This window comes from Trichomycterus rosablanca, chromosome 11 (assembly GCF_030014385.1).
Source record: "Trichomycterus rosablanca isolate fTriRos1 chromosome 11, fTriRos1.hap1, whole genome shotgun sequence".
Classification (NCBI taxonomy): Eukaryota; Metazoa; Chordata; class Actinopteri; order Siluriformes; family Trichomycteridae; genus Trichomycterus; species Trichomycterus rosablanca.
This window is the reverse complement of record NC_085998.1, coordinates 25976078-26120256: the sequence shown is the minus strand read 5'-3', so window position 1 is coordinate 26120256 and position 144179 is coordinate 25976078. Positions and strand designations below refer to the sequence as shown.

At 38.7% G+C, this 144179-nt stretch overlaps 3 protein-coding genes and 1 pseudogene across 6 annotated transcripts in view; 3 read left to right on the top strand and 1 right to left on the bottom strand.

Moving 5' to 3' along the window:
• Positions 1–6688, top strand: part of ctcf (CCCTC-binding factor (zinc finger protein)) — a 10590-nt gene extending 3902 nt beyond the window's left edge. For all 4 annotated transcript variants that reach the window (XM_063004103.1, XM_063004101.1, XM_063004104.1 and 1 more), the window contains 10 exons: positions 1–92; positions 183–353; positions 441–574; positions 1572–1692; positions 1822–1971; positions 2787–2947; positions 3056–3238; positions 3860–3995; positions 4653–4856; positions 4951–6688. The exon at positions 1–92 is cut by the window's left edge and continues 257 nt beyond it. In XM_063004103.1, coding sequence (XP_062860173.1) covers positions 1–92; positions 183–353; positions 441–574; positions 1572–1692; positions 1822–1971; positions 2787–2947; positions 3056–3238; positions 3860–3995; positions 4653–4856; positions 4951–5168 — 1570 coding nt within the window. In that variant the 3' untranslated portion in view covers positions 5169–6688. The remainder of the gene's footprint in view (positions 93–182; positions 354–440; positions 575–1571; positions 1693–1821; positions 1972–2786; positions 2948–3055; positions 3239–3859; positions 3996–4652; positions 4857–4950) is intronic.
• Positions 6689–31463: 24775 nt separating this feature from the next.
• carmil2 (capping protein regulator and myosin 1 linker 2) lies at positions 31464–131509 on the top strand. The gene is made up of 34 exons (XM_063004099.1): positions 31464–31529; positions 32070–32145; positions 36509–36597; positions 36849–36943; positions 37277–37363; positions 41406–41515; positions 42001–42078; positions 51963–52039; positions 52143–52247; positions 53818–53887; positions 56697–56778; positions 57993–58089; positions 58218–58272; positions 62015–62187; positions 63259–63327; positions 63600–63693; positions 63783–63881; positions 64294–64422; positions 64508–64621; positions 64735–64788; positions 68227–68399; positions 69708–69795; positions 69880–69972; positions 70809–70875; positions 73999–74339; positions 98369–98472; positions 101973–102729; positions 107090–107194; positions 108117–108153; positions 111117–111188; positions 111297–111629; positions 115557–115664; positions 127395–127499; positions 131135–131509. Exons 4-34 carry the CDS (start codon positions 36865–36867, stop codon positions 131350–131352), a joined length of 4173 nt encoding a protein of 1390 aa, XP_062860169.1. The 5' UTR covers positions 31464–31529; positions 32070–32145; positions 36509–36597; positions 36849–36864; the 3' UTR covers positions 131353–131509.
• Positions 33425–35397, top strand: LOC134323451 (uncharacterized; annotated as a pseudogene).
• A 4233-nt stretch (positions 131510–135742) lies between the features above and the next one.
• tmem170a (transmembrane protein 170A) lies at positions 135743–141343 on the bottom strand. Its single transcript, XM_063004587.1, has 3 exons — positions 141114–141343; positions 138184–138354; positions 135743–136575 (listed from the first exon to the last, which is right to left on the bottom strand). The coding sequence occupies exons 1-3, from the start codon at positions 141223–141225 to the stop codon at positions 136445–136447; spliced, it is 414 nt and encodes a 137-aa protein (XP_062860657.1). The 5' UTR covers positions 141226–141343; the 3' UTR covers positions 135743–136444.
• Between the last annotated feature and the right edge of the window lie 2836 nt (positions 141344–144179).

Sequence of the window (144179 nt, the reverse complement as noted above, 5' to 3'; positions counted from 1 at the left end):
AGAGCAGCAGGAAGGCCTACTCTCTGAAGTTAATGCAGAAAAGGTGGTGGGCACCATGAAGCCCCCAAAACCTACCAAAATCAAAAAGAAGGGTATGCTATGTAGCTACGTGTAAAACCTCTGTTTTATTCTGTCTAAGTACCTTAGACTTAATATTGATGTTACATTAATTGGTTTTCAAGGTGTCAAGAAGACATTCCAGTGTGAGTTGTGTAGCTACACCTGTCCACGGCGCTCCAATCTTGACCGGCACATGAAGAGCCACACAGATGAGAGGCCACACAAATGTCACCTGTGTGGCAGGGCATTTAGAACGGTCACCCTGCTAAGAAACCACCTAAACACCCACACTGGTACCTACCTGCTGTCATACTTTTACTTTTGTACATACTTTTTTTTTTTTGTAAATGTGGTAATTTGATTTTATTTGTTTTGGGCAGGCACAAGGCCACACAAATGTACCGACTGTGACATGGCATTTGTGACTAGTGGTGAACTGGTGCGGCACCGTCGCTACAAGCACACCCATGAGAAACCCTTTAAGTGTTCCATGTGTGACTATGCTAGTGTGGAGGTATGTAAAAGATACACAGCTTGGTAGTTCAGTGGTTAAGATACTGGTTTAGAATGTTGAATCAGAGGATTATTGGTTCAGGCCCCATCATCACAAAGTTGCCATCTATGGTCCTTAAGCAGGTCCCTTACTTCTAATTGCTTGAATTGTATTCAGTCACAATTGTAAGTTTCTTTGGATAAAAGTGTCAGGTCAATGTGAAACATTTGAATAGTTGGGCTCTGGACATGAAAAAAACTTTTTTTTTACTGGATACATTTTAAGCAATTATATTTAGATATGACCATGTTTTTTTTTTTAAAGCTATGGGTTAGGTACTACTGGTACATGCTTCTTTAGCCAATATCATCTAATTAAGAAGTTCCAGTTGACTACATCACCCAAAAAACCCCATTAATAGGACAGTCTGTTGTGACTTTTTTTTTTTTTTTTTTTTTTTTTTTTTTTTTTTTTTTTTTTTTTTTTTTTTTTTTTTTTTACATAAAAAATTTATGAAGAGCACAGTGGTCAGAGGGTGCGTTGATATAATGCTCTAGCACGACGAGTTTGAATCTTAGCAGAGCCACTGACATGGCCGATTATCCACACAAACCCAATTGTATGTCTTTAAAGAGGGGAAGGTTGGGTGAGGTCTTCTCCTGTTTTTGCTGTGATACGTGATGGGGTGGGTCTGGGTGTCTGAGGAGAGGGTGGTGTCATGTGGGGTCTAACTTGGCTCTATGTACATGATACAGCTCTGTGTGGAAACCCAAAACTGCCAGGTGATATGCCGCAAATTGATCGCACTGGTGACTAAGGGTTAGTATGGTGATCTGGCTGTCCTTGATTAGATTAGAAATGAGAAATTACTAGATTGGGAGATAAAGGGGAGATATCCATAAAAACATGCAGTTGAATGATCGGTAGTGATACCTATCAGCCCTGTCTTTCAGCAAACAAACTTTTGCTTATTTTAATGTTTATTGTCTTGCATGTTTTGTGCTTTTTTTTTAATCAGGTCAGCAAGCTGAAGAGACACATTCGCTCTCATACTGGAGAGCGTCCTTTCCAGTGCAGTCTTTGCAGCTATGCCAGCAGAGACACCTACAAGCTGAAAAGACACATGAGAACCCATTCAGGTTAGAGATGAAATGGTTAACTTTTACTGCCTTGTTACAACAGTTGTTTCACTCGCAACATCATCATGTGTATATTTGTAATAAAATGTAAAAAAAAAAGTTGTTCCTTTTCCTTCATTCACTCTTCAGGGGAGAAACCGTACGAGTGCTACATTTGCCATGCACGGTTCACTCAGAGCGGGACTATGAAGATGCATATTTTGCAAAAGCACACTGAGAATGTGGCGAAGTTCCACTGCCCCCACTGTGACACTGTTATTGCCCGCAAGAGTGACCTGGGTAAGAGCATTCTTCTACTTCCTAGTTTTTGTATGCATGTAGGTCTGTCACAGTTATTACATTTAATTATTACACAGTTTTTCATTTCTAGTTAAATTTTGTAATGGATGGGTGCATGTTTAGATGTTTACAGTGTTTCATCTCCTAAAAATAAGTGTGTAGTCCAGCTAACTGGTGAGGAAGTTGGGTTTAATGTGTAGAAATTATATCAGAGGTATCATTCGTGTGTGTGTGTTGTTCAAATCAGTGAGAAGTACATGAGTTGATCTAAGTGGTAGCCCAGTGGTTAAGGTGCAGGGCTAATGTAGTGTCACTGGTTGCCATTAGTGGGTGTTTTAGCGAGGCCAGTAACCGTCAACTGTTTGCATTGTATTCAATCACAATTGTAAATAGCTTTGAATAAAGCGTCTGCCAAATTCTGTAAATGTTAGTTCTACTAACTTCATGGGGAACCACACTTATAACAATAAAAAACCATTAATAAGGCAGATTGAATATTTAATCTGGATGATTTTTTTTACCTATGCATTTTCTGTATTAAGTATAAGGAACAATGATTGATAAAACATTTGCAGAAAGTTTCTGGATGGTATACTTATTTGGGGTTGCCACAGTGGCTCATTTGTCTCCAACCTACCCCATCTAATAAACATGTTCATAATCTTGTCCATACTGGTCACTCCCAGTGAGAATTGCAGCATGTTCATCTCTGCCACCTCCAGCTCTCTCTCCTGTGAGAAAGTGGATGGCAAACTTTGATTCTTCATAGTTGTCTTATATGTGCATGTTGATATAATCCTTTGTTTATTGTTTAGGTGTGCATCTGCGCAAGCAGCATTCCTACATTGAGCAGGGAAGAAAGTGCCGCTATTGTGAGGCTGTATTCCATGAGCGCTATGCTCTCATCCAGCACCAGAAGTCCCACAAAAATGAAAAACGGTTTAAATGTGACCAGTGTGATTACGCTTGCCGACAGGTCTTTACTGTGCCTTTTTTTTTTTTTTATAAAGAAACATGTGTTTTTTCTTTATTCAAGCTTATCTACTTTTCAGTTGTTGACTAATCTGTAACTGTCTCTTGTCAGGAGCGTCACATGGTGATGCACAAGCGCACCCACACTGGGGAGAAGCCGTACTCCTGCACACACTGTGATAAGACCTTTAGACAGAAGCAGCTCCTGGACATGCACTTCCGCCGCTACCATGACCCCAACTTTGTGCCTACCTCCTTTGTGTGTACCAAGTGCAACAAGACCTTCACACGCAGGGTATGTGACACCACTAATCTTTACACTAATCATCAGGTTTTACCTGTAATTTGATTATTCAAATGTTCATGTAGAGAACCAGATAAAGATATTTAAAGTATGTTAAGGCAATATTCAAATTATGGAGTAATCTGAATAAGATATCTGGATTTTTGTTCAGTATTTGGGTTATTTACCTTGTATAAAGCAAGAATACTGGGTTTTCTGCGTCTGTGAATGTGTAAGGAAACCTTGTTGACCTGTATGCTGCATTCAAAGTATTTGTAGGGCACTAGAAGGCTATACAAAAAGTAATGCTGGGTGTTGAGCAGATACACTATCCTTTACACTACCTAGTGTTGGATTCAACCTTAAATCTAGCATGGCATCATGAGGAGAAAAATACAGCCTTGCAAGTAATGAGCTGTGAAATGTGGTGACCTTTGTTTGCATTTTATATAACAAGTTTCCTTGTACTGGAATTGCTTCTGTTTGTGTGGTAGCTCTTTAGTATGTATTCATTTGCTTTTGTAAATGCAGTTTAGGAAAGAATTGGTTTACTGCATGTAAGCCCAACAGTAATGTTGCTGACTGACTGCAGCACTAACATCTTAACAAGAATTTAACTTTTTGTATTGGTAGAACACCATGGCCAGGCATGCAGAGAATTGTAATGGCATCGATAGTGCTGATGGAGAGAACGGCACTCCAACCAAGAGGGGTCGTGGTGGTCGGAAAAGAAAGATGCGGTCCCGAAAGGATGATGACGACGACAGTGGTGAGTGATTGGGCACTAGATTTAGCGTTTGACTTCTGTGAATGTGTGTATTTGGTGCTGTTTTGATGCTGCTTTAGTACTAGTACACTTCTGTGATAGTTTGTCATCATGTAATTTTTGTAGCTGAGCAGTTGACATTGATTTTCCACTCTGTGTGCCAGATTTTATCATTAGACTATTAAAATTGTAAGTGCTGTAGTGCAAATGTGGGTTAGATCCTTGTTTTAACCCTTAGCAGACACAGACTGGTGTATACAATTTAAAACCGGTTTTGTCCCTCTAGCTGTCATCTTAACAGCAAAATCATCTGTCAGATTCTCCAGACGGTTATCTCATTAGAAACATGTCTGGCCTTGAGAACACCATGAGCTATTCATTATTTTCAATAGCTGCTTAATCCTGGTCTTGGTTGCTGTGCTTTGTGTGTGGACTTTTAGATCCTGCTGCTTTAATAACTTTTTACTGGTTTGAAACCCTGTTTTGCAGGTTAAAAGGTTCTTAGTAGTTTAATAGGTTTTATTTTTAACCACTCAATAGGTTCTTTATGTCATCTCAAGCCAAAGGGTTTAGGAGAAGTAATTATATAATGTTTAGTAGTTTGTTTAAGAATGGTTAAATAATTGCAATAGCCTTTAATTGCCCTGTGTTTTGTGTTAGATGAGCATGGAGAACCTGAGTTGGATGACAATGATGAGGAAGAGGAGGATGAGGATGAAGCTCTAGATGAAGTGCAGATGGAGGTGGAACAGGCCCCACCTACTGTCCCTGTCCCTGCCACTGATGAGCCACCTGTCAAGAGGAAGCGTGGTCGACCTCCCAAGAACCCCCCTAAAGCTTCATCTGCTAAGCCCACAGCTGCTGGTAATTATGCTGCTTTGCTCAAAATTGGCTTAAGTGTTTAATATGGAATAAAAAGCTTATTGCTTTAAAACTCAAATCTCTTCTCAATTTGCAGCTGCTATTATCCAAGTGGAAGATGAGGGCACGGGGGCCATTGAGAACATCATAGTTAAGAAGGAGCAGGATGGCGTGGATGCTTCAGCAGCAGCAGAACCTGTGGTGGAGGAGGTTGATGTTGCAGAAGAAGGAGAGGTGGAGCAGATCTCTGTTCCTGAGGCTGCTCCCAATGGGGATCTGACCCCGGAGATGATCCTTAGCATGATGGACCGGTGATCTGCTTGCATAGACCCAACCAAAAACACACACACACACACGCAAATGCTCGTATGTATTGCCTCCCTTCCCAAACTGTTACCACCTTCCTCACAAACTAAGTCTGTTCTTTTCAGCTGTGTTCTTGTTCAGTTTCTGATTTACTTTGGAATGAAATGTACAATGTTCCCTTCATGGTTTCATTACGGCACATGATATAGATTTCTGGCAGATGTGCATGATGCTTTTTTTTTTTTGAGCTGATATTCAGATTGTCCCATGTTTTTCGGTCATCTGGTGTGTGGCGGGAGTCGCTGAGATGACTGTATGAATAGGGAGAATCTGTAATTAATGTAGTAAACTACATACAATAGAAATCTGTTAGTTTTTTTTTTTTAACCAAACTAACCTGCCAATATTCTTTTAACCCTCTGAGCTTTAGCCATACCATGACAATATTCAAATGAGTACTTTTTTGCGTCTGGTCAAACCTTGGTATTTAGACTGTAGAAATGGGCATTTTAACCCTTTTGTCCAGTAGATATATTTAATGTTTGACACATGGCAACTTTTCTCATTTCATTTCACTGATCACAATTGCAGAGAGAGATGATGGCTCTGGCCAGATATTTACTTGGCTACATTTGTCCATCAATCAAGTTTAAAAAAAAATAATTATCAGTGCTTGATAACATTTGTACAAAAAATAAAACCTGGCTGGTTTTGCTTGTAAATAGTTTTTTATTTTATTTTTTTTTAATTTTATGAGTGTTTTAATCTTTCCAGATAAATCGATGACCCTGAATGCTAATGCAATTTTAAGCAGTGCTCATTGGAATATGTGACCCAGGGAATTTTAAATCTTAAAAAGGGTGTAAATCATGTAGGCATTAGAAATCCTCTTTGCACTGGGATGGAATAATTTGTTTAATCCTTCAGTTAGGGGCAAGCAGCTACAATAAATATTTGGATAAAAAAATTCTGAGCAGCACAATACTGGGGATTTTGTGTTTGCTTTCAAAACAAAAGATCAGGATGAACAGAAATGCGAAGTCAGTTATCCATGAGCCCTTAAATATAGAGCTTGTAGCCTCAACTCAACTTCTTAAACTAGAATGACTGCCGATGTAGAATGGTTTCTTGCTGTTCACAGCTGTTTTCTCACCACTTTTGTCTAGCCCATGTACGGTTCGCACAGTTTATTGCTATTGATGAATCTATTTGATGCGTTCTGTTTGAAGAGGACTGTTAGAATGATTGTTTAAAAGTTTTTCACTTTTTTCCCTATTCTAAAACTTTTTCTCCTATATGTATCTGCATTTAATTTCCTTCTGTTTTATTAAGCTCTTAATTTTAGTTTAATGCTTTTATATATTTTTTTCTTTTTTTGTACTTGGCTGTAACTGTGTGAATTTTACAATGATCAGAAAACCAACATATAAAGACATTTATTATGGCTGGGTGGGGCTTTAAGGGGAATATGAGAAAAGGTGGTGTGGAGAATGTATCGCTGTACAGCTAATAAAAATAATATTGTCCTATTCTGGAGTGCTGGTGTTTTTTGTGTTTATTTTTAATAACCACTTTATCCTGGTCAGGATTGTTGTGGGTCCAGTTACGTTGAGAAACACATGCTGTAAGGCTGGAATACACTGAACAGGGAACCAATCGATCACAGGGCTTTGGCCCTCTGCCACTAACCTAGCCAAGCATGTCTGTGTAGGTGTGGTACCACCACTGAGGTTTGAATTCAGATCTTGGTGGTGGGCAAGTGCAATAGACTGATGTGCCACCAGAGCGCCTGTGTATTTCGTTTATGTAAAGGCTAAATGCTGCAGTGACTGGAAAATTAATTTGTTATATAGCTAATCAATTCAAACCTTTTATAGCATGAGGTTTTGGTAAAGGGTTTGAGATTGTTAAAGCAGAATGTTTTTTTTTTTCTCCACTAAAACGTATGCCTTGTATAAAGTATGCCAATGATTTAACTGCATTAATAGTGTCAGGAAAAGTTTTAATATACAGAAGTATTGTTTAATTAGCATGTTAATTTTTGAAACCTGTTCAGCATTCTAAATGTAGATCTTTGTGTTTAAGGTTCTTATCATACTGTTCTACATTACTACCATGTTCATTACTTCAACATTAAAATATAAATACTTGGTATGAAGCTCAGCGATTTTATATATTTTGACATGGTATGCTTATTAGTTAATTAAATTGGTTAATTAACCATTGACTTATGACTTACCGTGCGGCACGGTGGCTAAGTGGGTAGCACTGTCGCCTCACAGCAAGAAGGTCCTGTGTTCGATCCCCAGGTGGGGCGGTCTGGGTCATTTCTGTGTGGAGTTTGCATGTTCTCCCTGTGTCTGCGTGGGTTTACTCCGGGAGCTCCGGTTTGCTCCCACAGTCCAAAAACATGCAAGTGAGGTAAATTGGAGACACTAAAATTGTCCATAACTGTGTTTGATATAACCTTGTAAACTAATAAACCTTGTGTGAAGATAAACTACCGTTTCCTGTCATGAATGTAACCAAAAAGTGTAAAACATGATGTTCAAATCCTAATAAACAAACAAACTTATGACTTACCAGTTAAGAGTTAAGTTTTTATCCTTTGCCATTATGCAGTTGTCTTTTTTACTGGTGTCACACAATATGTAACTGGAAAATGGTTTAGCAGATTCGATATGTAACCCAAGGCTACTAAAGAACTGGGGATCTAAATACTTCAGGGCATTTATAATTAAAGCCTAGAACAGTTGTTAAACACTTAAAATGTCTTATTGTATAAGACATCTCTTGGTTATGTGACGAAACATATCTCCACACAAAAAAATACAAATCTGAGCCTCTAAAGTGACTTATCACTAAAACTTAAAGTGGAGGTGACAGTTTCCTTGCTCAAGGGACATCATGAAGACCAACTAAACTGTCACCAGATATCAGTCCAATTAAGTATTTATCAAATATTTTGGTCAAATGTGTTGGACAAATCAGAGGTGACAGTTTCCTTGCTCAAGGGACATCATGAAGACCAACTAAACTGTCACCAGATATCAGTCCAATTAAGTATTTATCAGATATTTTGGTCAAATGTGTTGGACAAATCAGACAGATTTGGAGCACTTTTTAGGGGAGGTGGTAGCCTAGTGGGTAGAGTACTCTTGCCCAAATATTGATTGCTGTCATATAACCAAAAGGTATATTAGTTTAAGGGTGTGCGTATTTCTGCAACCACATTATTTTTTGCATAATAACTATTTATACCCTATATTTATACCCTATAACTATTTATATATTTTTAAAGTTGGAAATTTTTTTTAAATTATTCATTCAAATTATTGGCATTGTGACAGGTGTGTATAGACTTTTTTTAAATCCACTGTATATCAATATAAAAATGCACAATATTTAATTTACATTTTCCACTTCCATGCGGTATTAATGATAAGCCAATAATTTGAAGTGCAGGTGGAAATAAATAGGTATCTCAAATAAGAAATCAAAGAGATCAAAGGATGGGTCTCATAAGGATAAATAATTTTTAAATAATCACATTCTCTCTGCATGACCAAATAATTATTGAATCCGTTTATAATGGGACAAATTAGTTAATAACTACAGTGGGAAAAATAATTATTTGATCCCCTGCTGATTTTGTAAATTTACCCCCTTACAAAGACATGAACAGTCTATAATTTTTATGGTAGGTTTATTTTAACAGAGATAGACAGAATATCAACAAAAAATCCAGAAAGAAAACATGAAATAAAGGTTATAAATTAATTGGTATTTGATTAAGTGAAATAAGTATTTGATCCCCTACCAACCAGCAAGAATTTTGACCCCCACAGACCAGTTATGTGCCCATGAGGCACATAAATTAGTCCTGTCCCTTTAAGGAGGTACTCTTAATCTCACCTCGTTATTTGTATAAAAGACACCTGTCACAGAATCAGTCTCTTCCATTCAAACCTCTCGACCACAACGGGCAAGACCAAAGAGCTGTCAAAGGACATCATGGACAAGATTGTAGACCTGCACAAGGCTGGAATGGGCTACAAGACCATCAGCAAGAAGCTTGGTGAGAAAGAGACCACTGTTGGCACGATAATTCGAAAAGGGAAGAAATACAAGATAACAGTCAATTGCCCTCACTCTGGAGCTTCATGCAAGATCTCACCTCGTGGGGTAAGGATGATTCTGAGAAAGGTGAGGTGTCAGCCCAGAATTACAGGGGAGGAGTTTGTTAATGATCTCATTAACAAATGGGAGCACAGTCACCAAGAAAACCATTAGTAACACACTTTGCCGTAATGGATTAAGATCCTGCAGTGCCCGCAAAGTCCCTCTTCTCAAGAAGGCTCATGTACAGGCCCGTCTGAAGTTTGCCAATGAACACCTGAATGATTCAGAGAAGAATGTGATGTGGTCAGATGAGACCAAAATTGAGCTCTTTGGCATCAACTCGACTCGCTGTGTTTGGAGGCAGAGAAATGCTGGTTATGACCACAAGAACACCATCCCCACTGTCAAACATGGAGGTGGAAACATTCTGCTTTGGTGCTGTTTCTCTGCTAAGGGTACAGTAAGACTTGCATTGAGGGGCTGATGAACAGGGCCATGTACTGTAGAATCTTGAATGAGAACCTCCTGGCCTCAGCCAGAACACTGAAGATGGGTCGTGGATGGGTCTTCCAGCATGACAATGACCCAAAACATACGGCCAAGGCAACAGGAGTGGCTTAGGAAGAAGCACATTAACATCCTGGAGTGGCCTAGCCAGTCTCCGAACCTTAATCCCATAGAAAATCTGTGGAGGGAGCTTAAACTTCAAGTTGCCAAGCAACAGCCTCATAACATTCAGGATTTGGAGAGTTTCTGTAAAGAGGAGTTGGCCAAAATCCCCCCTGAGATGTGAGCAAACCTGGTGACCAACTACAAGAAACGTCTGACATCTGTGCTTGCCAACAACGGTTTCTCCACCAAGTACTAAAGTCACGTTTTGCTTGAGGATCAAATACTTATTTCACTCAATCAAATACAAATTAATTTATAACCTTTATTTCATGTTTTCTTTCTGGATTTACCATAAAAATTATAGACTGTTCGTGTCTATGTAAGGGGGTAAACTTACAAAATCAGCAGGGGATTAAATAATTATTTTCCCCACTTTCCCTACAGTCATGTCTGCACAGCTAAATGATGTGATGCCCTTCATTTTCTGTAATAGCTCTGCCACTTTTGGACCACCTTTGGCCAACTTCCACCACCTGTATCATCTTCTATTGACAACCATCTATTACACTTCTTGACCAAGGTAAGCTTTTTCTAAACCTAAAAAATGCATTTTAAAGAGGAGATAAGTTACCCATTTGGGGCATACAGTAGGCCCATGAAGCATAGCCAGTGACCCAGCCAAGGCTCAGTAGTAACAGGCACCACCCAACAACAGGCTATTCAATCACACATACTATGCCTTATGAAACTAAACTGCCGCAGCACATGCAGACTGAGGCCTGATATTGTCTTGCTGAAGTAACCATGAACATCCCAGGAAAATACATTGCCTTGATTGCAGCATGTGTCGCTCCAAAATCCTAATATATGCCTTTGCCTCAATGATATTTTGAACACCTCAATACAATCACATATATTGGCTTTTGCACCTTTTACTAATAAGTCTGCAAAGACAGTGAACTCGATGTCCACTTTTTCCAAAAATAATCTGACCACAGCACGTTTCCAGTCTTTTGGTGTATGTGAGATGAACTTGGACCCAAAGGAACTTACTGAGAGAACAGGGGCAGTAGAAGCTCAGTGGTTAAGGCTTTGGAATAGTAATTGGAAGGTTGCTGGTTCAAGCCCTGCTACAGCCAAGTTACCATTGTTGGGCCACTGAGCAAGGCTCTTAGCTCTCAATTGATCAAATTGTATTCAGTCACAATCGTGAGCAGCTTTGGATAAAAGCATCTGCAAAATGCTGCAAATGTAAACTCAGCAGAATTTCTGCATCGAATAGATGTTTTTTAGGTAATAGAGTTTCAGGTTGTGTTTCTTGAAAGTTATCAGTAGCATGGCAGTTTTTCAAACAGAAGCTGTCCGAGTGTGCAAATGTCATGAACATTCAGTTGTTGTTTCCAGCCTTGCCCTACACACACACAGAAATTTCTACGGATTTTCTGAATCTTGTTACACTATTAAGAATTGCTCTTGTAGAACTTATTGACAATTCTCTTACAAAGTTCGGCACAAAGTGGTGAGCCACAACCCATCTTTGTCTGCCATGATGCCCTCACCTGTTAAAAGATGCCAGAAGAACTCTACCTGCCCAATGCACAATAGTTTGGTAAATAAATAACAATGGACTAAGTCTCTGTTTTGCTGGTCTGAGCTGAACCTCTTACAGTAGTTCCACTAAATGTAAATCAAAATTCTACAATGCACAATGACTTTATAGAACGTAGTGCAGCAATTTGGAAAATGCCCTTTTTGTTTTAACATGATGATGCTCCTCTACACATTTCCAAAATTACCCTGTATTTATTCATTGGATTCAGATTGTTTTTACAAACTACCGATTAATAAACTGTATTGTATACCACCAAGACTAATAGTATAATCATTCAAAACTCTACCATAATACTTAAGTATGATAGCAAGTCAGACTTTATTATCTAACATCAGTCCACTTCTTCTCTAATGCTCTTCTGGCTCAGTAGAAGCAAACCCATTCAGTTCCAGAATGTAGAAGTAATGCTTCCTCCAAGGAGGAGACCACCTCCATATCATTGCCCATAATTGTGTAATGGATTTTTTTTTATTTTACAGCAGGCCATAATATTTTGTCTGGGCCCACAGTGATGACTGAAGAATCAACTGTCAGTCAGAACACTTATTTGTGTTAGGATCTTTTTCTGTGTGTGTTTTTTTCTGTGAGGCGTTTCTTGTTATTGGAAAATTAAGCAGTTCAGATTTGAAACCATATATGAAACACTTTTGTTTTAGCACCCATGTGTAATACAAGCCTGAAGTTATCACATCCTGTCTCAAAACATGTGGTTTTTTTGTACCATAAGCATGAATCACAATGCAGCAGGATGTATGCGTGTTCAACTGCACTTTGTAAGACCTGTCACTGCTAGTCTTTTACACACTCTGTTCCTGCAGACAGCGCAGAGGAAGGCATGATGGCGTCGCCAGCAAAGGTTCCCTTTTGCCAAAAAGGTAGGGAACTTTACTCTTGTTTTCTCTGCTGGCCGTTTTTTAAAATTAATTGACTAAATACAAACAAAGCAGTAAATCTGAACTTAAAAGGGTGCTGTAGCCATGGCACCAAACTATGGCATTAACTTAGTGGTAATGCACCTTCATGAGTTTTAACCCTTGGTTTAAGTGGGTTATATAGGGACACATGAATAAACCAGTTTATATATCAATAAATTGCATGTGTGTGCATGTGTGTGTTTGTGTGTATGCTAGATGCCATTATTCAGCTTCTGAAGCCACAGAGGGTCCAGTTCATGAGGCTTGTGCAACTAAACCTGTCCAAGGACTGGTCAGACGACAGAGTGCTTGTAAGTAACATGCACCACTGGCGTTTCTCCATAAAAAACAAAAAGCTATTTTGGTTCATTTCTCTTTATATTTTTAAGCTCTGCCAGGTTAGTTGGTTAGTGGCAATGATCAACAACTTTAGATTTCAACAATAATGTTGGAAAGGTGTTGTTTTAGACATATCTTACTAGACAGAGACCTTAGGGCTGACCCAGGGTCTGTGAACACTTTGGGATCTTGGGCTGGGAAAGAGGAGATCTGCTGATCTCAGCACTGCAAATTTCATCAGATTTTTAAATGTAAGATAAGATGAGATGAGACTTTGAGACGTTGTGCTGAAAAACAAACTGAAAGGGTTACAAAACCATCACTTTTTCCAAAATTAAAGGATTATAATGTCTGTGTGCATTAATGACTCACCAAAAGGTCACAAAAGAAACATCTAAAGAACTGCAGGACTCACCTGCTTTAGATAAGGTTAATTTACACGATTTCACAAACCAAGGCACAAACCACTGCAGATCAGAAAGAACTCAAAGACTTGTATCACATCTCCAAAAACATCTAGAAGATCCAAAAGACTGTTGTCTAGTGGACAGATGCATAAAAGATCAAACTTTCTGGAGGATATGGGTTCTAACCTACAGATTCTAAAATCATACCAAGCAAAGCATCAAAGCATCAAACATGGCGATGTTAGTGTGATGGTATGGGGTTGCTATGCTTCTTCAGGAACTGAACAACTTGTGAGTGATGTATCCATGAATTCTGCTCTTTATCAGAAGATCCTGAAGGAGAATGTTTTACCCACCATTTTGTAACCTAAAGCTTATATGTGGTTGGGATAGCAAGTCCTTGTGGCTCAAAAGAACTGACTTAAATTCCCCTGACATGCAGTTGCAAGACCTTAGACAAGCAGTTCTTGTTCGAAATGCAATGAAATGCATTTTTGTTTATTAGTTTGATCTCTCCTAACATGCTAAATGGAACCAGTCAAATCCATTGGATCGAGCGTTTTTTGTTGAAATAGTTGTTCCCTTGACTAAACCTTTGAAGTCACTTGTTGTTACCTTTTTTAATGCAACACTCTGCTCACTCTTTTTTAACAAATATCAGTTTAAAAGTGTTTTGTTGTTAGTTGTGCTACATGATGTTTGAGGACAAGATTTACAATGTACAACTATTTTGTTTTGATTTCATATTACTATTTACCCATTTTAATAGCCAAATTAGGCAGCATGGTGGTGTATCAGGTAGAATTGTTGGCACTTAGTAACATGCATCCTATGTACCTGTGTTTAAACCCTGCCTGCTGTGAGAAGTTTTGCATGTTCTACCCTAAGTCTGTGTGGATTTCCTCTGACTTTTTCCCTCAAAAAAAAGCTGAGCTGTGAATTGCCCTTATGTGTAAGTAAGCAAATGAATGAGTGTTCTGATATAGGTTGGTGCCCTATCAATTATTAATGATCAATTATCAGTAATTAAAACATTAACATCTTTTATATTCTTTAGTCTATTTATTTTTATATTCTTTAGTCTAAACATTTAAACTGTCTATGCAGTTTTGCTGTTGCTACCATGTTTTTTATTAGATTGTACTAAATGGTTACTGGTCCGGGTTGAGGTTTTCTTACTTAAGCAATTTAACAATTTAAAGTAGGTAATTATCCTACACCTCTTGCATTTTTAACAGGTGGAAGGAAATCCGAGTTCCAGGAGGAAACCACTGACTTTGTGTGTTTTATATAATAAATTAATTACTAACATATTATATAATACATTAAACACTTACAAAACATTACTGTCAAACCAAGGTAGGAACATTTACAGAATCGCAAAGACTGTGGTTTTGGGTATAACCTGAAGCAGCAAGTTTCAGAAGCTTGCTAAATGAAACTTTTGTAAATATCATGCTGGCATGGTATAATATGTACAATAACATGTTATACAAAATGTATTGTTTAGTTTTGTGTATAATACAAAAAATTATACCAAATCAATCTACACTTAATCATCCATAATGATAAAAACAGAGTTTTTCAAAAATGAATTAAAAATCAAGACTTTGTAGAAGCCAATTTACAGCAATTACAGTTGCAAGTCTTCTTGGATATGTCTCAAGCTTTGCACACCTGGATATAGGCAGTTTATCATTTTCTTCTTGGCAGAACCTCTTAAGCTTCATCAGACTGTTTGGCAAGCATATATGAATGACCATTTTTCAGGTTTCTCGACGGATATCTGAGGGTGTTTAAGTCCGGGCTTTTTCTGGGCTGCTCAAGGACATTCAGAGACTTGCCCTGAAGCTACTACAGTGATGTTTTGGCTGTAAAAGGGTGAATTGTCACCACAGACTGAGTTTGCTTGCAAACTGTAAGAGGTTTCCTTTGATGATGTTCCTGTATTTGGTTGCATTCAATAATTCCTTAATTCTTACCAGTCCATGTCCCTGTTATTGAGCACCCCATGATGTTTCATGAAAGAATGTATTAACAGTGGCATGTGCAGTGCCAGACATAGTATTTGACATATTGCCAGACATTTGTGAAACATAGTGCTTGTAGTTTTGCCCAAAGAGAACATTTTCCTAGACCAGAATTTTTTTTTCTCTTTTACAATGCCCTTGACCTGCCCTTCTTGACTGGTTGCCTAATTTGGCTGGAGGTCCAACTTTAAAAGGAGACAGTTTTAACCGTTTGGTCAATTTTTTCCCAAATCATTTACTACATAAATCAACAAAAATGTGACAAAATATGTGTTAACTCCACGTGCACAGTAGCTGTACCTGTCACACTAGGTGCATTATTACATAATAATAATAATAATCCTAGAGTAAAAAGATCTGAAACACTCCTCCATGTGTCAAATATGGCCACTGGTTTAAAAGCTCTGGGGTGACATATAATGCCATATAACTCAACGTTTTACCCTTCAGCCAATGTAACCATACATGTTAACCATGCCAACATTTCTTTTAGAAAAGCCAGAATTTTATTTCCTGTGTGCATAACAATATAAAAAAGCACTGACACATGTACAGTATGTGCTCACATTTGCAATAAATTAGCTTTCAGTTTTAAATAAAGGTGTCTTCAATTCACGTCACTTGCATGTCTTTGGACTGTGGGAGAAAGCCAGAGCCCTCGGAGAAAACCCATGCTGACATGGGGAGAACATGCAAACTCCACACAGAAAGGGAGAGTGGGATTGCCCCACCTGGGGTCATTTTAATAAACTTTTTTAGTCATTTTAATAAACTTTTTTCTTCAGAAACATTGCAATCACAGAGACTTAATTATTAATTATTACTATACCAAAAGTAATTTTGGTATGGGATTAGCCAACTTTTTGTAGCTGACAAAAAATCTGGTGAATAGGGTCTAATTAGTTGATTTGTGCTAGAGGTATGACCTGTGACTAGTTAAAACTTGATAGCAAAAAATCAAGTTGAATGATATACTGAATCAAATGGACTGATCTGTCAATTTCAGTAGGCAACTGTGATCTGATTTGTCAATTTCTGCGCCTAATTTGTCAGTTTTGGCACAAGTATTTATTGAAGTTTCACGTGTTTATTCAGAACGAAAACGAAACTTACACAGAAAAAAAAACATACAGGGCGTCACCAGGTGGCAGCACTCCACATTCTTGACCTCCATTGTGAAATTACTTAATTACAACACTCCCACTTAATTTTACAATGAAATAAGAATAATTTTTTTTTTTTAATAAACCAAATTCTATCACTTAGAATTGTTAAACCTGAACACTTTTGGGACAATAAGTCCTATTAACTAAACTTAGAAAGATTTCCCCTTCTTTACAGTTCTTACAGTTCTCTTAACTTAGTAAACAGTACACCCTATCAAAATTACACTGCGCAAAGTCCAATCTCTTTCCTAAGATACTCAAACTTTTGCTTTGCTAATGGCTTGGTCAAGATATCTGCCTTCATGTCATCTGTAGGACAATATTGTAGTTGAATTTGTCCATTCTGCACACATTCACGAATGTAGTGGTAACGAATGTCTATGTGCTTTGTCCTTGAATGATCAACTGGATTTTTCGCGATGGCAATAGCTCCTTGGTTGTCCTCCAGAATCACACTAGACGTAGCATCCATTCCAAGATCACTCAGTAGTCGTGTAAGCCAGGTACATTCCTGTGCTGCTTGGCTGAGAGCGATGTATTCAGCTTCAGCTGTTGACAGTGCAACCGTTGACTGTTTCTTGCTTACCCAACTCACTGCTCCTCCACCCAATAAGAAGACATTACCGGTTGTAGAGCGACGGTCATCTTGATCTCCAGCCCAGTCAGCATCTGAGAACCCGACTAAAGTTTTAGACTCTGAATGCTCATACTTGAGAGCGAGGTCCAAAGTCCCCTTCAAGTAGCGAAGAATTCTTTTCACAGCAGTCAGATGTGCAGTATTTGGATCTGCATTGAACTTTGACACAACACTCACTGCTTGTGCAATGTCTGGTCTTGTAGCCATTGCAGCGTACAGCAAACTACCTACAATGGACTGATAGGTACTTGGGTTCACTGGCTTACTGATGCCATCATTTCTTTTTAACTTCACATTTGTGTCAGCTGGAGTTGTAACTGGATTGGTTTTATCCATTCCATATTTCTGAAGAATAGCTTCAATGTAATGCTTCTGATGAAGAAACACACAGTTCCTTGTCTTGTCTTGGACAACAGAGATGCCCAATATGTAGGACAGCTCACCCATGTCTTTCATCTTGTAGCGGTTCTTCAGAGCAACTTTCAACTTATTCATGCTTTCAATTGATTCTGTAATCAAAATCAGATCATCAACATAAACAGCCAATATCTCTAGTTCCTGTCGAGATCTCACAAACACACAGGGGTCTGATGTGCTCTGTTTAAATTCAATATCCTTCATGAACTCTGTGAAAGCCTTACTCCAGCAGCGAGGGGACTGCTTAAGCCCATATATTGACTTCTTCAGTTTACACACCAAGTGTTCCTGGCCTGGTTTTACATACCCCTCTGGTTGCTCCATGTAGATTTCCTCCTCTAGATGTCCATTTAGGAATGCAGTTACGACATCCATCTGGTGAACATGTAGGTTATTCTGGACAGCAAATGACAGCAATGTACGAATTGAACTGAATCGTACTACAGGTGAAAAAGTCTCATCGTAGTCAATGCCATACTTCTGTGAGTAGCCCTTAGCAACAAGCCTACACTTGTACCTCTCTACTTGTCCGTCACTATGATGCTTGACTTTGAACACCCATCTCGATCCTATTGCCTTTCGATCTCTTGGTAAAATCACTAAGTTCCAGGTTTCATTTTCAAGCAGCGATTCATACTCCAAGTCAGCCGCTTCCTTCCATTCCTTTGCATCAGGACTCATCATTGCTTCCTTTAGTGTGCTTGGTTCTTTTACACAACAGACATTAGCAAAATGATCAACAGTCACTATGTCAGCAAACTCATCATATCCATACCTCTTCGGAGGCTTTCTGATTCTGCCGCCTTCTTTTGGAGCTTCGTTGACGGTTGCCTCATCACCTGTTGCTCCCCTCTCATCTGTATTCATGGTAACCTCAATCTCTGAACAAGAAACTTCCACTTCCTGTTTCCAGTCAAAGTCTGATTCATTGAAGATGACATCCCGACGAATTAGAATCCTCTTTTTCTCCTCATCAAACAGGCGATAACCCTTGGCATTGTTTGCATATCCCACGAAACGAAGCTTCACAGCTTTCTTGTCCAGCTTCCTTCTCTCTATGTCTGGGACATGAGCATAGGCTACACAGCCAAATACTCTCATGTGACTTATGTTTGGCTTTTTGCCACACCATCTCTGGTAGGGTGTCTCTTGCTTCAGAAAAGATGTGGGCAGCCTGTTCTGTATGTAAGCTGCTGTTGCTACAGCCTCTGCCCAATAAGTATTTGGTAACTTAGCATGAGACAGCATACTCCTAGCTGCTTCAACTAAAGGCCTATTTTTTCTTTCTGCTACACCATTTTGCTGAGGTGTATGGGGTACAGACATTTCATGGTGGATGCCTTGAGCTTTCAGGTATTCTTGAAATTCTTTAGATGTGTATTCCCCACCATTGTCTGTTCTCAGTCTTGTGACTTTTTGTCCACACTCATTGGAGAATGTTTTTTCAAATTCTTTGAACTTGCTAAACACTTCACTTTTCTGTTTCATGAAGTATACCTTGCAGCATCTTGAGTAGTCATCAATAAATGTCACAAAGTACTTTGATCCACCTATGGATTCAGTCTGCATGGGACCACAGACGTCACTATGGATCAGCTGCAGCTTACGCCTGGAACGGATTTCTCCCACTGGTTTAAAAGGCTTTCTAGACAGCTTGCCCTCCACACACGCTTCACAAAAGGAAACTTCTTTCTGTGCAGAAAAGTCCATTCCGCTTACTAGAGTCCAAAGATCCTTTATCTTGGTGGTGTGTCCCAGTCGTTGATGCCATAGACTGGCTGCTACTGATGCACTTGCTGCACCATGACAGGTGGGCGAACGTCCCTCGACATCCAGCTGATACAATCCATCAGATCTCTGTGTTCCCATTCCTCGAAGATCTCCATCTTTGCCACGAATGTAGCATCTAGACTTCTTGAACTGCACTGTATGTCCTTTTCTGGCAGCAGCTCCTACTGAGAAGAGATTCCCAGATAGCTTGGAAACATACAGCACATCATACATGGTGACATCTTTGAAATCACTGACTTTGAAAGTCATTTTCAGTTTGACGTTACCAAGTCCTTGGGCGTCAACCACTCTGCCATCACCCAGTTTCACTGACTGTGGTTTGGAGAATTCCTGGTAGTCTTGAAGAATTTCTTTACAACAAGTCATGTGCTTTGATGCTCCAGAGTCGATCAGCCACTCGACCTGCTGCGGCATATCATTCTGATTAGCCTCTTTAGCAACAAATGCACTCTCAGACAAGTCTTCAGCATCCTCACATGTCATGCTTTTAGCCTTGTGGGTTTGATTTTTATTTTTCAAACTTCGACAATTACGCATTAAATGTCCTTCCCTACCACACTTATAACATTTCCATTTAGATCTGTCAACTCCCACTGTCCTAGAATTAGCCTGCATATCTCCACGAACTTGTGTTGACATAGCTGATGCACCACCCGATGCAGCGCTACCGACATTACCGTTAGAATGGACTCGTTTTTGCTCTTCATTTATTAACGCTTGCTGCACAAACTGCAGTGTCAAATTGTCCATCTTTGTCTCTAACGCAGTCACAATTGTTGCATAGCTTGGTGGCAGGCTACCTAGCAGTGTTACAATCTGGTCTTCATCTTCAATTACAGCACCTATAGCACCTAGCTTGTCAGTTAACTCCTTCATTCGTTTTAAATGCTCAGTTATGGTTTCTCCTTCCTTCATTTCACACCTGAAGTATTTTTTCTTTAGAAACAGCTTATTTGCAAGAGTATCTCTCTCAAAATGTCCTTTTAGCATGTCCCACGCTTCTTTAGGAGTCTGACAGCTTGTAATCAGGTACAACTGGTGCGTACTTACATTCAGCACTAACACAGAAAATGCCTTTTCTTGCTGTTTTGTGAATTCAGCTCGAGCTTGTGCATTAGCATCTGCTGCTAAGTTGTCCGTTTCCATTACCATGCCCCACAGTCCTTTAGCTTTCAATAGATGCTCCATTTGAAATTTCCATGTTGCCCAGTTCTCTGGTCCACTCAGCTTCTCTATAAACAGCTTATCTTCCATTGTGAATCCCACAACACCGTTTATATCACACAAACACCGTGTAAAACAGCTGTTTTTAAACTACATGACTGGGCCCATAACCTATTGAAGTTTCACGTGTTTATTCAGAACGAAAACGAAACTTACACAGAAAAAAAAACATACAGGGCGTCACCAGGTGGCAGCACTCCACATTCTTGACCTCCATTGTGAAATTACTTAATTACAACAGTATTAAGAGTTATGACTAGTTAAATCCTGTTAACAGAGTGGAATGTTATTCATCAGTTCTTGTTGGCAGGCTGAAATCTGATTTATCGGTTATTTTTTTATATACAGTATATGTATGACTTAAGACTTGTTTAAATATTGGTTGCGAACTAGGATCTAACTGGCCAATTCTTGGTAGAAGACTAATATTCGTTTCGCCAATTACTGCTATCTGATCTGATTTGTCATTCATGGGTATAACTTATCACTTAATGAATCCTATTTTGCTACCAATAACGAACAAGTCTCACCGCTGCCCAGTGCGCCACCAAACCGCTCTTTCCCCTGAAACCATTATGCATGACTGCTAAACTCTCTTCAGAAAAACATTTTGCTGGACTTACTTTTCTTCACCAGCAGATGGAGGGCTGTGCTAATTAAATGCTTAGTATCTTAGTTTTTGTTGGTGCGATTACTGTAGGTGAGGTGTTAGGCATGTTTAACCGTCTTTATGGCTTTATTTAATTTACTGTGATTTTCTGTCTCCCCTAACTTTTAATAGGAGTATTTGATAATTTAATATTGCAAATAGGTTAAAATTTGGAAGTGACTGTGTGATGACCTGTGAAGTAACAAGTAACGCAAATCATGGCTGGATTACTGACCGGGCCAGTGGGGCCAGCGCCCAGGGGCCCTTAAGGTCAGGGGGCCCCGGGGGGGCCCTGGCCCAAAACATTTTGCGATGCCTATCAACATTTATGATACAATATATTTTTATTTCCGAGGGCCCTCCATTTTAAGGATCCTCTGACTATTAGGGACTTTGACCCCAGGGCCTCTTGGGGGCCCTAGCCATGCTTTTGGGGCCCCTAGCCATGCTTTTGGGCCCTAGCCATGCTTTTGGGCCCCTTATGAAAATGGATGAGGCGTTGTGGCACTGCTCTGACTTCGACTTCTGGCTATTAGGGGTCCTAGGAAAGAGGGGGGCATATTTTTAGAGGGCCCTGGTTATGAGAGCCCCTACCAGGGGGCCCTAGAGAAGAGCAGGGCATACCATTAGAGGGCCCTTGATCACGAGGGCCCCTGCTATGGGGCCCTTGACTTTCATAGAAGTCGTTTACCATGGCTCCTTGACTTTCTAGGGACCTACAAATTGCCAGGCAAGCTACCATATTTCATAACAGACGTTTTGTTGCAAATATGCGATTCAGGCACTTACTTAATGTTTCTGAATTTGTATTGTTTCAAAATTATTATGTTCAATTTCTCTTAAGCGCAGAGACACAAATTAATTTTGCAATTTTGCAATTATTTAAATTTAAGACAAGCAATTTGTCTGATGAATGCTATCTTTGACACCGATTAAATTGAGTGAATTTGGCCAAGGGTGTGATTTCACTTATGTGAAAACAACAAGCCATTTGACTAGTTTCATGTTTCCCCTTTAATAAACAACAGTAAAGAGACCAGTGGTCACTCTAGCTCTAAAGGAATGTATGAAAGGAAAAGTGCCTTTTCATACAACAGAACTGCAAGCTAATTTTACTGAGTAGTACAATTTTGGTTTGGTGACAGATGATGAAACAGCAAGTGGTTTTGTTGTAGTAGCTGTGGCTGCGTATGCGTGTAACCCTGATATTTAGTTTGAGGATTATTTATTGGAAAACATATTTTATTCAGCTTGTTATTCAATGACAGTTTGACATGACTTGACATGTTTCAAGGCAGTGTGAAGGGGTCTCGACAATAATTAAACTTGATTTAATATCATTAACACAGCATTTTTTATATACTCAAAACCTTCCCCCTGTCTCCCTCTCCATGCCTCTCTCTCTCACACACACACACAAAACAGCATTTTTTGTAGTAGATAGTGGCTGCCCCTCCCCCACTCTCTCAATCAGTGGTGAAAAATTGTTACATTGCCCTAAATTCCCACGGGGGCTGAGCCAATCAGGTGTTGCGAGAACTTCCAAGTGAATATGCAAGATCTATATAAAACCCCCTGCCAGTATCAAAACTCCTCACATTCAGACAGTTCAGCTTGCGAACTTGCTCTGTGCTTTTACTACAACTTTTACCTTGCTATTAACAGATCAGCAACCAACAGTCTTTTTAAAGGCTCATTGCCCTTTATACTGCATTATATTATTTTATAATATATATAAATATTTTTATATTATATTATACTATACTATACTGCATATATTCTGTTACATTCTTTTCATAGTCTTTTCAAAGGCTTATGTATTATATTATATTATATTACATGATATAATATTATATTACTATATATAATATATTAAACTTTGAAAGGTTCACAGCCTTTTTCAAGGCTAGTGTAACGTTGCTAACTAGCAACTCACAGCTTTTTTAAAAGCTTATTGTTATTTGCATATTACATTATTGATAATAGTAGAAGTGTAAGCTTTATAATATTAGTACATACATACAATACATTTACAATAACAACAATTTATAGCCAAATAGTTATAGGTCAGCCTTTTTTTATTACATATTGTATCTGGTTCTACAATTTTGTGATTGTATTTTTTTCCTGAACATACAACATAGAAACAACATAGTAAGTATTGGATAGGAATAGGAATTTGCAAGACAAGCTTCTATATTTGCATCTTAAGAAACACTTGCAATTAATAACATGGATCCCAAACAAAAAAGTGGTGCCTCAAAAAGAAAAGCAAAAAAAGATTAAGGAAGCATATCAGGCAGATTTCCTGAAAAGCATTCCTTTGATCTCAAACTTCTTTGAGAAACCGCTGGATACAAGTATTGCTAATGTTAGCAGTGATCAGAGTTCTAGCAATGAAGATGTGATCACCACTGGCTTAGTGTCACCTGTCAGTGACTATGTACCTTTGCAGACCCAGTCAGGTGCAGAGCAGGAATGCCAGCCCTGCCAGGCTACCACAGACCAGCAGCAGAAAGTCCATGAAAGGAAAGTTGCAGGTGTGTCAGACCCACAATCAGACCAGCCAGCTGCATCGTGTGAGTGTCGTTTTTCAAATGAGGAGGGCAAGGACCCCAACTCCTGGTGTGAAACGGTCAACGACCCTGCATTATAGCCCAGTACCATTACCGACCAAGCCAAGTCGATTCTTGTTAGTAGAGGAGAAGCTGCATTTCAAAACAGAAGTGCTAAGTACCCAGCCTCAGTCAGGGATAGAGGCATTGGGGGTACCAGTAGGAGCTTTACAAATGCTCTACTCAGTTGCTCTCTACCCAACGGGCAAACTGTGACTAGGCAGTGGCTACTTTACTCTCCTTCAACTGGCTGTGTGTATTGTTTTGCTTGCAAACTGTTTTCCAGTAAGCACAATACTTTTGTTCATGGATTTTCTGACTGGAAACATTCAGAGCGGATTGGTGAGCATGAGGGGAGTGTGGAGCATAGGGCTTGCATGCTAGCATTATATAATCGCTCCAGAGGCACAGCAACAATTGATTCTGATATTGTCAAACAAATTGATGCAGAAAGACAATACTGGCGGGAAGTTTTGAAAAGAGTTGTTGCAGTCATCCAGTTTTTGGGGGAGAGGGGACTTGCTTTCAGGGGAGATAATGAGCTATTAGGATCAGCCCACAATGGTCATTTTTTGGGCATCATAGAACTCTTAGCCAAATTTGACCCATTCCTAGCTGAGCACCTCCAAAGGTTTGGAGGTAAGGGAAAAGGTTCTGTGTCTTACTTATCATCGACAGTGTGTGAAGAATTTATCCATTTGATGGGACAGAGAACAAAGCAGGCAATTGTTAATGAGATCAAAGAATCAAAATACTTCTCTGTTATAGTTGACTCCACTCTAGACCTTGCTCATGTGGACCAACTTACTTTTATTTTCAGGTTTGTTAATAATGACGGACATGTAGTTGAGCGTTTTCTAGCTTTTGAGCCTATTGAAAACCATAGTGGGGACAGTTTGGCAGAGTGTGTCGTTGCTATGGTGGAGAATCTGGGCCTAGACTTATCCAACTGTAGGGGCCAGTCATATGATAATGCAAGTAACATGTTGGGAAAGTACAATGGAGTCCAAGCTCATCTTAAACAAAGAAACCCTTTGATTTGTTATGTCCCCTGTGCAGCACATTCACTGAATTTAGTTGGTGTCAATGCTGTTGACAGTAGCCCAGAAGCTGGACGTTTTTTTGACTTTGTACAGGCAATGTACACATTTGTGCATCATCTACACACAGGTGGGGAAAGGTTTTCCGTGATACTGATATCAAACTCACACTGAAATCACTGTCAGGTACTCGATGGAGCGCACGAGCTGAGTCAACTAAGGCTCTTTGGAAATATTATGCACAACTGAGAGAGGCATTGAATGATATGTCTAAAGATATGGAGGAGAAATGTGTAACTCGAAGTGAAGCCTCTGCACTCAAATGGACAAATTGGACATGTTGGAGATGGCCTTCATGGCATACTTCTGGGACACAATACTACAGAGGTTCCAAGCCACAAGCCTGCAGCTGCAGAAGCATGATATTGACATATGTACAGCTACACAACTTCTCTTGTCTTTACGAGACTTTGTGGCAGCACAGAGAGATAACTTTGAGGTGTTTGAAGGGGCAGCTTTAAATGTCACCACTGCTGTCTCCCAAGAGTACAGGCATGACCTCCAACTCTTTGCCCAGGGTCCCAGACTATCCTTAATCCGTCCTTGACGCAAATGATGTTTTTGGTTCTGTCTGACAGGTAATGACTCAGTGGAGAGCTAACGTATTCCACAACAAGCAACCAGTGAAGGTAAGTGAGAGATAAAAAAACAGATTGTAGATTTATCTTATTAAATCTGTCTGGCAGTGTTCTTTTACACGAAATACAAATCCAGACTAGTATATCTACAACCAAAGAACCTATTAGATATTAGAACTGAGTACCTGTATACTACTTCTTCAGTCATTTAAATCTCATTGTCCATTTTTTCCTGCAGTTTGTTGGTGCTGAATTTGGTTTGCCAATATCCAACACTTTCCTTTGACCTTGATACAGATAAGATTCTCTTATTTATCCCAATTGGGAAAATTCAATAAACACCTAAACCCTATGTTATGTATCAGCACTGAGTCCTGCATCTGGCCGTGATTTTTAGGACTCTGGGAAGGCCACTGACATCTCTCCACACTAAACTTGACAAACCATGTCTTTATGGACCTCAGTTTGTTCACAAACTGTTTTCACAAAGGTGGAAGCATATAATTGTGTTTAATAATTTGTTTTATACAGCTATTAGCAATCGCTTTGGCTAAACAGCTAAACCTAATAATTAGAAGGTATTCATATACCTTTGGCTAACTTGTAATAACTAAATAAATGACCAAAATAATAATAATAAAAAAATAAAATAAAAGAGATGTAACCAAACCATAAGCTGCCTAGTAAAGCAGGACTCAAGAATATAAGTCTGTAGGGTACTAGATGTGCAAAAATATTGCTAGACATTCCCAGGTCACAAACTGATTTTCCTGGACAGTACCACATCATTTTACTAACAAAGACATAAAGCTAGGTCAATTAGGTTAGTCTACCTCAATGTGCCATGACTTAACATGAGGGGTTTAAATAAGTGCTAGTAATCAGAAGCACTATACACAAGTTAAGTAAGAGTCAAATTACAGCTGAAAAGTTACTCCTCTACATGGCTAAAAGTAACTAGTAAATACAGCCATTTCAGCCACAACTGTAACTGAAATGTGAATAAAATCAAGGATAAACCCATGCAATTGTATAGACAAACACTGGCAAAGAAAGTCATACATCGGAGTCCATCATTAAATCTCTGACCTGAAAAAAGCACTTTATGCAATGTACAGTCTTTTCATTAGTGGTGTGAAGCACACAGATATTGGACTCTGGAGCAGTGGAAATGCATTTTCCAAACTGATTAACATCACTTTAATATCTAGCAATCTGATTGATGAATGTGAGAAGTTATGTGGGTTTGGGCTGGGCCCTTTATTTCCAGTGGGTAGAGCGCTAAATGCTACAGCCTACAGTTACATTTCAAACAATGTAGTACTGCTAACTAAATGTATTCAAAGTAAAATCCATAAAACTTGCTTTACATTTTTGCTGTGAAATAATTGATCGTCTTGCACAGAACCCTTACTTAAGCTCATCCAACAGGGGGTTCGTATTAAGTTAACACTGGGCAGTGATAGCTCAGTGGTTAAGGTACTGGACTAGTAAACACAAGGTTGCCGGTTCAAACCCCGCCACCACCAAGTTGCCACTGTTGGGTCCCTGAGCAAGGCCCTTAACCCTCAATTGCTCATTGTGTAAGTCGCTTTGGATAAAAGCGTCTGCTAAATGCTGAAAATGTAAAATGTAAACACTGAAATAGCAACGAATCTCAGCAGTCATGTTGTAAAACCTTTATAGAAGCTTTTTAGAAGAGAAAAAAGGTTATTTAGCTCAATAATAATGCCAACGGTTTTGCGATAAATAAGATGTTTATCACCACATATGGTTGTGAAATTTGAAATAAAATGAACTGAAACAGTAGCCTCAGATAGCCACAAACTGGCCAATCTATTAAGGGAAAAATATTTTGGACACACACAGTTAACACAGAACTCAAATAGGGCTATCTTTAGCAATAACTAAAAAAGTACAGGGTAAAAATGACACTTTGTGCTGGTCTTCTGATTATTCTGATAAACACAATGAACAATGACATGGTTATAGGATTAACAGTTGAAGGAACTAGAATAATTAAAAAAATAAAACGAATTACGGGTGAAATACATCAGAAATATTACAACAAAGCAAAAGTATAATTAAGTGACCTCTAAATTCAGCTTCTGTGTTTGAGTTTCAGGAACTGGTGCTTTCCCTAATCCCCTCCTCTTCCCAACCAGTCATTTATTAACTTATGAGTCACTGGTTTTTCTTAGTGTTGATGTGTATATGCCGCTGTGCTGACTGTAAAATGTCTCACCACAGGTGGAGAGCTCTTTCAGCTTTTTAGAGATCTATGCCATCAGTGTAGAGAGTCTCAATCAGGTAAACATTTTTAATTTCTCTTTCTCTGTTTCCCTGTCTTTCTTGTCCTCCATTTCTTATTTTTATTTAGCCCTAACTAACTATGATTTTGAAGGTTTAAATGTTTTTTTGTTTTGGTGTGGTGTATTTTTATACATCCTGTTTCCATCTAAAGCTGTTAGGGAGAAATTACTCATCCTTGTTATCTATTATATGCTTGTGATATTATGCCGCACTGCTTTGGAGAGTTAAAGGGATCATATGGTTCATACTCAAGTTAGGGATATGCGAAGAAAAGAATTTCATTGTACTGTACCACTGTATATGTATATATGACAAATAAAGTATATCTTCTTCTTCTATATCTAGTTGCAGTTCATACTGCAACTAATACTGGTAAATACTAGTAAGTTCATAATAATGTTTTATCAATCATAAAGGTTAATCTTAAATATGTGATCTGCCAAAAAAATATTAATGCCAGAGCATACAGATATTTTTTGTTTTTGTTGTCCAAAATTATTGTTGATGATTGCAGCCACACTAATAAACCTACTAATATTTTATATTTTATACTTCCAAAGTTCTAAAATAACGTTTCGGGCAGTATTAAAAACACTGTTCATTTTAATTCCAAAATGCATCATTTTAAGTTTTTTCCTCCCATTTTCTCCCAATGTAGAAATGTCTGATTTCCCATTATGTTGATCTTTTCCACGGATAGGATGACACCAGTTAAGTCATCTTTTACATTTTTATTTATGCATTTTCTCCCTTTTTCTCCCAATGTAGCATAGCCAATTAGTCTCCCGTATATTTGCCTGACACGTCCTCCCTCTGATGTGTGTGCAGTCAAACAGCCTTTTCTTATTCACCCATACTTTGGTGGGAATCTCTGTGTTCCTCTATTTCTGTACAGGCGCCTTGGGCTACTGACCAGGGTCCTTACACAGCGTCGAAGACCCTACTCCTTTTTTAGTTCAGTTGTTTTCCACCCATAGTGGCCAATTTTGTCTACTGCAGGCACTGCCAGTTGTGCCTGCTAGGGGGCACCCAGCCGATCGGTAGCAGTGCTGAGATTTGAACTGGGAAAGTTTAGAATCCCAGCGCTGGTGTGTTTGCATAATATTCTGCTGCGCTACCTGGTCGCCAGTTAAGTCATTTTGTCCCATGGGATTGCTGTTCTCAGCTGCCAGGTTCAAATTGCCGTTTAAAGCAGTATTAGTAAAAGAAATATTTTTTGCTGGCTCCACAGACAGTTTTATCTTAATGATATACTGATAGTTGATAAATCACACCACACCAGTCTGATGAATTAATCTGATTTAGATTTATAAAAGACACACACAACAGTTATCTCATTATATAATGTAATCTTAATCTTTAATTTCCTTAAATAAAACATTTAATTTAAAAGTAGCCAAATATGTTAATATTTACCACGGTGGGTGCCTGGTTTTTTTTTAATTTACTTATGTTCCAAAGTTATTCGACACCCATATTACCCTTGTGCAAAAGTAATCCCCCCCTTAACCCATTATCTGGTTACACCACCTGTAACAGCAATAAATGCAACTACACCTTGGATTAAAATAAATGAAAATGCTTAAACTTAATGAACAGCTTTGAACATTTTACATTTGGCTGATTTATTGTCTGAGTAATTATGCAGACAAACGTGTGTACCTTTTAGAATTGTGTCATATTTTTGTGCTGAACAAAAATACAAAAGGTAATTTAGGTCTGCTTGAAATTTGTGAGAAAGGGGGAAACATTTTATATAAAACCAGAGTACTTTTCCTACTCACCTTCATTCAAAGTGGATGTTTTACAGAGGAACCATGTGTATGATGGTTTGTGGTCAGTTGGGTTTGGCCTTTCTGCCAAACTGTCCATTGTCTGACTGCAAAAAGAAATGAACTCAATAATCTGCTTTGTTGTTTGTTTATTTTCTGCTGTTACTGGGGATCAAAATATACACAACCAAGTACTTTGTTTTTTATTTTGTATATGTGCACACCAGGTGATTATTGAAACAGACAGACAGATTTACTCTCTCAGCCTGATGTCAGTAGAAGACCTGGAGGCTGTGGTCGGTCACGTGGCTGCCTCACTGAAAAAGATATTTCCTGATTCATCCCCTGGGTAAGTGAGTAGCCTATCAAAGGCAAGATAGGTAATAAAGAGATGTTTCATGTTAAGCTTAAGTTTTTAGTTTTTGCACTGTTTGACAAATTTAACTTACTGAACTTTTTTCAGTATTTAATTAAGTTTAAATAGGCATTTAGGTCAGAGAGTGCCTGTACGTTGAACATCAGAATGTCAGTGGCGTTTGTTTCTTTTTTTCAATTGACTGTGGCTTGAAATGTGGCTTGTATAGCTTACATAAAAACACCACTATATGCATATTAATAAAGAGGAATTAACGACTGTGTTTTGAGGTTTTCACACTCACAAAAATACACACTTTCACATTTTTTCTTTTCGTTTGTTTGTTTTTTAGAAAACTTTTGAAAAAGGTTCCTCCTGATCTTCAGGACAGGTTATGGGGTCTGACCTCTAGAATTGAAGAACAGCTAAATGGTGCTCAAAGGCCATGTGGTTAGTAGCACCACAGAATGTGTACAGTAAAAATGTATAAACTAAAATTTTAAAGAATTTGGAACAGTAGGAAAAATGTACATAGAAACACACAGCAGTGCTCACTGCTTGCTGTTTTATTTGTGTTAAATTTACTATCCAATGTTTTTGAAATTGGGGTTTAGTCTGTTTTTAATCTGTGTTGCATGAACTATGCAATACTCGGACCTCAGTAGATAACTTTCAAATAAATGAGTCAGGGTAAAATACTAATGTGTAATTTTCTTAAGAAGTAGAAGTATCAAAAATCAAAAAGTCACATAAAGGTTTTATTTAAAATTTAGTAGGAATGAATAGAGTAACAGTCTCTCAAATGATTAGTCTAAAACCTGTACATGTGTACAAAGTTCACAATTTCTATTCATAAATTATAAATTACATCAAATAATTAAAAGTTTATGTTCACATCCATAAAAAATGTGGTACAATTCCTGTAGCCAAAACATTTTTTATTTAAAAAGCAATGTGAAATAGATTTTAGGCATTACTGGCTGGTTTTAAAGAACTGTTAGAGAATTGGGCCATAATTACCTATTGGGCCATAATTACCACAAGAAAAAAATTGAATCCCAAATTGATGTGCTGTGCAGGTCACTGGAGTTCCTTTACACCAGACTTTTTACATAGGGGTGCAGTCTTGCTAAAACAGGAAAAAAATGTTGCCTCAAAGTTTTAGGTATATAAGTGATTTTATATACTTGTAAGAAATAGGTGTGGCTAAAACACCTGAACTAAGTAATGAGAAGTGATGTCTACATACCTTTGACTACAATTTAGGGTTATTTACTGTTTCAGTATTCATAAATATTTACTGATCCTGGTATTTTTCTTAAACATGTATGATTGTTCCAAAACATGTTTTATCGTCTTCTTATGCATAAACATTGTTTTTAGATATTTAACACCAACTCACTAATCTGCTGTAATGTTTTCGTTCCTCTATATGTCTATGTTGTTCCTCTGTGGTTAATGTAGGGGGTTTCTCAGACACATATGCTGCACTGTGTGACTTCAACGAGTTCCCATGTCGTGAGGAAGTCCAGTGGGTCAGAGCTCTAACTATTGCTTTTTTATTGAACTAATATTTCATATAGAATAATCATGCCCAATTTTGCTTCTGCTGTCTTTGAGCATGTTTTGGTGTTGTTGTGTAGGATGTAGACAATATTTATCATGTTCAGAACTGTAAGGATTTCAACCTTCTGGACTTCAGTCATTTAGTAAGCCGGTAAGTGGCCTTCTTTGCCTTGCTATTGATACATTTCTATAAATGAACCATTTTTAAATGTTCTGTTTTTGTATTCATAATTATCTATAATCCAGTTTTTAGCATTGTAAATTTTAAGCAGGTCACCTGTCATTTACCTAAATTGAACAATATATTTTTAGTAAGTGAATATTTCAAAATTGCTTCTATTTTTTTATTATCCCATTTCTGTCTGCAAGAACCCCAAACCCTGCTTGGTCAGGCTGTTTGTGAAAAAAAATTGTTAATAAGAAAGCTGATTTTTTTGCTCAGTTACAACAATATGTGGGCCTGTTAAGTCCAAGCATGTCATGAGTCATGAACAGTCATGAGCAGTCATAACAGCTGATGTCAGGTATTATAACAGTGTTACCATAATTAGTATTTATTATATTAGATCTCATATACCTCACATCAACTGTTATGATTCAATTCTGACTAGACAAGTTTATTTAAACTTATTTCGATGTCATAATAGAGGGTCCAGTAAAGTGTTACAGGTTTTGTCTTTTTCCTAATTAGAGATTTGGCGTTGGTTGTAGGTGCACTGTCCTTCAATCAGTGGTTCACCAAGACCTGCAGCAAAGATTTTAAACTGGTAAGCATTTTATCTTTTGTCACATGACTAAACTATTATAATATGTGATATGGTAACTTATTTAGGAATGCAAACAAAGGTATTAAAATATTAAAAGCAAGATTGGCAGCTCTGAATCACTCAACTAACTTGACTTTCATTAAGTGTTATGTTGACTGCGTGGTGCATTTGTTTATTTTAGCTGCTTTGTTATTTGCTGCTTTGTAGTTAAGAGAGATAGCAATCACAGATGAGAGTTGGGATTTCATGTATGTGTATACATACAAGAAAACAGGATGTTTTAGGCTATACATATTTAAAACATTCAATCTCTCCTACAATTTTAGAAGCAATTTTCTTGTACAGCTGATAGAGGAATATTAAAATATGATTTATTTCTCTGGAAATTTTGTTTAGCCTATTACTCTTCATTCAATGGCCATTTCATCATCATAATTAGTAGGTTCACTTTGTAAGTATACCATTACTAACCATAGCTGTTCTGTTGTTATGCACAATGTGTCTTCATCCATGAATAAAAAGGGATAACTGTAAAAACTTCCTGACCATATAATTAACAATGATAATGTTTTCTAAAACTTGTACAGACATTTCTCTAGATAAAATAGAACATTATCTATACTCTCCCATCAGACTATCTGTCTGTGGCAATTTCTGCACATTTACATTTAGTCAAAAGAGCATTTGTCAGGTCAGGTAGTTTTTCTAGACAAGATGGCCTGGCCGTATTTGTGTTTAGCAGACTCTTGATGCATGCTCAATAATCCAGCTACACAAATCCACAAAGTTGAATCAGTTCATCTGGACACAAGTTTGTTGTAGAGATACGTTTCGTCACTCATCCAAGTGACTTCTTCAGTCTGAGCTGGTGGTGAATACCCCAACCTTATATGCAGACGATTTGCATAACGACCGATCACCTCCCATTGCACAGAAACCACCGGTGATTTAACATCAGATGCAGACAGAGCGGGTATCACACCTAAGAGCCTCTCAGCAACTCAGATCTTCTGTCAAGGGTCACCTAGCAAGATCATTCAGAAGGCACAGAACCAGCTACTGAATGAACGGGTGAGACAAACTTAACTTCACAATCGATGTCTTGAAAACGAGAGAGGAGCAGATTGTACAGAGACTTACATCACGTCTAGATGAGCCCACTCTCCAACAGGTGATTAACTTCACTCAGAAGGCTCGTCAAGGACAACATGAAAAGTCTAAAACCAGGCAGCGAAAAAAGTTTGACTTGCTTGCTGCAGCACAGAAACACCAACAGACTATGGATGGCCGAAAGAGGAATAAAGGGCAAACACACACTGGTGATGTGGACAAGTGGGTGAAGAACTTGTCGGACAGACAACTCACAAAGGCGGAGAAAGACATCTTGGCTAAGGTGTTGAATTTCACTGTTACACCAAAGCAAGTCCCACTAGTGGAACTGATCACAGCCACATAATCAGCAATCCGCAACAACAACATCCCCGATCTGGAAGCGGAACAGTTGCGGATGAAAGTGTCAGCTTGCCTTAGTAATGCAAAGCCACCGCCATCCAACATCAGCAGAGACGAGAGGTATGCACTCACTACACTTAGTAAGGACAATAACATCATCATACTTTCTGCTGATGAGGGTAGATGTACTGTTCTGTTAAACCAGATAGACTATCATGAGAAAGTGATGTTGTTACTTAGTGACACTAACACTTATGAGCTGCTAAAACGAGATCCAGGTAGTAGCTACAAGAAAAAGGTGATAGATTGTCTGAAAGTTTTAGAACAGAACAATGCTATAGACAGGGCTTTGTACTACAAATTATATCCGGGGGAGGCTACACCTAGTCTGTATGGGTTACCTAAGATACACAAACAGGATGTACCTTTACGACCCATTATTTGTATGATTAACTCTGTGACTTATAACATTTCTAAGTTTCTAGCATCGATTCTTAACCCATTGGTAGGTAGCACGGAACATCACATTAAGAAGACCATGGATTTTGTGGACAAGGTGAAGGGCGTCATCATGGAGATGGAAGAAACAATGGTCTCGTATGATGTTACATCCCTCTTCACGTGCATTCCGGTTGCTGAGGCAGTGGAGGTGGTCCGTAAGAAACTACAAGACGACCCCACTCTGAGCAAGAGGACCACCCTTACCACAGACCAGGTGTGCACACTCCTAGAACTGTGTCTTCAGTCCACCTACTTCTCGTACAGAGGACAGTTCTACAAACAGAAACATAGGTGTGCTATGGGGTCCCCAGTCTCACCTATTGTTGCAAACCTGTACATGGAGGAAGTGGAAAAGAAGGCACTAAGGTCCTACTCACGGACACCACCGAGTCATTAGTTCAGATATGTGGACGACACCTGGGTTAAAATAAAATCCGAGGAAGTACCATATTTCACGGACCACATCAACTCGGTGGACAAACACATCAAGTTCACAAGGGAGGATGCAAACAACAACAGTTTAGCCTTCTTAGATTGTGAAGTTGCTATTCAAGATGGGGGACTTTTGAAAGTAAATGTGTACCGCAAACCAACACACACAAACCAGTACTTAAGGTTTGACTCCCATCATCCATTGGAGCACAAACTAGGAGTCATCAGGACGCTGCACCACCGGGCGAACAGCATCCCCACAGACACTATGGCCAAGGATAGAGAGAAATCTCATGTCAAGATGGCCCTGGGTGAATGTGGTTATCCCAACTGGGCATTCGTAAAAGCGGAAAAAATGGCCAAACACGGCTCCAGTGGATCGAAGGGAGGAGAAGGACAACCGTGGTCTAAGCGCAAACCAGTGGTGATGTGGTATGTGGCGGGAGTAGCAGAACAATTGAGACAGATATTCTCCAAACACTGTGTTTCAGTTGCTTTCAAACCCCAAAACATGCTACACCAGAAATTAGTTCACCCTAAGGACGGGTCCCTCGACACAAACAGAGTAACGTAGTGTATGCTGTTAGGTGCCGGGAGGATTGCCGGGAACTGTACATCGGGGAAACTAAACAGCCACTGGCGAAACGGATGGCCCAACATAGAAGATCGACCTCTTCTGGCCAGGACTCTGCGGTTTACACTCACCTGCAAGCCAGCGGCCACTCATTTAATGATGACAATGTGCAGATCCTGGACAAGGAGGAACGCTGGTTTGAACGGGGAGTCAAAGAGGCCATCTATGTGAAGAGGGAACAACCATCCCTGAACCAGGGAGGGGGCCTGAGAGTACATCTCTCACCATCGTAATAGGAGCCACACATGGCCATTGTAATTAATGCATTGTTATGCAATGGGCGGTGATCGGTCGTTATGCAAATCATCTGCAAAATTGGGGTATTCACCACCAGCTCAGACTGAAGAAGTCACTTGGATGAGTGACGAAACATATCTCTACAACAAACTTGTGTCAAGATGAACTGATTCAACTTTGTGGAGAGGTGTTCAGTAGAGTTTGGGCTATGTTTCTTTGCAGGCCACTACAGTTTCTGGAGACTAAACATGTTAAATGGATCTTTACAGGCGGCATTTTTGAACAGCGACACAGTCAAGCTGGCAACAACTTTTGCTAAATAGTATACTCATAGTGGTGCTTCTCATCAATTATATTGTTCCCTTGTTACTTGGACTGAGGCATGAGAACATATGATATAATAATGTAGTAGGCTATATTTTTTTTAGAAGATTTGTAAGATATGTAAGAGCTAAATCAGTTGCTCCATAGTGGGGTGTGGGGACTGTGGACTGAAAGACAGACTTGTTTATTTCATTAAGATGGGTGAACTATTTTAATATCCAAACATTGTAGCCCACTGTGCTAACAAAGTAATTAGTTACCATTTTGGTTCTCATGATTTTGAAAGACTGTAAGTGAGCAGTGGAAGCTCAGCGGTTAAGATACTGGACTAAAAATCTAAAGGTTGCCTGTTCAAGCCCCACCACTGCCAAGTTGCTACTGTTGGGCCCCTGGAAGTCCCTTAACCCTCAGTCACTTGAATTGTATCCAGTCATAATGATTGGCACATCAGTTGCTTTGGATGAAAGTATCTGCTAAATGTTGTAAGTGTAAATGAAGGGGCCTAACATTAATTTGCCTAAAATTTTAAAATGTTATGAATGAAGTAGTGCTAACATGGAAACATGACTGAGTAGGTTACAAGCCAGATCTATGAAGTACTTCACATGTAAAAATTGTCCATAGCCTTTTTTTTTTCATAAAGTAAATCTGTGTGGGCCTATGCAGGAAAAACATGAACCACTGAGCTAAACCGTTAAGGAATCTAAAGGTCATTAGCAGAACTTTTTACCTGATAAGGGCATGAACTGCATTTAATAAAATAAAATGTGTGTGTTTTTGTAGACACCAGATGTGCAGGAGCAAGTAATCTACCTTATTAACAGGTCCACTTCTCTGCAGGAGCTCAGGCTGGAGGCTAGTGGTCTTAAAGTGTAAGTGTAAACCCCAAACACCACCCCTACTTAGCATGAAGATAGTTGTTGGTGATGATGCAGTTGATTTCAAAAGACATTCCTTTGCCTTCTCTTATTCATTGGACTATGTTATTGTTCCACTAAAGTTATTCTCTAACCTAATTAATAATCCGGTGGCGAAGATTTGTCTATTCTGCCCCATGATTTGAATTTGTTTGTCCAACTGAATCAGCTTTTTTAATTTAGGGTGGGTCTATCTTTCTTCCTAGGGATTTTGCTGTAAAGATGGCGTGTGCTCTTAACAACCAACCAGCTTCTACGCTTCAGATCATCAACCTGTCTGCTAACCCTATTGAGGATAAAGGTGCCCTTCAGATTTTTACTGTTTATCTAAGATCAGTATCATGTCTGTGGCTGCACTGATGTTGTGTGCTGAATAGAACAAAACAAGACACTTTCAGTTTTAGTTTTATTGTCTGGCATGTTTATTAAGAGCTTAAGTACATTTTTGAAAGCTACTGTCAGATTTCCACCACTGTCCAACTAAAGAAGATCATTTGATTCATTGAATGATTATAGAGTACTGTCTGATTTACTAATTTATTCAATCATACTGGGTCTTTCAGCTATCATAATCTTTAATGACAATAATCTATCATCATTTACTTAGTATTTATCTTTCTTATCTGTACTGTAGGTGTAATGGCACTGAGTCAGAGTTTGTCCCAACTACCATGTGGTCTCAGTCAGCTGTTTCTCTCCAAGGTTTCTCTTTCTCCTAAAGGTAATTTCGACTTACACCCTCTTATCGAACATATTATAACACACACAGGTCTAAACTGCTTTTGATTTTGCTTAGTCAGTGATGTAGCACTTAAGTCTTGACAATTATACATTACAACACTTAAATTAAAAAGAGACCTACATTAGACCTTCATAATACATTCATTAGCAGCACATAAGGAATATTTATGACAGGTTTACATCAAAACTTGTAAGTTGACAATTAAAATTTTATTTTTTATTATTATTTTTTTAATATTTATTTTATTTTTTAAGATTTGAGCTGTTGTGGCGTAATGATAGGGGCATGCCTGAGTTCCAGGGGTTTGAATGCTGGGCTCGGCTCAGCTCAAATACAGAAAGCACATGGCATTACATAAATTTAGCCATTGGGGGCACTTATCGGTGCACTCCTGGATAAAAAGGAGACCTGTGCCAGAAAAAGGCATCCAGCGTAAAAACAGAGCCAAATCAAACATGCGCACAAATTATCTGCTGTGGTGACCCCTAACAGGATGGTAAACCCTTCTTTCATGTTGACTGTTTAAAGTTTTATAGACATATTAAATACTTTTTCGTAAACATTCACCACTGGGATTTTAGCAGAGGTGGAAAGTAAAGAATTACATTTACTCACGTTACTGTAATTGAGTAGTTTTTTTGTGTACTTGTACTTTAGACTTACAACCAGTAGGTAGATTTTACAACCAGTAATTTTACTTTTACTTAAGTATGTTTTGTATTAAGAATTGTAATTCGCTACATTTTCAGACATCCCAAGTTGCAAAAACTCATTTCAGGGAGGTACCCCCGGACCTCGACCCGACCCCCCAAGCCCCCCCCCAAAAAAAAGCTAAAAAACCTCTCGCACACACCAAAGGATATGGGTGATAACAGAACTTTTAGGAGCTGCTAACTGAGCTACTAAGCTAACTGTTCGTGTCACAAACCCATTAATGTGTACTACATAGTGCACTAGATTTTATATTAGAAAATAATTTATGTTCCTTACTTAGTGTACTAGATAGTGTACTAGATAATAGACTTATGTTTCTTACATAATGCTTTAGGTAGCATATTAGTTAACGGATTTAGGTTCCCTACATAGTGCACTAAATTGTATATCAGATAATGGATTTATGTTCCCTACATAGTGCACTAGATAGTATTTTAGATATGAATTTATGTTCCCTATGAAGTGCACTAGATAGTGAATTAGACAATTGGTTTATGTTCCCTACGCAGTGCACTTGATTGTATATCAGATCATGGATTTATGTTCCCTACATAGTGCACTAGAAAGTATAACTAGATGATTTTGTGTTCCTTACATAGTGCACTAGATAGTGTATTACATAATTAATTATGTTCTCTACATAGTGCACTAAATTGTATATCAGATAACGGATTTATGTTTTCTACATAGTGCACTAGACAATATATTAGACAATTGATTTATGTTCCCTACACAGTGAGCTAGATTGTATATCAGATAACGGATTTAATACGCGTTCAGGAAAAAAAAGTCTGTGTCGCCTGTGTGCTCGTGTGTGTGCGTTCTTGGCCGCTTGTTCTAGATTCCGGGAGATTTTATCTGACTTGCGGGCATCAGGGAGCCGCTATGTATATGCGGGAGACTCCTGGAACTTCCGGGAGACTTGGGATGTCTGCATTTTAAATAACATCCGTTACTGAGTAAAAAAATGCTAAAAAGATGGTGTCTGGGAAACTGCTGCAGTGAATTCTGCGATGGAAAATAAACTGGTGCTAAAATAAAGGAGCTGTAATCTAGGTATAGAGTAGGGAAGGGCGATTTTTAAAAGTTTAACATGTTTAGAGTTTGCTGTTTTGTTATTTGACAACATAGTCTGATGTCAAAGGATGGCAAAGTTTTGTCTTACATCTTGAAGGTTTTCTTTGGGTCATTTAGTGAAAGTTACAACACCTGTAACCTTGACTTGTTTTAAGTTATGAGATTTGCAGTATGACTGTTGTTTGGTATTTGTTGGTGATGAAAAGAAGGCTGGTCTATAGAATCCACAATTAATGCCAACTTCAGTGGTTATACAGTTTGAAAAAGTTTTATGGGATGGTCTGTACTAAAATGACACATGACACATCCCTAAATGTTTTAAATGTTGTATCAACATGTTTTTTTTTTTATTATATTTTAATTAAAACAACTATTGTGAGATATATCCACTGGTCCTGTTTGCATTGCACAGAATAGACACCCTCTCCTGTTAAAAAGTAACTAAGTAACGTTTACTCTGAGTAAATTTTTTTACTTTTTACTTGAGTAGATTTTTAGACTAGTAGTTTTACTCGTACTTAAGTAAAAATTCATTAAAGTAATAGTACTTTTACTTGAGTACAATATTTTAGTACTCTTTCCACCTCTGGATTTTAGGACTTAATTTGAGGACTCTCAGTTGGCACATTGGCCATTTTAGTAGTAGTAGTAGAACTTTATTGTCACTATAAATTGCAGCATGTACAATTACAGCGAAATTAACCATCAACCTGTCCAGAACATTCAATGACAAGGGAGAGACAGGACAGGAAGACAGGATAAGAAAACAAGAAATAATGAACACATAGGGAAAGTAGGAGATAAAAAAACCCAGCAACCAGATTGTGTTCCCTTAAGGAGCACACTATGGTAACACGGAAAAAAAAAAACCCTTACAGCACACAAGCACATATAAACATAACATAACATAATCACACAACCAGCCATGGGTTAGGGATGTGGGGATGTGAAAAAGTAACCACTACGGGAGGCAGCCATCCGGCGATTCGCAGCCATACCAGCGCGCGCTATGGACCCGTCCTACCATAGTGGTGGAATGAAGCTGAGAGTGGAGACGTTGGTTGGGGTTAGGAAAGTTCTGTCAGTCCTCCATTCCTGCAGCAAGAAAAAGTCTGTACAAAAGTTCGTGATAACATGGCTGTTTACAGCTCTTACTGCCCAGAATGAAAAACAGTCAGTGAAGGGGGGGTAGGTACGTCGCAGCAGATCCTCTGGAGGAATTTACTTATCAGCGAGGCCGTTGCTGATAACAGGGGAGCCAAGAGCAGAAATGACTTGTTGTTTTGTCTGAGCACTAATAAAAATTTAACACAAACTCTCAGAATGAATGCGTCTCTGGTTCATCTCATTTCGCAAAGCCGTTAGTTTCTCCAAGATGGAATCCATATTGCGATTTATATTCACAGTCTGAGTTCCAACGGCTCTGCCCACCATATCAATCAAATTTTGCATGTGAAGTGTAGAAGCTATACATTAAGGCTCCATATAAGTGTGTTTGTTTGAGGGCATGATACAAATAGATAACTGAAGTTATAAGCTGAAGCAGTACACTACATAAAAATAATTTTTTAGGCCAGTCATTTTCATTAGCAAATTTAGAAATTAGGTTGAAGAAATTGTAAATCATTCTTCCTGCTGACACATAGGACTCCTAAAGTGTTAGAAGTTATTAAGTACATTTTTAAAAGTGTGCATGATGTATATCATTTGGTGAGCATGCTTTTATGGTCTCTATAATCACAGTCTACTTGTCATGAGAATTGTCAGGACAAGAGTCAGGACAGGAGCAGACAAGCAATAAACCTCACAATATACAGACACAATGACTAACCAGACAAGAATAAATACAAAGGGTAGTATATACACAGAGTAATCATGGAGACATGAGGAACAGATGGGGGTGATTATCACATGACTCAGAGGGAAGAGGCAGAGACAAAACGAGACTTTTATCAGTCGTAGCTTGGTGGTTTAAATTGACTTAATTTTCCATATTCGTTATTATTAAATATAATTTATTTTGTCATTATGAGTGATTGTTAAAATGTTACATATGTACATCATAATAAAGTGTGCAAAAAGTTGAGTGATGGTTTAATCATTGGCTTGTTTTACCTAAATACAACATACAAACAAATGTTTCTGTAATTAACCTTTATTTTGTCCTTTGTTTTATTTTTTTTATTTTTTTATTTTTTACTAATCTCTCTTACCCTCTGTGTATCGACAGGACTAGGCTGTCTTGCCCAAGTCCTGCACCAGAACAAATTTTTCTCTCGATCACTAACCCACCTGGACCTAAGTGGCAATGCTGGATGTCTGGCTACAGAGGATGCCATGGTGAGTGAGGAAAAAAGGAAGGAAAAAAGGGGGGTACAAGGGGTACAAGGAAAGTTGATGGCATGATACATTACCTATACATTTGTTCCTGCTGTTTTTGGAGCTCCATACAAATTGTTTACTTCCCATGACATCTGTCTTATTGAAATGATACATTACCTTTACATTTGTTCTTGCTATTTATGGAGCTCCATACAAATAGTTTTTTTTCCCCCATGACATATATCTAACTAAAAAACTTTTTATTATATTATTGTGGCTACAATAGGTTTAATTATGTAAAAGTACAATTAAGCTTTATTGAGGTCATATTTAGAGGAGATCCTTTAACATAGTTTCAAAAGGTTCAAAACAAATGACTCCTGTTTTAAACAAACATTATTTGAAGGTGAAAATAGTTGATAAGAACTAACTGTTTACTTAGCTGGGTAATCATACAAGTTGATGAAATGGCATACTAAGAAGCTAGTCCTTTTCTTTTGTAGAGCCTCTTCAGTTTCCTGTCAGCCCCAAATGTTGTGTCCCATCTGAATCTGAGCTCTACCGACTGTCCTTTGGATACAGTAAGTGCTTTATGGTCTTTAAATTCTTAATTTTTATCTATTCATATTTAATATATATATCTTTTCATGGGACAACACTATAGACATGAAACTTGGATATAACTTAGAGTAGTCAGTGTACAGCTTGTATAGCAGTGTAGATTTACTGTCTTCTGAAAATAACTCAACACACAGCCATTAATGTCTAAATGGCTGGCAACATAAGTGAGTACATCCCACAGTGAACATGTCCAAACCTTGCCCAAAGTGTCAATATTTTGTGTGACCACCATTATTATCTAGCACGGCCTTAACCCTCTTGGGCATGGAATTCACCAGAGCTGCACAGGTTGCTACTGGAATCCTCTTCCATTCCTCCATGATGACATCACGGAGCTGGTGGATGTTAGACACCTTGAACTCCTCCACCTTCCACTTGAGGATGCGCCACAGGTGCTCAATTGGGTTTAGTCCATCACCTTTACCTTCAGCTTCCTCAGCAAGGCAGTTGTCATCTTGGAGGTGTGTTTGTGGTCGTTAAACGTGTTGGAAAACTGCCATGCGGCCCAGTTTTCGAAGGGAGGGGATCATGCTCTGCTTCAGAATGTCACAGTACATTCATGAATTCATGCTTCCCTCAATGAACCACAGCTCCCTAGTGCCGGCAGCACTCATGCAGCCCAAGACCATGATGCTACCACCACCATGCTTGAATGTAGGCAAGAGACAGTTGTCTTGGCACTACTCATCAGGGCGCTGCCACACATTCTGGACACCATCTGAGCCAAACAAGTTTATCTTGGTCTCGTCAGACCACAGGGCACTCCAGTAATCCATGTTCCTGAACTGCTTGTCTTCAGCAAACTGTTTGCTGGCTTTCTTGTGGGTCTGCTTCAGAAGAGGCTTCTTTCTGGGATGACGACCATGCAGACCGAGTTGATGCAGTGTGCGGCATATGGTCTGAGCACTGACAGGCTGACCTCCCACTTCTTTTACCTCTGCAGCAATGCTGGCAGCACTCATGTGTCTATTTTTTAAAGCCAACCTCTGGATATGACGCTGAACACGTGGACTCAACTTCTTTGGTCGACCCTGGCGAAGTCTGTTCCGAGTGGAACCTGTCCTGGAAAACCGCTGTATGACCCTGGCCACCGTGCTGTAGCTCAGTTTCAGGGTGTTAGCAATCTTCTTATAGCCCAGGCCATCTTTGTGGAGAGCAACAATTCTATTTCTCACATCCTCAGAGAGTTCTTTGCCATGAGGTGCCATGTTGAATATCCAGTGGCCAGTATGAGAGAATTGTACCCAAAACACCAAATTTAACAGCCCTGCTCCCCATTTACACCTGGGACCTTGACACATGACACCAGGGAGGGACAACGACACATTTATATACTCACTTATGTTGCTAGCTATTTAGACATTAATGGCTGTGTGTTGAGTTATTTTCAGAAGACAGTAAATCTATACTGTTATACAAGCTGTAAACTGACTACTCTAAGTTATATCCAAGTGTCATTTGTATAGTCCCAGCTAACAATTTTTGGTTCCCAGAACGTTCCGGGAACGTTAGTTTTTGGTTCCCAGAACGTTCTGGGAACGGATCGTTTTGGTTGCCCTTTGGTTCCCCAGGAAATTTTTCTTTATGGAAATAGAACGTTCCCGTTTGGTTGTGCATTATAGTTGTGGGATTATAGTTGTGCATTATAGTTGTGTGCATTATAGTTGTAATAAAATTATTGAAACCTTAAGGGAACCTTGTACTAACCTTTAAATTATTGAAAACTTTAGACAACCTTGCAATAACACTCCGGTAACACCGGCAGCCCGTGTCGGCTCTGACTCTTTTTGAATGACTGCCCAGAATCGGGCCAAATACACTGGCCCAAATCCGGATGCCAGATCTCCACCGACTCTCCCATAACTGGGCCGGAATAGCCCCCGAAACACTACGATACCATTTATTTACCGTTTTCTTCTCCTTTCACATCCTCATAGAAAAAATAGTGGATTTATGCTACAGATTAACTACAGATGCTACAGATTAACTACAGATTGTGCAGTAGAAAGTATTTTATTAAGATAATTGCAGCAAGTAGTATAATAATAATCAGAATATTATAAATAAGACCAATTACAAAAGTGAACCAAAATGACAGCTATATGAATACTATACATAGAAAATAACATATAATTGCATATAAGAATAATAATTATAAAAGTAAACTATATATATATACATATATATATATATATATATATATATATATATATACTGTATATACACAATATAAAGAAGTACTGTTTGTTTGTTTATTAGGATTTTAACCTCATGTTTTACACTTTGGTTACATTCATGACAGGAACGGTAGATTCATCAGTTCTCAAGGTTATATCAAACACAGTCATGAACAATTTAGTGTCTCCAATTCACCTCACTTGCATGTCTTTGGACTGTGGGAGGAAACCGGAGCACCCGGATGAAACCTATGCGGACATGGGGAGAACATGCAAACAACACAGAAATGACCCAGACCGCCCCACCTGGGGATCGAACCCAGAACCTTCTTGCTGGATCTTGTGACCTTGGCTGATGATCTACACCGGCTGTTAGATGCTGCAGAGTAGTTTTCATAGTTTTTACTCATGTATGAGAGGTGAATAAGCAAATGTGGCTCAGTGATGGTAGTGGACACTTGAATATCTACAAAAAATACAAGGGACAATCTTTGGGTTATAAAATTATATACGATCAGCCATAACATTAAAACCACCTCTTTGTATGTATACTCTTTTTCTATCAGCTCCACTAACCATATAGTTTACTAACCATTTACTGATTTTCCCTATGGGATTAATAAAGTTATCTATCTATAGGTGCACTTTGTAGCTCTACAGTTCCACTGTCGTCCATCAGTTACTCAGCATACTTTGTTAGCCCCTTTTGACCTTATTCTTCAATAGTCAGGACCTCCACATGACCACCTCAGAGCAGGTATTATTTAGGTGGTGGATCATTCTCAGCACTGCAGTGACACTGACGTGGTTGGTGGTGTGTTACTGTGTGTTGTGCTTATATGACTGGATCAGACACAGCATCGCTGCTGGTGTTTTCAAATACCGTGTCCACTCACTGTCCACTCTTAAATTATACACACCTGCTTTGTTGGTCCACCTTGTGGATGTAGTCAGAGATGGTAGGTCGTCTGTTGCTTATTATTGTATTACTATTATTGTTGTTGTTGTTCTTGTTGCTTATTGTAGCTTTTAAGTTTACGTTATCCACAGTATTCAATGAACTTTAATTATTTAGCAGCTGTTGTCTAATGCTAGAAACTGTTAGCCTTTTAGCTAACGTTACCTGAAGTGTTTCAGTTCAGACTACCAGTTAACCTGAAACTCACTAGATAACATTACCATAAACAGTTTTCATTTCCAAATTGTTCTCTATCTTAATCCAAAACTCATTAATATACTTTCTGCTTACATTTTACTAAGTAAAAAGTTGTTAAGATTAAATGTTTATTTACCTCACACGAACGAACGATTCCTCTTCTTCAACGGCTCGCGTCGCACTGTTGCTATGGTGACGCTCGTTCTGCCGCCGCTGAATCAGAGACTGGACGCTGGGCCACAGCCGGACAACCAGCGTCGGCGCGCACGCGTTTCTACGAGCACCAGCCAAACCCAGCTGTGGTAACAACTGGGCCGGATCTGGCTACATTGATTCTGGCCGATTCTGACACTCGGCCGACTGTGCCGATGGAAAAGTGGGAACTGGGCCAGATGATTGTGCTAGCTGGGTTAACTTAGAAACCTTCCGGGAACGTTACTGGAACGATACTTTATACACATAAGAAATAAAACCTTATACAAGCTTTACCTAACGTTCTCTGTTAGTTCTCATAAAACCATGAGAGAATGTTAGGTTTCATAGTTTTATAGTTGGTACTTGTAAATAAAGGTTGATCTACATGGACCGTCTCAAGCAAAAGGCTGTATTTTTGGTAAGTTCCTACCAAAAAACTTTAAAGATCATAAGAAAACCTTCCGGGAACGTTACTGGAACGTTACTTTAAACACATAAGAAAGAAAACCTTAAGGCAACTTTTAGATAACGTTCTCTGTTAGTTTTCATAAAACCATGAGAGAACGTTAGGTTTCATAGTTCCCGGAACGTTCCGGGAACAGCGCTAATTTTTTTAACGAAAATAGAACGTTACCATAACGTTATGGGATGGTTCCCTAAAAATAACCATAGGGGAACCAAAATCTAACGTTACGGGAACGTTCTGTGTTAGCTGGGGTGTTGTCCCATGAAAAGATATAATAAAATATTTGCAAAAATGTGAGGGGTGTACTCACTTTTGTGAGATACTATATATATACAGTGCTGGCCAAAAGTATTGGCACCCCTGCAATTCTGTCAGATAATACTCAATTTCTTCCAGAAAATGATTGCAATTACAAATGCTTTGATATTAAAATGTTCATTTAATTTGTCTTCAATGGAAAACCACAAAAAGAATTGTCAAAAAGCCAAATTGGATATAATTCCACACCAAACATAAAAAAGGGGGTGGACAAAAGTATTGGCACCCTTTGAAAAATCATGTGATGCTTCTCTAATTTGTGTAATTAACAGCACCTGTTACTTACCTGTGGCACATAACAGGTGGTGGCAATAACTAAATCACACTTGCAGCCAGTTAAAATGGATTAAAGTTGACTCAACCTCTGTCCTGTGTCCTTGTGTGTACCACATTGAGCATGGAGAAAAGAAAGAAGACCAAAGAACTGTCTGAGGACTTGAGAAGCAAAATTGTGAGGAAGCATGGGCAATCTCAAGGCTACAAGTCCATCTCCAAAGACCTGAATGTTCCTGTGTCTACCGTGCGCAGTGTCATCAAGAAGTTTAAAGCCCATGGCACTGTGGCTAACCTCCCTAGATGTGGACGGAAAAGAAAAATTGACGAGAGATTTCAACGAAAGATTGTGCGGATGGTGGATAAAGAACCTCGACTAACATCCAAACAAGTTCAAGCTGCCCTGCAGTCCGAGGGTACAACAGTGTCAACCCGTACTATCCGTCGGCGTCTGAATGAAAAGGGACTCTATGGTAGGATACCCAGGAAGACCCCACTTCTGACCCAGAGACATAAAAAAGCCAGGCTGGAGTTTGCCAAAACTTACCTGAGAAAGCCAAAAATGTTTTGGAAGAATGTTCTCTGGTCAGATGAGACAAAAGTAGAGCTTTTTGGGAAAAGGCATCAACATAGAGTTTACAGGAAAAAAAACGAGGCCTTCAAAGAAAAGAACACGGTCCCTACAGTCAAACATGGCGGAGGTTCCCTGATGTTTTGGGGTTGCTTTGCTGCCTCTGGCACTGGACTGCTTGACCGTGTGCATGGCATTATGAAGTCTGAAGACTACCAACAAATTTTGCAGCATAATGTAGGGCCCAGTGTGAGAAAGCTGGGTCTCCCTCAGAGGTCATGGGTCTTCCAGCAGGACAATGACCCAAAACACACTTCAAAAAGCACTAGAAAATGGTTTGAGAGAAAGCACTGGAGACTTCTAAAGTGGCCAGCAATGAGTCCAGACCTGAATCCCATAGAATACCTGTGGAGAGATCTCAAAATGGCAGTTTGGAGAAGGCACCCTTCAAATCTCAGGGACCTGGAGCAGTTTGCCAAAGAAGAATGGTCTAAAATTCCAGCAGGGCATTGTAAGACACTCATTGATGGTTACCGGAAGCGGTTGTTCGCAGTTATTTTGTCTAAAGGTTGTGCTACCAAGTATTAGGCTGAGGGTGCCAATACTTTTGTCCGGCCCATTTTTGGAGTTTTGTGTAAAATGATAATTGATTTGACTTTTTTTTCATTCTCTTTTGTGTTTTTTCATTGCAAGCAAAATAAATGAAGATATTAATACCAAAGCATTTGTGATATTTTACCTATTAATGGAAAACATGTTGTAATATCACAAAAACATTATGTGCATCCTATGCTTCATTTAGCTTGAAATTTGTCATGATGTTCCTAAATGAACAGTTTTTGCTGTGTCCGTTTTTTAAGTTGAGGGTGCCTTGGTTTCAAAATAATGGTTTCATTATAATGAACACTGTTTTTGTACTTTTTTGGTGATGTGAAATGTACCCCAAATTATAGAATGACCCATATATATTAGTGCTGTCAAAATTAACGCGTTAATTATTGCGATTAATTTGAAGTATTTACCGCGTTAAAAACAATTAACGCAATTAACGCGTGGGTGTTTACTTCGGACCATCGTGGCTAACGATGGATTAAAATTGTGTTTTAGACGGGAAGTTTTACTTTAAAAAGTTGGTACATTAACTATTTTCCCTTCTGCTCTTCCCTCGCTCTTCCGCCCTGTGTGTGTGTGTGTGTGCGCGCGCGCCTCTTTTCTCTGCGCGTGTATGAATGCGCGCGCTCTCTGTAAATGTAGCGTGCGCGCGCGACCTGTTCTCTCTCTCTCTCTCTCTCTCTCTCTCTCTCTCTGTGTGTGTGTGTGTTTAATCTTTCTTTACATGTATTTGTGTGTGTCTGTTCCTGCTATCTGTCTATTTATGGGATTCGAAAGTCTTCCACATTCCCCTGTGTAATCATCTTGCTCACTCTTCCCTAGATCATCTATGTGTTTGCAGGCATTTGTACATACAGACAGGAACGTAGTGAGTGTCTGTCTCTGTAACAATTTACTAACATGTTTAAAACATCCTGTGCTTTCTATGTCTGCTATTTAGTGGTGATGCCAGCTTTATGCCACTTGTTTATATGTAGCCCTCAAACGATGATCCAATCTATTTAGTGAGGTTCAAGCCTGTATAACGGTCTTCTTGCTGGGTTCTTCTTATACAGATACTGATAATGTGGAAGAGTCTATAGAACAATGTCTGGACCACCATAAAGCAGAGCCCAAAATGGAAATGGAGGGGTGTCCACTACAGTGGTGGTCAACAAGAGAAAGAGCAAAAGCAAGGCTGGCACCCATTGCACACAAATATCTGTCAACCCCTCCAACTACAGGAGAATCTGTGTTTAAAATTAATAGGATACAATTAAACAAAAGTATCTGAATATAGATATTATTCCATTGAGTTTATTTAACAATTACATCTACATTATTAAAAGCTTCAGTATTAAGGAAAAATGCAATTAATCGTGATTAATTACAGCAAATTGTGTGACTAATTAGTTAATTTTTTTTTAATCGATCAACAGCCCTAATATATATACAGTGTATCACAAAAGTGAGTACACCCCTCACATTTCTGCAGATATTTAAGTATATCTTTTCATGGGACAACACTGACAAAATGACACTTTGACACAATGAAAAGTAGTCTGTGTGCAGCTGATATAACAGTGTAAATTTATTCTTCCCTCAAAATAACTCAATATACAGCCATTAATGTCTAAACCACCGGCAACAAAAGTGAGTACACCCCTTAGTGAAAGTTCCTAAAGTGTCAATATTTTGTGTGGCCACCATTATTTCCCAGAACTGCCTTAACTCTCCTGGGCATGGAGTTTACCAGAGCTTCACAGGTTGCCACTGGAATGCTTTTCCACTCCTCCATGACGACATCACGGAGCTGGCGGATATTCGAGACTTTGCGCTCCTCCACCTTCCGCTTCAGGATGCCCCAAAGATGTTGTATTGGGTTTAGGTCTGGAGACATGCTTGGCCAGTCCATCACCTTTACCCTCAGCCTCTTTAATAAAGCAGTGGTCGTCTTAGAGGTGTGTTTGGGGTCATTATCATGCTGGAACACTGCCCTGCGACCCAGTTTCCGGAGGGAGGGGATCATGCTCTGCTTCAGTATTTCACAGTACATATTGGAGTTAATGTGTCCCTCAATGAAATGTAACTCCCCAACACCTGCTGCACTCATGCAGCCCCAGACCATGGCATTCCCACCACCATGCTTGACTGTAGGCATGACACACTTATCTTTGTACTCCTCACCTGATTGCCGCCACACATGCTTGAGACCATCTGAAGCAAACAAATTAATCTTGGTCTCATCAGACCATAGGACATGGTTCCAGTAATCCATGTCCTTTGTTGACATGTCTTCAGCAAACTGTTTGCGGGCTTTCTTGTGTAGAGACTTCAGAAGAGGCTTCCTTCTGGGGTGACAGCCATGCAGACCAATTTGATGTAGTGTGCGGCGTATGGTCTGAGCACTGACAGGCTGACCCCCCACCTTTTCAATCTCTGCAGCAATGCTGACAGCACTCCTGCGCCTATCTTTCAAAGACAGCAGTTGGATGTGACGCTGAGCACGTGCACTCAGCTTCTTTGGACGACCAACGCGAGGTCTGTTCTGAGTGGACCCTGCTCTTTTAAAACGCTGGATGATCTTGGCCACTGTGCTGCAGCTCAGTTTCAGGGTGTTGGCAATCTTCTTGTAGCCTTGGCCATCTTCATGTAGCGCAACAATTCGTCTTTTAAGATCCTCAGAGAGTTCTTTGCCATGAGGTGCCATGTTGGAACTTTCAGTGACCAGTATGAGAGAGTGTGAGAGCTGTACTACTAAATTGAACACACCTGCTTCCTATGCACACCTGAGACCTAGTAACACTAACAAATCACATGACATTTTGAAGGGAAAATGACAAGCAGTGCTCAATTTGGACATTTAGGGGTGTAGTCTCTTAGGGGTGTACTCACTTTTGTTGCCGGTGGTTTAGACATTAATGGCTGTATATTGAGTTATTTTGAGGGAAGAATAAATTTACACTGTTATATAAGCTGCACACAGACTACTTTTCATTGTGTCAAAGTGTCATTTTGTCAGTGTTGTCCCATGAAAAGATATACTTAAATATCTGCAGAAATGTGAGGGGTGTACTCACTTTTGTGATACACTGTATATATATATAATGTAACTATATAAAGTTCAATTTCTAACTAAATTTAACTGAATAGTCTGTGGAAAGTATACAGCGTGACCTAGATTATGTGGCAACATATTTGAATCCACCAATCAAGGCAGAAGAAATTAGCATAAAGACACGGTGGTGTGAAGACGGCTGCTAGAGTTGTCCAGTTACAGTAAAGTGATATTATTGTTAGTGGAATTAACAACAGCTCTCATGTGCAGCAAATAGACACATAAGCTCACAAATTGGGATAGACATAGAGTACTTAAAATCACCTCTTCTGAGTTGCAACACTTCACTAGTAAGAATCTGCTTCTGAAAACAGGATTTTTCATCGGAAGCTACCTGGCCTGACTTTCTGTGGCCATGCAGCCTCACACAAGTTGTGTTCAATGTTCAAATTCAAGTGTTAGCTGAATTGATGTAAAGCGTACTATCAGTGACAATCAGCTCATTGCAGTGTAATATTTGGCTCCTCCACCAGTTAGTCTAATGCCAAAATTTGAGTTTTGGTTATTGGTTATTTTTGTTTTAAAGAATGGAAATTGTACATAGCAAATAATAACTTTCAGGGGAAATGTGTAATTTTACATTTGTGGCAACAGTTATGGTGTGGTCCTTTCCTGTTTCAGCATATCTAGACTGATGTCTATAAAGAATGGTTTGTGTTGGTTTTGTGTTGAAAAATGTGTAAATTGTAAATTATGTTTGAAATACTGAATGAAAATCCATCAAGCACCTTGGGGAAGAATTGAAATGCTGACTGCCGACAGAGTTTACCCTCAGTATTTCTTGTTGCTACATGGAATTGAATATAATGCTGTAAAGCTATGAGAAAGTCTTCCCAAATGAGCAGAGGCCATTGCAGCTGCAAAGGGAGACAAACCATGACCATGGGTTTCGGCCATGTAGCATATCATCAAAGAACCTGGCCTCATTGGCCTGATACCCAGAACTATCTATTAATTGTTTTTTTCTTTTTCACTGTAGCTATTTGTGTCTCTGTCTGCTGCCTGCTACACCACACTAACCTACCTCAACCTCTCCAGAAACATCTTCTCACATCGGTAAGATTAGCAACAGTGATAAACACTAAAAATAGATTCATGATTATAAGCACATAAGTTTTTAATGTTATAATTACATGCTTACACAGTGCGTCTTTTGTAGGAAGGTACGAGAGGTGACACGCAGTGTGAAGGAATTCTTTACAAAGAGCTTGGGGCTTAAGTATGTTGGACTATCTGCCACTAGATTACTTCCAGAAGCTCTCAGGTACCAGTCATCTTAAGGCAACTATAACTGAGACAGAGGGCCATTTAACCCACTACATACTTTTAACAGTGGATATTCTTACTAAATAAACTTATCTCAGTTAACTCTGAGGTACAGTTCATATAATGCCATAGCAACCAAACCAAAGCAGGTTCCTTTGTTGTGTAGTAGGAGAATGACAAAAGCATGTTGGGAAATGGTATTTTTGGTATGGTATGGTATTTCTGCCTGGCAGAGGGGACAATGAGGCAAAGATGATTGATCTGTCAGTTCCAAAACTGAGGATCACCTGTACCTTGTTAAGCATTAATTTACTGTAGGGAGAATGTCTGTATATCACAAATGCTGGTTGAAGGCACCTGCAAAGAGGTGGGAGGCAATGGAGATCAGTGTGTGACTCTCCATACACAATACTGATCCTTTTGTAAACATGTCTTGGGCAAACGATTAAAAGGTAAAAGGTTGGTTACTATGAGTGGTTGGATGCCCTCCTTCGTCAGGGTACAGGTCTGCTGCAAAGGAAATTACTGGGCAGTTGGATAAGAATTTATAGCGTCGTAATCACTGATGGTCTGTAACGCGTTACTTAGTAACTTAGTATTTCTGCACGCAGGAGCAGCGCACCTCAGATGAGTAGTTTTCCACCAAAACAGTGCAGTAATACACTCAACATAAATGTCAACCACCAACACCATTAGTATTCGTGGCACGCTACGAGTAAAAGCGCCAGCTGGCTCTGCGCATTCCAGTGTTGCCAGATTGGGCGATTATCCGCCAAATTGGGCGGATTTTGTTGGAAAACAATTTAATAGCAGGTAAATACCACTTCTATTTAAAAGAAAATCTTCCGTTTTAAGAAGCTCCAGCATTGTAGAAGGCTATTAAAAGTAAAGTAAATTTTCAATGCTGATTTAGCGTAATAGTGTTGGTCAGTCTGTATAATATTCTTGAAAGAAAATTAAAATTTGTTTTCCATGCATTCACACTAGCATGTTCTGGGATTCAATTGAGTCTCATCAGTACACACAAGTTGGCAGCCAAATGATAAAGTATTGCAAAGGAATATCTTTGAAATATTCCGCATTATATAACTAATAAAGTAACTTGTAATCTAACTTAGTTACTTTTAAAATCAAGTAATCCATAAAGTAACTAAGTTACTTTTTAAAGGAGTAATCAGTAATCAGTAATCAGATTACTTTTTCAAGGTAACTATGCCATCACTGGTCGTAATTCATAAGATCATACAGTATTTATAGACCATTTTTTTATTTCATTCTCCTCCGCTTTATACTGTTCAGGGCTAGACTGCTGCCTAATCACATTTAATTTTAAAAGGTAACTGACTCTGTTGACTGGCTGCATCATATTTAGCAGCAATGAGTGCAAGTAAACAGTTTTTTTATGATTTATTGGATATTTACATCACCCAGGAGGAATTTTAGCATACAATTCAAAAGTTGTATAATATATGTATTGGCTGTACTGGATGTAGATATGCTGGTTATATTGGCTTTTTGTGTAATTTTTTGGTGAATAAATTGTGTATATATTTATTGTGTTATATTAGGTTACTACTTCAGGGTTTGGCCTCCAACACCCATCTGTCCAATCTGGAATTGGATATAAGCAGCTGTGAGGTAACACACAACAAATATATATATACACAGTGCCATCAGAAAGTATTCACACCCCTTTACTTTTTCCACATTTTGTTACGTTACAGACATATTCGAAATCTGATTTGAGTATAGTTTTCTTTTAGAAAATCTACACAAAGTAGCCCATAATGACAAAGTGAAAACATGTTTTCAGACATTTTTGTAAATCTTTTAAAAATGTAAACATTTAAACATAATAGGTACATAAGTATTCACACCCTTTGCTATGACGCTCAAAATTGAGCTCAGGTGCATCCAGTTTACACTGATCATCCTTGAGATGCTTCTACAACTTGATTGGAGACCACCTGTGGTAAATTCAGTTGATTGAACATAATTTGGAATGGCACACACTTGTCTATAAAAGGTCTGACAGTTGACAGTGCATATCAGAGCAGAAACCAAGCAATGAAGTCAAAGGAATTGTCTTTAGACCTCCGAGACCGGATTGTGTCAAGGCACAAATCTGGGGAAGGATACAAAAAAATTTCGGCAATGAAGGTCCCGAAAAGCACTGTGGTTTCCATTATTCGGAAATGGAAGAAGTTTGGAACCACCAGAACCCTCCCTAGATCTGGCCGCCTGACCAAACTGAGTAATCGGGGAAGAAGGGCCTTAGTCAGAGAGGTGACCAAGAACCCAATGGTCACTAAGGCAGAGCTCCAGTGTTCCCTTGTGGAGATAGGACAACCATCCAGTAGGTCAACCATTGCTAACACACTCCACCAATCAGGCCTTTATGGTAGAGTGGCCAGATGGAAGCCACTCCTCAAAATCAAAATTCTCTGGTCTGATGAAACCAAAATAGAACTTTTTGGCCTGAACTACAAGCGTCATGTCTGGAGAAAAACAGGCAGTGCTCATCGCCTGGCTAACACCATCCCTACTGTCAAGCATGGTGGTGACAGCATCATGCTGTGGGGATGTTTTTCTGCGGCAGGAACTGGACAAAAATGTCTAAAAACATGTTTTCACTTTGTCATTATGGGCTATTTCATGTAGATTTTAAAAAAGAAAACTATACTCAAATCGGTTTGCAAATATGTCTGTAACCTAACAAAATGTGGAAAAAGTGAAGGGGTGTGAATACTTTCTGATGGCACTGTATCATTTCATATATATATATATATACAGTGTATCACAAAAGTGAGTACACCCCTCACATTTCTGCAAATATTTCATTATATCTTTTCATGGGACAACACTATAGAAATAAAACTTGGATATAACTTAGAGTAGTCAGTGTACAGCTTGTATAGCAGAGTAGATTTACTGTCTTCTGAAAATAACTCAACACACAGCCATTAATGTCTAAATAGCTGGCAACATAAGTGAGTACACCCCACAGTGAACATGTCCAAATTGTGCCCAAATGTGTCGTTGTCCCTCCCTGGTGTCATGTGTCAAGGTCCCAGGTGTAAATGGGGAGCAGGGCTGTTAAATTTGGTGTTTTGGGTACAATTCTCTCATACTGGCCACTGGATATTCAACATGGCACCTCATGGCAAAGAACTCTGTGAGGATGTGAGAAATAGAATTGTTGCTCTCCACAAAGATGGCCTGGGCTATAAGAAGATTGCTAACACCCTGAAACTGAGCTACAGCATGGTGGCCAAGGTCATACAGCGGTTTTCCAGGACAGGTTCCACTCGGAACAGGCTTCGCCAGGGTCGACCAAAGAAGTTGAGTCCACGTGTTCGGCGTCATATCCAGAGATTGGCTTTAAAAAATAGACACATGAGTGCTGCCAGCATTGCTGCAGAGGTTGAAGACGTGGGAGGTCAGCCTGTCAGTGCTCAGACCATACGCAGCACACTGCATCAACTCGGTCTGCATGGTCGTCATCCCAGAAGGAAGCTGACGCACAAGAAAGCCCACAAACAGTTTGCTGAAGACAAGCAGTCCAAGAACATGGATTACTGGAATGCCCTGTGGTCTGACGAGACCAAGATAAACTTGTTTGGCTCAGATGGTGTCCAGCATGTGTGGCGGCGCCCTGGTGAGAAGTACCAAGACAACTGTATCTTGCCTACAGTCAAGCATGGTGGTGGTAGCATCATGGTCTTGGGCTGCATGAGTGTTGCTGGCACTGGGGAGCTGCAGTTCATTGAGGGAAACATGAATTCCAACATGTACTGTGACATTCTGAAACAGAGCATGATCCCCTCCCTTCGAAAACTGGGCCTCATGGCAGTTTTCCAACAGGATAACGACCCCAAACACAACTTCCAAGATGGCAACTGCCTTGCTGAGGAAGCTGAAGGTAAAGGTGATGGACTAAACCCAATTGAGCACCTGTGGCGCATCCTCAAGTGGAAGGTGGAGGAGTTCAAGGTGTCTAACATCCACCAGCTCCGTGATGTCATCATGGAGGAGTGGAAGAGGATTCCAGTAGCAACCTGTGCAGCTCTGGTGAATTCCATGCCCAGGAGGGTTAAGGCAGTGCTGGATAATAATGGTGGTCACACAAAATATTGACACTTTGGGCACAATTTGGACATGTTCACTGTGGGGTGTACTCACTTATGTTGCAGCTATTTAGACATTAATGGCTGTGTGTTGAGTTATTTTCAGAAGACAGTAAATCTACACTGCTATACAAGTTGTACACTGACTACTCTAAGTTATATCCAAGTTTTATTTCTATAGTGTTGTCCCATGAAAAGATATAATGAAATATTTGCAGAAATGTGAGGGGTGTACTCACTTTTGTGATACACTGTATATATATACGGTATATATATATATTGTCCTGTTCATTTGCTTTTGTTTGTGTGTGCTTGTGTAGCTGAGGTCAAGCGGGGCACAGGTCATTCAGGAGCACATCTTTGAGACCAAAGCCATTAGCAGCCTGGATCTTTCAGACAATGGTATAGCTACTCTTTAATACCATACTCTCACATTCTCTAGTTGTATTCTTGACATCTTATTTTATCTAAAATATTTCATTGCTTTTGCAACATCCATTGCTAACAGGTACATCAAATAAGGTACCTAGCTATGCAAACTCTGTGCATTTATAGCCACTAATAGATCACAACCCAAGTAATTAGCCAATTAAATTATATAAGTTAATGTATCATTGTGGGACTTTCATAGGACTCAGCAATCTTTGTCAATTATAAGTGCTTTTATTGTAAGTGAAAATGGCCAACAGTTCATCTGGTGTGGACTGAACAGTTTACAGAGTAAACAATGGTCTGTCCTTGCTTGCCTAAAACACTGCATTGCTTGATATCCTCTGTGCCAAAATGTCTTTTAAATGTCATGAAAAGGAATGGCAATATTACAAAGTGGTAAATGCTTTTTTGTCCTAACTTCATTAGGAATATGTTGCAGTTCTGAAATGCAACAATGGGTGTATATTAACAAATAAAATGAAGTTGACCACACAAAACATGAAATGTCTTGGGTTTATGCAGTGTGCAACAAAGTAAATGTAAGAAACACTGTGTTTTTATTTGCATTTTGCATGCTGTCCCAACGTTGCCCCAATTGGTGGTTGTATGTATGGCATCAATCTCTTTGACAAGGTTGTAAAGAAAACCAGTCACTATATGTTGAGAGGAAATTAGTTTGCATGACTAGATGTAATTCATGAGCCATCAACAAAACAGAATCGCCATGTATTACAGGCTGCTGAAACATATAACACTGTCCACACTCTTTATATTGCCATGCAAAAACATCCCCTACATCTGCCTTTTGTCCATGTGATCGGCAACAAACTTCATTTGAGTAGGAAGGTGGCTATTTTGAGCAGGAGCATCTTTTTTGCACAGCAGCCTGTATTCTGATGGTCTCATTCGTTCAGTGTTACTGGAGCATTTTTTCCTCCTTCATCTTCGTGTTCTACAACAAAGTGAAAAGGGCAGGAATGCTTGCTCTTTGGTATTATTTAAAACTGCATAAACCTATTAAAAAAACAAAAACATTCAAAAATGGATCATGAATTCAGAGTTTAGGTATTGCCAGACTGTTATGTTGAAATGGGGCATGACCATTTTTAAGGGAGGTAAAACCTACATCAAAATGCTCCCTGTACCACTCGCTTAACAATATCAGCTTTTTGTTTGGCACGCAGGATTTGAAAATGACATGGTAACTCTAGTGCTCTCTATTGGACGTAGTCACTCAATACGACACTTGGCCCTTGGACGCAACTTTGCCATGAAGTCTAGGTGAGGTTTTTTTTCCTGTTCATCAATCTATTTAGCCATCCAAATATCTGTAAATTTTTTTTAATGTATCTGTTTTTTCCTATTGCCCATTAGTCATACAATTTTCCGCTTTTGGTTTTCATTCTCAGAGCTCTGACAGATGTTTTGCACCGAATTGTACAGCTTATTCAAGAAGAGGAGTGTGTGAGTAATGGATCTTTTTATTACAAGAAATTTTTCAACACTTCCCACACACACACACACATGCAGCCATTATGATCAGTAGTATCATGCTAGTCACATAGAAGGAGATTCAAATAATCTCATCCTGCAGCATGTGTGAAAGCTCCCTGCTGGTTTTATTATTATAACAAAAGCTGATCTCTTGCTCCCTGCTTATGCTGTATAATCAGATCATGTGCACAGCATTTACATAGTAATGTAATTTGAATGTTTATGTCGGTGATTTTGTATGTACAGTGTATCACAAAAGTGAGTACACCCCTCACATTTCTGCAAATATTTTATTATATCTTTTCATGGGACAACACTATAGACATGAAACTTGGATATAACTTAGAGTAGTCAGTGTACAGCTTGTATAGCAGTGTAGATTTACTGTCTTCTGAAAATAACTCAACACACAGCCATTAATGTCTAAATAGCTGGCAACATAAGTGAGCACACCCCACAGTGAACATGTCCAAATTGTGCCCAAATGTGTCGTTGTCCCTCCCTGGTGTCATGTGTCAAGGTCCCAGGTGTAAATGGGGAGCAGGGCTGTTAAATTTGGTGTTTTGGGTACAATTCTCTCATACTGGCCACTGGATATTCAACATGGCACCTCATGGCAAAGAACTCTCTGAGGATGTGAGAAATAGAATTGTTGCTCTCCACAAAGATGGCCTGGGCTATAAGAAGATTGCTAACACCCTGAAACTGAGCTACAGCACGGTGGCCAAGGTCATACAGCGGTTTTCCAGGACAGGTTCCACTCGGAACAGGCTTCGCCAGGGTCGACCAAAGAAGTTGAGTCCACGTGTTCGGCGTCATATCCAGAGGTTGGCTTTAAAAAATAGACACATGAGTGCTGCCAGCATTGCTGCAGAGGTTGAAGACGTGGGAGGTCAGCCTGTCAGTGCTCAGACCATACGCCGCACACTGCATCAACTCGGTCTGCATGGTCGTCATCCCAGATGGAAGCTGACGCACAAGAAAGCCCGCAAACAGTTTGCTGAAGACAAGCAGTCCAAGAACATGGATTACTGGAATGCCCTGTGGTCTGACGAGACCAAGATAAACTTGTTTGGCTCAGATGGCGTCCAGCATGTGTGGCGGCGCCCTGGTGAGAAGTACCAAGACAACTGTATCTTGCCTACAGTCAAGCATGGTGGTGGTAGCATCATGGTCTTGGGCTGCATGAGTGTTGCTGGCACTGGGGAGCTGCAGTTTATTGAGGGAAACATGAATTCCAACATGTACTGTGACATTCTGAAACAGAGCATGATCCCCTCCCTTCGAAAACTGGGCCTCATGGCAGTGGAAGGTGGAGGAGTTCAAGGTGTCTAACATCCACCAGCTCCGTGATGTCATCATGGAGGAGTGGAAGAGGATTCCAGTAGCAACCTGTGCAGCTCTGGTGAATTCCATGCCCAGGAGGGTTAAGGCAGTGCTGGATAATAATGGTGGTCACACAAAATATTGACACTTTGGGCACAATTTGGACATGTTCACTGTTGGGTGTACTCACTTATGTTGCCAGCCATTTAGACATTAATGGCTATGTGTTGAGTTATTTTCAGAAGACAGTAAATCTACACTGCTATACAAGTTGTACACTGACTACTCTAACTTATATCCAAGTTTTATTTCTATAGTGTTGTCCCATGAAAAGATATAATAAAATATTTGCAGAAATGTGATGGGTGTACTCACTTTTGTGATACACTGTATGTGTAACCCAGGAATGGCTTTAAATAGTCCTCAGGGATGCCCAGTCCTCCTCACTGCAGCTAGGCTGGAGATTTAATTACCCACGGTCCCACTCTTCAGGGGCCCACCAGCTTTGTTAATTACTCAGATCCAGCTTGGAGGCAGTTATCATTAAACCTGACTGAGCTACAGCTTCAGGTTTCTTTCTCTGAAAGAAAGAAACCTGTTTTCTTTCTCTGACTTTCTCAAGTTCATCCACAGTATTATTATAAGTAGGGCCCTACTAAATTCAAAGGAAAATGTGCTTAATTTCATGGACCTGTTTTTTTTTTTTTAAATCACAGATTTCATGGAATTTTAAACAAAAGTGCCATATTTCACGGCAGTCATTAAATAATGCTCATAAATTGAATGATAAAATCAATGGAAGCTACAATACACAGCACAGCTTAACGGATATGTAAATACTTGTCCGTGTTTTGACACACACCTAATTGTCGAACCAATTGCTAATGTAAAGTTTATAAAGAAATAAATAAACTGTACAAACGATCGGGAGCATAATACTTTACTGACTTGTTGTTTTTTAGCTCAGAAAAATGATCATGTGTGTATAGATGTGCACTTTTTTCCTGACTATGGAATCCCCAAAGGGACTAAATGCACCCAATACGTAAACACACACATAAAACACTGTCAGCACACTACACCACAGAATTTTTTTAATATGGCTACATTGGACAGATTTCAAGCATAAACTTCGCATTTAAGGTCTTGCCACAGCATCTTGGTGGCATTCAAATTAGGGCTTTAACTCTCCAAGCTACTCCAAAATCTTAATTTTGTTAAATTTAAGTTATTCTGGCTGCTCAGGTGGCTCAGCGGTAAAAACACACACTGGAAACAGAGCTGGGATCTTGAATACATTGTATTGATACTCAGCTCTGCCTGCTTGGCTGAGCAGCCACATGAACAACGATTGGCCTGTTGTTCAGATATGGGTTTGATTAAGCCGGATAGGGTCTCTCTCTCATAACTAATGCAATTACGACCTCTGCTGGCTGATTGATGGCGCCTCAAAGTGTAGGTGATAAGATGCATACGGCATGGTGCCCACATGTCGGAGGGGGCGTGGGTTAGCTTTGTTCTCCTCAATCAGAGCAGGGATCGGGATTGGTGGAGAGGAAGCATGACTCAGTCGGGCAACTGGATGCGCTAAAAGGGAGAAAAGGGGAGAAAATGCAAAAAAAAAAGGTTATTCAGAGGTGGACTAAGGTCTTCATCAAAATTAATTTGCAGGATGCTAAACCAAGGTAGAACAATATTGTGGTAAAAAAGCCACAAACAAAAGCTGTAATGAGAAAATAAAAGCAGTGGCCAAAATAACATAAATAACCAAAGTGACTAATGAAAGACACCAAAACATCTGCAGCCTGCAATGGAGAAAATGGATAGAAAAGAGATAATGCAGAAATAAAAACTGTTGTCACAATATGGCAAGCTGCTCAGAGTGTACGAGCGGCACCCCACCATGCTATTGATGCAGTCTACGCTTACCATAGGACCATATGTGGGACCAGTGCACCAAAAGTGTCACAACGCTGGCTGAGTTTCCAGAGCTAAAGTTTGAGACTGGCATCATGGTTTCAAGAGAAAGGCAGGTTTCTTAACAGAGCAGGCAGCAAATCTGTGAGGAAGAAACCATGATAAATTAAATCCTGATACATCTATTATCTGTGCCACTGCGCTAGTACTGTAGACTATATATGACAGGCAGAAGAACTTAATTACGTAACCGATCTCCTAGCTGATCTTAATGGCAGGTTTGCCTGTTACAAGTATAGGGCACTGGTTGTAAATTGTCATTTTGTTGTCAATTTCAGAAAAAAAGTTAGTGATCTGATAATTTTTTTTAGTTAACGTCAAGAACTTTATTAACTAGTTTGTGTTTGTTTCTGGCTTAAACAACAATTACTAGCTTACATTAATAGCATAAACTAATTTCTTTCTCCAGCCTTTAGAGTCTTTATCTGTGTGTGACTCCAAGTTGAAGACAGGTACCACCATCCTTATCAATAGCCTTGGCAGCAACTCCAGCCTCTCAAAGATCGACATCAGTGGAAACTGTATTGGAGACACTGGTGCCAAGATGCTAGCTAAGGCGCTCATGATCAACACCAAACTCAAGTACCTTTTTCCATAGCATGCACACTCAAGCCATACTGGCTTTCATATCATAGAATATTGTAGTATAACAAACACTGTATAATGATACCCAAACATTACATTAATTGTGGTTTTGTAAACATCTAATTTGAAAAACAACAACAGTTGTTTTACTTTTGCCTCTATAACAGCATCCGCTTCTGTGAAGGCAATTTACTACTCTTTACAACTACTTGCTTGATTTCACTTCTATTTAACTAGAAGAAATATAGTGAAGTCAGGCACTGATATTTGATAATAAAGACTGACTCATCATATTTTTTAAAGGGTCTTACTTTGTACATGCAGAGATTGTTATGCTAAAAATGTTGGCCACTGTTGCCTAAAATTTAAAAAAATATATATTTTTAAATATAATAATTATATATGTATTTTAAATATATGCTGTGGCCTTGAGGAACTAAACAGCCACCCCAAACCATTAGAGCTCCATATTATATGCCTATGTCACAAAATTTTACATTAAACAATATAGTTGCCATCTGTAGTGTTCTCCTGACGTTCAGTAAACCCAGATTTATTCATCCCATTGCCACATAGTAAAGTGTAACACTTCAGAAAAAGCATTTGCAGTGTGCTCAGCACCTTTTAGTTACCAGCTAGCTTTGAGCATGGTAAAACTAGGTTTGTGTGTGGCTGCTTAGCCACGGAAACTCAATTGATTAAGCTCCTTACCAAAAGTACTGGTGCTGATGTTGCTTATAGGGAATGGGGGATTTTACAGCATGCTTTAGTTCCTGGGCAGTCCTCTTTTGTATGCCTTGAGACACCTGCAGTTGAATAGAACAGCTCTAGCAAGGCAGATGTTCCATTCTATGACAATGCCTCGTTAATAAGCAGTCCACTGCCAGTGTTTGTTTATGAAAAGTGTATGGCGGTATGCTTATTTTTGCTTCTGTTAGCAGGGGGTGTGGATGAAATAGACAAGCTCACAAAATTGAATGGGTGTCCACATGGTTTTTGGCATGTAGTGTAGATGACAAAGACATACGTACAGTACTAGTTACTTGTTATTATTTTTGTCTTAAACAGAGTACTGATCTGGGACAAAAATAATGTGACTGCTACAGGGTTTATGGATGTGGCCAATGCTTTGGAGAGGTATGCCAGTTAAATTCCAGGTTCTTAATCTTATCCACAGAGATTCATAAAGGTTGTATCATTTAATACAAGTTATGCAGATGTTTTACCTGATATTGTTAGTAGTTAATAGACCAACACCAGCTAATTAAACAAAGGATAGCTACATAACCCTTTGTTAATAAAATTGAGTACCACTATTCTAAAAGATAGTGGCTTAATTTCTGTTTAAAGTCTGCAAAGTTACTATTTTATTTTATTTCTGTTTGAAATGTGCTGTGTATGTTTTCAAGGAACTTAACACTAGAGCAAATGTCCATACCGATGAGTGACATGGCTCAGTCTTACCGCACTAACCCAGAGAAGACTGAGGAGGCAATGCAGAAGGTTAGCACAGGAATGTCACTTACAGTATACTTTTACCAAACTGCAAACTATGAAGAACTATAATAACCTCATGATGTGCGTGTATGCAGATTCAGGCATGCCTACGGAGGAACTGTCAAAAGTTGTGCACTACACCAGATCAGATGCTGAGTCTGCAGCAGGGTCTGAAGACTAACCGATCAGAACAGGTTTACACAGATCTATCAAATATTTATCATCTAGACAGAAATCACAGCAACATATGAATGATGCAGCAGTAACTTATTGAATCAAGAAATATCTGCATTTGATCAAATAAAAACCAACAAGTACAGTACATTCAATATATCAATAAGTCAAATACAGTAGTACTTTTTGATCTATACTGTAATGGTCATCATTACCTAAATGTGGCAATGAGACAAGGATGCATTTTAATAAAGCGTATAGTAATAAATATGTGATAAAAAACAGGTAATAAATATGTTTATCACATGAATGTTATTAATTTGTGAATGCATTGTAATGGCACTGCACACAGTGTTGTTCAATTTTATTGATTTGCTTATTTTAAAGAATGTGATGTTTCTAATTTTTCAATAATCTTTTTGCTTGCTGTAGCTAGTGCAAAATCTCTGCCAGCGACTTCAGGAGACCATGCAGCCTCTGTCCTCTTACAACATTCAAGAAGTTCAGACAGACCTCCTGTCTGCAGAGGAAATGCTTCAGCATGCTAGAACAGCTATTGCAGTATGATTCTTACATGAAATGTTACTTTTTATGTACAATATAATAAATGGATAAGATGGTTTTTATACGACTCCTGTTTTTACAGGCTCTTCCCAAACTGTATGAGTTGGGGAGGTTGCCCTCTGCTGCTGGGATGGTGCAGCACATTCTGGATAACACAGCCAAGGCTATAACAGATGAGTTGACTGTGGAAATCCAGGTAGATCACAGAGGGTTTTACATTTTGTTACATTTGGTTTGATTAAAATGAACTTTGGTGCGATTGCTCTTTTAGTGTGGTTCGTTACAGTAAATGTAAACGCTTCCTTTCAGACTATGGTGTGCATCATACAAGCGGACCGAGAGGTCTTGAGCAGGGGAATCTTGGTTAGTTTCTAAACAATTTCTGGTGCGATTCATTTTAGGTGTGAGCGCAATATGATCCAAGGCATCTAAACGAACCAAACATGACACAAGATGTGACAAAAATATTACTTTCTGTGTGGCAGCAGAGGAATTTCTGGTGCTGCTTTGACTCCTTCATCCATTTTACCACATCTTGCTGTGTTTCCAGTTGGTAAAAATACCAGCAGGTACACACAACCCTTAAGTGCATTAAGCCCAGCGTGTCCCATTGTTCTGTCTGTAACTGAGCGCATTTAAAATACGTCATATATGCGTTATTCGTTACTTTATTCCGTTTTAGTTTGATTGTAAATTTGTAAGTGTGAATGCTAAGCATCCAGGGCTAAAATGTAACAATGTTTAATTTTCTTTGTTGGTCTGGACATGTATATACACATGTCATCAAACACTGCATGACACCTTACTCTACATGGCACAAAATATGTGGCCTGGCCATGAGCTTGTTGGACATTTCAAAACGATGGGCATTTAATTAAACTCTTTGCCCAGCCTTTCTGGAAATACTTTTCTCAATATTTTAAAGTGTCTGTAAAGATTTAAGGCCATTCAGTGTAAGGTCAGAATGGCAATCACTATTTAATTTCATCCCAAAGTTGTTCAGAGTGGTTTAGGTTAGGTCACAGTGCATTAACACTTAAGAGAGGAGGTGATTTTCAATTAAAAGGAACCAACACATCTGCACCTCTGTGCCTCTCTGCCAGCAAAAATTGCAATGCAGGCAATAACTCATACCGTTACTGACTGTCTAATTCATTCAGCAAATGTGCCACTTTACACCTTATAGATGTTTGCAAAAGATTACAGAGCCATTCCAAAGGCCCTGGGACTCCACTGAACTACAGTAGACCTACATTTATGGCCTTTAGCAGATGTTTTTTATCCAAAGTGACTTTGATCATGACCATTACAGTTTAGGGCTAAGGGCCTTGCTCAGGGGCCCAACAGTGGCAGTTTGGTAGTGGTGGGGCTTAAACTGGCAGACTTCTGATAACTAGTTCAGAATGGTAAGAACCATTACCTCAGACTGTAGAATACTTGCAATAGTAGTAAATTCTCCTAGAATCTTGGCCATACAGTCAGGCCGGAAAGTCTGCACACCCCTTTTACCTTCTCCACGTTTTATTACATTACAGACTCATTCTATAATAGATTGAGTTCTTTTTTTGCCTCAAACATCCACACACAATCACCAGTAATTATGAAGTAAAAACAGTGTTTAGAAAATATGCACCCTTAGCCTAATACTTGGTTGATGCACTATTGGCAGCAATTACAGCTTCAAGGCGTCTTGGGAAAGAAGCTGCAAGCTTGGCACACTTGTTTCTGGACAATTTTGCCCATTCCTCTTGGCATATCCTTGCAAGCTCCATCAGGTTGGATGGGGAGCGTCAGTACACAGCCATTTTCAGCTCATTTCACAGATGTTTGATTGGATTCAGGTCTGGGCTCTGGCTGGGCCAGTCAAGACTTTCTCCAAAGCAGTGGCGGCTGCTGGTCTTTCAAAGAGGGGAAGCTCATTGTCGGCTTACATCATAACATTTGTAAATTTATTTATACATAAATTCTGCCCTCTGTTCCTTTTCAAGAAAATGGCCTGTGATCCTATCGTACCAAGTAGGCTTCTTTTCCAGGGACTTGACCAGTGTCCTGAAACTAATTAACTATGAGTGTGTTTTATTTACACAATGAACAATGGAAATGGTCAAGTAACTTCACCAAGCAAATACCAAGAAATGGGTTGCAGTTTGTCTTTCGACTTCACTCGCAAAATCCGCGATGGGACTGAAGCTCCCAGTGATTAAGTGACGTGTAGATCTCAAAATAGCCTTTCGACTGATCCTCCAATCATCTTGCAGAAGCTCCGCGTCCACACCCACCCACAGCTCCATTCACCCACAGAGACGCTCAGCGTCCGGGGGCGGGACAAAATCGTGTCATTTATCCAATGACCGGCGAGTTTCGAAGCAATGAAAAAAAACTTTCCATGCAGTCCCATTGAAGTGAATAGACGCTCAGCTTCTACAGGTAAATGCATTGACGCTACGGGAGTTAACAAAATTGAGTCAGTCGATTTGTGATAAGTAGCTGATTCTGAACAAACTCGTCTTCGAGATGGACGTGTTCTAATGCATTTGTAGTCAATGAAATGTTAACACAACTGTACATATTTCACCATGTAATTTTTGACATTTTAGGGGAAGCTGAGCTTCCCTTGCAGTCTTAGAGAAATCGCCACTGCTCCAAAGCCACTCCTTTGTTCTTTTGGCTGTGTGCTTCAGGTAGTTGTCATGTTGGAAGGTAAAACTTCACCCCAGTCTGAGGTCCAGAGTGCTCTGGAGCAGGTTTTCTTCAGGGATCTCGGTGTACTTAGCTGCATTCATCTTTCCCTCTATCAGAACTAGTCCCGCTGCTGAAAAACATCCCCACAACATGATGCTGACACTGTCATGCTTCTCAAGATCTATGCTTTGACACAGCTGATACTGCAGATTTACTGCAGATAATTCCTTTGACCCCATGGCTTGGAGTTTGCTGTGGGACCTTATATAGGCAGGTGTTGGCAATCCCCAATCATGTCCAGTCAATTGAGGTTGCAAACATCTCAAGCAGTATCAGTGAAAACAAAATGCACCTCAGCTTTTGGGTGTCATATCAAAGGGTGTGCACACTTGCGTACATATGATATTTAAAATTTGGATTTTTAATAAATTAGCACAAATCATTGTGGGCTATTTTGTGTAGAATTTTGTGACAAAAAATGTACTCAATCTGGCCGCTCAGGTGGCGCAGCGGTAAAAAGAAACGCGCTGCAACCAGGGCTGGATTCTGAGAAGCGTCGTATCGAATCCAGCCTTGCTTTACCGGTTCGAAGCTGAGTGGCTATATGAGCAACGATTGGCCGGTTGCTCATGTGGGGGGTGGGACAAGGAACCGGATGTGGGTCTCTCTCTGTCAGAATGCGATTGCGTTCTCTGCCGGCTGATTGGAGGCGCTTACACAGAGATGGGAGGGGGTGCCCTTAGGGTGTGTCTCTCCGCATGCAACGCTAGGTGGCGCCAAACTCGTCGATGTGTGGGTGGCAAAGATGCATCTGGCTGCTGCTCGTGTTTCGGAGGGGATACGGGTTAGCTTCAATCACCTCCGTCAGGGCAGGGTTCGGCATAGACAGAGAGGAAGCACGATGCTAATTGAACAATTGGATGCGCTAAAAAAGGGGAGAAAAAGGGGTAAAAAAAAAAAAATAAAAAAAATTTACTCAATCTATTATAGAATGAGTCTGTAATGTAATAAAAAGTGGAGATGGTGAAAGGGGTGTGCAGACTTTCCGGTTTGACTGTTTGTTGTGCAACTTGTTGCAGTAGGCCAAAGAGGTGTGTATGACTGTGATGTGTTTCGCAGGAGCAGGCTCAGGAAATGCTACAGTCAGCACAGGCTGCCTGCCCCCGGGTTGTCCAGAGGACTAGTGTAAATGAACAGCTGGCCAATCGTGTGGCCAACAAAACACGTCAGGCTGCCCACTTCGTCCAGAGAACAGTGCAACAGGCAGAGAGAAACATAAAAGAAAAGCTAAGGTGATGTCTGACACCAGTTCATTTTATCCCACAAAGATACATGCAGCATGGCTGTCGTTACATTGCGTCTGTTAAATAAACAGCAATTTGTTACTCATACACTTGTACATTAAAACATCTATTTGTTATCTACAGTGTGCTTGTATTCAATATGGACATATGCTGTGGCTCATATTCATTTCTATTTAGAAATGTAAATGTCTTTGTGCATTAAATAGTAGCATAGGAACCTACTTGCATTGTATTACAATTGCCATTAAGAGCAAGGTGCATAAGTAAAAAGACATAGAATCCATCAAGCTGATTACATACTTGTTGGAAATTCCATTCCAAATGCATTAAAATGAAGTTTTATTTTCATGCAGTTCTTAAAATCTGGAACCCACTTTAGTATAACACCACTATACTGTATAGTACCAGTAAGTTTTAGTAAAGTAGTTTGGATTAGTAACATTAAATTTAGTACAGACCATTAAATTTTTTAGATAGATAGATTCTTTATTGATCCTTTGCAGGAAATTTCTTTGTTACAGCATCTCACATCAGACAACAACAACTTCTTGTATACATACAACATTCACTTACAGTATAAAAACAAACAATAAGAATAAAAATTGTGACTGAGGGTGCTCTGTCGAAACACCTCCAGGGTATGAAGTGGGTGTGAATGGTTAGTGACTATCGAGTTAAGCTTTGTGAGCATTCTTAACTCTGCTACCTGCTGAACTGAGTCCTGTTGAGACCCTACTATGGAGCTGGCCTTTTTGATCTGTTCGTTTATTCGGTTTGTGTCCATTGTTCTAGCACTCTCACCCCAGCAAAGAAAAGAAATTCACGTTTAATAAAAGAAAAAGCTTTTTATTTCTATATTTCTCACCGAAACAAAACCTGTCACACTTACAAAACCAGTTACATTTGGAGAAATGAGATTTTTATTCTGTAAGGAAACAGGGGGCAATGTTAAACCCATCATGATCACGTCTTTTTCACGGATGTACCTGCAAGTTTTAGCAAGACAATGCCAAGCCACATTTTGTTTGTTACAACAGTGTGGCTTTATAGTAAAGTGCAGTCTAAATCTTTTTCCCATTGAAAAATTGTGGCACGTAAGCGCAGTGGAGACAATAGGCTGTTGAGCATCCTTCATGCATCCTTCACCTGGCACCACAGTTAGAACACATGTTTTACTCTTTCATTATGACAAAGTTTTAATTCTGTTTTCCTGTTCTCTTTCTTGTAGCACTTTTGCAATAAGTTATGCAATTTCTTTTTTTTTCTTTTTTTTTATCCTTCTGTCCTTTCTGTTAGTGAACTAAAAGTGTCAGTTAGCATCTCTCTGGTGGAGAGTATCATTGAGGAAGTTCTGCAGGACTTGTCAGTGGCGCAGCAAAAACTGGTGTGTTCAGTTCTCTGATTGCAGGCTTTAATCATTTTAAAAGTATGAGTCTGTATTTATATGACCTGATTCTCTTTATTCTAGGAGAAGCATTTAAAGGAGTACTCACAGCCTTACAGTGGGAGGACCAACATCCCCCAGCTCAGAGTGGTGGAGCATGAGTTCCCCATGGATGAGGTTGGTTAGGGCATAGCGTCATTGATAATGATTAATTACTAAGTTAATATTAAGTTATTATATAACATGACAAATAGAATTTTCTCACTACGTCCATTCTCACTACTGAATTAGGCTCTTCAAGCCTTTAGATGACATAAGATTACAGAAATGTGCATTAAAGGGTTCTGATTAATATACAAATTGCTTGATTTCAGTTGCAACATTTACTAATGTGTTTCTAATGCTTGTAGGAAGCTACATGAGATTAGGAGCTATTTATTCGAAAGACATTAAATTGGGTGAATTATCATCATAAGCCAAACACACCATGCACAATTCGAAGTACTGGCAGGGGTGATGTAAAACACACCATGCACAATTCGAAGTACTGGCAGGGGTGATGTAAAACACACCACCATTGAATATTGGAGCAAATTGTTGGACAGTTACTGGGTTTATAGTATTGTTATTTGGTTCTAGTTTATACATCTTTACAAAAACGTAACATTTAGATTTTTTAATTAATGTTGGTCAAAAATTTTTTTAAACAGTTTAGCTTGTAAGAGATCACTTACAGTGGGGCCAAAAAGTATTTAGTCAGCCACTGATTGTGCAAGTTCTCCTACTTAGAAAGATGAGAGAGGTCTGTAATTTTCATCATAGGTACACTTCAACTATGAGAGACAAAATGAGAAAAAAAAATCCAGGAAATCACATTGTAGGATTTTTAAAGAATTTATTCTAAATACTTTTTTGCCCCACTGTATTAATAAGACTGCTAACCAAATTGTTTTATTTTAATTACTTAGTCTTAGGTGAATTCTGTGTCCCTTAATTCTGTGTCTTGTTTTCAGTATGTGCCTGTTATCTGGAGGAACAGTTTTTGCACACGGAGCATTCGTCCAGCCCCATCCGTCAAAAGTAAACCCCCCACATCCTCATGCTTTCTTTTTATACAAAATATGCGGAAACATGCCTGTCTTCATGCTTCATGCATGTACTGTTCTTTTACTTCCATAGCCTAGCCCTTCATTTGTGTGTGTGTGTGTGTGTGTGTGTGTGTGTGTGTGTTCACTCAGTAAGAGCAGATATTTAAATGGAGTGCTATAACATGCAAATGTTGTTTTGCTGATTTTCAGCAACTATTCAGCAAATTAGTCGCAAACACATGCCAAAGTGTCGTAGTTATTTGTAATATATATATTTTATATATACAGTGTATCACAAAAGTGAGTACACCCCTCACATTTCTGCAAATATTTCATTATATCTTTTCATGGGACAACACTATAGACATGAAACTTGGATATAACTTAGAGTAGTCAGTGTACAGCTTGTATAGCAGTGTAGATTTACTGTCTTCTGAAAATAACTCAACACACAGCCATTAATGTCTAAATAGCTGGCAACATAAGTGAGTACACCCCACAGTGAACATGTCCAAATTGTGCCCAAATGTGTCGTTGTCCCTCCCTGGTGTCATGTGTCAAGGTCCCAGGTGTAAATGGGGAGCAGGGCTGTTAAATTTGGTGTTTTGGGTACAATTCTCTCATACTGGCCACTGGATATTCAACATGGCACCTCATGGCAAAGAACTCTCTGAGGATGTGAGAAATAGAATTGTTGCTCTCCACAAAGATGGCCTGGGCTATAAGAAGATTGCTAACACCCTGAAACTGAGCTACAGCATGGTGGCCAAGGTCATACAGCGGTTTTCCAGGACAGGTTCCACTCGGAACAGGCTTCGCCAGGGTCGACCAAAGAAGTTGAGTCCACGTGTTCGGCGTCATATCCAGAGGTTGGCTTTAAAAAATAGACACATGAGTGCTGCCAGCATTGCTGCAGAGGTTGAAGACGTGGGAGGTCAGCCTGTCAGTGCTCAGACCATACGCCGCACACTGCATCAACTCGGTCTGCATGGTCGTCATCCCAGAAGGAAGCTGACGCACAAGAAAGCCCGCAAACAGTTTGCTGAAGACAAGCAGTCCAAGAACATGGATTACTGGAATGCCCTGTAGTCTGACGAGACCAAGATAAACTTGTTTGGCTCAGATGGTGTCCAGCATGTGTGGCGGCGCCCTGGTGAGAAGTACCAAGACAACTGTATCTTGCCTACAGTCAAGCATGGTGGTGGTAGCATCATGGTCTTGGGCTGCATGAGTGTTGCTGGCACTGGGGAGCTGCAGTTCATTGAGGGAAACATGAATTCCAACATGTACTGTGACATTCTGAAACAGAGCATGATCCCCTCCCTTCGAAAACTGGGCCTCATGGCAGTTTTCCAACAGGATAACGACCCCAAACACAACCTCCAAGATGACAACTGCCTTGCTGAGGAAGCTGAAGGTAAAGGTAATGGACTAAACCCAATTGAGCACCTGTGGCGCATCCTCAAGTGGAAGGTGGAGGAGTTCAAGGTGTCTAACATCCACCAGCTCCGTGATGTCATCATGGAGGAGTGGAAGAGGATTCCAGTAGCAACCTGTGCAGCTCTGGTGAACTCCATGCCCAGGAGGGTTAAGGCAGTGCTGGATAATAATGGTGGTCACACAAAATATTGACACTTTGGGCACAATTTGGACATGTTCACTGTGGGGTGTACTCACTTATGTTGCCAGCCATTTAGACATTAATGGCTGTGTGTTGAGTTATTTTCAGAAGACAGTAAATCTACACTGCTATATAAGTTGTACACTGACTACTCTAAGTTATATCCAAGTTTTATTTCTATAGTGTTGTCCCATGAAAAGATATAATAAAATATTTGCAGAAATGTGAGGGGTGTACTCACTTTTGTGATACACTGTATATACAGTATATTCAATTAAAAAATACAAATTAATGAACAAAATGGTAATCTAAATCTAATCAATATTTGGTGTGACCACCCTTTGCTTTCAAAGCAGCATCAATTTCTGTAGGTACACTTACAGTTTTTGAAGGAACTAAGCAGGGAGGTTGTTCCAAACATCTTGGATAACTAACCATGGCTCTTCTGTAGACATAGGCTTGCTCAAATCTTTCTGTCTCTTTATGTAATCCCAGACAGACTCGATGATGGTGAGATCAGGGCTCTGTGAACGCCGTATTATCACTTCCAGGACACCTTGCTCTTCTTTACACTCAAGTTAGTTAATGACATTGGCTGTATCTTAGGGGTTGTTGTTCTACTGCAGAGTAAATTTAGAGCCACCTCCCTGATGGTATTGCATGATTGATAAGCATCTGCCTGTATTTTTTTAGCATTGAGGACACCATTAATCCTGACCAAATCCCCAACTCCATTTGCTAAAATGCAGCACCAAACTTGCAAGGAACCTCCACCATGCTTTACTGTTGCCTGCAGACACTTTGCAGCCCTTCGGTGAACAAACTGCTTACTGTTACAGCCAAATATTAAAAAATTTGACTCATCTTTCCAGAGCACCTGCTGCCATTTTTCTGCACCCTAATTCTTATTTTTTTTATGCATAATTAAGCTGCTTGGCCTTGTTTCCATGTCAAAGGTATGACTTTTTGGGTCACTTGACAAAAGTGTGTCTGGTTGCTCAGATACAGATGGAGGGTCTTACCTACTGGCTCATTCTACCCACTTTTCTATAGCACTAAATAGTATGCCTTTCATTTATCACAGTCGAGCTAGCAGACCAGTTAACTAAATGCTAATAAACCATATAGATTGGTCACAGACAAAAGGTTTAGTATTAATTTATATTAGTATTATTGTCTTGTCCATTGTCTGCATTTTAGTGTAATTTATTGCAAGGTCTTCTTGTGAGAGTGGAGGCTGTAGTGGCAAGGGAAGAATTTTTTTTAGTGCAGAAAAATCTACTTTTTAGGTTTGTGGTTCATCAGTATATTGCAATATTGATATCATATTTTCATGTTGCTCAGCCCCTATCTCTTTATTATTAAGTAGTCCTCGTTAAGATACATATAATACAATGGATTAAGCCATACACCTCTTGCTATCTGTGCTTCTCCTTCCTCTTCTCTTCCCCTATTCCTCCCTTTACTTGCTTTTCTCTCTCTTCCCTTCTGCAGGTCTGTTGGAGGCGGAAGGCGAGCAGCAGGCAAGGGCGAGTGTGCAGTCCCAGCAGGAGACAGAGGCAGACGGAGAGGCAGTGGGTGGAGGAGGTCCATTGTCATTGGCGACAAGCCTGTCTATCACAGCAGGCCCCACCCTGCCTGGGAGGAAGGTGGAGTCTGGTGGCTGTGGTGCTGGTACCGTGGCTGCCTGTAGCAGTAGAGAGCCGCGGCGTTTTGAGCCCTCGCCTCCTCAGCCCCCTATGGACCTGCCCAGCGAAGGCCACACGCTGAGGCACTACACGCGCTCCAGGCCACGACCCAACCGCCACCATCGGCAGCCCCCCAGCAAGCCGCAGGTATGGGGGAATTGTGAGGAATGGGTGCGGGAAAATAAGATGGGAGGGGAGGCACACAGACCAGGATGCAGGCAAAGGATGCTGGAAAGGGATGAAGATGAAGGAAGGAGAGGGGGATGATAGAGAAAGAAGAGAGGGGGAGGGATGGAAAGGGAGATGGCGGCACTCAGGTTGCTGTAGGCAGCCACCGCAGAAGCAGCTGAGACTGTGTGGGGAGAGTGCAGCAGTTCCTGGCTCACCCCTCCTGTCATCCAATTTCCAGCATCCTCCCCATCATTTTATCATTTACATCCTAATTATGCTTCTTTAAGCTAAAGGGAAAGACATTGGATGTATAGACAGATTGAAATATTTGGTCATTTTGGGCATTCATTCTTCCATTATTAAATGTGCTATGTTTGTTATTTCCAGCTGGGTTGTGTGTGTGTGTGTTTGTGTGTGTGTGTGTGTGTGTGTGTGTGTTTGTGTGTGGGTGGGTGGGTGCACTGTCAAAATGGGGCACGGTCTTCCTTTAATGATTGTGGTTGGGTCTCGGTGTGACTGCTGTATTGTCTTAATATCGTATTAATTATTAATGTCCCACATCAAATAGGGTTTTTCCTTTAGTCTGCTTCCCTTTTTTGTCCTCTATTGCTGGACTTGATGGAATAGGATCAGGATGATAAATCTGGACCTGTTTATTCTCCAGTCACTATTATTTGTAGGTGTTTGTTTATGCCTTCATTTTCAGTTGTTATAAGGTGACTAGGTTGCAGAATAAGATTTGATAAGGTACTGCTTTGAGCGGTGTGCATATGTTCTATTTTTATTGTTGTACATTTTGTATTTTCTGTAAATGCCCGGTCTTCCACTTTTTGTGTGTAAGCTCTCTCAGATTAAATAAAATAGTAACTGAAAAGAGCCCTGATTTTGAGGATCTGTAGAACGTGACTGGTGTTAGGGGGGGGTGTTTTCTTGTGTGTGTGTTTTTGCTTTTAAAGCTGCCAGCCAGTTCCAGTCAGCATTACAACATTTTCAACTAGTCATTTTAAATTTTACCTAATCTTCTCTGTGAATATATGCTTTAATATACTTTAATCATTTTTGGATTGAAAATTGAATAATATTATTGCTTCCAATATTCTGTACTGATATAATTGTGTACTTGGATATGTGTATGAGTGTGGTTGTATGTATGTGTGTTGTGCTTTTTCTGCATATTATTGGACTGTTGCACTGATGCCTGTATTTCCTGGTTAGTGACTGATCAAATGGTTGCCATAGCGATAGGTGCCGGTTTCATGGCACTACTAAATGCAGGAGCCTGCATGCACATGCCTTTGGTTGTTAATACCAGTGCCTGATTTAGTTTTGAGTATACTCGTATTTAACAGTGCTGATGAAACAGTTGAGAATCATCAGTTTTTTGTGTGAGAGCCTATTATTGTATTGGAATTAACTCATTTATTAAGGCATATTTAACAGAGAGGTTCCAATCCAATTCCAAATCAGAATCAGGACCACTTTATTTCTTTAAGTATGTTACAAAATTTGTTCAGGTGATCATCAGTGTGAATGTAAGACACAAAACATGCTCTCATCAAAACACAGACAGCACAAGCCACTGGTGCAGCATCACCGAAGAGAAACCAAATGTGTCTGTTTAGTGCCCGACCAGGCTGGTAACACCACTAAGACGTGAAGTCAAGAATTTGAACTTGAGAGCTCAAACTCTCAGTGGTGATGGGCTAGTGCATTACTGTTTTGAATTGGTAAAATTATTTTGGTCGTTGGTAGATAACCCAAACAGACATAGGAAGACCCTAGGACCTTGGTGGGGTGTGGCATTTGCTAGCCATCCTTAGAGTATTTAAATAATTGAAAACCTGTTTTTAAATTCTGATTTCTTCAACTGACAGCACAATAATTTTTATTTTTGCATGTTTTTCATAAAGAGTGGGTGAATATTGTCTGATGAAGCAGACATGTGACATGTAGGTCCAGCATGAAAAAACATTTTATTCAAGGTTAACCACATTTGAAAATATTGAATAAAGATTTCTGAAATTATTCATAAATTTAACTAAGCCGAGTAGCTGTGGGCTTACATGGTGGCTTGTTGGGTAGCACTGTGGACCTGTCCGTGGTGTTTTCTGACCTGCGTCCAATGAATCAGTCCCACTGCGATCCTGAATAGGATAAAGTAGTGGTAAAACAGACAGTGAATGAAGCAATAAGTAGCTGTGACTGTCCACAAAATCCCTTATTACACTTCAAAACCTTGTGTAAATCCTTTCCAGAAGAGAGTAGGCTATATACAAAAGGATCCCAGGTCCATAATAATGCCCATAGGTTAGAAATGAAGTGTTCAACAAGACCATGGTGTCTAATTACTTTGGTCCATACACTGTATATCTACCCTAAACTATATTTGATTTGTTTAACATATTGTTGTGGCCAATAGTATTGTATTATCTATCATGCCTCTTTGTTGGTATAGTGAATTTATACACTGCACACTGTGGGTGTCATAGTGTAAGTGAATGCGTGCTGGACCAGAAGCTTTGCTGACACTGCTTCCTCTTTTAGTGTCGTGAGTTTTTAATTTCTGTGTTGTCATGGATACCTGTGGGTGTACATGTATAGCTGCATCCAGAGTTTGTCATGTTTAACTGTTTTTTTTTATTTGTATCTGTTCGATTGTCAGTGTGTGTATCTGGGTGTGAATGTCTTGATTCAGTATGCATTCAGATGGGCTTTGTTTGATCAAATTCTCTGGGGAGGGTGGCACCACTCCCCTGTTACTGTCTGGATTGGAGGGTAGTTGTAAATGTTGCAATCACTGCTCTTGATTACCTAAGCATTTGTGACAGGGTGTGTGGGTTTTTTGGCCAGGAATCCATGGTCATGTGTGTCCATATTGTGTATCATTTTCATAGTGGAAATACAAAGACAGGTGGTGTCACAGAGAGAAGTGGGGTTAGTTTAAATATGGAGGATAGCATTACAGAGCTTAAACCCCAATATACTGCATGTACAGATATGTATATATACACATTGATCAGGCATAACATTATGACCACCTCTTTGTTTCTACACTTACTGTCCATTTCATCAGCTCCACTTACCATATAGAAGCACTTTGTAGTTCTACAGTTACTAACTGTAGTTCGTCTGTTTCTCTACATACTTTTTTAGCCTGCTTTCATGCTGTTCTTTAATGGTCAGGACCCCCACAGGACCACTACAGAGTAGGTATTATTTGGGTGGTGGATAATTCTCAGCACTGCAGTAACACTGACATGGTGGTGGTGTGTTAGTGTGTGTTGTGCTGGTATGAGTGGATAAGACACAGCAGTGCTGCCTGAGTTTTTATACACCTCACTGTCACTGCTGGACTGAGAATAGTCCACCAACCAAAAATATATCCAGCCAACAGCGCCCCGTGGGCAGCGTCCTGTGACCACTGATGAAGGTCTAGAAGATGACCAACACAGAACAGCAGCAATAGATGAGCGATCATCTCTGACTTTACATCTACAAGGTGGACCAACTAGGTAGGAGTGTCTAATAGTGAGTGGACACACTATTTAAAAACTCCAGCAGCGCTGCTGTGTCTGACCAACACCAACCAGCACAACACACACTAACACACCACCACCATGTCAGTGTCACTGCAGTGCTGAGAATGATCCACCATCTAAATAATACCTGCTCTGTGTGTTCCTGTGGGGGTCCTGACCATTGAAGAACAGGATGAAAGCAGGTTAAAAAAAAGTATGTAGAGAAACAGATGGACTACAGTCAGACAGGCATAACATTATGTACTGGTGCTGGTCATAAAATTAGAATATCATGAAAAAGTTGATTTATTTCAGTAATTCCATTCAAAATGTGAAACTTGTATATTATATTCATTCATTACACACAGACTGATATATTTCAAATGTTTATTTATTTTAATGTTGATGATTATAACTGACAACTAATGAAAACCCCAAATTCAGTATCTCAGAAAATTAGAATATTACTTAAGACCAATACAAAAAAAGGATTTTTTGAAATGTTGGCCAACTGAAAAGTATGAACATGAAAAGTATGAGCATGTACAGCACTCAATACTTAGTTGGGGCTCCTTTTGCCTGGATTACTGCAGCAATGCGGCGTGGCATGGAGTTGATCAGTCTGTGGCACTGCTCAGGTGTTATGAGAGCCCAGGTTGCTCTGATAGTGACCTTCAGCTCTTCTGAATTGTTGGGTCTGGCGTATCGCATCTTCCTCTTCACAATACCCCATAGATTTTCTATGGGGTTAAGGTCAGGCGAGTTTGCTGGCCAATTAAGAACAGGGATACCATGGTCCTTAAACCAGGTACTGGTAGCTTTGGCACTGTGTGCAGGTGCCAAGTCCTGTTGGAAAATGAAATCTGCATCTCCATAAAGTTGGTCAGCAGCAGGAAGCATGAAGTGCTCGAAAACTTCCTGGTAGACGGCTGCGTTGACCCTGGACCTCAGAAAACACAGTGGACCAACACCAGCAGATGACATGGCACTCCAAACCATCACTGACTGTGGAAACTTTACACTGGACCTCAAGCAACGTGGATTCTGTGCCTCTCCTCTCTTCCTCTAGACTCTGGGACCTTGATTTCCAAAGGTAATGCAAAATTTACTTTCATCAGAGAACATAACTTTGGACCACTCAGCAGTCCTTTTTGTCTTTAGCCCAGGCGAGACGCTTCTGACGCGGTCTCTTGTTTAAGAGTGGCTTGACACAAGGAATGCGACAGCTGAAACCCATGTCTTGCATGCGTCTGTGTGTGGTGGTTCTTGAAGCACTGACTCCAGCTGCAGTCCACTCTTTGTGAATCTCCCCCACATTTTTGAATGGGTTTTGTTTCACAATCCTCTCCAGGGTGCGGTTATCCCTATTGCTTGTACACTTTTTTCTACCACATCTTTTCCTTCCCTTCGCCTCTCTATTAATGTGCTTGGACACAGAGCTCTGTGAACAGCCAGCCTCTTTAGCAATGACCTTTTGTGTCTTGCCCTCCTTGTGCAAGGTGTCAATGGTCGTCTTTTGGACAACTGTCAAGTCAGCAGTCTTCCCCATGATTGTGTAGCCTACAGAACTAGACTGAGAGACCATTTAAAGGCCTTTGCAGGTGTTTTGAGTTAATTAGCTGATTAGAGTGTGGCACCAGGTGTCTTCAATATTGTACCTTGTCACAATATTCTAATTTTCTGAGATACTGAATTTGGGGTTTTCATTAGTTGTCAGTTATAATCATCAACATTAAAAGAAATAAACATTTGAAATATATCAGTCTGTGTGTAATGAATGAATATAATATACAAGTTTCACTTTTTGAATGGAATTACTGAAATAAATCAACTTTTTCATGATATTCAAATTTTATGACCAGCACCAGTATAATAATTGAGATGTTGTGTCAAGCCAACAGAAAAGCTTCAAAGCATATGCTGCAAGGTAGAAGTGTCTGGAACTATACCCGAGAGCTGGAACTCGTTTTGATGATGGTGGCAAAAGCACTGTTTAACATGTTGGTCCAAAAAATTGTATAGCTGTTCAATTTGAATAGGATTAGGATTTGTTAACTGTCATGGCATTTAATTAACAACATGCAACACTCCTTAGAAAAGTAATGGGATTCATAACCTGCAGCTCATGGATTATTTGTTGCCCAAAACACATTTAGAGTCATAAGTTTACATACCCTGATTAACTTCTTTTTATTTTGTAAATAAAATCACATTTACATTTTCGGGATTTAGCAGACACTTTTTATCCAAAGCAGCTTACAGTACTGTGACAGTATTGTGTCTAAGCAATGGAGGGTTAAGGACCTTACTTAAGGGCCCAACAGTGACAACCTGGCAGTGGTGAGGCTTGAACCAGTGACCTTTATGGAATATTCAAGTTACAGCATTCCACAATAAGCAGGTGAATAGGGAATCATGACTGGGAGGATCCACCAAGGGGGCAGTATTTACAAGCAATAAAGGGCTGGGGCTCACCTCTTTGTGTCAAACATCAGGGGAGAATTGCCAGTTTAAAAAGAATATTTGTTAATGCAAGATTGCAAATTGTCTTTCAGCATCTACTGTTCATAATATTGTGAAAGGATTCAGGGAACCTTGAGAGATCCCAGTTCAAGTTCATGTAGGGCAAAACCAAAAAACACTGTTGAATGTGCATGATTTTTGAGCTCTCAGACAGCCTTGCATGAGAAACTGTCATGTTACTATGATAAATACAGCAACATTGACTTAGAAGTACTTTAGAAAACCATAGTCACTTAACTCAGTCTGCTTCTGCAATCAAGAAATGCAACCTAAAAATATTACGCAAAGAGAAAGCTAGACGTTAATTCTATGCAAAAACTCTCTGGAACTGAGCTTATCTCAGATTGTCCGAAAGACAGTGGAAATGTGTGCTCTGGTCGGATGAGTCCACAGGTGAGTTGCATGTATGTGAAGGTACCATTAACACAGAGGCATATATTAGGATTTTAATGAGACATTTGTTGGACCAAGGAGGATAAGGGGAGGAAATTGGGAAACAAATGTTCTATAGCAGAGAGAGAGGTGGAGGAGAGAGTAGGAACATTAAACATGGGCACTAGAGAGCTAGGTTGACACACTTTGTGGCAAGTGGTAAGGGAATAAGGCTAGGTGCATTGGAGATAGGTTCAAACTGTTCTGCCATTGTATAGATTAGAGCAGAAATTGGGTATGGATAATCTTTAAAAAAATAGTATGTTAAGAATGTAGTGGTGGTAAAAATACTGTCTAAAAACTGGTGGAGTGCTGATGAATTTGGGTTGAGAGATCAGAGACAGTAGGGTGGTGGCAGGGGTGAGTGTAATTAGACAGCATCGGATGGTGGATTGTAGGGTTTAAGTGATGAGAAGGAGGAAAGTGAGGACAAACAAGGGTCAGATGGTGGAGGTTAAAGGAGGAAAACTGAGTTGTGAAATTCAGAGAAGAGGTGAGACAGGGTGGTGAGTGCTGAGTGGTGGTGGAGGGGATCTAGACAACTGGGCAACCATTGCAAAAGTGGTGACTTTGTGGTGAAATAAGGAATGTAGGAAAGTTTAAGAAGAGGTTGGCGAAAAAAAACCCCTGTGGTCTCCAGAGAGATCCAGAGAGAATGGGAGCAGTTTGAGGAGATCCTTAAGAGATGTAGGTATGTATTGTAGAAAAGGGGAATGAAGGTAAGCAGGAGAAAAGGTTACATAGCAAAGAGGTGATGAAAGTGGAGGAAATACTTTAAATAATTTGGGTCGAGTGTTCAAAGTAATGAAAAATGTTATTAAGAGGTGATAGAGGGGTGTCTGCCAGAGTCAAAATTTACAAGAGAGTAGTGAGGCCTGCTATGTTATATGGCTTGGAGGCAATGACACTGACTAAAAGGCAAGGAGCTGGTGGTGGCGGAGATAAGGATGCTGTAATTCTCATTGGTAGTGACAAAGATGGACAGGGCTAGGAAAGAGATAATTAGAGGGACAGCACAGGTAGACAAAGTTTTGATGAAAAGATTGAGATGGTTTGGGCATGTGTAGAGGAGGAATGAGGGTTTTATCAGGAGAAGGGTGCTGAGGATGTAGCCACCAGGCAGGAGGAGGAGAAGAAGGTTAAAGAGGAGGTTTATGGATTCAGTGAGGGAGGACATACATGTGTTTGGGGTGACAGAGGGGAATGTTCAGTACAGGTAAAAATGGAGACGAATGAGCCTCCATGGTGACTCGTAATGGGAACAGTCAAAAGAAGACGAAAAAGCTGATGTGCAAGTTAATGAAAAGTTTAGCATGATAATGCCAGGCCTCATTTTGTACGTGCTACAATAGCATATCTTTGTACACACAGGATGCATGTGCTTGGCTGGCCTGTCTGCTGTCTGCAAGACTTCTTCTGAAAACCAAGCCTTGTTGGACTTTAAGGTCTGCCTGGGATCACTGTTCTATTGGAAGGTCTGATGACGCTCGAGCTAATTGCTTCCTTAAAAAAAGGTTTTTTTCAAGAATTTAATGATACTTTACTTTATTTTTAATTTATTAAATTTTGCCCCCAACACGCTGCAGTTTTCCAGGCCCAGAGCAACCAATGCAGCCCCAGAGTGTCAACAAACCACTGCCATGCTTCACTGTAGGCAGGCTATTCTTTTCGGAATATCATGGCTGGATTACTGACCGGGCCAGTGGGGCCAGCGCCCAGGGGCCCTTGAGGTCAGGGGGCCCCGGGGGGGCCCTGGCCCAAAACATTTTGCGATGCCTATCAACATTTATGATACAATATATTTTTTATTTCCGAGGGCCCTCCATTTTAAGGGTCCTCTGACTATTAAGGACTTTAACCCCAGGGCCTCTTGGGGGCCCTAGCCATGCTTTTGGGGCCCCTAGCCATGCTTTTGGGGGCCCTAGCCATGCTTTTGGGCCCCTTATGAAAATGGATGAGGCGTTGTGGCACTGCTCTGACTTCGACTTCTGGCTATTAGGGGTCCTAGGAAAGAGGGGGGCATATTTTTAGACGGCCCTGGTTATGAGAGCCCCTACCAGGGGGCCCTAGAGAAGAGCAGGGCATACCATTAGAGGGCCCTTGATCACGAGGGCCCCTGCTATGGGGCCCTTGACTTCCATAGAAGTCGTTTACCATGGCTCCTTGACTTTCTAGGGACCTACAAATTGCCAGGCAAGCTACCATATTTCATAACAGACGTTTTGTTGCAAATATGCGATTCAGGCCCCTACTTAATGTTTCTGAATTTGTATTGTTTCAAAATTATTATGTTCAATTTCTCTTAAGCGCAGAGACACAAATTAATTTAGCAATTTTGCAATTATTTAAATTTAAGACTAGCAACTCTTTGCCCAGGGGCCCAGACTATCCTTAATCCGTCCTTGCGGAATATGCCTTATTCTTTCTTTTCCAGACATACCACAGAGGCGCAGATGATTGATGTGTCAGTTCTCTTAGTTTCTCTTTCACAGATTTGCCAGTTCCTCTGTCTGTAAACCTGCTTTTCTTAACTTTAGGCAATGTTAGGCTTCATTATTACACAATAAAACAATCTGTATTTAAAGACACAGAGGGTGTGTTCGAAAAGCTAGTGTGCTGTCTACATAGGCAGCATTTTACGTCATCTTGTGCGCGCTCCCGAGAATGAGGCTGTTCGAAATCCTAGATGCCTTAAAATCCTCACTTCTGAGGCATCTTAATATTTCAATGTTATTTTGGCTCAAGAACGAGTGAGCGTCTGACGCTGCCTTAGTGATCAAGACAATCCCAGCATTCATGGCTGACGGGGCGGAGAAACGAATGCAGTTATTTTCAAACGTAAATAAAATATTACTGATTTTTAACTTGTATAAACTTGTACCGAGTGTTTTTATTTGCAAGTTCGGGCTTGTCAGGAAATTTAACCGTTATCGGTACATGAAGGGAGATGTTATTGACGTTAGCGTGCTGTGCTACCTCAGTTTATTGGTTTTAATGGCGAGATGCTAAATGCTAAACGCGAAATGCTAAACCGGATGGAATCGCTATCTAAGTAGTGCGTTCGAATAACCTGCCTTTTAAGTCACTAACTTATTAGAATCCTCTCTACTAAGTCAGCTGCCTATGTAGACAGTAAGACAGCAAGGCAGCTCCCTAGGTTTTCGAACACACCCAGAGTGACTGCCCTACCTGCAATCCAGATCTGCCCCCAGTTGAAAATCTCTGCTTGACTGCCCTACCTGCAATCCAGATCTGCCCCCAGTTGAAAATCTCTGGGACATTATTAAGAGGAGAGTCAGACAATAGTGGCCATGGACTGTTGAGCAGATGAAGTCTTGTTTTAAGCAAGAATTGGCCAAAATTTCACTTGCAAAACTGCAACATTTTGTTTTCTCAGTTCCCAAATGACTAAAAAGTGTAATTACTAGGAAGGTGATGTAACTCAGTAGTAAACATGACTCTGTCCCAACATTTGTTTGAAGCATAAACTTTTCATTTTATTTCATGTTTTACAACCACTTTATTCTGGTCAGGGTTGCAGTGGGTCAGGTTTCCCCAGAATTAATTGGCATAATGCAGTAACACACCTCAGACTGAACACCAGTCCATTACTGAGCCTCAGCCACCCCACCTTGGACACCAGTCACGTCTGTGTGTAGATGCCCTATTTGGCTGACTTGGGGATTTGAACCCTGGGTCCCAGCATTAGTGGCTTAAAAATATACACATGTAAATGTATATATAGACCTTTTCATCCAACATCAGTACCTAACCTCAAACTATTTTGGATCTTTTGTGATTTTTTCAGTAAGTTATCCCTGAGCCCTTGAAGACATTTTACCAAACAGGCCAATAGATTTCCATCTTAGTTTTATGAATTCTAAGATTTTTTACTGTCTCTCATTGAAGTCCTTTAACCAGTCTGCTATTTCAATTGTTTAGTCATTTTACTTTGACGCATAGTTTCTGTAGAAACTCGAGGGTGGCTGCTTAACACTGATTGTGAGTAAGATTTCGTTGAACCTTGGTGTTTTTAGAGAACCGACCTGCGTTTCCACCAGTTTTTGAGAACCAAGCATGCGTCATCAATGATGGGCATTGCGCAACGAAAGTAAAGAGTAGTAACATGATACCGGAGCGTGTAGATTACCTGCGAGCATTTGTGCTGTTGTTACAGATGTTCGTTTTTATGCAAAAAGCATCGCTCAGTTATTGGTGATAAGAAGATGTAGACGTGTTTGTTGCCATTGTTGCTTTCTTTAGTGCATTCATGTGAGAAGCGTTTTGCGCTTTGCCCTCACCGCGACCCTCGGCGCAAATAGCCGATTTGCTCAGTGCTCGGCTTGAGTGATACAGTAAAACAGCACTAAAGTGTTCCACGTCAAGAACATGCATTTGTGTGAAATAACCACCAAACCCACTCTAAAATACAATACATATATATTTGTGTTCAGCTGTGTTTACTTCACGTGTGGTGGTTCTGCTGCTCAGAGTTCGGAGAATCTGCTTCTCGGGAAAGTCGAAAAAGCTTAATGTAAAATAAAGTGTAACGTGGCTGAATGTACTAAAAGTACGACACAGGAGCACTAAACTTCTTTCAGTTATAACTAGGGCTGTCGTTATTTGCGTTAATTAACGCGATTAAAAAAATTTATCGAGATTAAAATTTTTAATCAAACTAATTTTATTGGGCTGTTTTTTTTTGCCACGTAAATATGTGTCTGTGGTAATTTGCGCTGCTTTAACACAGCAACATTCTGTTTATACTGTAGAGATAACACGGGCACAACAGGTGTCGTGAGTTACAAATTACTCGAGCTGCTGCGGCTACATATTGCGAAATATCGGGTATTTTAAATAATCATTTTTAAAAAGCGTGAGAAATCATCACTAGACAAAATTACAGTTATTAATTGATGCTTTAATATCATCTTTGGTCAGAGCGCATTTGTCTTGTCAGGCGTCTGCGCGCACGGATACGCGTTACAGGCAAAATTAGTTCAGACTCTGTCTAACTGTATTTCATATGAATTTGGATGTAAAGCCCGTGGACTGTACACGTCATGGGAACATTACAAACACTGGTGTTAAATGGATCGCAAAGGTACGGTGGCCGAGAAGTGCAAAACAAATTTACATTTCAGAAAACAAAATTACAAAAAAACAAAAACAACATTTACAATGAAAGCAAAAACAAATTTACAAGTGCTTGGGTACCCAGTGTTTGTAAATTTGTTTTGGCATATGTAAAAGTGTTTCAGCACTTGTAAATTTGTTTTCGGCATATGTAATTTTGTTTTCTAAAATGTAAATTTGTTTTGCACTTCTCGGCCGCACATTTCTGACGGAAAAGGTAGGGACAATAACACCGGAAGTGCGTGTTGCTTACCAGCTGTCAATCAAACTGTTTCTCAGCGGTAAAGTGAACGGAGTTTGTGATGGTGACGATAAACAAGGTTTTGTCTAGTTTGTGGAAATCATTTTATCCAGTTGACCCGCTATTGTTTTTCTTGTGGAAAGTTATTAGATTGTGCAGACGTTTAGACGTGGCGTGTGCATCTCTATCTACCGTCCGCTCTTCTAAACATCTAAGGAATTCCCACAAGAACAACAAAAGTGAAATAATGAAAGTAATTAACACAAAATGGACAAAACATTGTTTATTAGGGACGGAACATCTGATCCCGAGGCTTTAAATCTTGTTTCACTTTTGTAACACTGGACTCAGTGTATCGGAGCTTATATTAAAGCAGCATGTGCGGGACTGATGAAGCTTTGTGCTGTGTTTTATCTCACTCACTATATAAGAGACAATCAAACCAGGGTTACCCACCGTCCTGTAACATACAGAATCCTTCTTTATTTGGAGACTAAACGCCGCGTTCAGTATTGAACTGATACAGGACGCTTTGTTCCGTATTTTTATCAATTGGAGACTGTGGGAATTATATTAAGTAGTGTTCACTTTTATTCTTAGTAACGCAGTGTGTGCGCAATATAACCTGTGTAATACACCGCTGTATGAGCAGCGCAGTGGGCGGAGTGCGTTGTTTTGCCTAAAATATGGTTCTGACTTATTATTATAAAGAATAAAAATAATAAATGTTAAACACCATAAATAATACCTTTGTTCTCATGACTGTGTAAGGTGCCCCCCCCCCTCCCCCAGGTATTTTCAGCACAATCAGTAAAAGAGCTTCAAAAGCTTAAATGAGGCTTCATCTGCACTCCGCCCACTGTGCTACTCGTACAGCGGTGTATTACACAGGTTATGTTGCTATAACCAGCGCACACACCGCGTTACTAAGAATAAAAGTGAACACTACTTAATATAATTCCCACAGTCTCCCATTGATAAAAATACGGAACAAAGCGTCCTGTATCAGTTCAATACAGAACGCGGCGTTTAGTCTCCAAATAAAGAAGGATTCTGTATGTTACAGGACGGTGGGTAACCCTGGTTTGATTGTCTCTTATATAGTGAGTGAGATAAAACACAGCACAAAGCTTCATCAGTCCCGCACATGCTGCTTTAATATAAGCTCCGATACACTGAGTCCAGTGTTACAAAAGTGAAACAAGCTTCAACAAGCCTCGGTATCAAATGTTCCGTCCCTAATAAACAATGTTTTGTCCATTTTGTGTTAATTACTTTCATTATTTCGCTTTTGTTGTTCTTGTGGGAATTCCTTAGATGTTTAGAAGAGCGGACGGTAGATAGAGATGCACACGCCACGTCTAAACGTCTGCACAATCTAATAACTTTCCACAAGAAAAACAATAGCGGGTCAACTGGATAAAATGATTTCCAAAAGACAAAACCTTGTTTATCGTCACCATCACAAACTCCGTTCACTTTACCGCTGAGAAACAGTTTGATTGACAGCTGGTAAGCAACACGCACTTCCGGTGTTATTGTCCCTACCTTTTCCGTCAGAAATGTGCGGCCGAGAAGTGCAAAACAAATTTACATTTAAGAAAACAAAATTACATATGCCGAAAACAAATGTACAAGTACTGAAACACTTTTACATATGCCAAAACATATTTACAAACACTGGGTACCCAAGCACTTGTAAATTAGTTTTTGCTTTCATTGTAAATGTTGTTTTAGTTTTTTTGTAATTTTGTTTTCTGAAATGTAAATTTGTTTTGCACTTCTCGGCCACCGTACAAAGGACTGTATAAACGCTGTAACATGGATAACGATGTGGGTCGACAGGACGTTATACGTGTTGCACAGGGGCGTAACTACAAGGGGGGCGGGGGTCCTCTACCACATGAACTCAACCACTCACCTCACTGACCCCCCCCCCCCCCCCCCCCACCACTGGCTGCACTCGCCAGGTTGTTATTATTATATTACAATATTTTCGTTAAGTAAAATTAAAATAACTAAAACTCTGCATTAAAAATACCAGAGGCAGGAATTTGGACTTAAAGTGTAACTTCTGAGTGAGTACTTTTAATTCATTCTGATCAGCTATCAGCATATGCAATTTGTTGAGGCCCCAAATTTTTTTTTTTGCACTGGGGCCCATGAGCTCCTAGTTACGCCACTGGTGTTGCATCTAGAAATGGTTCCGCCTGTTTTCAGTGGCAGGGTTACGAACAGGAAAAGATCCTCACTTTTGTCAGATAATGTGAACAGACTCATTTTAAATAACTGGCTGAAGGATGGGTAGCTGTTAAAAACTTTATATAGGCATTGGCTGGCTTTCTAAAAATAATTTAGATTTAATCATTTTATCATAATTTTATAAATGTTTTTATTGGTAAACATGTTCTTGCAATAAAAATGTGCATAACTTCAAATTTTGCTTAGTTATTAGTTTGCGATTAATTCAATTAATTTGGTTCTTTAATCGTGATTAATCTCGATTAAATTTTTTTATCGCGTGACAGCCCTAGTTATAACTGGTTACAAGTGCTCTGTACTGCCCAAAATTCATCGTCGTTGTTTTAGTTCAATAAGTCACGTTACACTTTATTTTTCGTGTTAACCGTTTCTCGTACTGTTTCGTACGGGTCACTTATACCGCGTCATATTACACAGTTAATCTGTTTTGGGGCGCTTTGAAAATATCAGTAGCAAACTGGTTTAAAATTTAATCGGGTGAACTTTAAAAACATGGACCTGCTGCGCCAAGCTCCATACGAGACAACAGCACAGCGGTTTTACCTAGTATTCTGTGGTGCCAGATTATAATGCAAGTTTGCTGTCTGGAACCTCTTTTTCCCAAGGAAACACGCGAAACCGGTTCAAAATCAAGTCTGCGTTGGTGGAAAAGGGGTATTTGAATACCAAAGAGAGGGCTTATAGACTAAATCAGTGGCATAATCATTTCTTATGGATGTACAATTATTTTTCAATTTGTATTAACTATGCAAAGGTTTTTATAGTAATCAGGTCTGTTTATCACTATGAAAATAAATTGGCAAGAGCAAACTAAAAGTAATCATAACTGTCTTATACCAGGATATGTATTTTGCTCAAGTCCTACATGCAGTTATTGCATATTACATAGAAAATTGAGGAAAATGCCATAAAAAATAATAGACAAACATTGAAAGTTTTCTTTATTGTTCAGCAAGTTGCATATCTGTTCTATCACCTCTGCTTTAGGTTTGTGGATTTTTTTGGCTTCTTTTGATTAATTAAGTTGTTATTTTGTTCACCCTTTATTTTGTTTATTTTTGTTTGTGGCTCTTTCGCCACAGTATTGTTCTACCTTGGTAACATTCCTGCATACTGGGTTCATCCTCCCCATTCTCACAGGTACAGACTACACCTGCAGCCTCAGTGGTGAGGTGTGACCTGCCCCATAACAAACATATAATGCTTCTTTTTTTTAAATGTTTTTTTTGATGTTCTTTTTTTTCTTGAAAGTCAGCCCTATCCATGATGGGTATGATGTTCTTGACATGACAAGCTAAAGTATTGCTTTTGATTTTTTTCAGTTTTATCAGACCATGAATACTTGTGTGTGGCTTTTAGACAATTATTGTGTTTTTTTTTTTTTTTTTTTTTTTTTTTTGCTGTGCAGTTCATGGCTAAATGTCTTTTGTGTAACTGTTGTTTCTGCCTTTTTTCAGGTAGTTAGATTTGTCTGTTCTATCTTTTCTCAATTATCATGTTGAGTTCAGATCTCCAACAGAGACAGTAGTTTTTTTTAATAAATATACCTATTTTAATAATATTTGAAACAATTTTTAAGGGTCCTGAGGAGCTGGGCTTGATTCTTACCTACAGTATACCTGTGTTCACAGGGGTGTCTTTTTCTACCAACCAAAAATATGACCATGGTTGTAATCTCCCTGCCATGGATTGCTGCCCTGACTAGGTTGTGTTTCCACCTTGTGCCCAAAATTAGAGTGGCTCCAGATTCACTGTGACCATGAGTGGCATGAAGCACATATAAATCATGACCTTAGTGTTAAGGAGCCTCTCAATTTTGTGTGTATTTGAGTTGTTAGTAGTTATGGCAGCAAAATGATAAACAGTTAAACAATAAACAATAACAAATGATGGACTTTAATAATGCCACTGCTGGAGATGGCTCCATATTGCAATTCAATTTAATCCAAACAAACATAATAAGCATTTCTTACAGAAGGAAAGACTTAAAATTCTCTGACAAAATAATTTTAAGTTAACAGTGACAGTTTATTTAGGATAACTCTGCTTTTTTGGTCGGTAGGGAACTGTAGTCTTCTGGAAAGCAGAAAATTGGCAATGAAATCAGCAGAACTTCCAGGACTTACACTAAGCAACACAGCCTGGCTCAGACACACAGCAGAATAGAGTCCAACTAGGCTGAAAACAAAACTGATGATGCCTGGCTAAGTTAAACTATCTATCAATCAAGAATTAGCTGTTAAAATCTGTCTTTACAAACATGTCAAAAGTTGTTTTAATTCGAGCAATAAATACCATTTTTATTTAGACCAATGACATGAAAATAACCATAAGGTAAGGCTTCTTAACTTCTGGGCCCATAACAACATGGGGTGTGACTAATCATCAAATGGCCTACTGACCTACACTTCACTGGGCTGACTAAACCATGCCAGTGACTAAATATCACATTACTAAAAAAAGGATTTTTTAAGTTATCAAAGGCAACATAATTAAAACGATCAAAGAAGCATCAAATAAAATATCAAAAGTAAAAAATAATTTTTGTGCTAGACTTTAACACATCTGGTAGAATTGGTGTATTCTGCCTTTTAGTATTTCCAAAAAATATTGTAACAGTCCATAGCAGGCTACATAATTACATGTACATATGTAATCAAAAACACAAGGAACAGGCAAAATTCTGACACCAGGAGATCCACAGAAAAATAACATGAGGAACAGAACAAAGAACAGGATTCAGGAACCAGTAACAGAAGACAGGAACCATGAACAGGATGCAGGATGCTAAACATGGGAACCATGTTATGTTACTGACAACAAGATACTGAGACAGGGGCAGATGTTACAGGTGCCACAGCCAACACAATCTGTGCCAGAAAAAAAATAGCTAGTTAGTTAGTGAAAATGCATATATTCACCGACCAGTCATAACATTATGACCTGTATTTATTCAGCTGAAGTGAATAACACTGATTATCTCTTCATCATGGCAACTGTTAGTGGGTGGGATATATTAGACAGCAAGTGAACATTTTATCCTCAAAGTTGATGTGTTAGAAGCAGGAAAAATGGGCAAGCATAAGGATGTTTGACAAGGGCCAAATTGGGTCAGAGCATCTCCAAAACTGCAGATCCTGTGCGGTGTTCCCGGTCTGCAGTGGTCAATATCTATCAAAAAGTGGTCCAAGAAGAAACAGTGGTAAACTGGCGACAGAGTCATGGGCGGCCAATGCTCATTGATGCACGTGAGAAGCGAAGGCTGGCCCGTGTGGTAACAGACGAGCTACTGTAGCTCAAATTGCAGAAGAAGTTAATGCTGCTTCTGATAGAAAGGTGTCAGAATACACAGTGCATCGCAGTTTGTTGCATATTGGGCTGCATAGCCGCAGACCAGTCAGGGTGCCCATGCTGACCCCTGTCCACCACCGAAAGTGCCAACAATGGGCACGTGAGCATCGGAACTGGACCACGGAGCAATGGAAGAAGGTGGCCTGGTCAAAACATGGATGGCCGGGTGCTGGTGTGTCGCTTACCTGGGGAACACATGGCCCCAGGATGCACTCTGGAAAGAAGGCAAGCCAGCGGAGGCAGTGTGATGCTTTGGGCAATGTTCTGCTGGAAAACCTTGGATCCTGCCATCCATGTGGACATTACTTTGACACATACCACCTACCTAAGCATTGTTGCAGACCATGTAAACCCTTTCATGGAAACGGTATTCCCTGATGGCTGTGGCCTCTTTCAGCAGGATAATACACCCTGCCACAAAGCAAAAATGGTTCAGGAATGGTTTGAGGATCACAACATGGATTGGTGTCCTGTTCGTGGTGTGTTACATTGCTTTTACACCAGATACAATAAAATTGTAGCCTCTGTTTCTTAAAAATTTAACTCTGTAAACATTGAACCTGTTTCAGAGTGTCTTATAATAGAGACTGTATTTCCCTTTCCTATGCAACACAAGAACATCCATAAAGAAAAAAAAAGAACACAGTGTTCACTTCTGGTGTTTTTTTTGCTCTTATTCTAAAGTGTAAAAAGTGCAACATTACACCTCAGAATTAGTGTACTTTAAAATTTATTTTCCTAATGCTGTAAATCCTGTCAGATCTGTGATTGCAGATCTGAGATCTTTTACATTTTTTGGCAATACTTATGGGTATAAGGTAGGTGTCATAGACTCCATATACCTAAATAAATTAAAAAAAATAGAGCATTATACAGTGTATACTTTAGATCAGGGGTTTACAACCTTTTTGGACATGCGCCCCCCTTCGTGTGCCAACGGCGAACTTGCGCCCATACCCCCCCCCCCCCCTCCCCCCCCTTCGTCAACCATCGCACAGAGACCATTGCGAAAGCTCTTGACGAGCTAAAATAACATAATTAACGTTGTGCACATCATACATACGATGCAAATTTGCTGATTTAAAATATTACTTCAAAAAGATAATACAGTCCGATCCCATCTGAGCCGATTCTATGAGCACATTGTATAAATTCGTGGTTCACTTTTGTAAATCGTAAGCGCTTCTTGCTTTTCATGTAGATAAAAACAGAAAACGTTACTTCACAGAGCCACAGGCAGAACGAGTCTGACTCGGTTACCGCTCTGTGGTAAGCGAGACACACAAAATGTCCTGTAGTAGTTGGTGTTTATTTACAACCGCAACATTCATTAATAACAGTAAACACGGAGAGATGTCTAAGAAGAGAAACTTACGCTGCGCTTAAAATGAATCGACTCCTGAATCACTTATATCGATACTGTGAACAGAGCGTCTCTCTTAAAGACACACACATTTTATCTAAACACGGTTAACCTTCACTGTTAGCCCCAGGGGGGCGCGCCCCACAGGTTGAAAGCCCTGCTTTAGATCACCGAGTTTAGTTTTCTTATAACGTAGCATTAAATAAGCACAATTAAAATCAGCATGAGCAGCCATAATATTATATTATATTTATTGAAACTGTCATACATGCATTTACTTATTTAGTGGATGAGTGTGTGTGAGAATGTATGCATATAAGTAAGGGAAACACCTTGCCACTGTGTCATCTCCTCTAATTTGATGATACAGTGGAATGATGAGGAGCTCTATCTGACTGGCCATTGGGCTTTAAATGAATTATAATCCATGCCTCATGTGGCTTGTGGCTCTCCATTTGCATACAGTTGCTATAGCTCTGCAGTGGTGTCTGTCTCTTTCCTGCCAGCCTGCAGTTCCCACACTGACTGGAACAGAGAAAACCCGTTCTGGCATAGCTCTATGTGCATGCATGTACAGTATGTGTATACACAGATGAATGACAATTAAAGTGAAAATCTGAATAAATGAGGTGTAAAACCTTTTAAATTCAGATGCTTTAAGACGGTTGCACTGCAAGGTTTAGGTCCACTTGTGCCCTAAACGAAGTCACTGCAAACAAACACATTTTTGTTTATCTTGACTGATCAGCTAATCATTATGATTCTGTTGATCACACAAAGCATGAGATGTGATGTGATGCTTAATTAAGTATGAAAATGAGCCATCATCGGATTTCAATTTATTCGATCATCTATGAAAGACTTTTTTCTCCGTCTTAGCCAGATCTTGCCAGAAGTGTAGAACTGGGAAAAAATCAATAATTTGCCTACCTTTTGAGACAATACAGCTGCTATTGCTCACAGATTTCTCTTTCTCTTTGTTTCTCTCTGAGGCCAATAATTGACTAACAATTTTAAAAGTAAAAGAAAGAACAGTCTGCGTTGTAATGAACTGCTGTAAATGAACTGTCAATTTACAACAGTATCTTACTGTTATTTAAAATAATTGTAAAATAGCGTTAAATAATTATTCCTTGCTTGTAAATTAGCAGTAATATGGTTGATTAACCAATAAAAGTAGATAACTGTAATTTTTCAGCCTAATACAGTATTTTTGGTTGTGAAAAAACGCATTATACTTATTATTATCACTATCCATCAACATTATACTTATGATTGTAGGCTTATGTTTCTGTTTTCATGATAACACTTTTTTAATATGCTCACCTGTAAGGAAAGCCCTTTCGGCTTATCTTGTAAATTCTCTGGCCTTGTGATTATTGATATTCCTATGCTAAACCTTTCTATCAGTTTTTAGAGCCCTGCTATGAGTTCTTGATCTAAGTGTAAGCAAGTAAGCGAAGCTTTTAATGCTGTGTGGTCAGCCACAAGCTTCCGGAGTTCACCTTGCACTGTAAAACCTGATTAGCCGCACCCTCAGTCTTACTCTCTTGGACTTCACTTGCCAATTTTCATACTGCTAAGCACTCTGCATAAACATTCTCACCCACCTAAAATACTACTTTTTCAACATAAATATTACATACAGTTTGTTGTAAACCCCAAGTGATTTACCTCTGAAGAAAAAGGTTCCTCACTCTGGAAGAACATTTAGGATTTAAATGAGTTATGTACGTACATTAAAGCCCTCCTACTAAACACATTTTGATGGGGTGGAATTGGGATGGGATCAATCCCAAGAATTTTTTGCCATCTTTCTTGTGCTGAGGTTGCACTGCTGTCCTTGCTTGCACTAAGTTTGCTGCTGCACTTCCTGATGATGCTGGGGTCACTTTCCTTCTCTCTGATAGCCCCATTGCTCTGCTTCCTGTGCCTGCCAAGGACATTGTTCTCCTGACAGTGCCTGCTGAGGACTTTCCTCTACTCCTTGTACCCCTGCAGAGTTAGCTGACTCACCAGCATGCAGAACCCCTGTTCTCTGCCACCTGTTAGGATCCTCTGGCTGGGTTTGGTGGCCTGCCACCATGCCGATTTGCTGGCTTCTTTGCTATCATTTCAGACCCTTCTGCCCATTTTACCAACCTGTCAGTGGGTGGAATCCTGAACTTCTCTGTCCAGAAATCCCAGCTGAATTTGCTGACCTGTTGAAATGCAAGTTTCTTGCATGTGTTTTCAGTTCTGATCCCCCAGCTGAGTTTGCGGACCCACCGGCATACAGGTTTATGGACTTCGACAAAGCCTTTCTAAGGCTGCCTGGAGGCTTCTCCAAGGATGTAACTACACCACAGCCTAGCTTCCATGTGGCTGTGTCTCTTCCCAGATTTCAAGTGGTTGTCACTGTGCCTCATCCCAGCTTCCAACTGGTCATTGCCATGCCTCCATCTGGTTCCAAACAGGCATCATTACAACCTACCAGCTTCTACAAGGGCAACTTTGCTCCACCAGCTTTGTTTCTTTGTTTCTTGTCAAGTTCAATGTTTCACACAAAAAATTTTCCAGAAAAGTTTGGACATTTTGTAAAATGCAATAAAAAACAACATAAAAAATAGACAGAGACATGTTTACCTCTGTAACATAATCTTTCCTAAACATTACACTAATTAAAATAAGCTGAAATGTGGACTCATCTTCTGACCATAGCACACATTTTCACCTAAGATGAGCTTGGGCCAAGATAACTGGATAGAATTGATGACTGGCTTTTTCTTTGTATTATAGAGTTTCAGGTTGCATTTCTTGATGAACTGGTGGCTGGTGTCAGGTGACAATGGTTTTCCGGAATACTTCAGAGTCCATATGGCTATATTTATAACAGTAGCATGTCGTTTCTCATTCAATCAAAGGTCTCATACATGCAACGATGGTTACCAATCTTGTACTACACAGACTGAATATTCACTGGGAATTAGGTTTGCAGAAAGGTAATAGAAAAGCCAGTAGTCCCTCAACAAGAGCTGGAGCCAGCAGGGGCAACAGTTACACAGTGATATATATATATATATATATATATATATATATATATATATATATATATATATATTAGGGCTGTCACACGATTAAAAATTTGAATCGAGATTAAAGGACAAAATTAATCGCGATTAATCTTGATAAAAATGTTTAATCGTGTGACAGCCCTAATATATATGTATTAATCTCAATTAATCGCAAACTAATAATTAAGCAAAATTTGAACAGTTATGCACATTGTTATTGCAAGAACGTGTTTACCAATTAAACATTCATAAAATATGATAAAATTGTTACATCTAAATTCATTGTAGAAAGCACATTATCTGACAAAAGTGAGGATCTTTTCCTGTTCATGACCCTGACACTGAAAACAGGTGCACCAACCATAATGTTTTGATCTAATATAAGGCATCAATAAAGCATCAAAACACAGATATGATTATTTAATAGATCTATTAAGAAAACCCTTTATACTGTGTTTGTGCAGAAAGAATACTGGGAAATACTGTTCTAAATTACCATTTAAACACCTATAAATACCTGAAACAGTCAAGTTAGCAAACATTATCTATAAGTAATTGACTGTAGCTATAAAAAAAGTGTTAATTAAAACAGTCCATGTAAACGCTTAGTCCATATAAATATCAGATACGAATGTGTTTTTAGAAAACTACAAACAGCACAAATATAAATCATGTTTATAACCATGTGATAGAATAAGCTGAATAAAATGTAGAGATGAAACATCACACAGTTTCACTTTTTACCGGCGGAGCTACGCGGTTTTGATGGACAGCTCTAGCAGCCAATGGAAATACTCGTTACAAAGCTTGCGTGATTTCATTCATCTTTTCATCAACACGTAAAAAAAGTGAAAACCGCTAAAAGTAGTTTATCATCGGACAGTTCATGCGCTTTACATCCTAATTCATCTGAAATACAGTTAATTACCACAGAGATACACATGTATGTGGCACAAACAGCCAAATAAAAATAGTTAGATAAAAAATTTTAATCTTGCTTAATTTTTTTAATCGCGATTAAAATTTTAACGATTAACGACAGCCCTAATATACTGTATATATATATATATGAGTCATGTTACCTTCTTGTTTACATTTTCGGCATTTAGCAAACGCTTTTTATCCAAAGCGACTTCTAGTTGTGACAGTATACAATCTAAGCAATTAAGGAGTTAAGGGCCTTTCTTAAGGGCCTAACAGTGGCAACCTGACAACGGTGGGGCTTGAACCGGTAACCCTCTGATTACTAGTCCAGTACCTTAACCACTAGGCTACAGCTGTTTAGTACACTATGCCTTTGGTGCAAGTCCCTGAATGTTCTTGAGTGGCCAGACAAAGACTTAAACCTCATGAACAGCTGTTGAAAGTCCTGGAGATGGCAGTTTACATAAATGTAGGTGTGCAAAGCTTGTAGAGACATATTCAAGAATAATTACAGCTGTAATTTCTGCTAAAGGTGTTTCAACGAACTGTTGAATAAAAGGTCTGAATTTTTGTGTGCATAATATGTTTTTTCATGATCATTGGTGATAAACTGTTGTGGACTTGATTTATGAATGCAGTTCAGGTTCATTGGGGGGGGGGGGGGGGTCCTTCTGAAAACAGTGGACACAGCAGTGATAACCCCATGGTGGGGGTCTGCAGTGGTAAAGGAATTTACAATTGGGGAGGATATAACTAATTTGGGAGGAAAGGAAAAAAGTGCAAACAATAAATTTTTTAGCTTTGAATTACACTTATAATATATACATTTATGTATGGGCACTGGGGTGGCATGGTGGTAAAATAACGCTAGCCCACTGCTGCTAAGATTCAGGGTTAAATCAGTTTATCCCCTGATCAGGATAAAGCAGTGGTAAAAAATAAAAGAAATTTCATCATTTATGTATTGATTTTGTTATTTTGTACCTACAGTATTTGCACTTACATATATAGCAGGAGAAAGTACAAAAAAGAGGTAAACCGAATATACAAGAGTGCCTAGGAATTAATTGAAATAGATCATTGCTGGTTAAATTTTTTTATAATACCACTTTTCTGTGAGTTTCAGATTACTACATTTGCATCAACCTTAAATCTGTTCATTTTAGCAAGTGACCTTGTCTTTGTTTTCTCTTTGTTTGCAGGAGCAGGCAGCTGAGTGTGAGAATGAAGCCAATGAAAATATGGGGAGGGTGGATGAGGGCGTAGAGGAGTTCTTCACCAAGAAGATCCTTCCTGATGACCCACTGTGAGTATATGTCCAAAATCTTAACTACTCATGTTGCATAAACAAGCCTAAATTAAGCAATAGTTTAGCCAAAAATGTTTTTTTTTTTATGAAGAGTATAATCATGTAGCCCAGCAGTACATTTGAAACTATAAAAAACTGAATGAGCAAATAAGCAGAACCAAACACGCAGCCTTAGCTGTGCTCAGAAAAAAACTTGATCTTTCTTTGTTTTGCACAGACTGGTTTCGAGGAAGCAGTTAAGCCAACCATGTCATGACATCAAACAGACAGCACATAACTAAATAAATCAATGCACATTTAACATCATTGTGGTCTTGTTAGATTTCTCAGATGCATATTCCTGTAAAAACAAAAATATCTCTACATTGCTATTTATTCAGTAAAACATTTTAAACATCTGTGCCATATGCAGTAAAGGCAGCCACCTAGTACAACCATTATAGCAAAACTGCAATTGTACAAGAACAAATTAAACAAACACACAAAGTTTGCGCAGTTTTAATGATCATTAATGCCTTTTTATTACAACAAGTAAACATACATGCAAAATGTACAAATTTGCAGAGCTATCATGTTTAAACAGGCAATTTTTTTAACTAAAGTAAAACACACACACACACACACACACACACATAATTGGTTTGTTTAGGCATTTGGGTGGTGGTGATGGGGTACGTATTGGCCCGGGTGCCAAATTTGCTTGGCAGGTCGTGTTATATATTTTCAGGTCCATATTACATTTTACATATTACATTGCTTTAAAACATGTGTATGATTTTTGTACAAGTTTAAAAATTGTTGTAATTCGCGGCAAAAAAAAAAAAATATAGGTCATTTTGTCATAATTATATTATTATAACTATATTATTAATTATGGATGGTCATGCTGCAGATTTTTACAGCTACCGGTAAATAAAGAAATTAAGAGGAGAGGTCACAGGAGTACTTTTTGGGAGGCTGTGCACATTATACAAACCACCTTTCTTCCTTTCTTTCTTACACAAAATATGTCTTGTTGCTTCTAAACGGCTCAGTATATTAAAGTATAACAGTGTGATAAATGTTAAGCTAACAGCTATGAGCTTTTCCTTCTTGTTAGCACATTAGCCTTTTAGCTTTAGGGCGAAATTAATGAAGCAGTCTTAAGACACAATCTTACAACCCCAAATCAGAAAATCTTGGGATAGTATGGCAGATAAGGAACACAGTGTTTCTTACATTTACTTTGACAACCTTGTACCCCACACTTCATTGTTTGGTATCTTTGGTGCCAAAACTTTTTAAGAGTTGTGAAAAGAAATGGCAAGATTACAAAGTGGTAAATGTTTCATTATTCACATATACAGTGTATCACAAAAGTGAGTACACCCCTCACATTTCTGCAGATATTTAAGTATATCTTTTCATGGGACAACACTGACAAAATGACACTTTGACACAATGAAAAGTAGTCTGTGTGCAGCTTATATAACAGTGTAAATTTATTCTTCCCTCAAAATAACTCAATATACAGCCATTAATGTCTAAACCACCGGCAACAAAAGTGAGTACACCCCTAAGAGACTACACCCCTAAATGTCCAAATTGAGCACTGCTTGTCATTTTCCCTCCAAAATGTCATGTGACTCGTTAGTGTTACTAGGTCTCAGGTGTGCATAGGGAGCAGGTGTGTTCAATTTAGTAGTACAGCTCTCACACTCTCTCATACTGGTCACTGAAAGTTCCAACATGGCACCTCATGGCAAAAAACTCTCTGAGGATCTTAAAAGACGAATTGTTGCGCTACATGAAGATGGCCAAGGCTACAAGAAGATTGCCAACACCCTGAAACTGAGCTGCAGCACAGTGGCCAAGATCATCCAGCGTTTTAAAAGAGCAGGGTCCACTCAGAACAGACCTCGCGTTGGTCGTCCAAAGAAGCTGAGTGCACGTGCTCAGCGTCACATCCAACTGCTGTCTTTGAAAGATAGGCGCAGGAGTGCTGTCAGCATTGCTGCAGAGATTGAAAAGGTGGGGGGTCAGCCTGTCAGTGCTCGGACCATACGCCGCACACTACATCAAATTGGTCTGCATGGCTGTCACCCCAGAAGGAAGCCTCTTCTGAAGTCTCTACACAAGAAAGCCCGCAAACAGTTTGCTGAAGACATGTCAACAAAGGACATGGATTACTGGAACCATGTCCTATGGTCTGATGAGACCAAGATTAATTTGTTTGGTTCAGATGGTCTCAAGCATGTGTGGCGACAATCAGGTGAGGAGTACAAAAATAGGTGTGTCATGCCTACAGTCAAGCATGGTGGTGGGAATGCCATGGTCTGGGGCTGCATGAGTGCAGCAGGTGTTGGGGAGTTACATTTCATTGAGGGACACATGAACTCCAATATGTACTGTGAAATACTGAAGCAGAGCATGATCCCCTCCCTCCGGAAACTGGGTCGCAGGGCAGTGTTCCAGCATGATAATGACCCCAAACACACCTCTAAGACGACCACTGCTTTATTGAAGAGGCTGAGGGTAAAGGTGATGGACTGGCCAAGCATGTCTCCAGACCTAAACCCAATAGAACATCTTTGGGGCATCCTCAAGCGGAAGGTGGAGGAGCGCAAAGTCTCGAATATCCGCCAGCTCCGTGATGTCGTCATGGAGGAGTGGAAAAGCATTCCAGTGGCAACCTGTGAAGCTCTGGTAAACTCCATGCCCAGGAGAGTTAAGGCAGTTCTGGGAAATAATGGTGGCCACACAAAATATTGACACTTCAGGAACTTTCACTAAGGGGTGTACTCACTTTTGTTGCCAGTGGTTTAGACATTAATGGCTGTATATTGAGTTATTTTGAGGGAAGAATAAATTTACACTGTTATATAAGCTGCACACAGACTACTTTTCATTGTGTCAAAGTGTCATTTTGTCAGTGTTGTCCCATGAAAATATATACTTAAATATCTGCAGAAATGTGAGGGGTGTACTCACTTTTGTGATACACTGTATATATTAAAATACATAGTGTTTGTATTATATTGTAGTAATTGTATGTATAATAGTAATTGCATTGCATAGCAAATGTTTTCCTTATTTTCTTATTTTTATTCTACTTTTATTTACTCTACTTATTGTAATCACACTGTACTGGAGCTGCTGTAACACTTGAATTTCCCCCATGGGGATCAATAAAGGAATCTTATCTTATCTTATCTTATCTTATCTTATCTTAAATGCTTTAGCATCCCAACTTGTTTTGAAATGTGTTGCGGGCCTGAGATGCAGGAATGGATGTATATTAACAAATGAAATGAAATATTTTGGGTTTATACTGTATTATCTGCAATGAAATAAAGTCAAAGTAAATGTAAGAAACACTGTGTGTTTTATTAGCACTTTCCATACTGTCCCAACTTTTTCTATCTAGTGGTAGTATTTCTTTGACATTTTGTGACATTCATTTGCACAAAAAGAACAGTATTTATCTTCTGTCATGTTTCTTTCATACTTATATTCAGAAAGCACCAGAGGGAGAATCCTTCTCTCAATGAAGCACAGCCTGCAGAGTCTACATGTGGCACAACTTCCCCTTCCACCAGCACCTCTACAACTTCTACCACAGCCACGGCCCCATCAAAAAATATTAAGAAAAAATTTGGCGACTTTTTTGCCTTTAAGAAGGTACGAGCAGTCCGTGGAACGAAGGGTGAGGGTGCACCAGAAGGAAAGAGCAAAAAGACTTCAATAGCAGACCTCATTCGACCCCTTCGTGAGGCAGCTCGGGCTGAGAAGGATCGAGAAAAAGAGCGTGAACGAGAAAAAGAGAGAGAGCGAGAAAAAGAAAAGGAGAAAGCAGAAGAGGATAGCATTGTCCCAGCACCCATCATGACTCCCACTATTATAGATTTATCCTCCACAGTACCTGCAGAAGCAATGGCACCTCAAGCTTCCTCACCTCCTTACACACCAGTTTCTGCCCCATCAGTCACCCCTGCCTCCACCCCCACCCCTCCTGGCTCCTCACCTGCCAAAACTGAAGAGGTCCCAAAAATATCCCCTGCAGCACCCCCCACTCCTACCAAAACTGAGAGCCCAGTAACAGCTGTTTTACCCCCAGTAGGAGAGAAGAGCCAAACCATAGACAAGAGCAGGACCCCTGATGGTGAGAGGAGGCCTAAGCCTACACGGCGCTCACTTCGTGAGGGCAAATCTCAGTCCCTGATTCTTCTTACAGGGCTAGAACCAGGGCAGGATGCTGTCACCACACAAGCCAAGGTAAGATTGTGTTTAGAAAGCTGGGCTTATTTATTAGAGGTTTACAAAAAATAGATCTTTAATGGAGAAGTGAAACGTTTGTAATGGACACCTTGTGGTTGTGCTATAGACATGTTTGCTTCCCAAAGACCTGTTTAATCACAGATGCAGATAACTTTTTGTGAAAATCAGTAGCCACCTGAATAAGGCGTATGGCCATCTAAGTTAGGCATATGCCCCTGTGGGGCAAATGTCTATTTTTTACTGTGTGAAATGTGATATCCTTTACTCCAGTAATTTTTTTGTCTATCTGTTCTGTCACCTCTCCGCTTTGGGCTACAGATTTTATTTGGAAACAAACTGTCACTAACTGGAACCATTACCAAGATATCACAAATTGGAGGAACACCTATTGCTAATAGGTTGATAAGTTAAATGATATAAACTAATAATATGCTTTAAACTTTGTGGAAACAGTTTAAGAAAGGCCCATTCCTTTCCCAGCATGATTGTACCATTGTCTATAAAGCAAGGTCCATAGAGACATGGTTTGTCTAGTTTGGTTGGAGGAACAACAGTGGCCTGCCCAGAGCCTTGATCTTATCCCCAATTAACTTTTGGAATGATTTGGACCATTAATTAAAAGCCATATCTACTCACCCAACATCAGTCCCTAGTGAAAAAAGTGTACTTAAAATATACTAAGATTCGTCTAAGTATACTATAAATAAACTAGCAAATGTCTGTACTTATTTCAAACATGTTAAAAATATATGAATGTCATACTTTGATTAATAAACTTTTATCATACTTTTCAAAAATGATCAAAAAGTATACTTTTAATAAAGAAATTATCATGAAGTATACTTTTAGTTTATGTTTCATTTAATTTAATATACTTCTTAAATACTTGTTTTCAAATAGATGTTTGGTATATTTTTGCAGTAAGTATGTTAAATAATTGTTTTTTGTTTTTTTTTACCATAAAGTTACTTATTGGAATAATAGTAAAACGTTTTTTGTTATGTTAAAATATAATAATTTTAAATATTTTTAAGTATTCTTTAATTCTAATATTGAAAATAAATTCATCATATCAAAGAACATATTCAGGTACTTTTTAATACTATGCTATGTATTTTTTACTTGCATGTAATTATTGGATTTCACATGATGCTGTAATTATACTTGCAAAGAATACATTACATAAATATTCATTCGGTGTACTTGAATGCACAAGTTAAAATATACAATTCAAGTGTATTTTCAAGTGACTAGAGCTCACAATAAAGCTAAACATTTTATTTAACATACCTTTAGTATTACAGATCAAACTGACTCAAATTGAGCAGATTTTAAAAACGTTCACAAAAGCTCACTTCACATTATGCTTTATATCAGACAAGATTATGTTTAGTAGTGTATATTGTTATACTTATATATTCACAAATTATTTATGTAAATATTATTAATACATTTAAAGAACCTTACTGTATGTGTGTTGAAAGACTATAATAATATGGACATGTTGTTATTATATTATGCATGTGGTAAGCTGGATGAGTGATTATTATGAATATTGTTGTGGATGAGTTTCATTTCATTACATTTTTTGTTTTACCACCACTTTATCCTGGTCAAGGTCAAGTTGGGTCCGGGTTCCTCAGAATCACTGGGCTCAATGTAGTAACACACCCTGGACAGAACGGCAATCCATTGTGGGGCCTCAGCCTTCCCTCTCCCTTCAGACACAGCCAAAAATGTCTGTATCTGGCCAACAGCACTGCTGGGGATTCGAACCCTAGATCTCAGCAACAGTAAGCAGGCCAAATTATTAGGTATACTGTTGCAGATGTGACAGAAAAGATGTCACTGATTTCTGTAATGCTTTTGGAGGTGTAAAGATTCTGAAAGGGTTTCAGATGAAGATGTTTTACAAAAATTACTAAGCAAAAGTACATTGCTTTAAATGTGACAGTTTCTTTTTTAATTAACAGCACTTTTTCATGTTCTACAATTACTTTATCAAATTTCTTTAAGACTTTGGTCACCATGTTCACAAAATTGCACAACATGGCCGCTCGGGTGTTGCAGTGGTAAAATACGCTAGCACACCAGAGCTGGGATTTTGAATACATTGTATCGAATCTCAGCTCTGCCATCCGGCTGGGCTGGGTGGCTATATGAACAACGTTTGGCTGTTGTTCATACAGGGTTATGGAGCCGGATAGAGACCTCATAACAATTGCAATTACGACCTCTGCTGGCTGGTTGATGGTGTCTTCACAGAGTAGAGGAATAATGCTGATCAGGGTGTCGCTCTCCATGCACAGGGCTGATTTGCATATGAACTCGGCTGGTGCAGGTGAAAAGTGTGTCAGTTCACTCTTCTCAATCAGGAGCGGGGGTCAGCACCAGTAGAGAGGAAGCATAGCGCAATTAATTAAAAATTGGACGCGCTAAAAAAATAGGAGAAAACGGGAGAAAATGCATAAACAAATTGCACAACATAATTGCTGCACATTCATGCAGTGAATACTCAACCTTACACAACATCCAAAAGGGGTTTTAATCTATTAAGAAATGTTAACTGGGCATTTCAATGCAGAACAGTGAGGTCGTCGCTATGTTTAAAAAAGTTTGAGATGATTTCTTTAATTGTAGACAGAAATACTCAGTTCAATTCATTTCTTAATATATATCCATTACTGCATTTCAGGCCTGCTTCACATTCCAAAAAAAGTTGGGCTGCTAAAGCATTTACCCCTTTGTAATGCGCCACTCATTTTCATTACATTTACAAGACATTCTGGCACCAAGGATACCAAGCGAAGTGTTTCAGGTGTTATTTTGTCCCAATCTTCTTTCAAACACATCTTAAGGTGTGCAACAGTACATGGTTGTCATTGTTGTTGTGTTTTTATTTCAAAATTCTCCACCCATTCTCTTTTGTAGGCCAGTCCAGTACCCATATTCTCCTCTTCCGCAGCCATGCCTTTGTATTGTGTGCAGCATGTGGTTTTGCATTGTCTTGTTAAAAAATGCATGGATGTCCCTGGAAAGACAACATATGTTGCTCCAAAATCTCATTGTACTCTCTGCTTTAAGCATATTTCTCCCCAGACTATTGCTGACCCAGCACCAAACTGGTCATGCTGTATAATGTTGCAGGCTGCATAACATTTGCCATTGCATCTAGAGACTCTTTCTTATATGTCATATGTGCTCATTGTGAACCTGCACTTATCTGTAAAGCCAATGATGGACCTGCCAATTCTGCTGTAAGTACAGGTCCAATTAGATGATTTTGGGCCCTCATATTACCCACACAGGTTGGTCAGAAACATGAACACCAGTGCTCCTCCTGTTCCACTTTGCACAAAGCAGCAGAGACTGATGCTGGGCTGATGCTTTTTTATGGCCCTGTCCAGCTTTCTTCATGCAACGGCCCATGTCCTGCTATCTCCTCTATGCTCTTGAGACTGTGCTGAGAGACACAGCAAACCTTCCTGCGACAGCACAGAAAGACGTGCCATTTTGAATGAGCTGGGTTACCTGTGCAGCCTGAATAGGAGGTAGTTTTTGCCTTATGCTACCAGTAGTGACAAGGACACTTGCAAAATGCAAAACTAGAAAAGAATCAGCTGGTAGAATAAGAAGAGAGTAATTGTCTGTGGCCACACCCTGTAAGACCATTGCCTTTTTGGGAGTTGTCTTGCTATTGCCTCTTTAGTGCACCTATTGTCACTTTCATTTGCACCAAATTTGCACTTGGTGTTATACTGTGCTAATTCCCTTCATTTTTTCAAACAATGTAAATATTTGTATACACCTTTTAGCAGGGGGTGTGAAACACCAGAACTCAATAATTACAGGTCCTCACACACTTTTGGCCATACAGTATATATTGTACTTAAAAAAACAGTAGTTAAAGTTGAACTAATGGTGAATACTCTAAAAGTAGAAAACATTAAAACATTGATTATTGGGCATTGATAATAAACCTTTTGCCTAGGTTTTCTACTTAACATGTAATATATGAAATAAAGAAATGTGGTAAATTTATGAATGTGGAATCTTATTATCCTGTTGTAGCCTTCTTTTATTCTACAATTAGTTGAAACATTACATAACACAAAACTCCTAAGAAAGAGCATTTCAGCTCTCTATCAGTACTTAAGATCTCTAATGATTTTAATGCTGTATATTGATGACAGTCTCAGCTGTCCACATTACTTCAATATGTGACTTGCTTCCTGCAGTTTTGCTGGCAATATAAAATTTGTTTTTACACCAGCTATACACATCTGAAAGCTTTATGTATAGCTTGATACACTCAGTCACTCTTGACACTGTAGTTACACCTGCTTTTTCTCTTTAGAAACACGCATCTGAAAGCTCCTCTAGTTTTGAACAGCGGCTTCATGTTATGCTTCACCGCATGGGGGTTGCCAAGACACCTCCCTTTGACTCCAAAAAGAGCCAGGTATGTTTGTAAGATTTAAAGTTTGGGAGTTTTAACTCTTAAAATGCACTGACTATTTTGTATTTGTACACTCTGTGGCCAAAAGTTTGTATACAAGGTATCATAAAGTTGGTTCTCTAGCATCACATCTTAAACCAGGTTAATATGCAGATAATCTCCCTTTTTGCAGAAATTATTTTATAGATTTTGGACCTTATTTGCTGGGATTTTGTTACATTGAGCCATAATATCATTATTGAATTGTTGCAGATGTTGGGCTGTTGTAGTCAATGTTCGAGTTTAGTCCACTGGTGTTTGATGAGGAACTGGATGTTGGACTATGCATTTAGAAAGTATTTTCTTAGAAAGTTCTTTAAAGAACATGCTTCCACTGATGTCATACTAGGATTGTGCGTGACTACTTGCTCATTGAAAACCCAATCTTAATCTCTTCTGACAAACAGTTCTTGTGCCACTGTTGGCAGTTTGTAACTCTGACTTTATCCTCACTAAACCTTACTATGGTATGAACTGGAATGTCAATTAAGAGTCCAGTGCCTGAACTTACAACTGCTCTTTAAATGAGCACAACTGTCTTAGAAACACTCTAAAATCTTGGGGAAAGCCTTACCAGAATAGTGAAGACTGGAAGGGTGGACTTCATATTAATGATTTTGAAACAGGGTGTCCAACAAGCTCATGTTCTGTCGTGCACATACTTTTGGCCATAGAGTGGATTGGCTGACACAAGATGTCTTCTGTCTTCCTGTCTTCCTTTAAATAACATGTTTCTTTAAATAACATGTTCCTTTAAATAACATGTTCCTGTCTTCCTTTAAATAACATGTTTACTGAAAGATTCATTTCTAATAAACTCCTAGCTACCACCTCAATAACAAATAACAATAATCTCTTCAACTGATGCTTTCTTTTACATTTACAGAACAAAGATGAAGAGCTGAGAAAAGCCAACTCAGAGGGTAAGGTCCTTCTCTTATTGCTCGCCCACATCATCATTTCTATAGGATGTAGCTTGGGATCTGGGTAACCGGAGATATTTGCTTCATTTGTGCAAAATAGGCAGATCTGTGTGGACCTGCTGACAGTTTTAGGCAGCATATCTATATACTGGTGCTGTATATAGTGATAAATGTTAGCATGAAGTGAGGTACACTAATCTATAGTGTGAAATTACTTAATTTTCGACATTATTCATATGTTCTTATCTTTATTTAAGTTGTATAAAAAACATTATGTAAGATAATAAAGTTTTTTTTAAATGTCAAATCCTCTTCCACTTAATGAGATGAGATTTGACATCCACTTTTAAAAAGGCAAATTTGATCTGAGTCTGCTATTTTCAAAAAAGATCAAGTCAAATTAACTAAGTCCTAATTAAAATGAATTTCAGATCACTGAAGCATAAATTCTCGATCTGGATGTTAAGATGTTTACATTTACAGAACAATATGTTAAGATATTGATGATACATGAAAAGGAAATTAGATACTGTTGTCACTTTCTGTATAAGTGGGCATTCTGAAAATAGGAGATCAAGAGCGCAATTTGCAGTTCTGAAAAAGAACTGGAAAATGTCCTACAGATACTACAGAAAATCTGTAGAGGGTCTCTGTAAATGTATCCACTATATGAAAAATGCTGGCAAAAATTGTCAGTACATGTCTCGGGTTTTAGAAAAAAAGTGAGGTAAAATGAAAATAAATCAGCTCTAAAAACTTTATTGATATTGTGAAAGAACAAATATATTAGTTAAATACAAGCAAATAGACAAGTCAAGTCAAATGTATTTGTATAGCGCTTTTTATAGTAGACATTGTCTCAAAGCAACTTTACAAGAATCCAGGACCAACAGATCAAAACCCTCTGTTGAGCAAGCCGAGGGCGACTGTGGCAAGGAAAAACTCCCTTAAAAATACAGGAAGAAACTTTGAGAGGAACCAGACTCAGCAGGGACCCCCATCCTTCTTTGGTGGCCTGGAGCAGCGCTTCCCAACCTTTTTTGCACCACGGACCGGTTTCATATAAGATAACATTTTACGGGCTGGGGGGGGAGGGATTCAAAATAAAATAACTATACTGCTCACAAATGAGCTTTTTCGCTGCAACGAGACTCTGCTTCCACCTGGGGGTGATATGAGATGATAAACAACCATGTGTTGGAAATGGGAGCAGTGTTTTCATTGCTGAATTAGCGATCTCTATCTGTGTGGCCCAGTAATAAATGACCAACGGACTGGTACCGGTCTGCGGCCTGGTGGTTGAGGACCACTGGCCTGGAGGATAATCCCTTCATATTTAGCAGGAGCAGCATTGTTGACACGGCAGTCTCGACTTGCAGGATTCAACCTCAACAGAAAATGTACAGTAGTTAAAATGTGAAATCGTTAAGAGTAAAATGTCAGTTTTGCAGAGAGTAGCATTAGACTTCGACACCCCTAATTATTACAGCATAACTAAAAGAGAGAGCTAGCAGGTAACAAAGTCATGAAGGCTTTCACAGGATGTCAGCACCCACCTCCCCCACCGTCATCAAACCTGAGTGATCGGACAAAAGAGGCAGAACGACAGCAACCCAACATCCCTCAACATCAGCACAAGTTTCTATGACCTAGAACCCCTAAGCCAACACACAGCGCCAGCAAATCTGACAAATATGAAAGCACCAGACTGCCCAGACCTCAGACCTCAAGGAACAGAGCCACACACCCCTATTTTGGAAAGACTAATCAAAAGCCTAAGTAAATAAATATGTTTTCAATTTAGACTTAAACATTGAGATCCATGTCCGAGTTCCAAACAGAGGCAGGGAGATTATTCCAAAGTTGTAAGAAAATGCTCTTCCACCAGCTGTAATCTTTTATTTTCTCCCCTTTTTCTCCCTTTTAGCGCGTCCAATTGCTCGATTGCGTCATGCTTCCTCTCCACCAATGCCGATCCTTGCTCTGATTGAGGAAGCTAACCCACGCCCTCTCCGACACGTGGGCAGCATGCCGTATGCATTTTATCACCTGCACTTTGATGAGTGCAGTGCAGCTCCGCGTTGTGTACGGAGAGACACACCTTGAGAGCACTCTTTTCTCATCTCTGTGCAGGCGCCATCATTTAGCCAGCAGAGGTTGTAATTGCGCCAGTCATGGGAGAGAGACCCCATTCAGCTTAGTCCCGCCCATATCTGAACAACAGGCCAATCGTTGTTAATGTGGCTGCTCAGCCTTAGCTGGTAGGCAGAGCTGAGATTTGATACAATGTATTCGAGATCCCAGCTCTAGTTTCAGCATGTGTTTTTACCGCTGCGCCACCTAAGCAGCCAGCTGTGATGTTTTTAATTCTAGGAACTATAAGTAACCCTGCACCTTGTGAATGAAGTGAATATGCTGGAATGTAGTGCTCAATACGTTCAGTCAGATACTGTGGAGCCAGACCATGTAGCGCTTTATAGGTTAGTAAAAGTATTTTGTAATTAATATGGAATTTAATTGGCAGCCAGTGTATAGATGATAGAACAGCACTAATATGATCAATTTTTCTAGTTCTGGTTAGCACTTGAGCTGCTGCATTTTGAACCAAGAGTTTGTTTATGGATCAACCAGAGCTAGAAAGGCTAGAAAATGCAATGATGAACTCTCACCAATAAACAGTGTTGTTGTACTGTGCACAGTACCTTATGTTAAAAACCAAATCTCTATTTAAAATGACAAGGTAGACACAATCATTGACAGTTCATAAACTAAACTTTTTTAAACTCAGTTATGCTTTGGAGTGAGCTTTTTAAGTGAGCTACACTAAAGCTTAGTTTCTTTACAAAATGTCAGTAAACTGTTGTTACAAAATATATTTGCATTGTCCAGAAAATTAGTTAGCTGCCTGTGCCTTGTAATGTGATTTTACCCTTTGTGCTGACATTTTCTTTTGTTTGGGTTAGGTGCAATACTGGACAGCAAGCCTGAACCTCCGCCCACCTATGTGAAGCCCCGCACAATGTCCACCTCCTCAGGTGGAGAATTACTTGTCTTGATTTCTCAAATTCTGAATTAACCTTGAATATCAATTTAGCACTGTGTCATAACATTCAAACTTCTGTATCTTCTCTATTTTCTCTCAGATACCAGACAGACTGTACGAGCAGGCAACACCGACCGACCACCACTCCCAGAACGTCCTATGGGCCCTTTGCCCCCCAAACCAACCCCTAAACCCACCGTGGTTCCTCCAGGTGAGACCCTTCTAGCACACAGGACTGTCTCTCCCACCTCTGGGCATCCCAGTCCCTCTCCAGAGGGTCCATCAGCAGTGGCAGAAAGCGCAATGACGTCCCAGATAAAGGAGCTACCAATGCCTTCTCCCCGAAAAGAGACACCTCCAGCCCCATCGCCTCGTAGAGTGCACAGCACAGACCCCTGGGAGAGAGCAGAAAGAGCACAGTCTGTCACTGAAGGTACATATATAGAATATGAAGTTTGAGAACAAATGTGAGTAAAAGTTTTTGTGATAGAAATATAACCATAAAACAAGCCAAAAGTTAGACAGTAATTAACCTTGGTAATTGGCAATTACTGATGCATAACATTATGACCACTGACAGGTGAAGTAAATAACACTGATTATCTCTTCATCACGGCACCTGTTAGTGGGTGGGATATATTATGCAGCAAGTGAACAAGTTGACCAGACAAAACATGAAATATTTCAGGTTCATCCTGTCTGCAATGAAATAAAAGTCAAAGCAAATGTAAGAAACTCGTTTCAATTTTTTTTATTGTTTGTATTTTCCATGCTGTTCCAACTTTTCTGATTTGGGGTTATATATACAGCGCTCTTGTGGCGCAAAGGATAAACACACTAACATCTATGAACTGACATGTCCAAGTCATGGGTTCAAATCTCCAATCTGCTAAAAGTCTCAAAACATAAAAAATAACCACCAATACATTAAAGTCTGTTTGTGGGCCAGTGATAGCTCAGTGGTTAAGGTACTAGACTAGTAAACAGAAGGTTGCTGGTTCAAGTCCCGCCACCACCAAGTTGCCACTGTTGGGTCCCTGAGCAAGGCCCTTAACCCTCAATTGCTCATCGTGTTCCGCTCATTGTGTAAATCGCTTTGGATAAAAGCGTCTGATAAATGCTGAAAATGTAAATGTATATACAGTATATATACAGTATATATACCAGCTTGATTGTACATGTATTTTGTAATACAAACACATTCGAATTTGATGCTTGCAGCAATAAATTGGGACAAAATAACATTCCACAATAAGCATAAGAATTGGTAACAGGTGAGGGTGTAATGATTGGGGATAAAAGCAGGATCCATCAATGGCTCTGTCTTTGGAAGCAAAGGTGGGTTATGGCTCACCATGCTTAAATTCATAAGAGTACTGTTAATTAATTAACAAATGCAAGATTGTTAATAATGTATGTCTTTCACCAAAGATTCAGGGAGTCCAAACAAATCTTAGTCCATGTATGGCAGTGCCACAAACCACTGCTAAATATGTGTGAAGTTCAAGCCGTCAGATGGCACTGCTGCTTTAATAAATATAGCAACATGGGAATGGGAGTACTTTGGCAAACCATTAAACACATTAATCATATATATATATATATATATATATATATATATATATATATATATATACAGTATATATATATATATATATATTTATATACAGTGTATCACAAAAGTGAGTACACCCCTCACATTTCTGCAGATATTTAAGTATATCTTTTCATGGGACAACACTGACAAAATGACACTTTGACACAATGAAAAGTAGTCTGTGTGCAGCTTATATAACAGTGTAAATTTATTCTTCCCTCAAAATAACTCAATATACAGCCATTAATGTCTAAACCACCGGCAACAAAAGTGAGTACACCCCTAAGAGACTACACCCCTAAATGTCCAAATTGAGCACTGCTTGTCATTTTCCCTCCAAAATGTCATGTGATTTGTTAGTGTTACTAGGTCTCAGGTGTGCATAGGGAGCAGGTGTGTTCAATTTAGTAGTACAGCTCTCACACTCTCTCATACTGGTCACTGAAAGTTCCAACATGGCACCTCATGGCAAAGAACTCTCTGAGGATCTTAAAAGACGAATTGTTGTGCTACATGAAGATGGCCAAGGCTACAAGAAGATTGCCAACACCCTGAAACTGAGCTGCAGCACAGTGGCCAAGATCATCCAGCGTTTTAAAAGAGCAGGGTCCACTCAGAACAGACCTCGCGTTGGTCGTCCAAAGAAGCTGAGTGCACGTGCTCAGCGTCACATCCAACTGCTGTCTTTGAAAGATAGGCGCAGGAGTGCTGTCAGCATTGCTGCAGAGATTGAAACGGTGGGGGGTCAGCCTGTCAGTGCTCAGACCATACGCCGCACACTACATCAAATTGGTCTGCATGGCTGTCACCCCAGAAGGAAGCCTCTTCTGAAGTCTCTACACAAGAAAGCCCGCAAACAGTTTGCTGAAGACATGTCAACAAAGGACATTGATTACTGGAACCATGTCCTATGGTCTGATGAGACCAAGATTAATTTGTTTGGTTCAGATGGTCTCAAGCATGTGTGGCGGCAATCAGGTGAGGAGTACAAAGATAAGTGTGTCATGCCTACAGTCAAGCATGGTGGTGGGAATGCCATGGTCTGGGGCTGCATGAGTGCAGCAGGTGTTTAGGAGTTACATTTCATTGAGGGACACATGAACTCCAATATGTACTGTGAAATACTGAAGCAGAGCATGATCCCCTCCCTCCGGAAACTGGGTCGCAGGGCAGTGTTCCAGCATGAGAATGACCCCAAACACACCTCTAAGACGACCACTGCTTTATTGAAGAGGCTGAGGGTAAAGGTGATGGACTGGCCAAGCATGTCTCCAGACCTAAACCCAATAGAACATCTTTGGGGCATCCTCAAGCGGAAGGTGGAGGAGCGCAAAGTCTCGAATATCTGCCAGCTCCGTGATGTCGTCATGGAGGAGGGGAAAAGCATTCCAGTGGCAACCTGTGAAGCTCTGGTAAACTCCATGCCCAGGAGAGTTAAGGCAGTTCTGGGAAATAATGGTGGCCACACAAAATATTGACACTTCAGGAACTTTCACTAAGGGGTGTACTCACTTTTGTTGCCGGTGGTTTAGACATTAATGGCTGTATATTGAGTTATTTTGAGGGAAGAATAAATTTACACTGTTATATAAGCTGCACACAGACTACTTTTCATTGTGTCAATGTGTCATTTTGTCAGTGTTGTCCCATGAAAAGATATACTTAAATATCTGCAGAAATGTGAGGGGTGTACTCACTTTTGTGATACACTGTATATATATATGATGCTAGAAAATGCATATGTACCCTTAAGCATTAATGTTGCTTTTATAGTTGTACCCGTGTTACCCGAAGTTATATTAGCACACCCACATACAATCATAGACGATGGGTTTTTAACTTTTAACTTTGTAATAATCAGGATGGTCATTTTTACAGCATCTACTCTAACTCTTACTCTAACTAAAAGGGAGTTCTTGGTTCTTCCTTAAAGTTTCTAGTCTTGCATTGCCCGCATCCAATTTTTTAGAATGTTCTACAGGCAACAAATTAGCTGTTAGATAAACAGTAAAGTTGGATAATCATGTATGGACTGGCCAAATTAGTTATTAACATTTTTCCAACATCGTCCTACGTTTTACTTTAGCTAATAAAGCTATCCTGCTGTCTCATAGTTATTATGCTTGATTCTAAACAAAAATATTGCTTCATGATTTAAAACAGTAACAAAAATTTGTACAAATGTACAAAAAAATTATAATTACTGTTCATTGAGAGCTTAAAAATCATGCAAATGCATTAATGGCCACAAAATCAACCATTTGTCATGAGCATCCCAGTTTCCCACCCTAAACTTCATTACCTGTGGAGTAAGCTAGACCAGACAGTCTAAAGGTAAGGACCTAGCACCCTGGATAATCTGAATAGCTTCTGCACTGAGCTTTTCAATATAGCTTCTGTAAGTGCCCTTTTTAAATCTTGCTCTGTGTTCTTTAATATTATGAAGCATCAAATGCAGTTATACTGTCAAATGTAGGTTGCACAAATTAGTAGTAACCACAAAAACATTTACCCATTTATATGATAACTGGCAATAATTTTGGAGCTAAGAATGGTAATAGGGAAAAAGTTGCACAATTTAAACCAGGTTATTAACCAGGTAGCCATTTAGGTGGCCATTAAGTATAATAACGCTCAGAAATTTCTTATTGTGAATTTTTTATTTATTATAACCCCCTGAATACACGCCACTACATTCATCTGTCATCTGTTTTAGTTTCTGCGTGTTGTGTAGTAAAGTATTGCACCTTCTTCCCTTCATAGAAACTTTACCTAAACCATGGCCTCGCACGAAGTCCTCACCCCAGCGCCGTGCCATCTCTGTCCATGAGGATACTCTACTTCAGCACGCTGCCCTGCTTAACCCAGAAGGTGATCTTCTGTCTTGAAGTTCATTTCAGTACTGAAAATTTCCCATTCACCTGAAAGTTTAATTACTAAGGGTTTACTAGCTGATATTAAAATGTAAAGTAGCAAAAACATCTTCGTATTATTTCAAACTTAGTATTATTTCAAACCATAACTTAAGCAAGCATAAAAAAGTATTTATTTTATAATTTATTACAAATTTAAAAATATATTATATTTTATACACAATGGATTAAGTAAGTATACTGACTAGAGTCTTTGCACACTTTAGTGTGTAGTGAAATTAATTTATTCTTTTTAGGAGAACTTGACATTGGCCAAGTAGCTGGCCTAAATGTGACAACTGGTTTTCGTTCTGATTCTATTCCTTTACAGTCCACTTTCTCCACTGCAGATATTTTTTGTGCATTTATTATACTTTTATTAGTTTCTTTGGTGTAATTCCCCCTTTGTATGCTGTGTTCAACCATAGTATTTTTCTACATTAGTTATAAGCATCCTGCATTTTGGGTTAGTAGTAAGTATCATACACTATCTGTCAAAATATGATTTATGACCTTGATTTATGACCCCCAATGTGAGTGACTGGGTAGTTTGATTGACAGGTTATGTTGACTGACATAGGTATGGAACGTCCACCCGCCCACCTCTCCCATCCCGCCCACCTCTCCCATCCCGCCCACCTCTCCCATCCCGCCCACCTCTCCCATCCCGCCTACCTCTCCCATCCCACCTACCTCTCCCACCCCACTCACCCCACACCCCAGCACCCCCCCCATCCCACACACACACACACACACACACACACACACACACACTCCACACTACTCAGACACAAAAGCGATTTAAGTTGGTGTCTTAAAGCAAAGATCATTTGATTAATGCTAACTAAATATAAAATTATATTTAAAATTAAATGTATAATAATACAATAAATGAGATACTTAGTTTTTCTTCACAGGCCAACACCACAGACCCCAAACCACCCACCCACCTCTCCCACCCCACTCACCCCACACCCCAGCACACCCCCCCATCCCACACACACACACACACACACACACACACACACTCCACACTACTCAGACACAAAAGCGATTTAAGTTGGTGTCTTAAAGCAAACATCATTTGATTAATACTAACTAAATATAAAATTATATTTTAAATAAATGAGATACTTAGTTTTTCTTCACAGGCCAACACAACAAGCATAAACACCCCCACACACCCCCACACCTCAAGGGTTTATCTGGTTAGGGGCACCTCATAGTTTCTAACATCAAAAGTCAATTAGGTGCGATGTCTCTATATATGTTAATGTTTAAGGTTTATAACATTGGACAGACTGGCAGACAGACTGAGGTTATCTTTACTACAAAGGGGCTTTTCAGAAGGGGTGTATCCCCCACCACCCCACAAACGGTGAGGGGCACAAACACATCTCCAAAGGTTTACGAAAACCCATATTACACAGACTGTTAAATCTTTTTAGATATTTTTCAGCAACCCCAACTGTTAGTTCTTGTGTTAGTGAAACAATTTGATTTTTGCACCAAGGAGAAAAAGATTATGTCAATGCATATGACAGCCGACATTGTGATCACTTTAAGGTAGCTAAATTAACTTATTTGATTCTTGGGGTTATGACATTTGTGGGTTGAACAAGAGTAGCATGACATACACTGTTTTGTCTGTTAAAAGAAACATCAACCACATTCACTTACACCACCCCACAACATTCCACCACTACTCAGACACAAAAGCGCTATAAGCTAGCGTTTTAAAGTATGCACCATTGATTAATGCTAACTAAATATAAATGTGTATTTTAAATTAAATGTTTAATAAAACAAATAAATGAGATACTTAGTTTTTCTTCACAGGCCAACACAACAAGCATAAACACACACACACACACACACACACACACATACCATCACAAATAAGGCTAGTTTAAGGTATAGTGTTGCTTTTTTTTTTTAACATTAAACGTATAGCCACCTTTCCTAAGACTCTAAAGCTACATTTTCCTAAGACTGAAGACATTTTTTCAGCAAGAGATTTTATTTTGTGAATGGCAAAATATATTAAGATAAGATAAGATAAGACTTTATTGATCCCCTTAGGGAAATTAACTTGTTACAGCAGTATGAAGACAGGAAAAAAATGGAAAGAAATATTAAAATATTGCACACATAGTGTGTAATTATTTACTCTAAAAAATATCTAACAATAATATATACATTAGAAATATACATAATATATTAGGTTATTGCACTTCTTCTTCTTCTTTCGGCTTTTCCCTTTTCAGGGGTTGCCACAGCGAGTCATCCTCCTCCATCTCACTCTGTCCACTGCGTCCTCTGTCCTCACCCCCAACTACTTCCATGTCCTCTCTAACTGCATCCATATACCTCCTCTTTGGTCTTCCTCTTTGTCTTTTTCCTGGCAGCTGCATATCTAACATCCTTCTACCAATATACCCACTGTCCCTCCTCTGGACATGTCCAAACCATCTCAGTCTGGCCTCTCTAACTTTATCTCCTAGTTGTTTAACCTGTGCTGTACCTCTGATTATCTCATTCCTAACCTTATCTATCCTTGTCACTCCCAAGGAGAATATTAGGTTATTGCACTTATTGTAAATAAATTACATATTGCACTTGTTATTACACCATGAACATGTAAGATTGGGTATGAGTGAGATTATTATATATTATTACTGTTGTCCTGATGGCTGCTGGAATGAAGGACCTGCGGTAGTGCTCCTTCTTACACAGGGGGCGGAGAAGTCTGGTACTGAAGGAGCTTGGTAGGTCTCCTCATGTAGTGGATGTGTGGTGATGTCCAGGATGGATGACAGCTTGGCTATCAACCTCCTATCTTCCACCTCCTCTACAGGTTCTGGGATTTAGCAAGTGATCGTGCTGTCAAATTTAGTTTTATACAATGTGGATAAAGGTTCCACATACATTTTCTTATTAACCTACAGAACTACACACTAGATAAATACTTAATCCCAAAATGAAAAAGTTACCAAATAAATTTGTATACATGTATAACACATATAGCTGTATTGCTAAACCACTAATTACACTTAAAACAATTACAACTTAAAATACAACTGAAATTTTGCTTGTTGCCCCCAAAACTTTTCCAGTCTTTGTTCGAATGTGGATGGTGCATCCGTCCTTCAGATCTACTGCATTTAAACTCTGGAGCCCACTCTCTCCCACAATTTCTGTTCTGCTCTTCCATCTCTTTCTTCAAAGATCAACTAAAAACTTTCTTCTTTACAGCTCATTACTTTTCTTCATCCATCTTTTACTGATTTTTATGTTTTCCTCTTCTTCGTTATACCTATCATAAGTATCGCTGAGTTTGTGAAAAAGTTATATAAATAGAGTTATTTAATATTATTATTATAGTATTTAAGATGCTTTTACTTGCTGTTTTTGCATTAAAGTAGTTAGCTTGCTACACATTTGCACAGCGTTTTGTGTAAAAATAATATTATGTTAATCATTAAGTAGTTTCACACAAGGTTTTTTTCCCAACAACACTTTCTTAAAGCGATGCAGCCATAAATTTCACCTGTGGTTATCAACATATTTGTTTGGGTCTAATCATGTTGTAAGAAGGTGTGATGAGTGATGCTAATGAGGTGGCAGGGTAGGTAATACATTTACATAAGTCATTGTTTTTTGTTGTTTTTGTTCTTTTCTTGGTACAGGAATGATTTAAGATTCTTGTCCATTGTAATCACTAATGCTATAGAATGGTACATAATATAAGGTTATAATTTATTCCTTTAACATAAGAGCACACATTTTCCTGCTTACATCAAAATGAGAAACATTAATGCTGGCACAGTTATACTTTTATAATATTCTTCACAACACAGCAGTAGTACAATCCAAAGTATGAAAAGTCACACAGGATCACTTTTTAAAGTGACAAAACTCTTAACTCAGTACATGCATCACATATGTTGTTTAATTATTCTAGTTAATTATTGTTCACTACATATACTAGGTTATCAATAATGCTGTGAAGTTTTTTGTTAAGTCCATTGCACTTGGTTATTATTATTGTTTATAAATATTAAAAACTTAGATTTATAATCATCCATAGTATTACAGAATTGACACAGAATGTTGTAGAAGAAAGGCCTTTAAGTTTAAATGTCTTAAATAATTATTTAAATGTTTTTACATCAACCAATAAAGCTATAAGTTCTCGCTGCAACTAAATACAAACCATTTTACAAACTGCCGTATGCAATAAAACCAAAGAAAAATACAGTCAAGAAAGACAGGCCATATTCGTCAGATAAGGTCACTTTGTGATCATGCAAACTGATTGCTACTGAAGACATGCAAATTGCTAGAGCGGATGTCGGTGAACAAATAAACTTTAAAAATTTATTGTTCATATAATTATGTATAGTTAGTAATTAACAAGACTGACTGATATTGTAATTCGGACTTTGTAAAGTATCATCTATTGTTTTTAACTAAATAAGTTTATCATATCTAGAATCTTGCTTGAAATAAAAAAGATTATGGTGAAATACATGATTGTAACTGTAAGATGAAAAAAAAAAAAAAGAAAAGAAAAAAAAAAAGTGAAATAACATATTTACACCTCAAACTCAAGAAGGGAAATGTATAAACATTCACTCATACTGTTCTGCCTACAAAACAGTTGGCAAACTTTGTTAGCTCAATAATATGATGCACAAGAGTTTTGTATTCTTCAAAAGAATGTAAAGACTCATTTCTTCTTAATTTCATTTGTTGCTCGATATCATTTTTTAGAAGTTGGAAGGTTTTCAATTTGGGCTTGTCATTAAATATAACCGGTTTATAAATAAAATGTGTCTGTATTGACACAATTAAAATTCCTATTTCATCGCAATACATAATGTATTAGGCCATAGATCTGTTTTAGACTGTTGTCAGAAATGTTCAGACTATGTTACTAGAAATAATAAAAATACTGCTCAAGCTATTTCTTGAAATGCCGAATTCATCTGAAGTTATGTTTATTTTAGACATACATTTTTACACACAGATAAGGTGAGCATTTTCAACACATTCACCATGAATGATGGGTATATGAAACAAGAAAATTGAGCTTAACAGGACACAGGAGACATCAGGATTTCCCCCCCTACTCTTTCCTTAGAAACAATAGTATGGGTTATTTTAATATCATCATAAAGCAGGCAGTGTTAAACTTTTCTGGTTGTAACAAGAGAAAGTCAGGTGCAAGGTATCAGATACGTATGTCTGATTGTACTTGATATCAGTACTAGATATTACCAGATTCAGTTATCATTGTTCATCATCGCTTCATTAAAACAGACAAACTTTTACTGATCATTACTGTAAAACTGATTTCATCAAGGGGAACATGCAATGTGATTGTTAAATGTAACTCTCATGTGGTTTTGATACAAAACATTTTTGATTAAAATATATACAGTAAAAAAATGTATTGTGCCATTCAGTTTATCATTATAAACATGGATTACATTAAATTACAGCAGTGTTTAATAAATCTGCCATTAATAGTTACAGATCAATGATTTAGTTTACATGCTTTATTTTACTCTTAACATATATACAAACAAATAAATATTTTCATATCCACGGATTAACAGGTTTTACTTAACCGGTAAATTAGCCAGCTTTAGTCATATTTAAAGATCATACGACTAAAAGTATCCAAATAGTCATGAGTTTATGCATGTAATTGATTTGGAAGATAAGTGCAAATAAAACTACTCAAACTGAGCAAATAAAAATAGAAGGAACAAATAAACCAGTTTAAAAGTCAATCTGATTTATACATTTAGCTCCATGGTTAACAGAGCTAATCAACTCTAGAGCAGACCTCAAAAGATCATAATTTTAAAACATTATTATTAAAATAGACAATATTTCATTCTTAAAATATTGTCTTAAGTCACTTTTTTCATGTTTTTGTCCCTGTAAAATGGCTGCATGCATTCCTTTATCTTTTTAAAAAATTAACCGTATGGTAAACTGCCTAAAATCCGAGAAGCTGTATTAAATCATACATTTTTTACTCTAATATTCTTATACACATTATCTGTGATGCAATCATTACACACAGAGTTTATCAATCACAGTAAATGTTGATAAAATCAGTTGTTTAAAGCGGTCTGATTTCTTGTTTCTAGTGCTTTACTTTCTCACAAAGTTACCATTAAAATAACCCATACTATTGTTTCTAAGGAAAGAGTAGGGGGGGAAATCCTGATGTCTCCTGTGTCCTGTTAAGCTCAATTTTCTTGTTTCATATACCCATCATTCATGGTGAATGTGTTGAAAATGCTCACCTTATCTGTGTGTAAAAATGTATGTCTAAAATAAACATAACTTCAGATGAATCCGGCATTTCAAGAAATAGCTTGAGCAGTATTTTTATTATTTCTGAACATTTCTGACAACAGTCTAAAACAGATCTATGGCCTAATACATTATGTATTGCGATGAAATAGAAATTTTAATTGTGTCAATACAGACACATTTTATTTATAAACCGGTTATATTTAATGACAAGCCCAAATTGAAAACCTTCCAACTTCTAAAAAATGATATCGAGCAACAAATGAAATTAAGAAGAAATGAGTCTTTACATTCTTTTGAAGAATACAAAACTCTTGTGCATCATATTATTGAGCTAACAAAGTTTGCCAACTGTTTTGTAGGCAGAACAGTATGAGTGAATGTTTATACATTTCCTTTCTTGAGTTTGAGGTGTAAATATGTTATTTCACTTTTTTTTTTTGTTTTCTTTTTTTGTTTTGTTAATCTTACAGTTACAATCATGTATTTCACCATAATCTTTTTTATTTCAAGCAAGATTCTAGATATGATAAACTTATTTAGTTAAAAACAATAGATGATACTTTACAAAGTCCGAATTACAAGATCTTGTTAATTACTAACTATACATAATTATATGAACAATAAATTTTTAAAGTTTATTTGTTCACCAACATCCGCTCTAGCAATTTGCATGTCTTCAGTAGCAATCAGTTTGCATGATCACAAAGTGACCTTATCTGACGAATATGGCCTGTCTTTCTTGACTGTATTTTTCTTTGGTTTTATTGCATACGGCAGTTTGTAAAATGGTTTGTATTTAGTTGCAGCGAGAACTTATAGCTTTATCGGTTGATGTAAAAACATTTAAATAATTATTTAAGACATTTAAACTTAAAGGCACATTCTGTGTCAATTCTGTAATACTATGGATGATTATAAATCTAAGTTTTTAATATTTATAAACAATAATAATAACCAAGTGCAATGGACTTAACAAAAAACTTCACAGCAGTATTGATAACCTAGTATATGTAGTGAACAATAATTAACTAGAATAATTAAACAACATATATCACATATGTTGTTTAATTATTCTAGTTAATTATTGTATTATGTTAATATGTTAAAAGTATAACTGTGCCAGCATTAATGTTTCTCATTTTGATGTAAGCAGGAAAATGTGTGCTCTTATGTTAAAGGAATAAATTATAACCTTATATTATGTACCATTCTATAGCATTAGTGATTACAATGGACAAGAATCTTAAATCATTCCTGTACCAAGAAAAGAACAAAAACAACAAAAAACAATGACTTATGTAAATGTATTACCTACCCTGCCACCTCATTAGCATCACTCATCACACCTTCTTACAACATGATTAGACCCAAACAAATATGTTGATAACCACAGGTGAAATTTATGGCTGCATCGCTGTAAGAAAGTGTTGTTGGGAAAAAAACCTTGTGTGAAACTACTTAATGATTAACATAATATTATTTTTACACAAAACGCTGTGCAAATGTGTAGCAAGCTAACTACTTTAATGCAAAAAACAGCAAGTAAAAGCATCTTAAATACTATAATAATAATATTAAATAACTCTATTTATATAACTTTTTCACAAACTCAGCGATACTTATGACAGGTATAACGAAGAAGAGGAAAACATAAAAATCAGTAAAAGATGGATGAAGAAAAGTAATGAGCTGTAAAGAAGAAAGTTTTTAGTTGATCTTTGAAGAAAGAGATGGAAGAGCAGAACAGAAATTGTGGGAGAGAGTGGGCTCCAGAGTTTAAATGCAGTAGATCTGAAGGACGGATGCACCATCCACATTCGAACAAAGACTGGAAAAGTTTTGGGGGCAACAAGCAAAATTTCAGTTTTTTAAGTTGTAATTGTTTTAAGTGTAATTAGTGGTTTAGCAATACAGCTATATGTGTTATACATGTATACAAATTTATTTGGTAACTTTTTCATTTTGGGATTAAGTATTTATCTAGTGTGTAGTTCTATAGGTTAATAAGCTAATAAGAAAATGTATGTGGAACCTTTATCCACATTGTTTGTTTGTTTGTTTATTAGGATTTTAACGTCATGTTTTACACTTTTTGGTTACATTCATGACAGGAAACAGTAGTTTATCTTCACACAAGGTTCTTCAGTTCACAAGGTTATTTCGAACACAGTCATGGACAATTTAGTATCTCCAATTCACCTCACTTGCATGTTTTTGGACTGTGGGAGGAAACCGGAGCACCCGGAGTAAACCCTCGCAGGCACGGGGAGAACATGCAAACTCCACACAGAAAGGACCCAGACCGCCCCACCTGGGGATCGAACCCAGGACCTTCTTGCTGTGAGGCGACAGTGCTACCCACTTAGCCACCGTGCCACCCCTTATCCACATTGTATAAAACTAAATTTGACAGCACGATCACTTGCTAAATCCCAGAACCTGTAGAGGAGGTGAAAGATAGGAGGTTGATACACATGATACCACACATCCACTACATGAGGAGACCTACCAAGCTCCTTCAGTACCAGACTTCTCCGCCCCCCTGTGTAAAAAGGAGCACTACCGCAGGTCCTTCATTCCAGCAGCCATCAGGACAACAGTAATAATATATAATAATCTCACTCATACCCAATCTTACATGTTCATGGTGTAATAACAAGTGCAATATGTAATTTATTTACAATAAGTGCAATAACCTAATATTCTCCTTGGGAGTGACAAGGATAGATAAGGTTAGGAATGAGATAATCAGAGGTACAGCACAGGTTAAACAACTAGGAGATAAAGTTAGAGAGGCCAGACTGAGATGGTTTGGACATGTCCAGAGGAGGGACAGTGGGTATATTGGTAGAAGGATGTTAGATATGCAGCTGCCAGGAAAAAGACAAAGAGGAAGACCAAAGAGGAGGTATATGGATGCAGTTAGAGAGGACATGGAAGTAGTTGGGGGTGAGGACAGAGGACGCAGTGGACAGAGTGAGATGGAGGAGGATGACTCGCTGTGGCAACCCCTGAAAAGGGAAAAGCCGAAAGAAGAAGAAGAAGTGCAATAACCTAATATATTATGTATATTTCTAATGTATATATTATTGTTAGATATTTTTTAGAGTAAATAATTACACACTATGTGTGCAATATTTTAATATTTCTTTTCATTTTTTTCCTGTCTTCATACTGCTGTAACAAGTTAATTTCCCTAAGGGGATCAATAAAGTCTTATCTTATCTTATCTTAATATATTTTGCCATTCACAAAATAAAATCTCTTGCTGAAAAAATGTCTTCAGTCTTAGGAAAATGTAGCTTTAGAGTCTTAGGAAAGGTGGCTATACGTTTAATGTAAAAAAAAAAAAAGCAACACTATACCTTAAACTAGCCTTATTTGTGATGGTATGTGTGTGTGTGTGTGTGTGTTTATGCTTGTTGTGTTGGCCTGTGAAGAAAAACTAAGTATCTCATTTATTTGTTTCATTAAACATTTAATTTAAAATACACATTTATATTTAGTTAGCATTAATCAATGGTGCATACTTTAAAACGCTAGCTTATAGCGCTTTTGTGTCTGAGTAGTGGTGGAATGTTGTGGGGTGGTGTAAGTGAATGTGGTTGATGTTTCTTTTAACAGACAAAACAGGGTATGTCATGCTACTCTTGTTCAACCCACAAATGTCATAACCCCAAGAATCAAATAAGTTAATTTAGCTACCTTAAAGTGATCACAATGTCGGCTGTCATATGCATTGACATAATCTTTTTCTCCTTGGTGCAAAAATCTAATTGTTTCACTAACACAAGAACTAACAGTTGGGGTTGTGAAAAATATCTAAAAAGATTTAACAGTCTGTGTAATATGGGTTTTCGTAAACCTTTGGAGATGTGTTTGTGCCCCTCACCATTTGTGGGGTGGTGGGGGATACACGTCTGGAAAGCCCCTTTGTAGTAAAGATAACCTCAGTCTGTCTGCCGGTCTGTCCAATGTTATAAACCTTAAACATTAACATATATAGAGACATCGCACCTAATTGACTTTTGATGTTAGAAACTATGAGGTGCCCCTAACCAGATAAACCCTTGAGGTGTGGGGGTGTGTGGGTGTGTTTATGCTTGTTGTGTTGGCCTGTGAAGAAAAACTAAGTATCTCATTTATTTAAAATATAATTTTATATTTAGTTAGTATTAATCAAATGATGTTTGCTTTAAGACACCAACTTAAATCGCTTTTGTGTCTGAGTAGTGTGGAGTGTGTGTGTGTGGGATGGGGGTGTGTGCTGGGGTGTGGGGTGAGTGGGGTGGGGGAGGTGGGGTGGGATGGGAGAGGTAGGCGGGTGGGCGTTCCATACCTATGTCAGTCAACATAACCTGTCAATCAAACTACCCAGTCACTCACATTGGGGGTCATAAATCAAGGTCATAAATCATATTTTGACAGATAGTGTATGATACTTACTACTTGGGTTTATCTGTAAAAGCCTGCAGGTATTGGGCTTCATCTGGCACCTATGTAATAAGGCGGGACCCAACCATTACAAAATGTTTATGTGAGAGTTGCATAACAGAAGCCACTGTTAATTAGCAATACTAACAAAACTAAAATGTCTTCAGGGCAAGCCTATGAATGTCCTTGAGTGGCCTGTCAAAACCCAGACTCAAACATCTGTGGAGAGACCTAAAGATGGCAATTCACAGGTGCTTATCATATAATCAGAGCTAGAAAGGATCTGCAGTGAAGAGTGGGATGAACTGCCCGAATCCAGGTGTGCAAAACATGTATCCAAGATGACTTGAAGCTGTAATTGGGCTACCTAAGTGGCTTCTACAAAGCACTTAATAAAAGGTTTGAATAAGTTTGTAAAAAAGGAAAGCTCTGAAAGCTTTCACTTCACCATTTTGTCAAAAATGGCAATTATTTATTGATGGGTAAAATGGTTTTTGAAAACATAGAAGAATCCAATTAAATTTGCCATGGCAATTTTTTTGCTGCCAGAACCAAAAAATGATGTAATTTGTACTGCTAGTGTTATTCAGTGTAAGGTCAATAAATGCCTTAAAAGTTTTAAGCCAATAATGTGACTGACTCTGTCGGGTGAAGGAAAGGGGGGGGGGGGTACATTGTGTGCCCAAACAGCCTAGCCAGGTGCATTTGTCAGTGCGCTCTCAGTGTTAGTCCCAAGGCTGGATAAAATAAGGTTGGTTTCGTCAGGAAGCATATCCAACGTAAACTGTGCCAGACCAGGTATGGGGACCTGAATGATACACTGTGGCAACCACTAATACTGGGGCATATGGGGAAAAAAAGTGTGAAATGCCGAAATAAATTTACATGGTGATTTTTTTATTTTACCCTTTGTCAGAGCTAAAAGCTGCTTTACCCCGACTACAGAGATCACCCGTACGGAAACGGGTAAACCTAGGAGAGCTGGAGCCCTGCTCGGAAGACTTACCCGAGGTTGAGGAAGGTAAACTGACACAAGAGCAAGACTCTAAAATGGGTTGTCACCAATAGGATAGTGAACTCATTAATTGAAGAGTGAAAATGATCCTGTACTGTATATGTGAGTACAGAGCAGAAGATTAAAGCTTTATGGTAATGTAATCAAGGACTTTTTTTTATCACAGCTAGATATAAAAGGGCAGATTTGTAATTACCTAGTAAAATAACTTGATGCTATACCATTGTCACAGTGCTTGACTGAAACAGTAGGAAATATTTAAAATTTGAGTTACAATTTTAATTAAGCCTAATAAAGATACAGTTTATTAGCACTATGGCACTATTATTTGAACAAAAAGTCAGTTACATATGAATACATATGAATGGCATATGTAACTGACCATATGCAACTGACCATCCTTGAACAATCCTAATGCTAATTATTAGAAATAAAAAACTATGATGCTGCAGCTTTACTTTATTAATCACTTTTAACTTACATCAGTATGTTTCTTGAGGTTGGATGGGGAGTTCTGAAGTGCAGATATTTGGGTGGAAATGGGACGACCATAGACTAGCACACTTCTCTCTTAATAGCTATTTTAGTGATAGTAAGCTAGCATATCAGATTACTGCACCAACCAAGGCATCCTTTACTTGCTCAAAGTTCTCTCTATCTATCTATTATTTGGGTGGTGGATCATTCTCAGCACTGCAGTGACACTGACATGGTGGTGGTGTGTTAGTGTGTATTGTGCTGGTATGAGTGGATAAGACACAGCAGCACTGATGGAGTTTTTAAACACCTCACTGTCACTGCTGGACTGAGAATAGTCCACCAACCAAAAATATATCCAGCCAACTGTGCCCATGGGCAGCGTCCTGTGACCACTGATGGTCTAGAAGATGACCAACTCAAACAGCAGCAATAGATGAGCGACTGTCTCTGACTTTACATCCACAAAGTGGATAGGTAGGAGTAGGAGGTAGGAGTGTCTAATAGAGTGGACAGTGAGTGGACATGGTATTTAAAAACTCCAGCAGAGCTGCTGTGTCTGATCCAGCCATACCAGCACATCATACACTACCACACCACCACCATGTCATTGTCACTGCAGTGCTGAGAATCATCCACCACCTAAATACTACCTACTCTGTGGTGGTCCTGTGGGGGTCCTGACCTGAAGAACAGAGTGAAAGCAGGCTAAAAAAGTATGTAGAGAAATAGATAGACTACTGTCAATAATTGTAGTACTTCAAAGTGCTTCTATATGGTAAGTGAAGCTGATTGCCCTTTAAATCTAAATATACAAAGTACTATTTATTCACTATATGCATAAAAAAAAATCTAGTCCAAAGTATATTTATCCAAACTAATTTAAAAAAATACATGGTACTTATTGATATGTTTAATAAACAGAATAAGTTCAGATAAGCTGACAATATTTTTCAACTTTTGAAACATTTAAATGTAGTGTACAGTAATTTTTTATTTGCATTTTGAATTAAAATTTTGTTAACTTGTGTGTTAATACTAAAATATGGGTTTAATTCGAATATTTCCAATAAAACACTACACATTTTGGATTTGAATTTTATTTTTTATCATTTTTATCACCACTTTATCCTGGTCAGGGTTACAGTGAGTCCACAGTGAGTTCCTGTAAACACTTGGCGCAAGACTTCTGCACACACCCGAACAGGGTGCCAATCCAACAACTCATTGCCTTGGTTTTTAGGCTTGCATGGAACGCCACGTGGGACACCACATCCATGAGGTTTCATGTAACTGGTTCATGAGCTAACTTTGCTTCCAGAGAGAGTTTGGTACACGGTAGAGACAGAGATAGAGACAGAGATTTTTAGGTGGTACATGTGTCAGGACACCGAGAACTTGTTCTGCAGGTGCTGGTCATAAAATTAGAATATCATGAAAAAGTTGATTTATTTCAGTAATTCCATTCAAAAAGTGAAACTTGTATATTATATTCATTCATTACACACAGACTGATATATTTCAAATGTTTATTTCTTTTAATGTTGATGATTATAACTGACAACTAATGAAAACCCCAAATTCAGTATTTCAGAAAATTAGAATATTGTGACAAGGTACAATATTGAAGACACCTGGTGCCACACTCTAATCAGCTAATTAACTCAAAACACTTGCAAAGGCCTTTAAATGGTCTCTCAATCTAGTTCTGTAGGCTACACAATCATGGGGAAGACTGTTGACTTGACAGTTGTCCAAAAGACGACCATCGACACCTTGCACAAGGAGGGCAAGACACAAAAGGTCATTGCTAAAGAGGCTGGCTGTTCACAGAGCTCTGTGTCCAAGCACATTAATAGAGAGGCGAAGGGAAGGAAAAGATGTGGTAGAAAAAAGTGTACAAGCAATAGGGATAACTGCACCCTGGAGAGGATTGTGAAACAAAACCCATTCAAAAATGTGGGGGAAATTCACAAAGAGTGGACTGCAGCTGGAGTCAGTGCTTCAAGAACCACCACGCACAGACGTATGCAAGACATGGGTTTCAGCTGTCGCATTCCTTGTGTCAAGCCACTCTTGAACAAGAGACAGTGTCGGAAGCGTCTCGCCTGATCTAAAGACAAAAAGGACTGCTGAAAAAAAAAGTTATGTTCTCTGATGAAAGTAAATTTTGCATTACCTTTGGAAATCAAGGTCCCAGAGTCTGGAGGAAGAGAGGAGAGGCACAGAATCCATGTTGCTTGAGGTCCAGTGTAAAGTTTCCACAGTCAGTGATGGTTTGGAGTGCCATGTCATCTGCTGGTGTTGGTCCACTGTGTTTTCTGAGGTCCAAGGTCAACGCAGCCGTCTACCAGGAAGTTTTAGAGCACTTCATGCTTCCTGCTGCTGACCAACTTTATGGAAATGCAGATTTCATTTTCCAACAGGACTTGGCACCTGCGCCCAGTGCCAAAGCTACCAGTACCTGGTTTAAGGACCATGGTATCCCTGTTCTTAATTGGCCAGCAAACTCGCCTGACCTTAACCCCATAGAAAATCTATGGGGTATTGTGAAGAGGAAGATGCGATACGCCAGACCCAACAATTCAGAAGAGCTGAAGGCCACTATCAGAGCAACCTGGGCTCTCATGACACCTGAGCAGTGCCACAGACTGATGGACTCCATGCCACGCCGCATTACTGCAGTAATCCAGGCAAAAGGAGCCCCAACTAAGTATTGAGTGCTGTACATGCTCATACCTTTCATGTTCATTCTTTTCAGTTGGCCAACATTTCTAAAAATCCTTTTTTTGTATTGGTCTTAAGTAATATTCTAATTTTCTGAGATACTGAATTTGTGGTTTTCATTAGTTGTCAGTTATAATCATCAACATTAAAAGAAATAAATCAGTCTGTGTGTAATGAATGAATATAATATACAAGTTTCACTTTATGAATGGAATTACTGAAATAAATCAACCTTTTCATGATATTCTAATTTTATGACCAGCACCAGTATGTGGCCAAACCTTTAGGCTGATCTGTTTTTGCTTCTTAATGTTTTTGTCTTACAGTAACACTTATAAGTACATACATCCAGTCACTTTATACTTTAGTTGTTTAGCCTTGATTAGATTTTTGATATTTTTGAGGTGTACCTGTTACTTTTCTTTTTGTTCCCTCAGCTAAACCAGAAGCACGAGAAGACTGCAGTGGGCAGACAGATCAGACAGACAGCAGCACTACTGCCAGTGACGACCAACCAGACATGCTCCTACCCCGAAGTGGAGAGGAAGACACCACCCAGGATAGAAGGGAGTCAGTCTTAGAGCAGCACACAGCGCAGGAGGAACCATCAGACCAAAGAACTGAAACCCCCTCACCTGAGACAAACATGGACTAAACCCTGTGCAAATTCTATTTTCTATCATGTCTATCTTTGCCTTGCACGTCATATAATGTACAAAAGAATGAATTATGAACAAATGCATTTAAAAAAAAGTGTCATTCAATACATATACTTGTTAATAATTATTAAAAAGTGAATTCTGTTGTGTCAATGTGAGTCTGGTGGCTTTTTTAAAATAGATTCTTTGCATTTTTATATGGACCACTTGCAGCAAGAATGGGACATCTAAAAGCAAAATGGCTGTGATATCTGTAGAGGATTGGTTTACAATATACAAAACTGTCAATATTTTCATTAAAAAAAAAACTTGTGATGGGACAGTGGCAGCCTAGTGAGCAGAGCTGTGGATTCAAATCCTGACTCTACCATTCAGCCACTGTTGGGCCCTTGAGCAAGGCTCTTAACCCTCTCAGCTCCACGACACAATACAGTGGTTGCCCCTGTGCTCTGATCCCAGAGCTGGGATATATGGAAAAAAACAATTTCATTGTAATGTACCCATATATATAACAATTGTAATAATTCATTCTACAATGGCTATTATTTAGTACAAGTCTACATACATAAAACACTGTAAATAAAGAAATACTTTACTGTAGTAGTCATTTCAAATTGTCTGCCTGCTCTGAGCAAGGATTACCTAAAAGACAGCCTGTTCTAAGTCATCTGAAAACGGTTTTGACTGTGATGTGTGTGAATATATATTTTTTCTTCCCACTTAAATCAGATTACTCTCCTGACTAGGCAGCAAGCTGCAATTTTGTAAGGGCATAGCAAAGACATTTGTGATATTATGGAGGTTGATAAGGGAGAGAACAGAGGAAGGATTTGCCCAAAGAAAAACCCACAACTGAGATGTAGTGAATACTGCCAGTTGTGTTTGTGATCATGGAAAATCACCCAATTCATAAGCATTTTGTTAATAAAACTAGGCCTAAAATTTATAAAAGTATATTGTTTTTTGAAATTTCTGAGCAGAAAGAAAGTTAGCTTAAGTGCAATAAGATCTTAAAATTAGACTTTTTTGGTATCATAAATTACCATTTGCACATAAATTAACCTGTGCTGTTATCAGACACTTGCATATTCATGTAATTATACAGTTAACCAGTCAGCACAACGGATTAGATCCTAAAAACACTGGTCAAGCTTTTATTAATGTTCACATTAATCATCATCATTCTATTGAAAAAATCTGATCTGGGTGACTGAGTGTGTTATGCTTATTTACGGGGGCTGCAGAAACTGCTGATTTTACATAAAACTCTCTCAATGGGTTTACACAGTATGGTGGAACATGAAAAAAAAATTCCAGTTCTGTGGGTATTAATGCCAGAGAAGAAATGTCCAGACTGGTTTAAGCTGACAAGAAAACTAGAGTAACAACTTTTTATAACTGTGGTATACAGAAAAGCATTTCAGCATGCTAAATACATAAAAAAAAACTTGGATTAAAAGCAGACCATGCACGTTGGGTTTCACACATGTCAGAAAGTTGGAAGAATAAACATTATTAACTCATGGTCCCAACCAGCCTAGTTTTTAGTAATTGTGGGAAATGTTTCCTTGACATACATTGCCACCAACACCCCTCCATTTCCTCCATGCATCATATCTGGGTACTGTTACAGACCATCTGCATGCCTTTATGGTAAATGTATTTTATTACTGGAGCTGCACTAATGATTTCTTTGATAACTGATTTATGTGTCAATTATTTTTTTGGCAAGTCAATAAGTTATAAATAAATTTTAAAAACCATTAAGGCAACACTAAAAATATTTACAGCATTTTACAAGGCCCACTCTCACTCCATCTAAAAGACACAAATTATGATATCATTATAATGCAGTTATACACAGAACAAGTAAAAGAAAAAAGGAACCCAAGCATTAAAAAAAACTATGTATACAATGACCATGTATTCAATTGTATACACATTAACCAACTATTATATTAAGCAAAAACAGCCAGCATTTATTACATAATTTTTTTTACCTATTGCACTGAAAAAAGATAAATGGACTTTAGAAAAAATATATAATCTTTTGAAACTGTTAAGACCATAGGCCCCAAATAAGACCTGCTTTTTGTGCTGGCAGTAAACAGCACTGCCAATAATACAGCTACATCCAGCTTAAATTTTTGAAATCAGTTCATTAAACATTACTACAACAAAAGTTCACACATTGTGTAAGCTTCATATACAGTGTATCACAAAAGTGAGTACACCCCTCACATTTCTGCAGATATTTAAGTATATCTTTTCATGGGACAACACTGACAAAATGACACTTTGACACAATGAAAAGTAGTCTGTGTGCAGCTTATATAACAGTGTAAATTTATTCTTCCCTCAAAATAACTCAATATACAGCCATTAATGTCTAAACCACCAGCAACAAAAGTGAGTACACCCCTTAGTGAAAGTTCCTGAAGTGTCAATATTTTGTGTGGCCACCATTATTTCACAGAACTGCCTTAACTCTCCTGGGCATGGAGTTTACCAGAGCTTCACAGGTTGCCACTGGAATGCTTTTCCACTCCTCCATGACGACATCACGGAGCTGGCGGATATTCGAGACTTTGCGCTCCTCCACCTTCCGCTTGAGGATGCCCCAAAGATGTTCTATTGGGTTTAGGTCTGGAGACATGCTTGGCCAGTCCATCACCTTTACCCTCAGCCTCTTCAATAAAGCAGTGGTCGTCTTAGAGGTGTGTTTGGGGTCATTATCATGCTGGAACACTGCCCTGCGACCCAGTTTCCGGAGGGAGGGGATCATGCTCTGCTTCAGTATTTCACAGTACATATTGGAGTTCATGTGTCCCTCAATGAAATGTAACTCCCCAACACCTGCTGCACTCATGCAGCCCCAGACCATGGCATTCCCACCACCATGCTTGACTGTAGGCATGACACACTTATCTTTGTACTCCTCACCTGATTGCCGCCACACATGCTTGAGACCATCTGAACCAAACAAATTAATCTTGGTCTCATCAGACCATAGGACATGGTTCCAGTAATCCATGTCCTTTGTTGACATGTCTTCAGCAAACTGTTTGTGGGCTTTCTTGTGTAGAGACTTCAGAAGAGGCTTCCTTCTGGGGTGACAGCCATGCAGACCAATTTGATGTAGTGTGCGGCGTATGGTCTGAGCACTGACAGGCTGACCCCCCACCTTTTCAATCTCTGCAGCAATGCTGACAGCACTCCTGCGCCTATCTTTCAAAGACAGCAGTTGGATGTGACGCTGAGCACGTGCACTCAGCTTCTTTGGACGACCAACGCGAGGTCTGTTCTGAGTGGACCCTGCTCTTTTAAAACGCTGGATGATCTTGGCCACTGTGCTGCAGCTCAGTTTCAGGGTGTTGGCAATCTTCTTGTAGCCTTGGCCATCTTCATGTAGCGCAACAATTCGTCTTTTAAGATCCTCAGAGAGTTCTTTGCCATGAGGTGCCATGTTGGAACTTTTAGTGACCAGTATGAGAGAGTGTGAGAGCTGTACTACTAAATTTAACACAACTGCTCCCTATGCACACCTGAGACCTAGTAACACTAACAAATCACATGACATTTTGGAGGAAAAATGACAAGCAGTGCTCAATTTGGACATTTAGGGGTGTAGTCTCTTAGGGGTGTACTCACTTTTGTTGCCGGTGGTTTAGACATTAATGGCTGTATATTGAGTTATTTTGAGGGAAGAATAAATTTACACTGTTATATAAGCTGCACACAGACTACTTTTCATTGTGTCAAAGTGTCATTTTGTCAGTGTTGTCCCATGAAAAGATATACTTAAATATCTGCAGAAATGTGAGGGGTGTACTCACTTTTGTGATACACTGTATCTTGTGAAATAAGAGAATCGAAGATAATAAAAAGTTTGCGTTTTAGATTTATGTTAAAGAAAAATATAATTTAAAGAGGTCAAAGCTAGTAAGAGGAAGTTAGTTTATGCTAACGGTTCCTCAGTAGTTAAGTTAAAAAAACCGTTGATTATTGGCACTGCAGACAAAAACACTTTGGTTAAAAGTTATTAAAAATCTGTATTATGGATTCCACTGAATGGACATTCATATATCAGGAAATCAAAAATAAGTAAAGTGTTTTGTGTTTGAATTATGGATTCCACTGAATGGACATTCATATATCAGGAAATCAAAAATAAGTAAAGTGTTTTGTGTTTGAATGTTGTATATTAAGGTAAGGTGTATAAAGACTTAGCAATCTATAGGTAAAACATCAATACATAAATGCATTATATGTATATAAAATTTGTTGAATCATTAATAATATATAGTTATTACTCTATAATAATGAATATAGTTATTACCCCTCATAATTTATCTTAAAAAGGTTTTAGAATAGACTTGGATTTATTAGCAATATAGCAAGGCAATGTTTTTTCAACTCTTTGCAAGCTTCTGTTACCAAGTTATAAAAAATATAAATGATGAGATGATCCTGTATTCACATATAAGACATGTGCTGTGTTCACATAATTAACATGAATTGCAAGAAGTACAGCAGTTCAGAGTAAAATCTACAGAATCTATGCCAATACAAATCCAACATCCAAGGCCAATGTCAACCCAAATACTATTTTTCAATATAAAATAAGAAGTGTGTACAGACAAACAAGTGCAGGCTTAGACAAGTTGTATCTTGGTAAATGGCTATTACAGTAAGACTAATACATGTGCAATTAGAAAGACCAGAGTCACTATGTTGAGAAGTCAAAATTATTAGACTTGAGGTTTTAAATAAGACACTCCTGTGAAACACATCAAAACAAATTAAAAAAAGTAGTTATTGTAATAGTTGTTATAATAGGTTGTTCTTGTTGGTTGTTTTGTAGGACCATTGCTTTTAGGTTCTTGTCCACCACAGATCATGAAGAAAGAGCATCCTCACACTCTTTTTAAAAAAATAAAAAATAAAATTATGTACATACCAAAATAAAAGGGTTGTGGGAATACGTTAAATAAGGCCTCAATGTTTTTGCATATACCCTCCAAGAAAACTGATGCAAGTCCCCCACAGCTCACTTTCCCCTCATTCTTTTTTCTCATTGGCTGTGTGCTACAGGGTAGCCAGCACTCTGAGGAAGGAGATCACGAGAACAAAGAAAGACTGTCCAACTCCAAAAACAAATGCCTCCAACGAAATCATCCTCTTCCCTGCTGCCTTATAGACACCTGCCACTGCTGCACCTGCATAGAGCCATAGAAAAATTCTATTATGTAATGTACCTTGTACTGTTTCATAATTACAATGCTTGAAACACACTAGACAGTGTGTAAGAGAAACAGTGATAAAAGTCAAAAATAGGGTTTTAAAATTAGAATCCTTATTTTGCTTGAATTTAATAATAGCAATGCAGGCCCTTCTTTACAAAGGCTATCATTATGCTCACTAGACAAAGGTGCATTATTAGATGTGCTTTTTTCTCTTTCTAACTTAGCATTTTGATCTTGCAGAAATTACATGATGCTGCTGACGTCCTACTATTGAATAATAATGGACAAGCCTGTTGCTCTGGCTGAGGAATACATTTATACTAGGGACGTCCCGATCCGATCTCAAAGATCGGGATCGGGGCCAATCAAGGAATTTTTTAACTGATAGGAATCGTCTTTACTAAACCCGATCGTAATCCCGATCTTTTGTTTTACATCAGCATGTCTGCTGTGTGGAAATAGTTTGAATTGGAAAGTGAAACAATTCCAACAGCGGTGTAATGTCTGCACTGTGAGCGTTTCACGAGGTGGTAGTAGCAGAGCTGCGTTCATTACTGTAGAATTTTACTGTTTATATGGTGAGTCAAGGATCACTCCGGTTTACAAAACAACGTAGTGATGCACTTGTTTACTAAAGAGTTAAATACACGACATATTCACATATTGTCGGGAGCACAACACTTTATTAACTTCTTCTGTTACGGTTCCGAATAGCGGACAGCTAGTCAAGCACACTACTTCATGCACTATGGAAGCCCCAAAGGGTCAAAACACACTCACTTCGCATAGAAACGTCCATCAAACCCTTGTCACAATACAAGCACTTTAAAAACTGGCTTCCCTTCATAACAAAAGAGCCTTTCCATTTTATTTTGGTATTCAGGTTTTACTGTAATGCTTTTAAGTAACTTTTTTTCTTATATTCAAGTTAAGCTGCTACACAGATTTCTGTTCATTTTTAGTGTATCACTGCATTAAACAGATTTAAACAGATTTTTCTTCAAATGTAAAGTTTAAAGTAAAACTGTAATTATCTCACTCATTTTGATTGATTTTGTAAAAATACAAAACATTAAGTCAATAGCTTGGATGCAGCATTTTTCCCTACAGCACTGCAGAGCTATTTAGTTGTTAAACATATACATTGGATTAATTTGAATAATTGTAATTTAATTGAAGTGTGCACTGTGTGAACAGTATTATCTAGTTCTTATCTAGACAATATCTAGAAAATACAAGTATCGGTTTGAGACTCGGTATCGGATCGGGATCAAAATTAATAATCTGTATCGGGAACAAAAAAACGTGATCGGGACATCCATAATTTATACATGTAACTTATCTCCAGATCCTGAAATAATTTTTTTCTGTGTACATAAATAGACACAATAGTAAATCATAATCATTAACAAGAAATAAGTATGTCATGCAAACCAGACTTTTCACCGTAACTGTATGTCTTAAATCCTATCATGTCTGATTTCTGTTCTCACTACACAAAATGAAAATAGCTTAAAGCAAACAGGACAAACATTAACTAGTTATCTTTTTAAACAAGAAATATTGTATTAAGATACATACTAGTGAGGGCACCTCCAAAAAGGGGACCTATAATTGCCATGAGCAGGATGGCAATGGGAAAGAAGCATGCCATCTTATGTCTGCGAAGAGTGGCAAGGGCTAGTAAAGCAGCAGGCAAATGGAAAATCAGCGAGGACACGACAGCCCACAGGAACACTCCATACCACATCTCTAAAAATTAGTGTAAAGAAAAAAAGAGAACAAGAAATAATAAGCCATATAAATTAGTTAAGTACACATGCATTGTAAAACTATTTAACCACAACAACTAGTAATGTACCATCATTACTAGAGATTAATATCTGTCTTACACCACTATGGGCCTGATTAGTCCTGCATCAGATCTAACATGATAACTTATTTCAAGCAAACTCTATAGGTGTACAAACAACTGGTCAAGATCTGACTGACATTTAAAAATGCCACCACATCTGTGTTGTGATTTTTGCAGAGGGTAATTTCTACAATAAAAAGCTACTGGCATACCTCTTTATTTAATGTTAGTTAAATAAGTTTTTGTTACAGAATTTAAATGCAGTTTAACTTAAAAATGTGTTACTTGATATTAATTATGGTCTTATCTGTTCCATTTGTCTATTTTGCCAACAAAAATTTATTTAATACATAAAAAATCTGACTTAAGGCAGTGGTTCTCTTTTTTTGTCATACCTTTCTTGGAAAAAGACAAATTATCATGCCTCACACCCCAACAAAATGGTGACTAGATTAACTGTGTTTACATCAAGATTATTCATTTTCCTTTTACCTTTATTTCCAATTTCTGTTGTGCCTGCCTTGATGCTGGAGCTTCTCTGTGTATGAGACAGTGCTCCATTGAGCATTTAGCTAGATCCTTTTGATTAGTGCCTGTAATCCCCTCCTTTTCCCTGCCCATACAGTCCCCTTATTTCCGTCACGTCAGGTGACTGATGTGACAAAACAACCATAAACAACCAATGCCTTGTCCACTTGTAAGGCAAAATGTTTGTCTTTCTGTAAATTGTTCTTCAAGATCATTTGAAATGTTGCATATCTATCTAGCAAATGTGTGAATGGATAGAGGAACATCGTTTAATTTTGCAGCATTTGTCTTATCAAGCATAGCTGACACCACATCTGAAGTTAAGGGACGTATGAGCTCCTCTTGCAATAGTGTGTGATTTCCTGCACTGGGCAATTCTGTATACAACTTTGTAACGTTCCATTACTGCTTTAATGTTCACTGATGTAGGTGATATGAAGCAAAGTTTAGCAAGTTTTCTCTAAGAAAAACAAAAAAACAACAAAAAACAAACAAACAAGTGGCTTATTGACATGTAATAGTGTAATGTTTTTAAGTGTCTTTGTGATTTTTGGGTCTCATACTCATGAGTTTTCAGACATAAAACAAATTGGTCTCGTTTCATCTCCCACTACATTCAATGTGAACTCAATAGGAAGACAGGCTTCATAATTTTTTTCTTGATTTGGTTTTTGATTATTTACGTCACTTGTTCGTCTCAGTTTTTCTTTTCGTTCCTGTCAAATACGTCTCTATTCTGTAAAATCTAGACTTTCTGTCTGAATGAACACTATTGCTAAAGTGAAAAAGTGCTTAAGTTTGTTTATTGTTGACATCTAAACAGTAGTTCCACCCATGTCCAAGTCAGTTTTATTCCGGGTGCTGCAAATTCTTCACAACATCCTAATGCATGCATATATTCAAGTCAAGTCAAATTTATTTATATAGCGCTTTTTACAATGGACATTGTTTCAAATCAACTTTACAGAATCCAGGACCAACAGACAAAAAAACCCTACTGAGCAAGCCGAGGGAGACAGTGGCAAGGAAAAACTCCCTTAAAATTACAGGAAAAAACCTTGAGGAACCAGACTCAGCAGGGCCCCTTCCTTTTTGGGTGATATATTGGAATTGTTGCTCTAAATAGATATAAATGAATGGGTAAATGTTTAGTGCCCTGTGATGGACTTGCACCTTGCTTTCGATGTATTGCTACGCCTAGTGTTTTAGAAAGCACTGGACCTGCCTAAACCTTTTCAGAATTAGGTCAGCGACCAGTTTGGATGGAAGGGGTCTGAATTTGAGCTTAAGCTGTGAATAATAACAAAAAAACATTCAGCATCAGCTTCTACAAAGTCTTGATATCTGTGTCACAAAAAATGGATCAACGCATTAAAAATAATACATTACTTTCACTGTACAATCACCAGTTTAGTGAGAAAACCATATTAATATTGTGTAGAACCTTTTGAAAACATATACAACTTTATTGAAAACATTCTTTTGGCCTATCTTGACAGGATTGCCTCATGTAATTGCTACAGATCTCCTGTTCTACAACATCCCAAAGATGTTCAATTAAATTCAGATCTGGTGAATCGGGAGGCTATTGAAACACACTAAACTTAATATTATAAACCAGTTTAAGATTTATGTGTGGGGTTTTGTGACATGTCACATCTTCATTATAAGTTGGCCAAGTGTGGCCATCATGCACCTGACCTTTGGGTATGGATGCAGCTGTAAAAGCACAGTTCTAATTTAAATTATTATTCTTTAGAGTATGGAAGATTGGCGGTTCAAATCCAGGCTCTGCTATGCAACCACTGTTCGGTCAATGAGCAAGGCCCTTAACCCTGTCTGCTCCAGGGGTGCCGTACAATGGCTGACCCTGCGCTCTGAACCCAGCTTCCAAACCAGCTGGGATATGCGAAGAAAGAATTTCATTGTACTGTACATCTGTATATGTATATTTGACAAATAAAGAATATCTTCTAAAGCTGCAATCTTTATGTCAGTGTCCAGCCGCAGACTCATGCTAATGTAATCAATATCATAATAATAATAATGTTTACAAAGCTGTTGAAACTGCAAATTCACATTAAAGAAGCACAAAACAAAATACTATTATGTTAATAATGTTGTGTACCTGAGAAATGACACAGAGACGTATCATTATTCCCGCACGTAGCATTTCTCCTCGGAACTAAGTTCAAACTGAGAATCTGTTGTACAAACCCAACGTTATACTCGCTCGCCATTTTTCACTAACTCGGAACACGATTTACAAGTAAGATAACTCGAATCTCGCAGCAACACCATTAGAGACGTTTTTACTATTCGTTACTAACAAACACAACCAACACGCTAACTGTAAGAATTAACAACACAAACCCCAACGTCACTTCCTTCAGTCGGTCAGCTGCGTATTTTTCCCTCTCTTTTGTGCTACCCCTTATTTTGATACTTTGTATAATAATAGTTTGACGTGTTTTGTCGTCTTTGTTGCTTGTTGCGCTATTCTGCTGTATTATGATCAATATTGTATATGGGTGAAAGACGAATAGGGTGTTCCAAGTACCAAAAAAATAAAATGGTTAAATTGTATAGTTTTTTCATTTCATATTGTGCACAAATATGTCACCTATGTAAATACAGTATGTCTTTTTTTCTCAGCATTTTGCTTATTTGATAGTTTAAGGGCACAAAAATGTCATTCAGTGTGTATTCAAAATACACACACAAGGAACAATCTTAGCCATTTCAAATTTATAAGTTTAGTATATCTCCTACAAAATATTTAAAACCTCAGAAGAAACTGTACTTACTCTGTTTTAAATTTTCTGTGCATTGTTTGTACTCTAATGCGTCTTGGGATTTTGTTTATTTGTATACAAGATGTTTTTGCTACACATTCTATTCTATTTGAAACCCAATCAAACTCCGTTTTCTATGAAGCAGGCCTGGATTCTCTTGCATTCACATGAAAAAAATATATAATAATTACTTATTACAGTTATTTTAAGCAAATGTTTTTGTTGCACTGTATGATGATTTTTATGCTGCACTTAATGACATACTCCAAATTATCCTGTTACATCAGAATATTCATGACTTAATTTGTTTTTAAGTTCTTTATTGATTAAAGTAGCAGTAGTAGAATGAAATTATGCCACACCAGTGGCAAGTATGTGTTATAATATTACTACATCATGAGTTTGCATGTTCTCCCTGTGTCTGCATGGGTTTACTCCAGGAGCTCCGGTTTCCTCCCACAGTCCAAAAACATGCAAGTGAGGTGAATTGGACACACTAAATTGTCCATGACTGTGTTTGATAAAGCTAATGAACCTTGTGTGAAGATAAAGTACCGTTTCCTGTCATGAATGTAACCGAAAGTGTAAAACATGACGTTAAAATCCTAATAAACAAACAAACAAACTACATCATGAAAAAAGTAATGCAATCAAAAACTTAAACTTTATTCTGAAATAAAACAAGAAACTTGCATAAAAGTGATGTAACATAAGATCATTTGAAGTCCTGTCATAGCATGAAAAAATGGTTGCTGTTAAAGCATTTCAATATATTCATAAAGCATTTTAATATTAAAACATAGCTAATGAAGCCATCATAACAACTTGTAAGGCACCAGAACAGTGTGGAAGTGTGGAATTTGTGTCATAACACGTGAAAAATTTGCTGCAGTAAATCTAAATTCATTCAGCAGTGAAAACCATTTGAAGTCACATTTTATCTTTTGTTGTTAACCTTGAGGTTCTTGCTGTACATGGTTTTGGTTCTGCGATTATGATTTTGACATCAGACATCAGGTAGTAAATTTAATCAGGTGGATTTGGCCACACAAAAAAATCTGTTTCAATTTTGCTTTAAAAAATAATTTTAAAACATTAAAAAGTCAGTATAACAATGTCATTGTCAATTTAGTGCAACAGCGAAATTCTGTTGTACTGAATGACAGAAATTTTACTTTAGCACATTTTACAGTTATCCCAGTGGTTAGCCAAAGCTAACATTGACCTTAGCTCAAAGACATTTCTACACATATTCACATTTAAATGTTAATAACCTTGTTTGTTTACAAGAGTAACCGTAATATTACGTTTTCTGTGTTGTAATGAATGACACTCAGTTTTGTTCTTTAATGTACTATGTCAGTAAAAAGACATTTTTATCAAATAATGTTAAAATGCATTGACCTTTGTGTGTGTGCTGAAGGGTCCCCAGGTGTCTTCTTTTGTTGTTATAATTGGTCACATGACTGCAGTAACTTGATCAAATATTAAAATAAGGCTTTTTATTAACGTTGTACTGAATGACAACTGAAGATTGGGAAAATGGGGACTGAAAGTGTCCTGAATATTATTAATATTAAAAAACACATCTGATTGAATATTATTTAATATGTCACACATGACATTTGTACAATTATGCCAAAGCAGTAAATTTTAAGTTTTACTTAAGATTAATTAGTTTTTTCTTAATGTTTTATTACTTAAAGAGGGGGACCATTGCACTGAATGACATTTTGGGGGTTTCAAGGGTTATTTTTTCAAATCATAAATTTTCTGTAAAAATTACTTTAAGTTTCAGTAAACATGTACAAATGGAGTAGATTGAAGGTATATCCACTTATATTATTATAATTGTATATTATTTATCAAGTGGGGACACGTCTTTGACCCATATACAGATTTATTTTCTTTGCACATTGTTATTTTGAAATTTACTTAAAAAAAACATAATCAAAAGAGTTTTTTAGAACTTTAAAGCTGCGGTTTGTAAATTTTGTAATCTCTCAGTCTTTGAAAAAATCTCTTACTTTAAGTAAAAAAATGTGTTTACATAAGTGGGGCTTTTGAGAGATCGAAGCAAATGAAACAAATTATTCGGAAAAATGTTTAAGCTTGTGAATCGTTTGAATAATTGCACCCTCTGTCTTGTTTTCATGATCATCATCTCCCATCAGATAGTAAGCATCCTTGACAGATAATCAAAAAAGTTTGGCAAATGTGAAATACTGTTATCTTTTCAGGTTTCGTCTTTCATTTAACTAAATAAAGTCATGAAAAATAGCTGTGTTCAGATATATTTTTTAAATATTTTTAAATATTTGATGACCTTCATTTACTATACAGTCAATAAAAGTAAGTTAAGTGCAGATCTAGTATTTTTTATATTTTATTTATTAAAC

Coding starts and splice junctions, on each gene's coding strand:
- carmil2 (XM_063004099.1), top strand. CDS start 36,865: ATGGCGTGTGCTCTTAACAACCAACCAGCTTCTACGCTTCAGATCATC. Junction 63,882..64,293: donor AGACTAACCGATCAGAACAG/GTTTACACAGAT, acceptor TGCTTGCTGTAG/CTAGTGCAAAATCTCTGCCA. Junction 74,340..98,368: donor AGCCCCCCAGCAAGCCGCAG/GTATGGGGGAAT, acceptor CTTTGTTTGCAG/GAGCAGGCAGCTGAGTGTGA.
- tmem170a (XM_063004587.1), bottom strand. CDS start 141,225: ATGGCGAGCGAGTATAACGTTGGGTTTGTACAACAGATTCTCAGTTTG. Junction 138,355..141,113: donor GTCTCTGTGTCATTTCTCAG/GTACACAACATT, acceptor ACTAATTTTTAG/AGATGTGGTATGGAGTGTTC. Junction 136,576..138,183: donor TTTTGGAGGTGCCCTCACTA/GTATGTATCTTA, acceptor GGCTCTATGCAG/GTGCAGCAGTGGCAGGTGTC.